Here is a 144,179-nt window from a genome sequence, read left to right on the forward strand (position 1 = left end):
TATAAGGGGGTGCCCCCCCTCTCGGTCCCAACCGGGAACACCCATGCCCCCTGACCGAATGACTGGCTTTAATCCTGGGCCAAGGTACCATCATCCCGGCCCCTCTGTTTGGTGTGTACACGGAAAGAGGTTACCAACTTACTAAACCGTATCCTGGCAATGAGACATGTGGTAGCACGGAAAGGGGAAGGGACGATAACACGGCTACAACCATGTTAACGTCGGAAAAGTCGGATGACCAAGGCTGGCATGCTACAACAGTACCACCTTGCTGCCCTTCATGTCACCACATGATTAGGCCACCTCTCATCAGAGGTCATCGCAACTTTGGAACATGCGGGAAAAGATCGATAACGTGGCTCCAACCACGTTAACGTCGAAGAAAGTCGGATGACGCAAGGCTGGCATGCTACAACAGTACCACCTTGCTGCCCTTCATGTCACTACATGATTAGGCCACCTCTCATCAGAGGTCATCGCAACTTCGGAACAACCGGGTCGTTGCCTTACAAGCAACGAGGTATTTATCGACACTCACATGCCACGCACAAACTTTCACATGAACATGCAAAACATCTGCCATATCAAATGTTCAAACATGCTTGCCTGGTTCGGAGAAGTCGGAGTCTAGCTCGGCGAAGTTCGCGGCTCCGTCCCCTCTCCCGGAACCTACGGCAATCACGAAACGGGGTACTAACGTGAAAACCAACACATGCGCAGAAACTTTGCCAAATATTTTTCAAATAAATCCCATAAAAAACTAGACAAAATTTGGAGATTGACAGAAAAAGAATCACTCAAAAATACCTTTTCATTAAAAAGTTATAAAGGTTTCTGTCCAGGGACCTTTCTGTAATGAAACAGAAAAGTTCCAGGGTTTTAACTGAGAAAACAGAAAACGCTTCGGCTGGGAATGCGCAAGCGCAAGGAGGAAACGTATTTTGCCCGAAGGCGCCAACAGAAAACGGTTCGGGGAAATAAAACAGAGGCTGACACGCGGGGCCCGCATGTCAGGTTTGAAAGCTCGCCGGCGCCCGAAGACGGCGATGGACGCCGGCGTCGAACCACGGCGAGTTAGGAGAAACGGAGGGTACCAAGAGCTTCAGTGTCTTCTTCCGCGTCGGTGGGTGGTGGACTCGTCCAACGGGGAGCACCACGTCGACGGCGACACTATCTCCGGCGGACAGCGGTTCGGGTGAGGTTGGGGAACTCCGGTGGAGGGCTGCAAAGTACGAATTGAGGCACGGGTCAGAACGGGTGATGCAAGGAGAAGCTACTGGCAAGAGAATGGGGGCTGTGGAGCACACACGGGGGCGAATCGGGCTGGATCCCGTGGCGGATCGCGGCGGCCGGAGTCGAGGAAGGAGACCTCCTCGGGGCTCTTTCAGTGGCTGGGCGTGCTCTAGGGGAAGTGTAGGGCTGGTGGGTGCTCGAGTTGAAGCTCGGGGCCCCTATTTATAGGAAGATCGACGGGGTGGCCGTGAACGGAGAATCTCCGGCGAGGGATTACGGCGGAGCAGTGGGTTGGCAGGGGGGTTTGAGCGGTCGAGCAGCATCAGTGGATGTTACGGGACTCGTTTTGCAGCTAAACGGGGCTGGCCCTGGCGTAATGGCGTCTGCCCACGGTGAGGTGACCGCACGGGCTCAACGGCGGCAGAGAGCGCGCTCCGCGCCCTGGGGTTCACGACGAGAGCGGCAGCGCATTTGGGGGAGTGGACGGCCACGCGGCGGGCTCCGGTGGTTTGGGCGGCGCTGGGTGGAGTCGGCGGCGCCGTGTCTCCCGCTGGCGTCCGCAAAGCCGCCGCCGGCGTCAGTCACGGGGCGGCGCACCTTCTGCTGCTCGTCGCCGACGCCCGCAAGATGCCAGGCACTCGTGCGGTGCAGGAACGAGAGGGCGAGGACGAGGAGCAAGGCGACGCGAGGGTACTGGCGAGATCGACGCCCGTTTCTGAAGAAAACGACAGCAGCCACTTGACTGAACTCTGAACTTACTGAATCTTGACAGTGACCAAGCATTGCAGGTGTTCGACAGTAGGTTTTGGTAAAGAGATAAATTTTTCTGGAGCTGTAACTTGGTGAGATGATCACTCAAAGCACCCAGGGGCTGCATGAATTTACCTGGAATTTTTGGAGAAGGTTTTGAATGAATTTCACCAAATTTGGCAAATCTGGTCCAAACTTGCAGCTGATGTAGTTTGAAAATTTTGAACTGGAGACCAGTGGATCTTCATAGTTCTAGGTTGAGGGTTCAAAGGACTAGGAGGGGAAAGAAGTTTGGTGGTAAAAGTCCAAACAGAAAATGGAGTTCCTTTGTAAATCTCCAAGAGGTAGAATAGAAGGCAGAAAATATTTGAATAGAATTTGAATGGAAAATAAATACATGGGGAGGTTCAACTTGCTGGATTTGATGCAAATCCTGATCCAAAGGTGAGGGAAGGGTTAGGAGAGAGGATTTGCACTAATGCCATGGCAAGAAGGAATAGTTGAAAGTGGCAAAGTACTTTCCAAAAGCCATAGTGCAAATTCAAGAAAAGGTTTTCAAAAGTTATTCTCTCCAATGAAAAGCATTTTGTCTTGAGCCCAAATGAAGAGCAAGAACTCCCCAGGTCAAAGGCAGATCTTGGGTGAATTCAAATAAAAATTTTGCCATAAAGAAAAATATTTGAGAGTGAGAGTTCTCTTGAAGAAGAATTTTTAAATCACTCCCTTCAAGTCAAATAAAATCTTTTGAAAAATCCAAATAAAAACTTGGGTGTCACGGTGTTGATGGTTGACAAGACCACTAGTTTCAAGAAAAGGGCAAAGGGAAGAAGGGGAACTTCAAGAAGAACGGCAAGCGAGTTGCTGCTCAAGTGAAGAAGCCCAAGTCTGGACCTAAGCCTGAGACTGAGTGCTTCTACTGCAAAGGAACTGGTCACTGGAAGCGGAACTGCCCCAAGTATTTGGCGGATAAGAAGGATGGCAAAGTGAACAAAGGTATATTTGATATACATGTTATTGATGTGTACTTAACTAGTGTTTATAGCAACCCCTAAGTATTTGATACTATTTCAGTTGCTATGATTAGTAACTCGAAACAGGAGTTGCAGAATAAATAGAGACTAGTTAAGGATGAAGTGACGATGTGTGTTGGAAGTGGTTCCAAGATTGATATGATCATCATCGCAGACTCCCTATACTTTCGGGATTAGTGTTGAACCTAAATAAGTGTTATTTGGTGTTTGCGTTGAGCATGAATATGATTTGATCATGTTTATTGCAATACGGTTATTCATTTAAGTTAGAGAACAATTGTTGTTCTGTTTACATGAATAAAACCTTCTATGGTCATACACACCAACGAAAATGGTTTGTTGGATCTCGATCGTAGTGATACACATATTCATAATATTGAAGCCAAAAAGATGCAAAGTTAATAATGATAGTGCAACTTATTTGTGGCACTACCGTTTAGGTCATATTGGTGTAAAACGCATGAAGAAACTCCATGCTGATGGGATTTTGGAATCACTTGATTATGAATCACTTGATGCTTGCGAACCATGCCTCTTGGGCAAGATGACTAAAACGCCATTCTCCAGAACAATGAAGCAAGCAACAGATTAGTTGGAAATCATACATACTGATGTATGTGGTCCGATGAGTGTTGACGCTCGCGGCGGGTATCGTTATTTTCTGACCTTCACAGATAATTTGAGCAGATATGGGTATATCTACTTGATGAAACATAAGTCTGAAACATTTGAAAAGTTCAAAGAATTTCAGAGTGAAATGGAAAATCATCGTGACAAGAAAATAAGGTTTCTACGATATGATCGCGGAGACGAATATTTGAGTTACGAGTTTGGTCTTCAATTAAAACAATGTGGAATAGTTTCACAAATTCGTGCCACCTGGAACACCACAGCATAATAGTGTGCCCGAACATCATAACCATACTTTATTGGATATAGTGCAATCTATAATGTCTCTTACCGATTTACCACTATCGTTTTGGGGTGATGCATTAGAGACAACTGCATTCACGTTAAATAGGGCACCATCTAAATCCGTTGAGACGTAACCATATGAACTGTGGTTTGGCAAGAAACCAAAGTTGTCGTTTCTTAAAGTTGGGGCTGCGATGCTTATGTGAAAAAGCTTCAACCTGATAAGCTCGAACCCAAATCGGAGAAGTGCGTCTTCATAGAATACCCAAAGGAAACTGTTGGGTACACCTTCTATCACAGATCCGAAGGAAAGATATTCGTTGCTAAGAATGGATCCTTTCTAGAGAAGGAGTTTCTCTCGAAAGAAGTGAGTGGGAGGAAAGTAGAACTTGATGAGGTAACTGTACCTGCTCCCTTATTGGAAAGTAGTTCATCACAGAAACCGGTTCCTGTGACTCCTACACCAATTAGTGAGGAAGCTAATGATGATGATCATGTAACTTCAGATCAAGTTACTACCGAACCTCGTAGGTTAACCAGAGTGAGATCCACACCAGAGTGGTACGGTAATCCTATTCTGGAGGTCATGTTACTTGACAATGACGAACCTACGAACTATGAGGAAGCGATGATGAGCCCAGATTCCGCGAAATGGTTTGAGGCCATGAAATCTGAGATGGGATCCATGTATGAGAACAAAGTATGGACTTTGATTGACTTGCCCAAATGATCGGCGAGCCATTGAGATTAAATGGATCTTCAAGAGGAAGACATACGCTGATAGTAGTGTTACTATCTACAAAGCTAGAATTGTCGCAAAAGGTTTTCGACAATTTCAAGGTGTTGACTACGATGAGATTTTCTCACTCGTATCGATGCTTAAAAGTCTGTCCGAATCATGTTAGCAGTTGCCGCATTTTATGAAATCTGGCAAATGGATGTCAAAACTGCATTCCTTAATGGATTTCTTAAAGAAGAGTTGTATATGATACAACCAGAAGGTTTTGTCGATCCTAAAGGTGCTAACAAAATGTGCAAGCTCCAGCGATCCATCTATGTACTGGTGCAAGCATCTCAGAGTTGGAATATACGCTTTGATGAGTTGATCAAACCATATAGTTTTATACAGACTTGCGGTGAAGTCTGTATTTACAAGAAAGTGAGTGGGAGCACTACAGCATTTCTGATAAGTATATGTGAATGACATATTGTTGATCAGAAATAATGTAGAATTTTCTGGAAAGCATAAAGGAGTATTTGAATGGAGTTTTTTCAAAGAAAAAGACCTCGGTGAAGCTGCTTACATATTGAGCATCAAGATCTATAGAGATAGATCGAGACGCTTGATAATTTTTTTCAATGAGTACATACCTTGACAAGATTTTGAAGTAGTTCAAAATGGAACAGTCAAAGAAAGAGTTCTTGCCTGTGTTACAAGGTGTGAAATTGAGTAAGACTCAAAACCCGACCACGACAGAAGATAGAAAGAGAATGAAAGTCATTCCCTATGCCTCAGCCATAGGTTCTATAAAGTATGCCATGCTGTGTACCAGATCTATTGTATACCATACACTGAGTTTAGCAAGGAAGTACAATAGTGATCTAGGAGTAGATCACCGGACAACGGTCAAAATTATCCTTAGTGGAATAAGGATATGTTTCTCGATTATGGAGGTGACAAAAGGTTCGTCGTAAAGGGTTACGTCGATGTAAGTTTTGACACTGATCCAGATGACTCTAAGTCTCAATCTGGATACATATTGAAAGTGGGAGCAATTAGCTAGAGTAGCTCCGTACAGAGTATTGTTGACATAGAAATTTGCAAAATACATACGGATCTGAATGTGGCAGACCCGTTGACTAAACTTCTCTCACAAGCAAAACAAGATCACACCTTAGTACTCTTTGGGTGTTAATCACATAACGATGTGAACTAGATTATTGACTCTAGTAAACCCTTTGGGTGTTGGTCACATGACGATGTGAACTATGGGTGTTAATCACATGGTGATGTGAACTATTGGTGTTAAATCACATGGCGATGTGAACTAGATTATTGACTCTAGTGCAAGTGGGAGACTGAAGGAAATATGCCCTAGAGGCAATAATAAAGTTATTATTTATTTCCTTATTTCATGATAAATTTTTATTATTCATGCTAGAATTGTATTAACCGGAAACTTAGTACATGTGTGAATACATAGACAAACAGAGTGTCACTAGTATGCCTCTACTTGACTAGCTCGTTGAATCAAAGATGGTTAAGTTTCCTAGCCATAGAGATGAGTTGTCATTTGATTAACGGGATCACATCATTAGAGAATGATGTGATTGACTTGACCCATTCCGTTAGCTTAGCACTTGATCGTTTAGTATGTTGCTATTGCTTTCTTCATGACTTATATATGTTCCTATGACTATGAGATTATGCAACTCCCGTTTACCGGAGGAACACTTTGTGTGCTACCAAACGTCAGAACGTAAATGGGTGATTATAAAGGTGCTCTACAGGTGTCTCTGAAGGTATTTGTTGAGTTGGCGTATATCGAGATTAGGATTTGTCACTCCGATTGTCGGAGAGGTATCTCTGGGCCCACTCGGTAATACACATCACTATAAGCCTTGCAAGCATTGCAACTAATGAGTTAGTTGCAAAATGATGTATTACAGAACAAGTAAAGAGACTTGCCGGTAACGAGATTGAACTAGGTATTGAGATACCGACGATCGAATCTCGGGCAAGTAACATACCGATGACAAAGGGAACAACGTATGTTGTTATGCGGTTTGACCGATAAAGATCTTCGTAGAATATGTAGGAGCCAATATGAGCATCCAGGTTCCGCTATTGGTTATTGACCGGAGACGTGTCTCGGTCATGTCTACATAGTTCTCGAACCCGTAGGGTCCGCATGCTTAACGTTCGGTGATGATTTGTATTATGAGTTTATGTGTTTTGATGTACCGAAGGTAGTTCGGAGTCCCGGATGAGATCGGGGACATGACGAGGAGTCTCGAAATGGTCGAGATGTAAAGATCGATATATTGGACGACTATATTCGGACTTCGGAAAGGTTCTGAGTGATTCGGGTATTTTTCGGAGTACCGGAGAGTTACGGGAATTAGCCGGGGAGTATATGGGCCTTATTGGGCTTTAGGGGAAAGAGAGAGGGGAGGCTGCGCCCCCCCCCCCAAGGCTTAGTCCGAATTGGACTAGGGGGAGGGGCGGCGCCCCCTCCTTCCTTCTCTTCTCTTTTCCCTTTCCTTCTCTCCTACTCCTACTACTTGGAAGGGGGGAATCCTACTCCCGGTGGGACTAGGACTCCTCCTAGGGCGCGCCATATAGAGGGCCGGCCCTCCCCCTCCTCCACTCCTTTATATACGGGGAGGGTGAAAGATCGTGGATGTCGCCTAGAGGGGGGGTGAATAGGCGCTTTAAAATAATTACGGTTGAGGCTTGAACAAATGCGGAATAAACCTAGCGGTTAATTTGTCAAGCACAAAACCTACAACAACTAGGCTCACCTATGTGCACCAACAACTTATGCTAAGCAAGAAAAACTACTGAGGTGATAGCAATATATATGACAAGAAACAATATGGCTATCACAAAGTAAAGTGCATAAGTAAAGGGCTCGGGTAAGAGATAACCGAGGCACGCGGAGACGACGATATATCCCGAAGTTCACACCCTTGCGGATGCTAATCTCTGTTTGGAGCGGTGTGGAGGCACAATGCTCCCCAAGAAGCCACTAGGGCCTCCGTAATCTCCTCACGCCCTCGCACAATGCAAGATGCCGTGATTCCACTAAGGGACCCTTGAGGGCGGTCACCGAACCCATACAAATGGCAACCCTTGGGGGCGGTCACCGAACTCGTACACTTTGGCAACCCTTGGGGGCGGTCACCGGAACCCGTCAAATTGCTCGGGGCGATCTCCACAACCTAATTGGAGACCCCGACGCTTGCCCGGAGCTTTACACCATAATGATTGAGCTCCGAACACCACCAACCGTCTAGGGCGCCCAAGCACCCAAGAGGAACAAGCTCAAGGGTACCAAGCACCCAAGAGTAATAAGCTTCTCAACTTGTAACTTCCACGTATCACCGTGGAGAACTCAAACCGATGCACCAAATGCAATGGCAAGGGCACACGGAGTGCCCAAGTCCTTCTCTCTCAAATCCCACCAAAGCAACTAATGCTAGGGAGGAAAATGAGAGGAAGAACAAGAAGGAGAACACCAAGAACTCCAAGATCTAGATCCAAGGGGTTCCCCTCACATAGAGGAGAAAGTGATTGGTAGAAATGTGGATCTAGATCTCCTCTCTCTTTTCCCTCAAAAACTAGCAAGAATCCATGGAGGGATTGAGAGTTAGCAAGCTCGAAGAAGGTCAACAATGGGGGAAGAACACGAGCTCAAAGGATAAGGTTCATTGGGGAAGAAGACCCCCTTTTATAGGAAGGGAAAATCCAACCGTTATGTGCTCAGCCCACACACGAGCGGTACTATCGCTCCACGAGCGGTACTACCGCTCAGGCGGAAGAAGCAGGGAAACGGATCAACAAAACATGAACCTTAGCGGTACTACCGCTTATAGGCGGAACTACCGTGCCTTACTGCCGCGCGACTACCGCTGAACCCGACACGAAAAGAGCAGACCCAAAATCGAGGCGGTAGTAGAGCGGTACTGGAGCGGTACTACCGCTTGACGCTACAAGCGGTACTACCGCTGCCACCGCGGTACTACCGCAGGGAGAAAAACAGAACTGCCAAAACTTCTTCATATGAGCTCCGAATTGAGCAAACTCAAGCTTGTTGGATAGAGGAAGACGAGTAGCATCAAAACATCAAATAGAGGAGTGAAACCTCCAACCGAGAAGAACCGGCATAACCTCCAACATCAAAAACATCATAGAAGATGTGAGTGAACTCCGTTTTCGATGAACTCGAGCTTGTCATCAAGATGACCATAAGCTCCAAAACTCACAAAGAGAAGAACCAAACAAGAACCAATAAAGATGATGCAAGGATGCAATGGCTTGAGCTCTCTATGAACGATACGATCAAGCTACTCATCGAGAGCCCCCCTTGATAGTACGACAATCGATCCTATAACCCGGTCTCCCAACTACCATCATGAGACCGGTAAAATAGAAAACCTATCAAGAGTAAACCTTTGCCTTGCACATGGTCCACTTGAGCTAGATGATGACGATCTTGACTCCCTCAAGATGGACCACCTTTCTTGATTGCGTTGGCTCGATGAAGACTAGTTGATTTCTCCCCCATACTCCACTATGGGTGAGCCACCCTTCCACACATCTTCGCAAGTCCATTGTCACCACAATGGACGGCAAGCTTCAAGCAATTGATCTCTTCGTGATGCTCCACTTGAACTTGCACACGGCAAGGTTGATGACGATCACCACTTGATGTCATCCTCTCCATGGGTTGAGTGATATCTTCCTCTTGACGCAAGCCCATGAACACGTACCTAACCCCACATAGGACACTCACGAAGACCATGGGTTAGTACACAAGGTGTAATTGACAATGCTTACCATACCATGGGATCGCTTGATCCCTCGGTACATCTTGTGCGCTTTGTGTGTTGATCAGCTTGATTCACTCTTGACTTAGTCTTGATCAACCTTGACTCTTTCCAACTCTCTTCATTTGGATGATGTCTTGAAGGTAAACATGAATGATCACACAATCTTCTTCTTCAAGACATGCTTGCAATAAGCTCAACTCTCACATGACCAATCTTTGGATAATTCCTTAATAACACCTTGGTCACCACATAAACTCCTTGAAACCAACACATGGACTTCAAGAAATGCCTATGGACAAATCCTTCAAATATAACTCAAGGCAACCATTAGTCCATAGAGATTGTCATCAATTACCAAAACCAAACATGGGGGCACCGCATGTTCTTTCAGAGGGGGCACCCCTTGGAGACACAACAATTGATTTGATCTTTTAGCCATGTGCGGTGCCCCCCTCCATCATAGTCCACCTCGATAATACTGTAGCGGTGCTTAGGCGAAGCCCTGCGTCGGTAGAACATCATCATCGTCACCACGCCGTCGTGCTGACGAAACTCTCCCTCAACACTCGGCTGGATCGGAGTTCGAGGGACGTCATCGGGCTGAACGTGTGCTGAACTCGGAGGTGCCGTGCGTTCGGTACTTGATCGGTCGGATCGTGAAGACGTACGACTACATCAACCGCGTTGTGCTAACGCTTCCGCTTTCGGTCTACGAGGGTACGTGGACAACACTCTCCCCTCTCGTTGCTATGCATCACCATGATCTTGCGTGTGCGTAGGAATTTTTTTGAAATTACTAGGTTCCCCAACAGTTCGGACACCGGAAGTGTTCCGGAGAGTTTCGGATAAAACCGGAGTGCCGAGGGTTACCGGAACCCCCCCCGGAAGTTAATGGGCCACCATGGGCCTTAGAGGAGAGAGGGCCGGCCAGGAGGTGGCGCGTGCCCCCTAGTCCGAATTGGACAAGGGGTGGGGGCGGCGCCCCTCTCCTTCCTTCTCTCCCCTTCCTCCTTCCTTCCCCTCCTTGTTGGACTAGGAAAGGGGGAACCTACTCTAGTAGGAGTAGGATTCCCCCCCTAGGGCACGCCCCTTGAGGCTGGTCGGCCCCCTCCTCTCCTCCTTTATATATGGGGGAGGGGGCACCCCATAGACACACAAGTTGATCTCTTAGCCGTGTGCGGTGCCCCCCTCCATAGTTTTCCACCTCGGTCATATTGTCATAGTGCTTAGGTGAAGCCCTCCATCGGTAACTTCATCATCACCGTCACCACACTGTCGTGCTGACGAAACTCTCCCTCGGCCTCAGCTGGATTTAGAGTTCGAGGGACGTCACCGAGCTGAACGTGTGCAGATCGCGGAGGTGCCGTGCGTTCGGTACTTGATCGGTCGAATCGCGAAGACGTTCGACTACATCAACCGCGTTACTAAACGCTTCCGCTTTCGGTCTACGAGGGTACGTGGACACACTCTCCCCGCTCGTTGCTATGCTTCTCCTAGATGGATCTTGCGTGATCGCAGATTATTTTTTGAAATACTACGTTCCCCAACACTACTGGGCCCTACTCAGTTGTTACACAACAACCGGTTAGAGGAAGAGCCAAGCAAGGGGGACAACGAGTAGGAGAAATGGAAATTCGGGCTTTAGAAGGATTTGGTGTTGCTCATATTTTACAAGAGATACTTACTTATAAATCTGACCATCTTATAACTCGCCAAGAAATACTTAATGCTACGATCTGGGGAAAAAGAATACCTAATCATGAGGATCCTCCAGAATCTTTTCGAGTGCTCGTTTGAGAACTACGATCTTTGGCTCTAGAACTGAATCATTTCCTTGTATCTGAAAAGAACTTCCAGGTTAATAGGGAGGAAGTTTGATCGGAATAAATATAAATTCTTTTCTTATTTCTATTTTATGATTGACTAATATAAACATCAACAACTTCAAATTGGACACGTTTCCCCTCAACAAATAAAGGCTTGGGCTAACAAAAACCTACCTAATGGAGAAGTCGTTGGCGAAGTCACAAGGCCCTCTACTTTTCATTATAAAACCGATAAACCAGAAAAAGATGGATTGTTTTGCGAAAGAATCTTTGGACCCATAAAAAGCGGGATTTGCGCTTGTGGCAATTCTCGAGCGAGCGGAGCTGAAAACGAAGACGAAAGATTTTGCCAAAAATGCAGGGTAGAATTTGTGGATTCTCGGATACGAAGATATCAAATGGGATACATCAAACTCGCATGTCCCGTGACTCATGTGTGGTATTTGAAAGGTCTTCCTCGTTATATCGTGAATCTTTTAGATAAACCTCTTAAGAAGTTGGAGGGCCTAGTATACGGCGATTTCTCTTTTGCTAGGCCCAGCACTAAACAACCCACTTTTTTACGATTACGAGGTTTATTCGAAGAGCAAATTGCATCCTGTAACCACAGCATTTCTCCTTTTTTTTCTACCCCAGGCTTTGCAACATTTCAAAATCGGGAAATTGCGATAGGAGCAGGTGCTATTAGAGAAAGCAGATTTGGATTTGCGAATTATTATAGAGAATTCTCTGGTCGAATGGAAGGAATTAGAAGACGAGGGGTATAGTGGAGATGAGTGGGAAGATAGAAAAAGACGAATAAGAAAAGTTTTTTTGATTAGACACATGCAATTGGCGAAACATTTATTCAAACAAATGTAGAACCAGAATGAACTGGTCCACCGTGCCGCAGGAACGAACTTCTAATTGTCTATAGCGCGGCCACTTTTTGGGCCAGCCCAATACTGTAGCTGTACGTGACGCTCTTTATTTTTATCTGTTTTTCACTGTTTTGCATTGCTTTTCTTTGGTTTTTATTTCTTTCTTCCTATTTTATTTTTTTCCTTTTACTTTTTTCTTTGGTTTTCTTTGTTACCTTCTTCGGTTTGCACCAGAGTGTTCTTCTTTTGCCTTTTCTTTTTTTACCACATGTCCAATTTTTACATACATACTACCATTTTCCATATACATCAGGAATATTTTTATACATATTAAATATTTTCTAAATACATGATTTTCTCAATTATATGTTTGATGTCAACTTTTTCTCATAGACATTATACATTTTTTGTATAGATCTAAAATATTCTTCTAAATATGTTTAAGATTTTTAATCACTTGATTAATATGTTCTCAAATTCTTGTTTCAAACATTTTTCTAATACAGGTCCAACTTTTTTTGTATGATACGGAATATTTTTTTAAACTATGCGCACATTTTTTTACATTGGATAAACATTTTTATACATGTCCCAAAGATTTTGTTTGAAATGCATGTAACGTGCATTTTTATTCATACAACCTCCGTTCCCAAATATAAGTCTTTTTAGATATTTCAACAAGGGATTATATTCAAAGCAAAATGAGTGAATCTACACTCTAAAATATGTCTATATACATCCTTATGTTGTAGTCCATTTGAAACCTCTAAAAAGACTTATATTTACGAACGGAGGTAGTACAAAACTTTTACTGAATTACACCACATTTCTTTACATTGTATAAAAAATACGAATGTCACATAATTTATTTTTTGAAACACATGATTTTTGTTGAAATGTCACATACATTTTTCGAATGATGCAAACATTTTCTAACTGTTGAGCGAACATTTCTTTACACTGCATTTACATTTTTAATGTGGATGAATTTCTTTAAAATTATTAACTAAATTATTTTTCATAACATATATAAAATTTTCCAAAATATAAACCAGAGTGAAAAAAACTAGCATGACGTCAAGGTGAAGAGGACACATGGTTACACCCATTACCGGGTCCCAGCGGACAACGTTGTCTTCTATCTCGCATAAAGCGAGACATAGACTCACCCATACTTATTTTCATTACAGGGTGAACACTAGGTGACGCGGTCTTCAATCTTGCATAAAGCGAGACATAACTCGCTCATACTTGGGTTTTTTACCAGATGGACATTGTTTCTCGTCTTTGCCTTGATCCGGGTGACAAAAAATTGAAGATTGAATGAGTTTGCGGGTATTTTTAAATTGTCCTAGCAAGGCTCAATCCTTTAGAGAAAACGGGATGCATCAAACTTTTCAACGAGGCCTCAAAAGTTTGTTTTCACCCCCTATTCATCAAGTTAGAATTGGCACTGGAGAGTTGGTTCGGGCATATACAATGTTGCTATCTTAAGAGTGTCATATCGGAAATTCGCAGGGGCACGCACATGTCAAGCCCTGCTCAGGCGCTCGAATGCCTCGCAATTCGCAAAGTAGTTGAATTCCGCACGAGGACACAATAAATTTTAAGTTTCAGTCGTTGAAACTTACGACTTTTTATCTGAAACTTGCGATATTCTCGCTCGCTCTTACCAAGTTTCAGACGTAAATTTTGAGACATTTTTGTTGTTGTTCTTAGGTACTAAAATCATGATTTTCTCGGTCGCTTGTACTAAGTTCAAGAGTTGAAACTTAACATTTATTTTGGAAATTCATTAAATAGTATCTTATTTGAAAGCCCTCGTCACGAGAAACAAAAACAAAACTTAATTTGAACTGTTTGTTTAAAGGGACGAGGGGGGCGGGGCGGGGGGGGGGGGGGGGGGGGGGCTCGGTATCCTCACACTTGCGTGCCCCAGACCCTCTTTCGCTGATCAATCGGTTTAAAAGAAACATTTTCCTTCAATAAAACCCTTCAGTTCCCCAAATAAAAAATCCAGAAGAAAAAGAAAGGCAAGTGACGGCCAACATGAGTGCTGCACACCTGTTTTGGTTGGATTAACATAGATTCCATACTCACTTTTAGCTGGTATTATTCCATCAAGAATAGGCCTCCTTTGGTTTGTAGGAGTTTTGTAGAAACTCTATAGGATAGGATTTTCATAGAAAAAAATACCTTTCGAGCCTTTCGATTTGTAGAAATGAATTCCTATTCCTATGTAGGATAGAAATCAATCCTTCGCATTTTAAAGGAAACAAATATTAGCCTAAACTCGATGAAAAAATTTCTTTCCTGTGCATCAAATGACATATTGAGATACATGTCATGTGACTTTCTATGCTTTTCCTATTCCTATCCTATGAACCAAAGGAGGCAACATGTTAGGATTGTTCTCGCATCCCCATTGGTTGATTAGTGTTATATGAGATGCCTTTGTTTTTGTGATATTTGATAATTAAATTTCTCAACTTATCCCATAACCTAAACCTTTGGCTCTTTCCTACTTGATTGTTTTCCTGATGTGTGTCGCTGTTAATGTATACTTCATATGAGCCCTTATTCTCGTTTCACTTCTGAACACATGGCCGTGGTAGGTATAATATCGCCCTTGCTTGCAACATTTGAAGCTTGCTTCCATGCTATCCCCAACTAGAGGTGTAGCTCAGGATGGAGTTTATCTCAATTACATAATGTGTCTCGGTGATTTCTGACTACATAATGGAGGATTTTGTTGATGAACTTTCTTTATTCTGATGAAAGCATGCAAAGGGTGTGTCAGTACTTAAGTTTGTTATGGAAAATTTTGCCCCATGAAATGATTCATGCATTTTGCTCCACATGACTTTTTGGTGATCGCAATCTTTAAGCTTTTGCTCGCCAATTGCTAGACCTTCAAATTAATGTGAGTGATCTTGTCAATTACTCTCTCCGTCCCATAATATAAGATGTTATTGCAACCAATATATGAGTACATTGGTTGTACTAATATCTTATATTATAGGATGGCAGGAGCACATTGTTAGAGTAGCTCTGAGCCTCACAAAATTGTGTTCATTATATTTATGCACCGACTTTTATTGCAGTATTCTTGATCAGTTCAACTAGCTATGGCTACAACATGCCTGAGCAAAAATTAGTTACTGATATATTGTTATTGACTGCTGATTGAATGTAAGGATCTTTTTCAAGTGGGGGATTCAAACAGGGCATGATTGGATGTGCTGCCTCAGGATACAACTTTCCCCTGAAACTCTTAGGGAAGTAGATAATTGCAGCAGTAATGCAAATCCTAGCAGGAGCATGAGAGTCCCAGAACATGATATGGCATTGCATCAAAAATTTCTTTGTGCAGAGGACTTAGAAACTCGGTGATTAACACAAACAGCACAAAATTCCAGTAGAAGAGATGTCATTTAGCATAACAGAACTAGAGCATTTAGTATCATCCAGAATACAACTAGAACAATAGCAGAAAGAACCCAGTAGCATCACAGAGTCACAGATTCACAGACAGAAACATGTTCATTGATCTAGCTAGCCTAACCCAGCAGCATCCCGACATCACTGTAGAACGCGACATCACAAGGGCAGCAAACTAACATGGTGGCAACTGGCGAGTACCGAAGGTCAAACTCACTCAAGACTGAAGCCAACAAAGGCCGCAGTAGGGGCACGTGTGGCGCTTGACGTAGCATCTATTGCAGAGGCACTTGTGAAGGCAAGGAACGGCCACCACCGCCGCTGGCCTGGAGAAGCAGTCCCAGCACTCATGCTGGCCGGCCACGCCGCGGCGCTGCGTCTGGTGCCGTTGCAGCTCTTGGCGGAGCAACTGACATTCTTGCTGGAGACCTTGGGCGCGCCCGGCCGCTTCCTGGAGAGCCGTAGCAAGGTCGTGGTTCTGGCGGATCAGCATGTCGCGTTCGATGATCGCCTGTTGCAGTGCCGCCCAGCCGCGATCAACGTCAGCTCGCTGTCATCGTGTGAAAAAACGGGAGAGCAGGGTGTCACGGAAGACAAAATACAGTCAGAGGATGCATGGGACGGGAGCACGGGTAAGACCAGTAGCTGCTTACAGAGATCATAACGAAGTTTGCCGGCGAGGGTGCCCTGCTGTGGCGCCCATGGGAGGCGAGGGCGAGCCTGCGGTCACCGTCAGGTTGCACGAACCCCTTTCGTCCCAGAGCTCGCGGCACCATGGCCGTCGTCGCGGCAGAATCCGCGCCTAGAGCATCTGCGGCTCCCCTTCCTGGCCTCCTGTCGCCGATCACGCCGACGTCGCCGCGCGGCCTGGCCTGTGTGAAGAGCGGGTCCTCCGAATTGGGAAGCATGTCGCACTCCTTGGACTTGCGGTCGAGCAGTTCTGATGCTGTCGGCGCCACCTCCGTGCTGGGCTGGCGCGCGGGGACCGGCGTCACCTCCGTGCTGGGCTGGCGCGCGGGGACCGGCGCGGAAGAAGAAGCGTGGTCGACGACGGGGAGGTTCGCCAGAAAACGGGCCGTGACCGCGCGCAGCGCCCCCGTAGAAGGCTGGTCGAACCAACAGCAAGATGTCATGGCGGCCAGCTAAGAAGCCAACCCAGCAGAGAAGGGAGAAGAGGAGTAAATGCATGGGTAATGGAAGAAACTCACGATGGTATCGTCGCCCACGCGCTGTCCCGTGACCGAGGCGGTCGGCGTCGGGCGCCGCGATTCTTCCTGCTCGCCGGTGACGCGATCGTGCGGCGCCCTCCTTCCCGTCGGCCGCAGCTGCGCCCGCGGCGGAGGATCCGCCACAACCACAAGCCCCCGAACCCCCGTCTCCGAACCACTCCGCCCGCCTGCAACTGCAAGAGGGAGCGAAGGAACTATCTCACGCTGCTAAACACCAACTCGAACCCGAAATCAACGTCTCGATCAAAAACTCGAAGTCGACGAGCGCGCATCTTTTCCTGGTACTGGTACCCGCGACACGCACCTGGGCCGAGAAGGGAGGAGTCGCCGCCGCCGGCAGCCCAGCAGGACGCGGCGGCGGCTTCTCGCCGGGATCCGCGCCCGCCATCTGGCTTCAGCAAGCACGCGGCGAAACGGAGGGGAGGGGGGGGGGGAGGAGAGGGAAGGAGGGGAGGATGCGGGCTGCGGAATGGAAGATTCGGGAAGATTGGGTGGCAGGCGAAGCTGTTGGTGGTTTTATAGAGGAAGGGAGGGAAGCTGCAAGACGGCGGAACGGAACCAGGTGATGAGAGAGAGAGAGAGCGATGCTCTTCGCTTCAAGGGCTTGGGCGAGTTGGGAGGGAGGGGACGCACGAGGAATTGACCGCATTACTGTGTGGCTGACATCGTCGGCCCCACCAGTGTTTCAGATTTTTTAACCGTTCGTAGTTCCCCCCATCGTTCCGTTCGGCCGCGCGCGAGGGAAAAGTCGGTTACGGCCGTGGGGGCCCACCTCGCCAGCCTGGCTCGGAAGCGCAGCGAGGCGTTCAGAAGCACAAACCCATCCGCGCCGGACGAAGCACATTTGCCCTTCGTGGTGAAACGTACCTTGTGTCTTTCTTGCATGTTCTTGTGTCATTGAGTGATGTGATCATATGATTCAACTGTCGATTGCTGCTGCTACCTGGATTTTATGAACAATGCACTGGTTTTTTCCTTGTTCTAATTAGTAGATGAAGAGACGTTGAACAAAGATAAATTTTACATATGAAGTGGACAACTTCTTGCTTCGTAGAGACGACCTAGCCAGTCGTCGCCTCCCCCCAAAAGCTAGGGTTTCTCTGCCTCCCGCTGGCGCCGTCGTCGGTCGGCCCTCTCTGGTGGCCTTAGGGTCATGGGGCGGAGTGGATCCCGGCCCTTATCGACGGGAGGGCCCCGCTTTTAGATTTTTTTCGAGATTTGTTAGGGTTTGTGTCCTGCTCAGGAAGGCGAGACGGCGGCAACTTCCTGTAGATGGAATAATGGTCTCCCCGCCTAGCCCTCGTTCCGATGATGCGTCTAGCATCATCGGTGGGCATGTGGAGGTGTGTCTCCGGCGGATATGTCTTTGGTGAATTTGCTCGGATCTATTCGTCGTTTGACTATGTTCGTGTGTCTTCAGATTGGATCCTTCTAATCTACACTCTTCATCGGCGGCGGTTGTTGTTCTGATGCGTTGGTTCTATGGGCCCTTGACACGACGACTTTCCGACTGTCTACTACAACAAGGTTTGCCTGACTCCAGCGAGGGAGGGGCGACGACAGCGGCGCGTCTTCGGCTCGCTTCAGTACTCGCTAGGTGGTCTACGGATCTGCATATAATTTTTATTATTTCTAGCGTTTGTTGTACTATCATTACTGAAGATGAATAAATCGAAAGCATTTTTCTTGAAAAAAAAAAAAGTAGATGAATGCCTATAATGGCTTTTGTTGATTGATGTGTTGGTTTTACAGGAGTGAAATATGGGCGTGTATTTGACGGTTTATGAGCTCAACTGACTTTAGTGGCATATTTGGACGATACATGAGAACTGGAGTGGCATTTTTTAAAAGTTTGGACGTTGTAGTCGTTGGACATTGAAGCATCTACAACCAGAGCCTTCAAATCTGCCACATACGCTTGGGCAGGCTGCCTAGTCAATGGACGAACGAAATTTTGCCACCCAACCAGGCTTTATAGCCGGTCCAAACAACCGGACTGATCGGCAACCCCCATATCCGGCTCAAATCTGGGGCGGATATGGAAAGATCCGGACAGCTCGGACGACGCTGCAACGTCCCTCTGGCCTCACCACCCTGCCCCACAAAAAGTAAATCCGACCGAAACACTAGTCCCAAACCCCACTCCCGCTCTTTCCGCTCCCCTCCCATTCCAATCTGCGATCCCCCTCCCCTCCGCCATGGCCGGCTTCGGCTTCGGCTCCGACGGCATCGACTTTGTGGGCTTGCCGCCGGGGACTCGTCAAGTGTGTCCGAACCGGACGAGGCGCGCTCCGCCGCTCAAGGATAGACCGTGGCGGGAGCTCCTCCTCGACGGTCGTGAGCTCTTTCTCCGCGACGGGAGGAAGCCGCCCTGCCCGCTCTCTGTCATCAACGGTGAGGCACCCGCGCGAGCACGAGCACCAGCGCCAGCTCCGGCACCTGCGGGTAGCCGCTGGATGCTGGTGCCCGCACCACCCAGCCCGCTGACGCGTGAGCTGCAGCTGGGGATGGTGGGCCGCGCCTACCGCATGGCGAGGAGGGCGACATCAGGCGGAGCAGCTGCGGGTCCTCCACATCTGTGCCAGAGACGTTGCCACCCGCAGAAGACGACGACGCAACGCTCCGCCTAGCAATCCACCGCTCCTATACCTCGGCGGAGACAGACGCCCGCCACCGGCGTCGCGAGAACGCGGTGGCTCTCTGTCGCGCGCTCGAGGAGTCGGCCAAGGTGGTGCGGTCTAAGGAGGCGGCGGCGGACATAGACTTGCGGCTTACGGTGGAGCAGAGCCCTACCGCCTGTCGCTTCGTGGGGTTCCTCACATGGTCCACTGGCTCCAGCGGTGGCGGCTCTACGACGGATGGCGACGATCAGCCGCCCGCAGCGGATGCTTACTATGCGGAGAGCCGCCGAGACCCATAGGGGAAGCGACCGCCGAGGGAGTGGTGAACTTCGGCCGCCCTAGTATGCTCTAAATTATGTTTTTCTATGTTTAATTAGCTATGATTGGCCCTTTTTATGAACTATGTGGACGACCAACGATGGAATTGCTATGTTTGATCGTATATGCTATGATCGACGTCGTTTGCATGAAATAGAGTAGGCAAATTTGGGGTTGTGGCTATTGACAAGGGGAAAGGAAATTGCTCGGACACGCCCGCGGGCGTCTGAGGGCGCATTTTTGGGTATTGCGGTTGTAGATGCCCTTATGATCTTTCAAGCCTAAAAAGTATAGAGCATCTCCCTAACATGTTTGTCATCGATCACATCAGTTGGTGACAAACATGTACTCCAAAAACAAGATCTCCTCAACATACCTACTATTATGAAGCACGAAGCAAAATAATGCACTTCACACAATTAAAAAAACAAGTACCTTTATGCTCCTTTTTTAAGGACAAGTAGCAACATTAAGAATAATGGATGTGATGTCAAATGGAGGAAATTCTCTTGATCCAGCGGCTTCTATCTACGGAGAGTGCACACATCTTTGTCGTAATTTTACCGAAGTGGTTTTTATGCATTGTCCTAGTGAAGCCAATATGGCAGCTCATGTTTTAGCTAGTCATTCAGATGGTCCTTTGTCGTGTGTGTGGCAAGAGGAACCCCCTGATTTTCTGATGTATCGTTGTTGAACAGTGAATAAAATCTACCATGATGGCTTAAAAAAGATATTAGTACTTCTTTTTTGCTTGTTGAATGTTGAGTAAGCGGGCCGGGCCGACAACGCCCATCTGACCCCCCCCCCCTTTTTTTGTCGACCCATTGTCCCTTTTTCTCAGAAAAATAAAAGTCGACCCATTGTCCCTGGGGCTCGGTTGGAGTACAATACGATACCCAGGCCAGAGGGGGCAGCCAAGCCAACCCTAGTCGACCTGCCTAGGTTTTCCTTCCTTCCCCATCGCCACGAGGAAAAAAGCAGAGCGGCGCTGAATCCACCCCTACCAGACCAGCTGGGAAACCTTAACAACCTGTGGCTGTGGGCAGCAGCAAATCGGCCATGGACCAAGACGTGATCGGTACCAATCCTGCCAATGACGAGGAGATCTTGCAGCAGCTGCTCCAGTTCAAATTGGATCGTTTTGGCAATTGTTTCATACAGGATGAAGCCGAGGAAAACGAGAGGAGGGCGATGCTAAAGGCGGCACGAGAGAACATGGCCAGGACCAAGAAGGCCTTGCTCCACTGGCCACACAATTTGCCAACCAAGGATGAACAATCTCGGAAAGCTGAAGCCCCTGTGACAGAATCTGTGACGGTGGGCAGCAACAAATCGGCCATGGAGCAGCTGCTCAAAGACAAATTGGACATATTGGATCTAGAGGAGGATTCCAACAGGACGATCGAACCTGCAGCAGATTCCAATTCAGTGGCCAGCCAAGATGATCATGTCAACAGAGCCAAATCCGCGTTGGCCAATGAGACGGCAGACAAGGACGCCAAGGCAGCATTGGCCAAGGGGACGGCAGACAAGGACGCCAAGGCAGCATTGGCCAAGGGGACGACAGACAAGGACATCAAGGCAGCATTGGCCAAGGGGACGGCAGACGAGGAGACCAAGGCAGCATTGGCCAAAGGAGACGGCAGACGAGGAGGAGGCGGCTTACGATCAGTTCCGTAAACACTGGGAAAATAAGTGTTGCAAAGACTGTGATCACTTCGAACACAAAAGTACGTGAGCCCTCTTACTTGGTAGTTTTATCTATATATATTTCCTTGAAACTTGCTGCTGCTTACTAGTACTACGATCTAGTACTGGGTGTTAATTTTCTTGCTTGGGTGCATGCATGCAGCCGTGCTGAGTTCAATGCAGTTCACACACTACACACCCGGAATGGTCCCGTACAGCTTCGCGGAAACCTTGCAGATCTTCTCCATGAAACTCAAGCTCACAGACGACAATGCTGGTGGTTTTGAGTTGCCATTGTCTGTGTACGGCATGGTTGCCGTCCGAGACGCCTTGGATTCCAGACGGAACATTCTCTTCTCTTGCGATAGGACCATGGCCCAAGAACTGACACAGGATGTACGTACTATCTTGCAGAAGATCGTTTTTCTCTTTTAGATCTTGGACGCCGATAACTGCCACACGTGTGGTATATTAGGCATCCGCCCACACATCATGTGTGACGTGAGCACGAGGCAGCCCACACGGACTGTGTGTGGGCGGACATTAGAATTGCCCACACGTGTGGGCGCAGCTATTTCGTTCACACGCCCAACAAGTAGTACTCATCTTCACCTCGCGCGTGTGGCACGAAGCAAGAATGCCACACGTCCTGGCGCAGCTACGTTAGGTCACTAGTGCAGAACCGGGCTTTAGCGCCGGTTCGTAAGTGCCTTTAGTGCCGGTTCTGCAACCGGCACTAAAGAGTGGAAACTAAAGGCCCCCCTTACTACCGGTTCGGCACGAACCGGCGCTAAAGTGCCACCACGTGGCACGAGCCAGGCCCGGGTGCTGGTAGACCATTAGTACCGGTTGGTAGCACCAACCGGTACTAAATGTTGGGGGTGGGTTTAATTTTTATTTTTTCATTAATTTTGTGTTTTTCATTTAATTTTTTTTTGTTTGCTGGTATTTTATGATATTACATATTGTACACGTTATGCATATATATAAATAGATTTTCTCGTAGAACCGATCATATATATATATAATCGAATGTCTCACAACCACCATTAATTATTCACACATACACATGCATATATATACAATTTCTCCTACATGTTGCCTTGGTGCCTTCGGAGCACGATGACAAGTGGTTCATGGGGGCGGTAGCGGGTAATAGTATTCTTCTTTGGGATCTATGACCTGGTCGAGCAAAAATCCCGCTATTTTCTCTTGAAGTGCTCGTATGCGCTTCTCTGGTAGGAGCTGGTCCCGCACCTCTTTGAACTGTTAAGAAGGAGATCAATATGCATGTGTATTAGTTGTGTGACTAGATATCGACAATCATGTAAGATTTGTGAATAGTGTTCTGGCAAACGTACCCAGTCCTGTCTATCAGATCTGCTCCTTTCCGACGCCATCATGCGAATGTTCTCGCAAACATAGTATGCACACACTTCAGTCCCCGGCGCCTGCTTCAGGACCTTTACGAGAATAGAATTTAATCAGATAATAATTAATCAAGCATGTTAATTAATTAATGGTATTGAAACAAGAATTAAAGAGATGGTAGCTAGCTAGCTAGTACTACTTAATTACTTACCTTGGGTCGATACCAACATAGCTTTTGTCGCCATTTTCCTGGAGTCACCTTGATGTACTTTGCCCAAGCCCTGCCCGCCGGCAAAGAAAATTAATAAAGGGGTTATTAAAAATAGTTCATATCAGGAAATGACGAACTAAATAGGCCGAGATATAGTTAATAATGATTGAAATAACCTGTCGACTATCCCCTTCACGATGCTGTAGTCACTATCTTTTTTAACTAGTGAGTCCAGTACTTCAACTTTTCCTTCGTCAACTTTAATGTCTTACAAGATCCAGTGGAAGCTGCATGCGCATACGTTTGCATGTATAAATTAAGCGGGCATGTGCATAACACTAATCAACTATAACCCTAAACCCTATACACTTATTAACATCTAGCTAGTAAGCAAAAACAGAATTTGTAGTACAAGACAGTGTGACTCACTCAAAGTTGTAAGGAAGTAGTATATCTTTATTCCTATTTAGGCGCTTCAAGAACTCTACCATGTTTTTCTCTACATCTTGTCTACACCATTCCAATTTCCATGTGTATTCATTAACGGTATTTGGGTCAATGAACCCAATGCCATAGCGTCCAGCTTTTTTCATTTCATACATCTTCATCCTACATAATACCACAGAAAAGAATATATAGTGAGGATATATAATTACAGGTAATTAATGATCAACCAATGAGCACTAGAGCTAGCTTGAGACTTAAATTACAGAAAGAAATCACTTACAGACAATAGCAACTGACGATAGATTTGTCGAGTGCATCTTGATTGAATAACTGAAATAGTTCTAAATACTCAACGGACAGAGCTTTCTTATTGAAGTAATGATCTTCCTCGACTTGCACCATGAGGGACTCTCGATTGGAAATCTTGGTAATTTTCATGTACCAATCATGCAATTCATACATTCTCGTTGGGAGGTTCTTGACCTCCTCGGGCTCGACCAAAGGTTGGCCCCGGACATATTTCCGTTTTATTTCCTCCTCTCTAAGCGGAGACATGAGCTCGATATCGAGTAGTTGTCCAACAGTGATCTTGAGCATTTCAGCCTGCATTATATGCTCCTCGGTTATTACCACATCGCCCAGCTCGGGAACGTAAACGGTTTGCCCACAATAATATTGGGCGCGCGTACTCTCATGTGTTGTTGGCACAACAAGTGGGGGGTCGATTGCGCCGCCTGTTCTCCCAGCTGGGGAACGGTTTTCCCGCATTTTTTGACAGCTGCTTGTTGGCTCGAGCTCGAGCTCGCTTCTTTCTGTAGTCGTGCTCGATGTGCCTTCCTGATTTGGCGCTCATAGTCTGAGTCAACAGGCTTGGGAGCTGGTGGTCTAGCCATACGAATGAAGTGGTCAATCTTTTCCTCAGGCACTTTCTCCCTCGGCGGCGTTGCCGGTTTCGGTCCAAAATGAGCGTCCACTTCGGCCCGCACTATTGCATCGTTTTGCTTCGTTTTGCTCCTCGGTCATGTCGTAAGGCCTCTGAGGAAGAGGAGCGAGGCTGCTTGGACCATATTTATATCGCTTGTCTCCGCCTGTACTTCCTGTACTACCTCGACTCGTACCGCTACGCACCATACCTGCGGCGTGTCTCTTCTGCGATTGCTTAGGCGGCGGAGACGGCTGACGTGGCTTAGTTGGAGCAGGAGGAGTGGCCTGACGCTGTGCCGGACTTGAAGCAGGAGGTGTGGCCTGACACGGTGTCGGACTTGAAGCAGGAGGTGTGGCCTGACGCTGTGCCGGACTTGAAGCAGGAGGTGTGGCCTGACACGGTGTCGGACTTGAAACAGGAGGAGTGGCCTGACGCTGTGCCAGACTTGAAGCAGGAGTCTGCTCACGCGTTCGTGGACTTGGAGGAGCGGGAGTCTGCTGACACGGTGGCGGACTTCGAGGAGGAGTCGGCACACGCGGTGTCGGTGGACTTCGAAAGATGATGCAATCCTTTCTCCATAGGATGATACGATGTATGGCCTCTCCCAGTGTGTGCTCGTCGTCACCTCCAGGAATGTCAAGCTCTAGCCCCGAATATGGGTCCACCACCTCATCAACCAAGACACGAGCATAGCCCGCTGGAATTGGGGCGCAATGGAAGGTTGCTTCGGGGGTAATTGTAAAAGCAACGGCGTCCGCCACCTTCATGGATATGTTCTTCATTTTGAAGTGTACCTCACAGTTAGTGTTCTTTATGATGTCATCCATAGGGTATGTATCCAGCAGTGCATCGCCCGGGGCGGAACCAACGCTGCTTCTCGGCATGGATGGGACGGTGCTATCCAATGCTGGATGATCATCCGCTTGCTGCTGCCGCTGCTGAGACCCCCTTTCCTGGCTAAGTGAGTCGATCTGCTGCTGCTGCTGCTGGAATTTGAGTGCCAAGTCTGCGTGCCTTGCTTCTAGGCCTTGAAGGCGTTCCGCGTCCTGCTTCCTCTGCTCCTCCTCCAGCTTCCTCTTCTTCTCCTCCTCCATCTTCTTTCTTGCACGGGTCCTGTAGTCGTCGTTCCATTCCGAAAAGCCCTCATACCAGGGAATAACGCCCTTGCCTCGTGTTCTTCCCGGGTGTTCAGGATTTCCCAGGGCGCGCGTAAGCTCGTCGTTCTCTCTGTTGGGCGTGAACACCCCGTTTCGAGCATCTTCTATTGCATCAAGTAACTTTTGTTCTGCTCCTTTTAGACTTGCCTTCTTCGAAACCAGGCCTATCTTCGGGTCCAACGCCCCCCATGCGCATAGAACCAAGTTCTGCACTGGGGGGCCAGCTCCTAGTAACCGGAATGACCCCTGCATCCTCCATCTCTTGCTCAGACTTATCCCACTTAGGCATTGCCACCGCGTAGCCACCTGGACCCAGCCTATGGAACTGCGTCTTTTTTGTGGCATTGGCCTTGTTTTTTCTCGACCGTTCCTTAGATAATTCTGATTCCTTGAATTTCACGAAAGCGGGTCAGTGTTCTCTTTGCTTCTCCAGTGTTCCCTTGAATTCTGGAGTCTTCCTTTCTGCAGCGAGGTAGTTGGCCCATACAGTTTTCTTGTGGGTGTTGAATGCAATTGCCATCTTCTTAAGAGCAGCGTCCTTGACTTTCTGCACATCTGCATCAGTGAAATAATCTGGTAGGGTGAAATGTTCCATCAGAGATTCCCAAAGCTTTTGTTTTGCTCTATTGTCGACCCAAGTAACATCTGGGCGTTTAGTTTTTGGCTCTTTCAATTCTTGAATGGAGATCGGGAGTTGGTCCTTCACAAGAACTCCGCACTGACGAACGAACTTGTTCGCAATGTTCTTAGGCGTGAGGGGTTCGCCACTAGCTTTGATGGAATCGATGTTGTACTTTACACCCTCCTTCAACTTTTTGCCCGGGCCGCGCTTTGTCCTGCTGTCTGTAGAATCAGATTTGCTCGATCCGGAGGGCTGAAAGAAGAAAGATTGATTCGTTAATATATCTTCAAATAAAAAAACATGTGATGATCACTAGATGCCTGCTTATATAAATACACCTCGCCGGTAGTCTTTGTTATTTCAAGATCAACATTGTATTCGTCATCATAATCATTGTATGCATCATCATAATCATAATCATAGTTCATGACTTCATCAGCTCGGTCGTCGAGATCGAATATCTTATCATCACCCTCCCTGGTATTGTTCAGATATTGGGAGCCGTCATTTGCTTCATTCAGATCATCTGGCCTGTTAGGGCTGCATATGATCTCGAACAAGGCCTCTTCTCCCTCTTTGCCGGTATTGTCCGTCATAGCTTTTATTTAACTAATACAGAAGAAATATAAAACAATTTCATATTTAAATTACAATGCATGGATGCAATCAATAAGGAAAAACTGAATCATATAGTACATAATATGCATCGTCTCGAATAATATATAATCTCGAATACATCGTCTCGAATAATATATAATCTCGAATACATCACTGGCTAGGTAGCTAATAAAGATCGAATACTATAGAAGAATCTAGGCCACTCGCGGTTTCTGGGGCGCGGGCGGTGGACACCCAAAGACAAGGAACCATCACAGGATCATATCTCCGGTCATCTGCCCAAAGAACCTGCCAGGTATTGGAGAACCTGACGTCCATAGCAGCCATGTAGCAATGGACGTGCTCGTCCTCCTCCCTGACACGACGACGCACCACCTCCGGCGGGGCCGGCTCCCTCTGCACCGAATGTGGCCCACGCGAACGCCACCAAAGGAGATCAGGGTCGACGACGGGACCCGAGGCCGGGTTCCTCACCAAGCGGCGCGCCCCTCCAGGTAGCACCTCCCAGTGCCAGCCCGGCGGAGCCCAATCCCGGACATGGGTCAGCCGGACGTCGTCGCGAACGGGTCGACGGGGAGGATGCGGGCCGGGCATCGTCGAGAACAAATACTATATGCCCGCAAAAAGTAACATTTTTTAAATGATTGGATTGTGATAACTAAAATTCTATATGCAAATTCTAACAATTTGACATTAATCTAATTCATCTAACTAAAACTAATTCTAAAATTTCTAACATCTCTATATATATAACTAACATTTATAATATTTCTATAACTAAAAAACAAAAAAATTGCTAACATTTCTATAAATATTTCTATAACTTAAAAACAGAAAAATTTATAACATTTCTATAACATTTCTAATATTTCTATAACTTAAAAACAGAAAAATTTCTATAACTAAAAAACTAAAAAACAATGTGTGTGTGTGTGGACATGGTGGCCGGGGCAGGAGCTCACCGGCGAGGCGAGGCGACGGGGGGCGGCGACGACGGGGATGGGGACGGGGCGGTGACGACGGGGACGGGCCGGGCGGGGACGACGGGACGATGGGGCGGGGCGCGACGACGACGGGGACGGGGACGGGGTGGCGATGGGGACGGCTGGGCCGGCGACGACGGGGACGGGGCGGCGACGGGGGGCGGCGGGCGACGGGGCAGAGGAGAAGAAGAAGATGAGAAACTGAATTTTTTGAAGTGTTTTCTTATATAGGATGGGCCTTTAGTACCGGTTGGAGCGACCAATCGGTACTCAAGGTCAATTTTGGCCAAGCCAAGCGGCGGGAAGCGCCCACCTTTAGTACCGGGTGGTGGCTCCAACCGGTACTAAAGACCCTACCTTTAATACCGGTTTGAGCCACCACCCGGTACTAAAGGTGGTGCGCTGGCGCTGGTGCGGTGCGTCATGTTTAGTCCCACCTCGCTAGCCGAGGGGCGTCCGCACTGGTTTATAAACCCCAGTGCGGTAGCTCTCCCGAGCTCCTCTCCAAAGCAGGCCTACTGGGCCTAAATGTTCTGTGCTGCCCTGTGGGCCTACTGGGCCTTTGCGGGCCTGCATCCTAGCCCAACAACAGGTTGGGTTTCTAGTCGTATGCAGGCCGCTGTGGCACAGTAGGCGGGCTTTTTTATTTTCTTATTTTTTTGCTTTATTTATTTTTGAGTTGTTTTTTGCTGTATTTAGAGTTTCTTTGTGAATATTTTTGCTTTAGGTACAAAAAATTACAAACTTTCTATTAGTGCCGGTAGTTTACAAATTTCAATAGTTTACATTTTGAATTATTTGAAATTTGTGTGAATCACTAGTTTCTGAATAACTTAACTTTGAAAATAGATTTTTCAGTGATCCTTTTTCTTATGTTTAATATTAGTGTGTTTTATCATTATATTCAATTTGGTAATGCTTAGGTTATTAAAAAAATGAAATGCCTTTGTAACGGATGAGTTTTCGTCCGAAACCCTGATACTTCGAAAGAGATTGTCCATTTTGTACACGAAGTGCATCGAGTTTTTGCGGTAACCGTCTCTACTTTTTTGCACATGCTATGTGGGTGAAATTATGATACCATGCCAACTTTCAACCTTTTCTGAGTTCATTTGAAATGCTTTTCAATTTCAGGGTCATTTAGCTAGTAAATGCATGAAAGAATTTGTTTGCACATAAAATTTCTTCGCGTTTCAAATGCCAAAACACATAACTCCCCTAACTATTACAGAGATTCCCTCCTGGGTGTGAAACACAGAAGAAAGTGATGATAGTGAAGCCGATCACATCCCAGATCTTTGGGTGTTAAACTTTTTCTTCGCGTGTGTCCCTTTGCGCCATAGCCATGGAAAATCTTCATCATTTAACTGGATGCTCGGGTCAATATTCACTGTGAATGGAGCAATTTCATCAAAATTTTCATAATCTTCTGACATGTCTGTCTTGTCATCCACTCCCACGATGTTTCTCTTCCCAGAAAGAACTATGTGGCGCTTTGGCTCATCGTATGATGCATTCGCATCCTTATCTTTTCTTTTTCTCGGCTTGGTAGGCATATCCTTCACATAGAAAACCTGTGCCACTTCATTAGCTAGGACGAATGGTTCGTCTACATACGCAAGATTGTTGAGATCCACTGTTGTCATTCCATATTGCGGGTCTTCCGTTACCCCGCCTCGTGTCATATTGACCCATTTGCACCGAAACAAAGGGACCTTCAAACCACGTCCATAGTCAAGTTCCCATATCTCCTCTATGTAACCATAATATGTTTCCTTTCCCGTCTTGGTTGTTGCATCAAAGCGGACACCACTGTTTTGGTTGGTGCTCTTCTTATCTTGGGCGATCGTGTAAAATGTATTACCATTTATCTCGTACCCTTTGAAAGTCATTATATTCGAAGATGGTAACTGGGACAGCGAGTACAGGTCATCTTCAATAGAGGCGTCATGCATGGTACATGTCTGCAACCAGCCGGCGAAACTCCTGGTTTGTTCACGTGTAATCCAGTCATCAGACCGCTCCGGGTGTTTGGAGCGTAGAAAATTCTTGTGTTCGTCCATATACGGAGCCACCAAGGCGGAATTCTGTAGAACTGTGTAGTGTGCTTCAGTGAGAGAATGTCCGTCCATACATATTTTTGGATTCCCTCCTAGCGTGCCTTTTCCATCCAGTCTGCCCTTATGCCGCGATTCAGGAACACCAATCGGCTTAAGGTCAGGAATAAAGTCAATACAAAACTCAATGACCTCCTCATTTTCATGGCCCTTGGAGATGCTTCCTTCTGGCCTAGCACGGTTATGAACATATTTCTTTAAGACTCCCATGAACCTCTCAAAGGGGAACATATTGTGTAGAAATACTGGACCCAAAACGTTAATCTCTTCGCATAGGTGAACTAGGACATGCGTCATGATGTTGAAGAAGGATGTTGGGAACACCAACTCGAAACTGACAAGACATTGCACCAAATCATTCTCTAACCTTGGTATGATTTCTGGATCGATTACCTTCTGAGAGATTGCATTGAGGAATGCACATAGCTTCACAATGGCTAATCGAACGTTATCCGGTAGAAGCCCCCTCAATGCAACCGGAAGCAGTTGCGTCATAATCACGTGGCAGTCATGAGACTTTAGGTTCTGGAACTTTTTCTCTGCCATGTTTATTATTCCCTTTATATTCGACGAGAAGCCAGACGGTACCTTAATACTGAGCAGGCATTCAAAGAAGATTTCCTTCTCTTCTTTGGTAAGAGCGTAGCTGGCATGACCCTGATGTATGCCATCTTTTCCATGCATACGTTGCTGGTCCTCCCGTGGCTCAGGTGTATCTTTTGTCTTCCCATACATGCCCAAGAAGCCAAGCAGGGTCACGCAAATATTCTTTGTCACGTGCATCACGTCGATTGCAGAGCGGACCTCTAGGTCTTTCCAATAGGGCAGGTCCCAAAATATAGATTTCTTCCTCCACATGGGTGCGCGTCCGTCAGCGTCATTCGGAACAGGTTGTCCGCCAGGACCCTTTCCAAAGACTACCTTCAAATCCTTGACCATATCATGTACATCAGCACCAGTACGGTGGCGAGGCTTCGTCCGGTGATCCGCCTCACCTTTGAAATGCTTGCCTTTCTTTCTTACGGGATGCCTGCTCGGAAGAAATCGATGATGTCCCAGGTACACATTCTTCCTACAATTGTCCAAATATATATACTGTCGGTATCATCCAAACAGTGCGTGCATGCGCGGTATCCCTTGTTTGTCTGTCCTGAAAGGTTACTGAGAGCAGGCCAATCATTGATGGTCACGAACAGCAAGGCCTTTAGGTCAAATTCTTCCCCCGTGTGCTCATCCCATGCACGTACACCTGTTCCATTCCACAGCTGTAAGAGTTCTTCAACTAATGGCCTTAGGTACACATCAATGTCGTTGCCGGGTTGCTTAGGGCCTTGGATGAGCACTGGCATCATAATGAACTTCCGCTTCATGCACAACCAAGGAGGAAGGTTATACAAACATAGAGTCACAGGCCAGGTGCTATGGTTGCTGCTCTGCTCCCCAAAAGGATTAATGCCATCTGCGCTTAGACCAAACCATACGTTCCTTGCGTCATCTGCAAACTCCTTCCCGTACTTTCTCTCGACTTTTCTCCACGGCGACCCGTCAGCGGGTACTCTCAACTTTCCGTCTTTCTTACGGTCTTCTCTGTGCCATCGCATCGCCTTGGCATGCTCTTTGTTTTGGAACAAACGTTTCAATCGTGGTATTATAAGAGCATACCACATCACCTTGGCAGGAATCTTCTTCCTGGGGCGCTCGCCCTCGACATCACCAGGGTCATCGCGCCTGATCTTATAGCACAATGCACCGCATACCGGGCAAGCGTTCAAATCCTCGTACTCACCGCGATAGAGGATGCAGTCATTAGGGCATGCATGTATCTTCTGCACCTCTAACCCTAGAGGGCAGACAACCTTCTTTGCTTCGTACGTACTCTCGGGCAATTCGTTGTCCTTTGGAAAAATATTCTTTATCGTTACCAGCAACTTTCCAAATCCCTTGTCAGATACACCATTCTCTGCCTTCCATTGCAGCAATTCCAGTGTGGTGTCCAACTTTTTCTTGTCAGCTTCGCAATTCGGGTACAACAATTTCTTGTGATCCTCTAACATGCGCTGCAACTTCTTCTTCTCCAAATCACTTGCGCAGTTTTTCTTTGCATCGGCAATGGCCCGACCTAGATCATCAGTGGGCTCATCTGATGCCTCTTCTTCAGCTTCTTCCCGCATTGCCGGCTCAGCTTCTTCGCCCATTGTTGTATCATCGTATTCAGGGAACCCATGGCCAGGATAGCTATCGTCGTCCTCTTCTTCTTCATTGTCTTCCATCATAACCCCTCTTTCTCCGTGCTTGGTCCAAACATTATAGTGGGGCATGAAACCGGACTTAAACATGTGGACGTGAATGGTTCTTGACGTAGAGTAATTGTGATCATTCTTACAGACTAAACATGGACAAGGCATAAAACCATCCGCCCGCTTGTTTGCCTCAGCCGCAAGCAGAAAAGTTTGCACGCCATTAATGAACTCGGGAGAGCATCGGTCATCGTACATCCATTGTCGGCTCATCTTCATTACACAACACCGAAAGGACCAAATTAATACAAGTTCATACATAAAGTTCATATATAAAGTTCATACAAGACTTAAATGCAACAAACAAATAACTTCCTAACTAAAGAATTTAAATGCAACAACAAATGCGATCAAGATCGCAACTAAGGTAACAATTGATCCAACAGCATAATGATACCAAGCCTCACTATCAATGGCATATTTTCTAATCTTTCTAATCTTCAAGCGCATTTTCTTCATCTTGATCTTGTGATCATCGACGACATCGGCAACATGCAACTCCAATTCCATCTTCTCCCCCTCAATTCTTTTCAATTTTTCTTTCAAATACTCGTTTTCTCTTTCAACTAAATTTAACCTCTCGACAATAGGGTCGGTTGGAATTTCTGGTTCACAAACCTCCTAGACAAAAATATCTATGTCAACTTGATGGGCATAATTTGTCATAAACACGAAATGCAACAACTAGTTTTAAAAGAGAATATACCACATCCAAATCATAACAAGGACGAGGGCCGACGGGGACGGATATCAAAACCATGGCACTGTGTATAACAAACAACGTACGGGTAAGATAATTATACGAGTAACTATATATCCAAATCACACAAACATCAATTTGGTAATGTAAAACATTCATGAACAAGAGGCTCACCACAAGGTGGTGCCGGCGACGAAACGGTGCGGGCGATCGACTGTGGTTATGACGGAGATTTAGAAGGCACTAAGTAAACCACACCTACATATGCAAACTAAGTGTTATTTTTGACCTCAAATTGCATATAAATCAAATACTAGCACATATATTTCCTCCCAAATTACTAAACTCATAAATTAATCACTATACAAAGCATTGCAAGAGCTAATCTAGCAATGAGAGATGAAAGGACAAAGTTGCTAATCTTTGTGATCATTTGAATGGATGGGGGCCTTCAAATCTTGACAATTTTTGGGCAAATGTGTGATGAGCTCGAGAGGAAGAGGGGAAGAACAAAGAGGAGAGGGGAAAGGGGAAGAACAGAGCGAGCTCGGGTGCGACGAACCGGTACTAAAGGTGCTAGAGGGGCCCCGGACTGACAACATCCTGCCACCACTCACTTTAGTACCGGTCCGTGGCACGAACCGGTGCTAAAGGTCAGCCACGAACCGGTACTAATGAAAGCGGCCGGCTAGCCGTTGGAACCGGCACTAATGCACACATTACTGCCGGCTCAAAAGCAAACCGGCACTAATGTGCTTGACATTTGACCCTTTTTCTACTAGTGGGTACCCGCGGGATGACGATTTAGTTACCATCCGGGATGGCAGATGTAGTTATTCGGGATGACAAGTGTAGTTGTAAAAGCATGTCAACTCTATCTGTTTTGGTTAACTATAGTTGTCATGTCTAATTTATGGTAGTTGCCGCGTGTAATGCAAACCGTAGTTGCCGTATGTGATTAAGTACTTGCCACATATGGTCAAACAGTAGTTGCCATGTGTGTTTACCTAGTTGTCACGTGTGGTCCAACCATAGTTGTCATGTATGGTTAATCACAGTTGCCACGTACGCGCAACTGCAGTTGCCGTCTAGCAACGAATTATATTTGCCACGTGTGTTTACCTAGTTGCCACGTTCGCGTAACTGCAGTTGCCATCCACAACGTAGGAGTCATCGTGTGGGCGAAAAGCAGTTCATCCACACGCGCATGGATTAGGTGGTGGATGTGTGGGCAGAAACTAGTTCGCTCACAAACGCAGCTGGCAAATAGCATGGTGCGGGGCGTGTGGGCAAACTCTCCAACGCCCACACACCAGCCCCGTCCTACGTGGCACACCAAATCCACCTTTTCGTGTCAAGATTTGTGCAAACTGCACTGAACGACGATCCAGGCGTGTGGGCGAGTTGAAGAAGTGTCACACATTTGGGCGTTAGTATTTCCGTAGATCTTATTGATTGATTGCGCGTTAATGGCAATTGCTTGCAGGATCCTTTTCTGCACTTCACTGGTCCGTCCCGTGCGATCCTGTCCGCGGACAAGGTCTACTTTGAGATCCGTCTGAGAGCGAGAGTTGCAGCAGGCTCTGAAGACAAACCGTTGATCACTTGTGTGCGCGGTTACGCCGGAGGAAGCTGCGCGGCCCTGCGCTTCGACAACGCCTTGTGTGCGCTAGAGGTGTGCTTGCAGACAGCTGAGCCGGCGGTCCAGGCCACTATCTTGGCTGTCCAGATTCTCAAGAAGAAAGATTTATGGCCTTTAAATTTTACATATGGCGGCCTGGTTGCTTGCACCCCACTACCAAGGAAGACCACTGGTACTGAGAGTGGTGGAAACCAGAATATTGTGCCGGTTGAGTCGAAAGGTAGAGAGATGCCGCAAGGTAACTGTGGGTATGTACCTCTGACGAGGCAAGTTGTCTGTGTAGAACGTGGAGGAGGGCTGGACGTTGTCATACAAGCCTACAAAAAATCCGGCGCTGTCGGTCCAGAAGGCCGCGTCCATTTCAAGGCCCAAAACTGCCACATGAGCCAGCAGCAATGTATTTTTGGTCAAGCTCAGGTAACCGTGACTGTTGCTTGGTCCGTTGTTCCTACGGACATGGACGATTTGGTGTATAATAATTTCAGAAGCTAGGAGGTTTCAAGCAGGGTGATGTATTGGACTTTGGTTGTAGTATTTCTGCTAGTAGTATTTTACTTTCTCCAACCGTAACGACGACTATAATATAACTTATGTATGCCATCGATGTATTTGTGTATCCACTGCAAGTTATATGCTGCGGGTACTCATCTGGCCTGGGTAAATACACGTTATTGTTACGAATTGGCACAGTTTGTGCCAGTAATTGCAGTACATGTTGAGCGGAAAGCTGGAATTACAGAAGCTTTCACCTGAGCCTGTTGGTCATGTCTGTTCTGAATCTCTCTAGCCACTCCTTGCTTGTACAGTCTTGTTAAGCTGTAGCCAGACTTTGTTCAGACCAAAATGGAACAGAAGAATCTGAATGTTTCTGTACAATTCAGTCATCAATTTTCTGGCAAACTCTGGGTAAGAAATGTTGGGCAACGGGTAGGGAGCTACGCTAGCAAGATCGCAAGCAAAAACTTTCCTACTCGCATCACCCCCAAGATCCGGCTCAAGAGGTCGGCAACGATCCTACCACTAGTCGCGCGGTGGCGTTTTGCCGGTGGCGCGACTAGCGATCCCGGGTCCGGCTCCCCCCGCGTCCCGCTCCGGTGAACTCAACGGTGAGACGAGCACCGCACACGCAACGCCTCTGCGGAATACACACGTGCAAGGCGGAGAGACGCCGGTGAGCTGGTAGGCTACAGTGGCGGCGTCTCTTGAGTCTTGACAAGTGGTGGAGCGGCAATGCCAAAGGTGGCGCTGTTCCCTGCTCACTTGCTCGCATACCGCTTCGGGGCGACGCACCTCCTTTCCGAGTCGCGCATGGCCATGCTTTCCGGTTGTATCATGCGAGAGGGCCTAGAGAAGCTTTCGAAAAAAAAGAGGGCCTTGAGAAGCTTTTGAAAAAAGGCCTTAGAGAACATCTCTCTGTTACGAGGGGCAAACTCCCGTCTCAGTGAACCGCCTCACGCAGCTTGGTTCAAAGACAACCCAAGCACCGCCTTTAAGTCTCCTCTCCTGTCCCCTCCCCTTTCCCGATCTCTCATTTCCCGTCCGCCCTCCCCTCCGCCTCCCCCCTCCCCTTCGCCTCCCTTCCCCTCCAGATCTCTCCCGATCCCGTACGCCCCTCTCCGACTCCACCTCCCTCTGCCTCCTCTCCCGCGGCCGCCGGATCCCGGCTGGGCAAAGCCCGTGCGGGGGCATGATGGCGGCGGCGGGGCGTCCCTCCGTCGCGGCTTGGAGGCGTGGCTGTGACGGTGGATCTTGAGCGGGTGCCTCGGGACAACGTGTGTATGACCATGGTGCCGGTCACGCAGTGATGTGACCTCCTCTAACTTTGGTTGTCTTCATCGTCGGTCCAAAGGGATCTGGTCGGTTGGTGTTGCCTCGCGGTGGCTTTCCGGCGGCGGATCAAGGTGGATGAGGAGATGGTGGCTGTAACACCCACGATGTGGCTATATCTCCCACGTGTCGAGGCACGACTTAGAGGCATAACCGCATTGTGGTTTTATCGCAAGAAGGGTCATCTTCACACAATCCCATGTAATGAACAAGAATGGGATAAAGAGTTGGCTTACAATCGCCACTTCACACAACACATAAATAAATCATACATCAATCAGAGTACACACATAGGTCCGACTACGGAACCAAAAGAAAAGAAGACAACCCCAAATGCTAGATCCCCGATCGTCCCAATTGGGCTCCATTACTGATCATCAGGAAACGAAACATAGTAACGAACAAGGTCTTCATCGAACTCCCACTTGAGCTCGGTGGCATCACCTGCACTGGTATCGTCGGCACCTGCAACTGTTTTGGAAGTATCTGTGAGTCACGAGGACTCAGCAATCTCACACCCACGAGATCAAGACTATTTAAGCTTAAGGGTAGGAAAGGGGTAGTGAGGTGGAGCTGTAGCAAGCACTAAGCATATATGGTGGCTAACATACGCAAATAAGAGCGAGAAGAGGAGCAACGGAATGGTCGTCAACTAGTAATGATCAAGAAGTGATCTTGAACTCCTACTTACGCACAACCATAACACAAGAACCGTGTTCACTTCCCGGACTCTGCCGAGAAGAGACCATCACGGCTACACACGCGGTTGATGTATTTTAATTAAGTCAAGTGCCAAGTTCTCTACAACCGGACATTAACAAATTCCCATCTGCCACATAACCGCGGGCACGGCTTTCGAAAGATAATACCCTGCAGGGGTGTCCCAACTTAGCCCATTATAAGCTCTCACGGTCAACTAAGGATATTCTTTCTCCCGGGAAGACCCGATCAGTTTCGGAATCCCGGTTTACAAAACATTTCGACAATGGTAAAACAAGACCAGTAAAGCCGCCCGATGTGTCAACAATCCCGATAGGAGTCGCACGTACCTCGTTCTCAGGACACACCGGATGAACACTACGTACAACTAAAACCAGCCCTCAAGTTTCCCCGAGGTGGCGCTGCAAGTGGCTCTAGTTTGGACCAACACTCCGAGGAGCACTGGCCCGGGGGGTAAAATAAGATGACCCTTGAGTCTGCAGAACCCAAGGAAAAAAGGCTTAGGTGACAAATGTTAAAACCAAGGTTGGGCCTTGCTGGAGAAGTTTTATTCAAAGCGAACTGTCAAGGGGGTCCCATAAATCACCCAACCGCGTAAGGAACGCAAAATTCAAGGAACATAACACCGGTATGACGGAAACTAGGGCGGCAAGAGTGGAACAAAACACCAGGCATAAGGCCGAGCCTTCCACCCTTTACCAAGTATATAGATGCATTAATTAAAATAAGAGATATTGTGATATCCCAACATATGCATGTTCCATCATGGAACAAACTTCAACTTCACCTGCAACTAGCAACGCTATAAGAGGGGCTGAGCAAAAGCGGTAACATAGCCAAACAACGGTTTGCTGGGAAAGGTGGGTTAGAGGCTTGACATGGCAATATGGGAGGCATGATATGGCAAGTGGTAGGTAGCGCGACATAGCAATAGAGCGAACAACTAACAAGCAAGGAAGAGGAGAGGTAAACTAAGTTGCTTCTTTGACAAACGAGTGAAACCACGAACCTTGAGAGATTGAACGAATTAAAAGAGAGAATACAACGAAGATGAACAAAGTTGAAAACAATCCGTTAGAAAAGAGGAACAAGGAACATTACGGGAACCTTGTAGGTTGAAAGACATAAGAAAAGGGTTACAATGGACATGCAAGCACTCCGGTTGAAATGAGATGTACAAGGAACGATAAGGATCAATTACACAACACTCCGGTTGGAAATGGAAGGCATAGAATATGAACTTTACAAGATGAGAGGATACTTAATGAAATCAACAGCACACTGCCTCCGGAACTAATGAAAGAATGGCACAATGGGTCCGAAAGATTTCAGACAGCACTCCGGTTGAGAAGGGAGGCAAAACTTGACAGAATGGGAAGAACTTGAAAAGAGGGCACGACACTCTGGTTGGAAATGGATACGCACGAAAAGAACACGGTCCTCACAAATCGAGAAGATGAGTGAAGAGAGCAACATCACAATGCCTCCGGAAGAAATAAATAATAGAAGATAGATCCTTGGAATAAAGAATGGAGAAGAAAATGACAACTTCTGCCACAAATGAGCTTGGAAAGCATCCTTCCAAGAAGGTTATAACGAAGTTATTGGAAAACCAACAACGAAACGAATGAGCTTGTAATGGGCTTATGGAACACATCTCAAAATTATGAGGTGACAACCCGCCACTAACGGAAACAATTGCTTGTTTGAGAGTAGAAAACTTCTCTCGCCGAGAGGATAGGAGAAAACTTGGATCATTGATAGACACCACAATTAGCAACATTCCTTCGAGAAGGCTTTAAGTGAAATCTATACCAAGATAACTCCAACAAAGAGATTGGTGGATTTAAAATATCTCATTCTTGACAACATGTGAATCATGAAACGCGAACTCAAGTTATCAAGAATGACATAACACCACCTCAAATGATAAGGTAGAACGAATTGCACTTTAGAATGCAAGATGAAGAATGCTTGGACTCCACAAAAAACAAAACATGTGTTGAACACCATGTTTATTTTAGAGTATAGCTTGGCGGATCTTAACTCCGAGAGAAATCTTGAAGAACAATTGAAGAATGAAAAGAATCCTTGACGAAGCACCATGTAGAGCCTCCATGAAGAACTCCGGTAATAAAAGGATGATAAAAAGAAAGAGAAGTTGACAACACAAGGTGAAGCCTTGCGATGATTTAGATGGAGCTTCGCGATGAGATAATGCGGAAAACTTGGAACTCCAGAAAAGAAAGATGAACAAATGAGATCAAGAATTTTGATGAATCTCCGGAATAAGGAATTAATCACTTGGATGAAACAAGAATAAGAATTACATTATGCTTATCCTTCACCAATTACATTGATGACAAGCAATGAATTTGGCATACTACTTATTCTCATTGAAAAAAATGATTAAAGAGAGATAGAACAAACTTGGGAAGGTCTTGAACGAACCACCGGTAGGATTAGAAAAAACGAATGAAATGATACGATAATAAAGGAATAGGAATGTTGAATGAACCACCGTAAGAATTGAGAATGAAAGTAACAAAGGCACAATTCACCTGGAAGAATTGGAAAACGAATGAAGATACTTGAGAGATTTTAGATACAAGAGAACGAAGAGATCATGGGCGGACTAGAGAATACTTGAACGATGCACCGGTAAGATTTGGAGAACGAGAGCTGAAAGCTGGCATGAATAATTATGAGATTATGGGCTCCGGAGAATCCAACTGAAAAGACTCCTGAATTGCTCTGGATGGGTGAAAAGAATTCTCACAATCGAAAACAATTATGAAAGGATGGCATCAAGCTAGAACCATGAATCTTGAAGAGAATGGAGCAAGATTTAAGAGAAACTCTTCTTCAGTCTTCAAATGTTGAGAATGATGACGAGAAACACCACCATGAATTGTTGAGATACTCCGGGATGAAAATTAGAAAGGTTGAACCAACAATGAAAAGCATTTCAAAGATCTTGGAGAAAGACATTTGACTGATGATAATTCATTCTTACGTCAAACTTTGAAAAGAATTTTAGAAGCTCCGGGAAAATTAGAAGAGTCAGGTAAGATCCTGGAAAAGACCTGTGGGTTAGGGCCCACTCAAAAGAAACACCGTTGAACAATTAAAAAAAAAGAGATTGCGCCGGTTGAATTAAATGGCTTGAATGAGATAACAACCTCGAAATAGCTTGAACGGATCTTGAATGAAAACACGAATCTCCTGAGATATCTTCAACACTCCGAAACACATGGAAAGCGAGAGGTGAATGATTAAGAGATATACCGGCACGAGAAAAACATTTGAAACAAGGAAAGGAATGTGACCAACATTGAAGGCTTGAATTTAGTCCACCGGAGAAGAAAATGAGAACGAAGAATGATGAACTTGAAGCTTCGTGAGCATCTCCATGAGAAATCACCGGTTAAGAACATGGAGGAAAAGAATGAAGAGACTTCACATCCATAAGATGGATACTTGATTAAGAAATCTGTGTGTTTCAACAAAAAGGGTGGGAGGGCGGGAAAAAACAAAGGCAACTTGGGACGGATGAAACAAACGCCGTTAAGAAAACTTAGAATTGATCTCGCGAATGTTGAAATGATCGGATCCACTTGAACAGAAGCACGTCGGTTGGAAAAAGAATTAACAAGGCAACCTCGATGATCAAGAAGGATTAGTATTCACATAGAAATATGAGAACACCGTTTAGGGAAGGTATGGAATCAATACTTGACATCGAAGCAACTCGAATACCATAACAAAAAAACAAACAAGGATTTGGCTTGCAGAATAAGCCGGAAACAAACATATGATAGATCCCATATCGTATCATGTGCGTGTTGGAAAGATATCCTACGAGATACTTGCATTCCCACTTATAAACTCCCGAAACTTTCTGGTTATGCAATCTGGTGTTGGGGATACAAGGGACATAAAATATATCACCCAAACTAACAATCCCTAGATCCAGCTGTATCCATCCGTCAACACATAACCAAGAAACCTTCGGAAATCGTTTACCTCAACCTTCGAAAAGCATCCGTTATACGAGTTATGGCAATACTCCCGAACTCTCGCCCCAGTACTGGGTGGCGTCGAGGTGATCTCACCAACAACTGCATAAAAGAGATTTTCGATGTCGGCGAAACTCAGGTATTCCAGAACTGCAACGATAAAATTATGACGACAACACCTCGGAGCTCAACTCCCCAGGACACTGCCACAACCCCTAAATGTCAGGAGGTACCAAGAACCATGTTCTCGTCACAAAACCATCGGAACAATTCCAAGATACCCGCGTGATCCTAAAATTTTTTTTAGTGAAATTTGAGGAGAGAAAAGTCAAAACTTCTACGCCAGGAGGCCTCACCAGAGCGATGAAGGGACTGAGGAGTAAAAAGAATCCTACTCTCCGATATATATAATCCTAAGACTCAAAACATTTTTGTTCTAGACTCAACAACGTCAGCGATTCGATCAAGCAGGGGGCTCCTAAGTCGGGGATGGCTCTGATTACCAACTTGTAACACCCACGATGTGGCTATATCTCCCACGTGTCGAGGCACGACTTAGAGGCATAACCGCATTGTGGTTTTATCGCAAGAAGGGTCATCTTCACACAATCCCATGTAATGAACAAGAATGGGATAAAGAGTTGGCTTACAATCGCCACTTCACACAACACATAAATAAATCATACATCAATCAGAGTACACACATAGGTCCGACTACGGAACCAAAAGAAAAGAAGACAACCCCAAATGCTACATCCCCGATCGTCCCAACTGGGCTCCACTACTGATCATCAGGAAACGAAACATAGTAACGAACAAGGTCTTCATCGAACTCCCACTTGAGCTCGGTGGCATCACCTGCACTGGTATCATCGGCACCTGCAACTGTTTTGGAAGTATCTGTGAGTCACGAGGACTCAGCAATCTCACACCCGCGAGATCAAGACTATTTAAGCTTAAGGGTAGGAAAGGGGTAGTGAGGTGGAGCTGCAGCAAGCACTAAGCATATATGGTGGCTAACATACGCAAATAAGAGCGAGAAGAGGAGCAACGGAACGGTCGTCAACTAGTAATGATCAAGAAGTGATCTTGAACTCCTACTTACGCACAACCATAACACAAGAACCGTGTTCACTTCCCGGACTCTGCCGAGAAGAGACCATCACGGCCACACACGCGGTTGATGTATTTTAATTAAGTCAAGTGCCAAGTTCTCTACAACCGGACATTAACAAATTCCCATCTGCCACATAACCGCGGGCACGGCTTTCGAAAGATAATACCCTGCAGGGGTGTCCCAACTTAGCCCATTATAAGCTCTCACGGTCAACGAAGGATATTCTTTCTCCCGGGAAGACCCGATCAGTTTCGGAATCCCGGTTTACAAAACATTTCGACAATGGTAAAACAAGACCAGTAAAGCCGCCCGATGTGTCAACAATCCCGATAGGAGTCGCACGTACCTCGTTCTCAGGACACACCGGATGAACACTACGTACAACTAAAACCAGCCCTCAAGTTTCCCCGAGGTGGCGCTGCAAGTGGCTCTAGTTTGGACCAACACTCCGAGGAGCACTGGCCCGGGGGGTAAAATAAGATGACCCTTGAGTCTGCAGAACCCAAGGAAAAAAGGCTTAGGTGACAAATGTTAAAACCAAGGTTGGGCCTTGCTGGAGAAGTTTTATTCAAAGCGAACTGTCAAGGGGGTCCCATAAATCACCCAACCGCGTAAGGAACGCAAAATTCAAGGAACATAACACCGGTATGACGGAAACTAGGGCGGCAAGAGTGGAACAAAACACCAGGCATAAGGCCGAGCCTTCCACCCTTTACCAAGTATATAGATGCATTAATTAAAATAAGAGATATTGTGATATCCCAACATATGCATGTTCCATCATGGAACAAACTTCAACTTCACCTGCAACTAGCAACGCTATAAGAGGGGCTGAGCAAAAGCGGTAACATAGCCAAACAACGGTTTGCTGGGAAAGGTGGGTTAGAGGCTTGACATGGCAATATGGGAGGCATGATATGGCAAGTGGTAGGTAGCGCGACATAGCAATAGAGCGAACAACTAACAAGCAAAGATAGAATTGATTTCGAGGGTATGGTCATCTTGCCTGAAATCCCATTAGGAAGAAGAACGAGTCTATGAAGAAGACAAACGGATGTAGTCGAACGAATCCTCACAACTCCGGAACGAAACCGAAGGTAACGAGAGAAGCAACCCGGAAAGAAGCAAACAACATGGTAAACAACCACCACAAACACATGGCATGATGCAAAAAAAAGTATGATGCATGTCCGATTTAATGAGGCATGACATGGCAAAGTGCAACAAACAACACTACAAATTAAGTGGAGCTCAATATGCAACGAGTTGCATATTGACGAAACACCACAACAATTATTTAGTTCTCTCCCGTTTAATCTACTCCACAATATTAAATGTTGTTAACCATGGCAAGAGGCGAAGCATAAATAAACTAACTATTTAAGCAAGTTAAATGAGGCCGGGAATAACAAACAACAATTCCGAAAAATCCTCATATGCATATTTTGGATTTGGTACTGTTCTGCCATAAACACAATTTTAATGTTGTTAAACAGCAAAATAAAGTGCACCATGTTAAACTAGGCATTTTTCTACCCCATTTACATATAAAGTTTATTAAAATCCAAGCTACGGTTATTTAGTTATGAAATAAATCATTTTAACATGGCATTTGAGCAAATTTAACCAAACAGCAATTTAAACATTTTAAACATGGATGAAAGTGGCATAATGTGAAACTAGATAAAATTCTAAGCATTTTACATATTTAAATCATTTTAATATGATGCATGATTAATTAGTTATTAGATGCATGAACATATAGGGGTTTTTCTGCAAATCTGCAATACTCTGGATAATTAGACAAATTCGCAGGCAGGAAAAAAACACATGCGGGCCGAAATTGATGGGTCTGGGCTGGTGGGAGCTGCTCACATTGGGCCTGAGGAGGCGCTGGGCAGCTGGGCTACGCGTGAAGCAGAGGAGGTGGGGTCGTGGTCGATGCAGAGTCAACGCAGGCGTGACATCGTCCTGTCGCTCGAAGCAGAGGAAGCAAGGGTCAGCGGCGGCTGTCTTGCTGGGCTTCGGGTGCGGGGAATGAAGGCAGGCGCGCGCGGCGGCCGTGCAGAGGCTGTGGTGGCGCTGGAGGTGGCCGGAGGAAGTGGACCCCGGCGGTGAGGTCCTCGGGGCCCATAGGAGCTCTTGGCGCGAATCCATGGCGGCGCTGGACGCGGGTGACGGGGCGCAGGGGTCCAGGAACAAAGTGAGGAGGCGAGGGGCGGCCATGGCGTTCGACGGCTGCGTCCGGTTCCTGCGAGAGAGAGAACGAGAGGTAACAGAGAGATGTGAGGCACGGGAAGAAGAAGAAAGGAAGAGAAAGGGCAGGGGCGCGAGGTCCGGCCTGGTCCGTCGGCAGCGGTCGCCGGAGGAGGGGAAAGGAGCGGGGCAGCGGGGAGCTGCTGGTGCTGCTCCGGCAGGGAGGTGGAGGCGCACGGGAGGCTCGGGGTCGAGCCTTTGCTCTCCCGAGCAAGGAGGCGGCGGGATCGAGGGGAAGCTGCGGGATGGATGGATTTGTGGATCTGGAGGTGAGCGCTATTGGTTGGCTTGCTGGTGATCCCGAGGGAAATGGAGAGGGTGACGGCGGCGTGGGAATTTGGAGGAGGAGGTGGAGGCTTTGGCTGCGCTGGTTGGAGCGAAGGGGATCTGGGAGGATCCCGAGGAAGGAGGGGACGAGGTGGAGAAGCCAGTGGGTGGCGGCGCGAGGAGGATGGATGGGACATTGCTCCTAAAATTTAGGGTTAGGTTCTATTTATAGGAAAGGGTTAGCTTAGGGGTATCCGGTCCCTCCGATCGTAATCGGACGGCCCGGGAAAATAGGCTAGAAGAGTCTATATAAGAAACGATGATGTTTTATAGATGTTTGGGGATGATCCGAATCCAGCGGTAACAACAAACCGGGTCGGGTACGGGACAACTTTCGGACGCGCGGGAGGGGATCGCGGGCTGACGAGAGAGGTTAGTTGGTTTGACAAGAGGGAACCGAAAACACGGTTGGTCTCGGAACGGTCAACGAAGGCAAGGGGTTTGATGAGCTCAGAAAAGAGAGAGAAGAGAGCGGCCCGGTTGATCAGAGAGAAGGTCAACCGAGAAACGGAAGAAGCGGCAACTACGAGCGGATGCAAGTTAAAAAAAACAAATGCGGATGCAATGCACATGATGCGATGATGAGATGCAACAAACAAATAAATAACACAGCTGGCACGCAAAACAAGGAAGACATCTGGAGCGCCGGTCTTGGGGCGTTACAGTGGCCTAGCTGCTGAAGTGGGTGAGGATGCCACCATCATCGGCGGCGCCCGTGGGTGTCGTTTTTCTCGTTGGAGGCGATGGTGGGGGCGTCCCTCGCTCCATTGTTTCCAGGGGAAACCTTAGATCTAGAGGAGGCTATCATCGACGGCGGCGCCCATGGGCGTCGTAGCCCTCGTTGGAGGCGTTGAGGGGCCTCCTAGATCGGATGATGGCGACGTCTTCGTCGTCACCCCATGGGGGCATCATCTTTGGGGACATCCATCGGCTGGACGGACATGTGGACGACTTGGTGGTTGGGCGTCGGTAGGTGGTGGAGCGGCGGATCTCGACGGCGTGGCGCAGTGGAGACTCGACATCCGATGGATGGCGATGGACTCGTGCAGGAGGACAACGCTGTCTGGCATTATGGTGACGTCGATGGCAGAGAGGGCTGGCAAGGTCGATGAGTCAGTATCTGTTCGGAGGATGGATCGATGGATGAAGAAGGTGACGGCCCTTGCAGCGTGCGCATGTGGTGCCTACTGAAAGTGCGCCGGACCGGTGTATGACCCAGTCCATGTATTATGGCTTGGATGGGGCATCTGACATTAGATGTTAGGTGTTGGTGTAATGTGTGTTTGGTACTAGGCTCGGACATTCAGCACCCTTTCATCACAGGATAGGAGCAGCGGCAGGTGTTGACAAGATGGTGGCTTCAGACTTACTGATGTATTATCTTTTAAGGGTGTTATGAATAATTAATAAAATGCAAAAGTGGGAGATACATCCTCCTTTTTAAAAAACGAGTGCCAGTTACGGACCGTGTTTGACGGACTCTAAGTCGACTGATCCGCAACTCGGATAACGCGAACACTTGAGGTCTAAGGAGTACATTCTACGAGTGGGATCATATGATGGCTTACTCACGCCGACTCGTTCCTTGGATCAGTCCAGCCGGCTTCACTGTTTAGCACAGCTTAGTGTTAGCCGGATCAGCATCTCCATGCTCTATGACAAGTAGTAGAACTTAGGTGGTGTTTGGTTCTCTAGTCCTAGGACTTTTTCTAGTCCCTAGAATTTTTTGAAAAAGACTCTCAAGGAGGTGCTTTTAAGGACTTTTAGCAAAAAGTCCCAAAAAGTCCCCCTGTTTGGTTTGCTAGGGACTTTTAGAGACTTTTTTTAGTCCCAACATAAAAAAGTCCCTGAAACCAAACACCCCCTTAGTCATCTAACCGTTTACACATTAGTCTAGATAGTGCGAGTCCATCCACAATCATTTTCGACTAAGGACAATCATGCATGAACTTAACTTAGTACAAGGTTCCACCATCAAGTCACACACACCCCAGCAAAAAAAAAGTCACACACACCCCAGCAAAAAAAAAAGTCACACACTTGATGACAGGTACTTAAGTTGATTACATTGGACTAACGTATGAATATATAAGCCAGATATAGTGTTGCCTCTAGGGTACTACTCCTACAGCCTCCCACTTGCATTAGAGTCAATGACTCTGAGATATCTCCATATATCTAAGCATCATCTGCCCATCGCTCTTGTGTGCACCTCTATCTTAGGCTTTGGAAGTGGCCGGACCTCCTCGCCACTGTCGTCCATAGGTGATAGGACACTTCTTGGCGATTGGCGTCAGGTTCAGCGTGGGATAATGGGCTTGCACGGCAGCCTAGGCCTGCCGAGCTCCCTCGCGGAATGCCGATTGCTGCCACCTCCTGATTTGGGCGCTTCCCTCTTGAAGGCGGCGCACCAGCTCAAAATAGCTAGTTGGCACGGGCTCCTTGCGCCACAAGACTTGGCATATCCTCTATCGCCGAACGCGCCATCTTATGCAGCTCTTTGAGCTGCCTTGGCTTGTCTCTAAGGACGACGCCATGCGGCGGATCCTGGAATTGAAGCCAAAACAACCAATGTTGGTCGTCGGTTCCTTCAGGGCTCGCGTTGAAGAAGTGGCACGTGTCCTTGACACTACGGAGAAGATCAGCAGTTGGCGAGCACCATACTTGCATAAGCTCAGGGTACGCTCGATGGCTGAAGACACAGTGCAGAAGATATGGCTTACCGGATCAATATGGGGCGTATTTGGTTGCTTTCGCTGCCGGGCCTGACTCAGAGGGGAAAAACGAACCAGGCTGAGCTGGGCCTGCATAAGCAAAAACAGGGTCAAAAACATAGATTACAAGTTGATTGGTTGCCTGCATTGGGGGTCTTGTCATCAAGATGCAATTTTCACTCGGTGTTTGGTTGCATACAGCATATGATTACCAACATTAACAACAAAACTTAACAGCCATCAGGTTGGGCTTGACATTTCGTCAAACACTTTGAGCGCGCCGGAGCTTCCACTGCCCATCATGCCCACCACCAGCTCCCGGCGACCGTGGACGCGCCCGACTCGCTGCCGTGGTCGTGGCCGTGCCCGGCTCGCCGCGGTCGTGGACGAGCTTGAGTTGACTCAGGCGAAATCAAACACGCATCCGCTTGTATGCGGGCAACCATACAAAGTCAGCTCAGAATCAATCCAACCGGAACACCGAAGACCAACGATGGATGTCACCGTGGTGAAGCAACTCAGGCGGATCCGCACGCTGGGCCGCAACTCGCTGCCATGGCCGTGGTTGCAGCGCCATTCCCGTCACGGGATGCGGTCGCCGCCGAGCTGGCCATGCGGCGCACCTGGCGCGGGCGCGCACCTGGCCGATGCCGTCGCGCACCTAGCCGATCACGCGCTCGCGGCCACCTCCTCATGAGCTGCGCGGGCGCCTTCGAGGCGGGCGACCACGCGCTCGCGGCCGCGCACCTGGCCGATGACAACGCCTCGCTCGCGGCCGTCTCGACCGCCTCCGGCATCGGCCGCGTCGCCGTTCACTTCACCGACGCACCAGGCCGTGACGAGCTCCGCGATCTCGGTCTCCGCCTCGCCGACCTCGCGCGCTCCGTCCGCGTCCGATTCTCCTTCCGCGGGGTCGCCGCCAACAGCCTCAACGAGGTCCACCCGTGGATGCTCCAGATCACGCCGGGCGAGGCCGTGGCGGTCAACTTCGTGCTCCAGCTCCACCGCCTCCTCGCCGACATAGCCGATCAGGCGCCCATCGACGCCGTTCTAGACTGCGTCGCCTCCTTGCAGCCCAAGATCTTCACGGTCGTCGAGCAAGAGGCGGACCACAACAAACCGGGGTTCCTCGACAGGTTCACCGAGGCACTCTTCTACTACTCAGCGGTGTGGCTGGAGGGGCTGGACGGGGCCGCATCGTCGGCGCAGGGGACGTAGGGGAGGATCGGTAGGCGGTGGCCGGCCAAGGAGAAGCAGCGCTGGCGGAGTAGAGGGAGAGAGAGGGGATCGAGGATTAGGGAGAGGGAGGGGGATTAACTCGAGACACACGTCTTCAGAGAGCCACCCACGTGCGCCTCGAAGCATTGCTCGGGCCTGGCTCTCGGGAAACTGCCGATTCGGCCGTTCCCAACGGGCCAGGCCCAGGGGTGCTTTAACAATCGTGCTATGCGGGCTCAACAGTGTATGAGAGGAACCAAACAACCGAGGTCCGAAAAGATGATGCACCGTGCGGGCCTGGTTGGGCTCTATGCGGGCAACCAAGCACGCCCATGGTGAAGAGTAATGGACGGGATCGCTCAACCTTTGCTTCTTTCATCCATGAGATCAAGTACTTGATGTCTAGTAGGGAGGTTTGTACTACTCATATTAGTCGTTGCCAAGACACTATTAATGATTATATGGCAAAGTTTTCCCGTGTTGAATGTTGCACAGCTGGTTAGCTCCACTTTGGACCAGGCGTTGTTGAGAAGTTGTGTCATGCGGATTGTAGTTTGAATTCTAAGTAATACGATCACCTTAACGCAAGTAAAATAAAATTGTGTGCCATACCTTTAAAGAGGTCTAACTTGACGAGAGAACGATCAGTCGTGATATCCGATAATATTGACAATGGTATCAGCCAAAGGGAGCGTAAAAGAAAGTACTAGAATCCAACCAAGTCTTCACCAAATTTGACAGAAAATGATTTAGGAGTAGGATTTTATATACTAGTACTACTATATTTGAAACAAATCCAAGGTGCCACCATAATTCTGTTTATAAAAGTGTAAATGTCGGGGCAGCCACCAACTTTTGAGCCAGCATAAGGCCTCATTCGGTTTGGAGGATTTTCATAGGAAAAATATAGGAAGAAGGATTCCAGAGAAAAACTTCTTATAGATGAAGGAAATATGCCTTAGAGGCAATAATAAAGTTATTATTTATTTCCTTATATCATGATAAATGTTTATTATTCATGCTAGAATTGTATTAACCGGAAACATGATACATGTGTGAATACATAGACAAACAGAGTGTCACTAGTATGCCTCTACTTGACTAGCTCGTTGATCAAAGATGGTTATGTTTCCTAGCCATAGACAAAGAGTTGTCATTTGATTAACGGGATCACATCATTAGGAGAATGATGTGATTGACTTGACCCATTCCGTTAGCTTAGCACTTGATCATTTAGTATGTTGCTATTGCTTTCTTCATGACTTATACATGTTCCTATGACTATGAGATTATGCAACTCCCGTTTATCGGAGGAACACTTTGTGTGCTACCAAACGTCACAATGTAACTGGGTGATTATAAAGGTGTTCTACAGGTGTCTCCGAAGGTACTTGTTGGGTTGGCGTATTTCGAGATTACGATTTGTCACTCCGATTGTCGGTAATGCACATCACTTAAGCCTTGCAAGCATTGCAACTAATGAGTTAGTTGCGGGATGATGTATTACGGAACGAGTAAAGAGACTTGCCGGTAACGAGATTGAACTAGGTATTGAGATACCGACGATCGAATCTCGGGCAAGTAACATACGGATGACAAAGGGAACAACGTATGTTGTTATGCGGTTTGACCGATAAAGATCTTCGTAGAATATGTGGGAGCCAATATGAGCATCCAGGTTCCGCTATTGGTTATTGACCGGAGACGTGTCTCGGTCATGTCTACATAGTTCTCGAACCCGTAGGGTCCGCACGCTTAAAGTTCGATGACGGTTATATTATGAGTTTATGTGTTTTGATGTACCGAAGGTTGTTCGGAGTCCCGGATGTGATCTTGGACATGACGAGGAGTCTCGAAATGGTCGAGATGTAAAGATCGGTATATTGGACGACTATGTTTGGACACCGGAAAAGTTCCGGAAGGTTTCGGACATTTATCGGAGTACCGGGGGTTACCGGACCCCCCCCCCCCCCGCGGGAACTAATGGGCCTTGTTGGGCCCTAGCGGAGAGAGAGAGGGGCCGGCCAGGGCAAGAGGCGCGCCCCCTCCCCTTGAGTCCGAATAGGACAAGGAAGGGGGGGGGGGCGGCGCCCCCCTTGCCTTTCCCCTCTCCCACTCCTTCCTTCCCCCTCCTTCTTGGACTAGGAAAGGGAGGGGCAAACCTACTTGGAGTAGGTTTCCCCCTCCTAGGGCGTGCCACCCCCTTTGCCGGCCCTCTCCTCCTCCCCCCTTTATATACGGAGGAGGGGGGCACCCCATAGACACAACAATTGATCTCTTGATCTCTTAGCCGTGTGCGGTGCCCCCCTCCACCATAATCCACCTCGATCATATCGTAGCGGTGCTTAGGCGAAGCCCTGCGTCGGTAGCATCATCATCACCGTCATCACGCCGTCGTGCTGACGGAACTCTCCCTCGAAGCTCTGCTGGATCGGAGTTCGTGGGACGTCATCGAGCTGAACGTGTGCTGAACTCGGAGGTGCCGTGCGTTCGGTACTTGGATCGGTCGGATCGTGAAAACGCATGACTACATCAACCGCGTTGTGCTAACGCTTCCGCTTTCGGTCTACGAGGGTACGTAGAGAACACTCTCCCCTCTCGTTGCTATGCATCACCATGATCCTGTGTGTGCATAGGAATTTTTTTGAAATTACTACGTTCCCCAATAGTGGCATTCGAGCCAGGTTTATGCGTAGATGTTATATGCACGAGTAGAACACAAGTGAGTTGTGGGCGATACAAGTCATACTGCTTACCAGCATGTCATACTTTGGTTCGGCGGTATTGTTGAATGAAGCGGCCCGGACGGACATTACGCGTACGCTTACGCGAGACTGGTTCTACCGACGTGCTTTGCACACAGGTGGCTGGCGGGTGTCAGTTTCTCCAACTTTAGTTGAACTGAGTGTGGCTACGCCCGGTCCTTGAGAAGGTTAAAACAACACTAACTTGACGAACTATCGTTGTGGTTTTGATGCGTAGGTAAGAACGGTTCTTGCTCAGCCCGTAGCAGCCACGTAAAACTTGCAACAACAAAGTAGAGGACGTCTAACTTGTTTTTGCAGGGCATGTTGTGATGTGATATGGTCAAGGCATGATGCTAAATTTTATTGTATGAGATGATCATGTTTTGTAACCGAGTTATCGGCAACTGGCAGGAGCCATATGGTTGTCGCTTTATTGTATGCAATGCAATCACCCTGTAATTGCTTTACTTTATCACTAAGCGGTAGCGATAGTCGTAGAAGCAATAGTTGGCGAGACGACAACGATGCTACGATGGAGATCAAGGTGTCGCGCCGGTGACGATGGTGGTCATGATGGTGCTTCGAAGATGGAGATCACAAGCACAAGATGATGATGGCCATATCATATCACTTATATTGATTGCATGTGATGTTTATCTTTTATGCATCTTATTTTGCTTTGATTGACGGTAGCATTATAAGATGATCTCTCACTAAATTTCAAGGTACAAGTGTTCTCCCTGACTATGCACCATTGCGAAAGTTCGTCGTGCCGAGACACCACGTGATGATCGGGTGTGATAAGCTCTACGTTCACATACAACGGGTGCAAGCCAGTTTTGCATACGCGGAATACTCGGGTTAAACTTGACGAGCCTAGCATATGCAGATATGGCCTCAGAACACTGAGACCGAAAGGTCGAGCGTGAATCATATAGTAGATATGATCAACATAGTGATCTTCACCATTGAAAACTACTCCATCTCACGTGATGATCAGACATGGTTTAGTTGATAGGGATCACGTGATCACTTAGATGATTAGAGAGATGTCTATCTAAGTGGGAGTTCTTAAGTAATATGATTAATTAAACTTAAATTTATCATGAACTTAGTACATGATAGTATTTTGCATGTCTATGTTTGTTGTAGATAGATGGCTCGTGCTGTTGTTCCGTTGAATTTTAATGCGTTCCTTGAGAAAGCAAAGTTGAAATATGATGGTAGCAATTACACGGACTGGGTCGTAACTTGAGGATTATCCTCATCGCTGCACAGAAGAATTACGTCCTGGAAGCACCGCTAGGTGCCAAACCTGTTGCAGGAGCAACACGAGATGTTATGAACGTCTGGCAGAGCAAAGCTGATGACTACTCGATAGTTCAGTGTGCCATGCTTTACGGTTTAGAACCGGGACTTCAACGACGTTTTGAACGTTATGGAGCATATGAGATGTTCCAGGAGTTGAAGTTAATATTTCAAGCAAATGCCCGGATTGAGATATATGAAGTCTCCAATAAGTTCTACAACTGCAAGATGGAGGAGAATAGTTTGTCAGTGAGCATATACTCAGAATGTCTGGGTATAACAATCACTTGATTAAACTGGGAGTTAATCTTCCGGATGATAGCGTCATTGATAGAATTCTTCAATCACTGCCACCAAGCTACAAGAGCTTCGTGATGAACTATAACATGGAAGGGATGGATAAGACGGTTCCCGAGCTCTTCGCAATGCTAAAGGCTGCAGAGGTAGAAATCAAGAAGGAGCATCAAGTGATGATGGTCAATAAGACCACCAGTTTCAAGAAAAAGGGCAAAGGGAAGAAGAAGGGGAACTTCAAGAAGAACAGCAAACAAGTTGCTGCTCAGGAGAAGAAACCCAAGTCTGGACCTAAGCCTGAGACTGAGTGCTTCTACTGCAAGCAGACTGGTCACTGGAAGCGGAACTTCCCCAAGTATTTGGCGGATAAGAAGGATGGCAAGGTGAACAAAGGTATATGTGATATACATGTTATTGATGTGTACCTTACCAGAGCTCGCAGTAGCACCTGGGTATTTGATACTGGTTCTGTTGCTAATATTTGCAACTCGAAACAGGGACTACGGATTAAGCGGACACTGGCTAAGGACGAGGTGACGATGCGCGTGGGAAACGGTTCCAAAGTCGATGTGACCACCGTCGGCACGCTACCTCTACATCTACCTTCGGGATTAGTATTAGACCTAAATAATTGTTATTTGGTGCCAGCGTTGAGCATGAACATTATATCTGGATCTTGTTTGATGCGAGACGGTTATTCATTTAAATCAGAGAATAATGGTTGTTCTATTTATATGAGTAATATCTTTTATGGTCATGCACCCTTGAAGAGTGGTGTATTTTTGATGAATCTCGATAGTAGTGATACACATATTCATAATGTTGAAGCCAAAAGATGCAGAGTTGATAATGATAGTGCAACTTATTTGTGGCACTGCCATTTGGGTCATATTGGTGTAAAGCGCATGAAGAAACTCCATACTGATGGACTTTTGGAATCACTTGATTATGAATCACTTGGTACTTGCGAACCATGCCTCATGGGCAAGATGACTAAAACACCGTTCTCCGGAACTATGGAGTGAGCAACTGATTTATTGGAGATTATACATACTGATGTATGTGGTCCAATGAATGTTGAGGCTCGCAACGGGTATCATTATTTTCTTACCTTCACAGATGATTTAAGCAGATATGGGTATATCTACTTAATGAAACATAAGTCTGAAACATTTGAAAAGTTCAAAGAATTTCAGAGTGAAGTTGAAAATCATCGTAACAAGAAAATAAAATTTCTACGATCTGATCGTGGAGGAGAATATTTGAGTTACGAGTTTGGTCTACATTTGAAACAATGCGGAATAGTTTCGCAACTCATGCCACCCGGAACACCACAGCATAATGGTGTGTCCGAACGTCATAATCGTACTTTACTAGATATGGTGCGATCTATGATGTCTCTTACTGATTTACCGCTATCGTTTTGGGATTATGCTTTAGAGACGGCCGCATTCACGTTAAATAGGGCACCATCAAAATCCGTTGAGACGACGCCTTATGAACTATGGTTTGGCAAGAAACCAAAGTTGTCGTTTCTTAAAGTTTGGGGCTGCGATGCTTATGTGAAAAAGCTTCAACCTGATAAGCTCGAACCCAAGTCAGAGAAATGTGTCTTCATAGGATACCCAAAGGAAACTGTTGGGTATACCTTCTATCACAGATCCGAAGGCAAGACATTCATTGCCAAGAATGGATCCTTTCTAGAGAAGGAGTTTCTCTCGAAAGAAGTGAGTGGGAGGAAAGTAGAACTTGATGAGGTAACTGTACCTGCTCCCTTATTGGAAAGTAGTTCATCACAGAAATCGGTTCCTGTGACGTCTATACCAATTAGTGAGGAAGTTAATGATGATGATCATGAAACTTCAGATCAAGTTGTTACTGAACCTCGTAGGTCTACCAGAGTAAGATCCGCACCAGAGTGGTACGGTAATCCTGTTCTGGAGGTTATGTTACTAGACCATGACGAACCTACGAACTATGAAGAAGCGATGGTGAGCCCAGATTCCACAAAATGGCTTGAGGCCATGAAATCTGAGATGGGATCCATGTATGAGAACAAAGTGTGGACTTTGTTTGACTTGCCCGATAATCGGCAGGCCATCGAAAATAAATGGATCTTCAAGAAGAAGACTGACGCTCACGGTAATGTTACTGTCTATAAAGCTCGACTTGTTGCAAAAGGTTTTCGACAAGTTCAAGGGATTGACTACGATGAGACCTTCTCACCCGTAGCGATGCTTAAGTCTGTCCGAATCATGTTAGCAATTGCCGCATTTTATGATGATGAAATTTGGCAAATGGATGTCAAAACTGCATTCCTGAATGGATTTCTGGAAGAAGAGTTGTATATGATGCAACCGGAAGGTTTTGTCGATCCAAAGGGAGCTAACAAAGTGTGCAAGCTCCAGCGATCCATTTATGGACTGGTCCAAGCCTCTCGGAGTTGGAATAAACGTTTTGATAATGTGATCAAAGCATATGGTTTTATACAGACTTTTGGAGAAGCATGTATTTACAAGAAAGTGAGTGGGAGCTCTGTAGCATTTCTGATATTATATGTGGATGACATATTGTTGATTGGAAATGATATAAAATTTCTGGATAGCATAAAAAGGATATTTGAATAAGAGTTTTTCAATGAAGGACCTCGGTGAAGCTGCTTATATATTGGGCATCAAGAATCTATAGAGATAGATCAAGACGCTTAATTGGACTTTCACAAAGCACATACCTTGACATAGTTTTGAAGAAGTTCAAAATGGATGAAGCAAAGAAAGGGTTCTTGCCTGTGGTACAAGGTGTGAAGTTGAGTAAGACTCAATGCCCGACCACTGCAGAAGATAGAGAGAAAATGAAAGATGTTCCCTATGCTTCAGCCATAGGCTCTATCATGTATGCAATGCTGTGTACCAGACCTGATGTGTGCCTTGCTATTAGTTTAGCAAGGAGGTACCAAAGTAATCCAGGAGTGGATCACTGGACAGCGGTCAAGAACATCCTGAAATACTTGAGAAGGACTAAGGATATGTTTCTCGTTTATGGAGGTGACAAAGAGCTCGTCGTAAATGGTTACGTCGATGCAAGCATTGACACTGATCCGAACGATTCTAAATCGCAAACCGAATACGTGTTTATATTAAACGGTGGAGCTGTCAGTTGGTGCAGTTCTAAACAAAGCGTCGTAGCGGGATCTACATGTGAAGCGGAGTACATAGCTGCTTCAGAAGCAGCAAATGAACGAGTTCATATCAGATCTAGGTGTCATACCTAGTGCATCGGGTCCAATGAAAATCCTTTGTGACAATACTGGTGCAATTGCTTTGGCAAAGGAATCCAGATTTCACAAGAGAACCAAGCACATCAAGAGACGCTTCAACTCCATCCGGGATCAAGTCCAAGTGGGAGACATAGAGATTTTCAAGATACATACAGATCTGAATGTTGTAGATCCGTTGACTAAGCCTCTTCCACGAGCAAAACATGATCAGCACCAAGGCTCCATGGGTGTTAGAATCATTACTGTGTAAACTAGATTATTGACTCTAGTGCAAGTGGGAGACTGAAGGAAATATGCCCTAGAGGCAATAATAAAGTTATTATTTATTTCCTTATATCATGATAAATGTTTATTGTTCATGCTAGAATTGTATTAAACGGAAACATGATACATGTGTGAATACATAGACAAACAGAGTGTCACTAGTATGCCTCTACTTGACTAGCTCGTTGATCAAAGATGGTTATGTTTCCTAGCCATAGACAAAGAGTTTTCATTTGATTAACGGGATCACATCATTAGGAGAATGATGTGATTGATTTGACCCATTCCGTTAGCTTAGCACTTGATCGTTTAGTATGTTGCTATTGCTTTCTTCATGACTTATACATGTTCCTATGACTATGAGATTATGCAACTCCCGTTTACCGGAGGAACACTTTGTGTGCTACCAAACATCACAACATAACTGGGTGATTATAAAGGTGCTCTACAGGTGTCTCCGAAGGTACTTGTTGGGTTGGCGTATTTCGAGATTAGGATTTGTCACTCCGATTGTCGGAGAGGTATCTCTAGGCCCACTCGGTAATGCACATCACTTAAGCCTTGCAAGCATTGCAACTAATGAGTTAGTTGCGGGATGATGTATTATGGAACGAGTAAAGAGACTTGCCGGTAACGAGATTGAACTAGGTATTGAGAAACCGACGATCGAATCTCGGGCAAGTAACATACCGATGACAAAGGGAACAACGTATGTTGTTATGCGGTTTGACCGATAAAGATCTTTGTAGAATATGTGGGAGCCAATATGAGCATCTAGGTTCCGCTATTGGTTATTGACCGGAGATGTGTCTCGGTCATGTCTACATAGTTCTCGAACCCGTAGGGTCCACACGCTTAAAGTTCGATGACGGTTATATTATGAGTTTATGTGTTTTGATGTACCGAAGGTTGCTCGGAGTCCCGGATGTGAATCGGACATTACGAGGACTTTCAAAATGATCGAGACGTAAAGATCAATATATTGGACGACTATGTTTGGACACCGGAAAAGTTTCGGAAGGTTTCGGACATTTATCGGAGTACCGGGGGTTACCGGAACCCCCCCGGGAACTAATGGGCCTTGTTGGGCCCTAGTGGAGAGAGAGAGGGGCTGGCCAGGGCAAGTGGCGCGCCCCTCCCCTTGAGTCCGAATAGGACAAGGAAGGGGGCGGCGGCGCCCGCCTTGCCTTTCCCCTCTCCCACTCCTTCCTTCCCCCTCCTTCTTGGACTAGGAAAGGGAGGGGCAAACCTACTTGGAGTAGGTTTCCCCCTCCTAGGGCGCGCCACCCCCTTGGCCGGCCCTCTCCTCCTCCCCCTTTATATACGAAGGAGGGGGGCACCCCATAGACACAACAATTGATCTCTTGATCTCTTAGCCGTGTGCGGTGCCCCCCTCCACCATAATCCACCTCGACCATATCGTAGCGGTGCTTAGGCGAAGCCCTACGTCGGTAGCATCATCATCACCGTCATCACGCCGTCGTGCTGATGGAACCCTCCCTTGAAGCTCTGCTGGATCGGAGTTCGTGGGATGTCATCGAGCTGAACGTGTGCTGAACTCGGAGGTGCCGTGCGTTCGGTACTTGGATCGGTCGGATCATGAAGACGTACGACTACATCAACCGCGTTGTGCTAATGCTTCCGCTTTCGGTCTACGAGGACAACACTCTCGCCTCTCGTTGCTATGCATCACCATGATCCTGTGTGTGCATAGGAATTTTTTTGAAATTACTACGTTCCCCAACAATAGATGCACTCAGTTTGTAGGAAATGCGTACAAGAATTTCATAGGAATACTATTCATTTTCTTTGTTTTTGGAGGAAACTACACATCCACTCAAAGCTTATTTTGCGTGTAGGAACGAGGCAAGTCAATTCCTTAGGATGGCAAGTGTCATCCTATCAAATTCCTGTACTACTCCTAATTCCTACGTTTTGGTTTCCTCCAAACACTACAAAAAAATACACTTCCGTGATGATACGTGTTTGTCACAGTAGGTCGCGTTTTTTGTCATGCATGTACATCCATGACAAATTTATGACAGAATCAAGATAGTCATACCTGTGCTGTCGTAGAAGTGTTCCATGACATTACCAAAATTATCATCACGGAAGTGTCCACTTCCATGACGATAAATCGCGCGTCACAGAAGTGCTTTCGTCAAGGGTGACCGACACGTGGCATCCACCGTAATAGAACGTCGTTAAGCTATCGGGTCGGGTTTTGGATCCGATAACCCGTTAACAGCCTCGACCAATGGGGATTTTCCACGTGTAAAATCATCATTGGCTGGAGGAAACACGTGTCGGCTCATCGTTGGGACAGATGTCATCCACTCATTGGACAGAAGGCGCCTATGATACGTCGACATGTGGCACGGCCCAACAGAGACCCATTCCTGTGAAAAGGCCAGCCCGTTTGACTTGGTCAAAAGGTGGCGGGCCGACCCATGGAAAGCCTGTTAACGGCTTGTTCGCATATAGCCCATTTACAGCCCGCTACCCAAGGCCCATTACGCCCTATCCGAATTAGGCCCAGTAGCGTCATCTGGGCCATCCAATATGATTCCAGCCCGTTTTCACTTCTGGCCCATGTATGACCCATGACGTCTTTCGGCCCATATGAGGCCCTATGTAACTCTTGGCCTATTAACGGCCCGTGGTGAAACTGGCCCGTAATGAACAGTGTATCACTTTACACCCATTAACGGCCCGTGGTGAAACTGGCCCGTAATGAACAGTTTATCACTTTATACCCATTAACGGCCTGTTATTCCGTTGGGCCGTTTCCAGCCCATGTTATCTTTCGGCCTTCTCAGAGCCCATTTATTCTTGGACTCATTTCCAGCATTCGTTTACTTACGGCCCGTTACTATCATTTTCTGCTTGTGGGCTAAATTCAGCCCGTGGTTACAGTTGGCCCGTTTGTGGTCCGTTAATATGTTGGGCTGTTTTCATAGCGTCATCAAATACGGCCTATTAACGATGGCCCGTTATGGTCGGCCCATGAACGGACGATTCCAACTCTAGCCCGTTTACGGCCATAATGCGGCCTATTATTGGCCCATGTTTGGCCAATCGATCATACGGCCCGTATAAGGCCCATTGATGATACGGCCCATAGAAGGCCCATTGTTTCTACGGCCTGTAGAAGGCCCATTGTTTCTACGGCCCATAGAAGGCCTACTGTTTCTACGGCCCGTAGAAGGCCCACTGTTTCTACGGCCCGTAGGAGGCCCAGTGTCACTACAGTTAATATTAGCCCATGGTTATTGTGGCCTAGTTTTAAAAAATAGGTTATTGCAGCCACTAGCAAACCGCGGAAAAAGAACTGCACTGACTACAAGCAAACAAATAAGCAAGACAACAAGGAAATAAATAAGCAAGCAACTTATGCTAGGCTATCACGACTATTACACATATTACATCCACTGGGCATCAAAGTTCGCCACCAGTGATCATAAAGCACAACGAAGAAGCAGATTACAAAAACTGGGCACCATTGCAGCGTAACAAAATAATACTGGACCGAGACCACTTCCAAGACAGTTCAAGAAAGGTTAGCCTTGCGTGGGAACTGCTGCGCAAGCTGCTGAGCAAGGCTGTGAGACCGGCCTAGCATGTCGGTCATAGCTTCTAGGTGTAGCTGTTTAGCGATGAGGTTCTCATTGGTGTTCTCCGCAATCTTTCTTAGAGATAGGACTTCAAGTAGAAGTTGAGTTGCAGAATGCCTTTCTGCTAGAAATTGGGACCGAAGAAGTCGAACTGATTCAGACAACGAATTATGTGAACTTGTCTGACTGTTAGTCTCAAGTAACTTGAACACTGCATCAAGACAAGACTTTGGGGTTGTCTCGCTATCTTCAAGATGTTTTGCCTTCTTTGCTGCAATATATGTTGGGTTTGTCTCACAGCCTTCAACAGACTTGTGCATGCCATCAGGCATATCACCCTGAAACAAAGCAGAGAGATGACAGGTTTTGCACGTGTATAAACAAAGATGATAACTGTTCTGTCAATTCTATCCAATTTCAAATTAGAAAATAAAGAGTAAGTTGAAAATATCAATAGCATAATTTGGCATTGTTCATAATGCGGGGAGCTTCACCACACTACTGGATTACCGTGTCAACATAACAAGCATAGAAGAAGGGCAAAGAAAATCATTGTATCTATTTTGGATAATGTGCATGGCATGTTGTTCATATCATCAGCCACATCAGTAAGATAAAACAGGAGATGACAAGGTGCAAACGTGGGCTGCTTCAGCACACAGTGGATTATAGATCCACAAAAACAAGCATACATATAGGGAGTATTAAGTAATGTGCATGGTATGAATAAGGAATTTGGTTTTACAAGTAAAACTTAGAACTTACGGTTCTTACGAACATGTATTTTGGTAGAAACAGCAAACTAAACAGCAGTAAATGATAGGGAGTATGAGCAAATTAAACAGCAGTTGAGGATAAAGGCTTTAGAAGGACTGACTTACATTAACAGTTAACACCGGCTTTATAATGCCCTTCTCCATGTCAAGGGAAGGATAACTCAAGAATTTCAGCACAAAATCTTCTTCGTAAGCATTGCCTGTACTCTACATTTTGTAGAGAGTAATTATAGATATGATAATACTGGAAGGGATAGAGGATAATGAAGATAAGATGGAGATTGATGCTACATAATCAACTACCAATCCCTGGAAGTACAAGCGTTACAGGACAAAATGTACTGACAAGAGCAATGGGCTACACTTCTGCACTGGCATTGTCTGTGTATTCTACTTGTTGGTAAGATTAAATATAGATATGATCTTTTTTAGTAAATGGTGGGCGAGGGAGATAAGATGCAGAATGCTACAAAATGAACCAATCCCTCTTCCCATAATACAAGAGTGTTTTGAACACTGGTGAACTATACAAAAAGTTCTTATATTATGGGACGAAGGGAGTAGCTGTTAATGTAAGTACAGTGATAGACCACGTTCAGTCCTTACAAGAGGACTGCAGAGCTAAACCTCTTCAAAAGCATTGGGTTGATTCTAAATTTATGTAAGAGTCCATACGGATCTTATAATGTCCACCAAATGGACGATTACGAGGCTAACATGTGCAGTGATGCTACATAATCAAACAGCTATGAAAGTAAGTATGGTCATACAGGGCAAGAGGTACTCACAAGAGCAATGCAGTGTGCAGTATAGTTGCGAGATTCTGTGGTCCCTTGAGAACGAATGTTCTTCTGCTAACAGTTTTCGTATAAGTGAGACATTAAGGCAAATGCAGAAATGTAGTTCAAATTGTGATGTGATATCATAGACAGTACCTTACGCTGCAGCCGAGACCAATGTGTAACAATATTATTCCAGTCACCGTCGGATAAATGTAGCACCGGAGACTTTATAGAAATTTCGTTCAGAGGCTTGCCATCGAAGTGCGCTTGCCTCAGGTAGGAACGATACTTCATCAACGAGTGCTTGAAAAGCGCAACCAACCCTTGCTCGTCATCACAATCCAGTTTGCTCCTCGCCTATTTAAAAGAATGAAATCTTGTGTCTTCTGTCAGCAGAAACATATGTAGTAATGACCATGAATAACATTAGTACATTACTTATGCGTAAGTTGCGGAGGAAGACTGGAAATTGTTCTGTGTCTACGGTATAATCTTTCCATGAAGGAAAGATGCGCACAAAGTTCCTGACAACAACATAAGCTTCGTCTTCTAAACTGGGAAGAAATGGAACAGGGGTCCTATTTGCTGCAATTGGGGCTCTCTCTGGTTCGAAAAGGGACTTGGCAATTGGATTTGGTGTACTCTTTGCTGGAATGGGGGTTTTGCGTCGTACAGCTGGTGCTATGTCAACTGGCATAATCATACTGTTTGCTGCAGTTGGGGTCTGCTGAGTTGGGGCATCAGAAATGACCAGTGTAGTAGGGCTAGAGTCTGCTAGAGTTGGGGTATTTTGTGGGTCAGGTGATATTGCAACTACACCTAATGGGCTATTTGATTTATCAGGTGCCACTACCTTTTCCAAATACTTTGCTTGTGCTCCTCCACGATCAGCAATCGCCCTCTTCCTTTTGAACGTCTGATACACAAGATCAACATTTGAATGGATAAATATGGTATGATGACAGATGGAATATGTACTGAAAATGGATAGGCAGGGCGTATTCACATACACGATGTGTAAACTAAGCTAATGGCAGTTCAACAAAGTAGAAGCAATGCAAAGCATCAGTTGCAAGATATGTGCGAGCAATGTAACCTTGGAAAGTTAGAGCAAGTACCTTGATGGGTGAATAAGATAGGGCATCTTCCTCTGACTCCTCCACTAGGGAGCTACATTGACTTAGGTCTCCCTCTAGCTCAGAATCACTGTTAGGATCATATTCTGAGTATGAATCTGTAGGTGGAGAGCGTTTGCATTGCATTGCATCCAGACTTGATTTCAGTCCCTTAATGCCAAGTTTGACAGCCATGGCATTGTTCTGCTTTATTCTTTTCATGTGCGCAAGCTCATAATCATTATGATGTTGTTCAGAATCTGAGATTCATGAAAACATAAAAAGTAGTCAGATTATCTATGGAATGTGTTGTGGATATAACCATTAGAGTCACCCGCCCAGGAGGGGCCGGGTTACGTCATAATGGTCATCACGCGAAGCCCAGTACCAAGCTTGAAGATGGCGGGTTAGATAATGGGCTTAAGACCCGGAGGTGGCTTAAGGCCCGTAGTGATAACCGCCATTATGGTGGAACTTGTAGTGTAAGGCAAGAATAGTTGAGAGTCCGAGCCGGACACTCTTATGAGCCGGCCGGGACTCTGAGAGCCGCTGGGCGTCAACCTCTCTATATAAAGGGACGACCTGGCGGCGGTTTTGGGACAAGTAAGATCTCGTCGAGAGCCAGGCATAGCGATTAAGCTCCCTGGTCATCGAAACCATCATCAATACCACCTCAACTGGACGTAGGCTTTTACCTTCACCGTAAGGGGCCGAACCAGTATAACCCCCGTGTTCCTTGTCCCGTTTAACCCCTTTAAGCTTCCTAGCTGCGATGGATCCACGACTAAGTCCTAGCTCGAGGACATCTGCCGTGACAATTCCACGACAGTTGGCGCCCACCGTGGGGCCAGCGCACGGTGGATTTGAGTTCTTGAAGGGCAGCTTCGAAGGGCTCAAGGGATACGCTGTGGGCCGGATGACCAAGAGTCGTCGCGGCAAGCTCTACATCGATGATGCAAACTGGGGCCCCGACGCCAGCTCAATTGAGTACGGGTACCGGGTCCCCTTCGGCGGAATTCATGTCTTCATTGGCAAGATTGGTGAGCCGGGCCCTGAGCCGGATCTCTGCGCCGATCTCATCGAGACGGCTCAGCGTGCACGACCCGCCCGGGCTCTACCTGCCTTGAAGCATGCTTTTGTGGGATGTGTCCATGGAGGATTCTCTTAAGGATCTCGATCTGGTGATGAGACGGCCGCCGGCTCTGACGGCGAGTCGTCTACGGATGAGTCAAACTCGTTGTATCAACTTCAAGATGGCAGGCTCAGGGGTTGTTCCGATGGCGACAGCATTCCGGACCCCTTTGAACCGCCGAGCCGGGTTGGAATCTTCATGGCCGGCGCGCAACCTGTTCAAAACCCCACCTCCGGGTCAGGAAGCCCGGTGCCTTCGCCGGCTCAGGTGCTGATGGATCTCACAGACAAGATGACGGTCCTATTGACCGCTGCGGTGGATCCGGCGGATCAAGTTCAACATGACGCGGAGGTGGCTCAGTTAAAGTTGGATCTAGCAAAGGCCAAGGAGGATCTGGCAGCGGAGGGGATCAGGATGGCTGCAGAGAGGGCGGCTCTCGACGCCCAGACTCAGTTGATTCAGGCACAGTCCTTCCGGCTCACGATGGATCAGAACGCGTCCAATGAGGTCATGAGAAGGAGGCATCAAAAGGCCCAATCTCGGCTCCCTCCAGTTTACAATCCTCGAAGCCTCTTCAACACGCCGGGTACAGGGTCTAGTAACCCGCCGGAGATCATAGTGCCCGGGGCTGGGACACCAATTCAGCCCCAAGTGATGGGACCTCCCCGGGTGAACCCTGCCCCGCCTCAGTACGTGCCAATACCACCGGGTCATTATGCCAACCCGTTGGAAAACATGGTCGCCGCGGCGGCACGGCTGGCGGCTCTCCCGATGGATGGTGACTCTCCAACGGCGGTTGAAACCCGCCGGATCAGAGAACTCCTTCAGACAACTCTGGCGCAGCAAGAGGCGTATTCTTATAGCCGGGACAGGATCCATTCAACCCCTCGTCCAGGCCGGAGCCCGAGTTATAGCAGGCACATGGTCTCTGCGACCGGCTCAAGTAATGTCCGACGCCATGACTTGCCACCTGGCCACGGCCCGGCTCATAACGGAGCCTTTCACGCAGCAGACCAAGACCGAGCACGACAAGAGGCGGAGCAGGTGCCTCAGTTGATGGCTTACCAGACACCCCCGACTTATCCGACGGCTCTCGTCGACGTGGGTATCCCTACAAGAACTGGAGGTGTCCCTTGTTTAGTGCCGGCTCTCCGCAATGAACGTCTACCCAAGGACTTCAAAGGGCCTAGGAAGGTGCCTAATTACACGGCTGATTTACAACTCGGAGCCTGGATCGAGAGTTATGAGATGGCTATGGAATTGCTGGAGGTCAGCGAAGCGCTATGGCCAAGTACTTCACCATGATGTTGGATGGGACTGCCCGCACTTGGTTGAAAGGGCTGCCACCGAATTCTATCGGGTCTTGGGCTGAGCTGAAAGCCCGGTTCATCCAAAACTTCAAAGATACCTATAGACAGTCCATGTCAATTGTGGATTTGACTAATTGTAAACAGCAGGAGGGTGAGTCTACGACACATTGGGTTCGCCGGGTCAAAGAGATAATACATTCATCTGATAAGATGGATGCCGGCTCTGCAGTCTTAATGTTGGAGCAGAATTGTCGTTTCCTGCCCCTGAAGATGAAACTCGGGCAGCTCAAGCGCGACTGCAATGATATGGGTACGCTGATGGCGGCTCTCGTCAAGTACGCCGACTCTGATAGTACCAAGGACCCCGCGTCAGATGATGAAAGGACAGGGAAGGGAAAGAAGAACGGCAACGGCAAGGGTCCTCAGCATAACCCGGTGAACCAAGGAGGTAATAAGCGTAAGGCTGATGGCAGCATGGATTTTGTGGCCAATGCCAGCTCACAGGGTAACAACCAGCGACGTAAGGGGAGGCCACCTCCCCGAGCCGGCGGTTTAGGCCCAACGCTTGAGCAGTTGTTGAATGAGCCTTGTCCAAGGCATGGCTCTAGGGAGAAGCCGGCTACTCACCTATGGAAAGATTGCACAATCATGAAGGCCTTTAAGAATTCCAATGCCTTTAATGGCAACAATGGCTCGGGCGGCGGCCCAGGCGCTGGCGGCTTTCATGGCCCGGGCGGCGGCTCAAATTCCAATCCTTAGAATGTTCAAGGGGGCTTTAATCAGCAATCCGGCCAGGGTCATCAACAGCAACAGGGGGGATACCAGACCAATCCAAAGCAGCTCAATGGTGGACAGTATCATGTGTTTACCACCAGTCTGTGTAAGCGAGATCAGAAGCTTCATAAGAGGGCTGTGAATGCTGTTGAGCCGGCGGTTCCACGCTATTTAAGATGGTCTGAGCATCCTATTGTGTGGAGTAGGGAGGATCACCCTCCCCGGGTTGATAATCCGGGTCACCTGGCCCTGGTGGTGGCCCCTCAGGTGGGAGGATATAAGTTCACTAAGGTGCTCATGGATGGAGGCAGCAGCATCAACATCCTCTATTATGAGACCTTCCGTCGTATGGGGTTGATTGATAAGAACCTCAGCCAGTCCAATACTGTTTTCCATGGTGTGGTGCCTGGTAAGTCGGCTTATCCAATTGGTAAGATCGAACTGGAAGTGGCCTTTGGAGATGAGTACAACTACAGGGTGGAAAAATTGACCTTTGAGGTGGTCAAGATAAGAAGTCCGTATCATGCCATATTTGGGCGGCCGGCTTATGCCAAATTCATGGCACGGCCGTGTTACATATACTTACAGCTCAAGATGCCGGGTCACAATGGGACCATTACGGTTCATGGCAGCCGAAAGATAGCCTTGGAGTGTGAAGAAGGTGATGCGGCTTATGCAGAATCCGTTTGTGCAACAGAGGAGTTGAAGTTTTACAAGGACAATGTTGACCCAACTGACATGACATCTCTGAAAAAGCCGACCACGGAACATGACCCGGCAATGAAATTTAAGTTAGCTGATGAGACTAAACTTGTTGATTTCGTTCCAGGTGACTCATCTCAGCAGTTCAGCATCAGTGCTAATCTGGATCCAAAATAGGAAAGCGCGCTCATCGAGTTCATCCGTGAGAATAGGGACATTTTTGCATGGAAACCTTCTGACATGCCAGGTGTACTTAGAGAACTCGCTGAGCACACTCTTCATATTGATCCGAAATTTAAGCCGGTCAGGCAATTCCTTCGGCGGTTTAATGAGGAGAGGCAGAAAGCCATTGGTGAGGAGGTGGCCCGGCTCTTGGCGGCCGGGTTTATTGTCGAAGTCTTTCATCCAGAATGGTTAGCTAACCCGGTGCTCGTGCTCAAGAAGAATGGCACCTGGCGGATGTGTGTGGACTACACGGACTTAAACAAGGCGTGTCCGGCTGATCCTTTTGCTCTCCCCCGTATTGATCAAATCATTGATGCCACGGCGGGTTGTGAGCGTTTAAGTTTCTTGGATGCGTATTCTGGATACCATCAGATTAAAATGGCAGTTAAGGACCAGGAGAAGACGGCGTTCATCACTCCCTTTGGAGCCTTCTGTTATGTGTCTATGCCTTTTGGACTCAAGAGTGCACAGGCGACTTACCAGCGTTGTGTGCAGAATTGTCTTCATAACCAGATTGGGTGCAATGTTCACGCCTATGTGGATGATATCGTGGTTAAGTCCAGGGAGAAGGAGACCCTGGTAGATGACCTTAGAGAAACCTTTTATAATCTCCGGGTTTACAAGATGATGCTTAACCCAGCCAAGTGTGTTTTTGGTGTTCCTGCAGGCAAGCTCTTGGGTTTCCTGGTTTCTAACAGAGGCATTGAAGCTAACCTGGAAAAGATAAAGGCAATCACCTCTCTGGCTAAGCCGGTGTGCATCAACGACGTCCAACGTCTAGCAGGCCGCATCACTGCTTTGAGCCGGTTTATAAGCCGTTTGGGTGAAAAGGCCATGCCACTGTACCAGTTGATGAAGAAAACTGATGACTTTGTCTGGAATGATGCTGCTAATACTGCTTTTGAGTATTTGAAGAGACAGCTGACTGAGCCCCCAGTCCTTGCTGCTCCGGTTGACAAGGAGCCCTTATTACTGTATGTAGCTCCTAACACACGAGCCGTCAGTGTGGCTGTGGTGGTGGAGCGCAAGGAAGAGGGTAAGGAGTATCCGGTTCAGCGGCCGGTTTATTACGTCAGTGAAGTGCTCATCGAGTCCAAACAGCGGTGTCCACATTGGCAGAAGCTTGTTTATGGTGTGTTCATGGCAAGCCGGAAGCTTAAGCATTATTTCCAAGGTCACCCCATCACTGTGGTTAGTTCTGCTCCCCTTGGAGATATCATCCAAAACAGAGAAGCCACAGGAAGAGTGGCTAAGTGGGCTATAGAGCTTGGGCCTCATGGTCTGAAATACGTACCGCGCACTGCTGTTAAATCTCAAGCTTTGGTGGATTTCATCAACGATTGGACAGAGCTATAGGTGCCTGAAGAAAAGCCGGATAATACATATTGGACTATTCACTTAGACGGGTCTAGGCAATTGGAGGGCTCGGGGGCTGGAGTTGTATTGGCTTCCCCTAAAGGTGACAAGTTTCATTATGTGCTACGGTTGATGTTTCCTTGTACTAACAATGCGGCTGAGTACGAGGCCTTGCTCCATGGTCTTCGGATGGCTAAGGAGATGAGCTTGAGCCGGGTAAGGTGCTTCGGTGACTCAGACTTAGTGGCTCAACAAGTATCAGGCAAGTGGGATTCCAAGGACCCTCTCATGGCGGCTTATCGCCGTGAAGTTGATGCCATTGCTGGACATTTTCAGGGTTACCAAGTAGAGCACATCGATCGCAGGAAGAACGAGGCGGCTGATGCACTAAGCCGGCTGGGCTCTCAGCGAAAGCCGGTGCCGCCTAATACTTTCTTGGACATCTTGCATAACCCTTCTGTTAAGTTACCTACAGAGGAAGACTTGGCTGTCCCTGACCCGGAAGCACAGTTGGTGGCGGTTCTCCACATCACCCCGGACTGGACAGTACCATACTTGGCTTACATGACCTGGGGAGATTTGCCTGAGGATGAAACTTTGGCCAGACAAATAACCCGGCGGTCTAAGTCAATGGTCATTATCAATGGTGAGCTACATCGTCGCAGTGTCACTGGAACTTTCCAGCGTTGTGTTTCCCCTGAGGAAGGCCAAGATATTTTGCATGAGATTCACGAGGGGGATTGTGGCCATCATGCCGGCTCAAAATCTCTTGTGGCCAAGGCTTTTCGTCATGGTTTTTATTGGCTGACAGCTCATGCTGATGCGGAGGACTTGGTCAGTAAATGTGATGGTTGCCAGAGGTTCTCGCAACAGGCTCATGTGCCGGCTCAGGAGCTGAGGATGATACCAATCACTTGGCCATTTGCGGTCTGGGGGCTTGATATGGTTGGGCCTTTTAAAAGGTCCAAGGATAAGAAGACCCACCTTTTGGTGGCAGTTGACAAGTTCACAAAGTGGGTTGAGGAAGAGCCAGTTAGCAAGTGTGACACGGCCACGGCGGTTCAGTTCATGAAAAGGGTGATATTTCGCTTCGGCTTTCCACACAGCATTATAACTGACAATGGTACCAATCTGTCTAAGGGCGCCATGGAGGAGTTTGGTCAACGAGAGCATATTCGACTTGATGTTTCATCAGTGGCTCATCCTCAATCCAATGGTCAAGCTGAGAGAGCTAATCAGGAGATCTTGAAGGGCATTAAGCCCCGGCTTTTGGTCCCTTTGCAACGGACGCCAGGTTATTGGGTGGAGGAGTTACCCTCTGTGTTATGGAGCATCAATACTACTCCTAACAGGTCTACGGGTTACATGCCTTTCTTCATGGTTTATGGAGCGGAAGCAGTCCTCCCCAGTGACATCCGTCATGACTCGCCTCGAGTGGCGGCTTATGTTGAGGCGGATAATGAACAGGCGCGCCAAGATGCTCTTGACTTGTTGGACGAACAGCGTGACGTGGCAGCAGCACGCTCAGCGATTTACCAACAAGACCTGCGCCGTTATCACAGCCGCCGGGTTAAGTCCCGGGTCTTCCAGGAAGGTGATCTGGTGCTCCGGCTCATCCAAGATCAAACAGATGCACACAAGCTGTCCCCGCCTTGGGAAGGGCCCTTTGTGGTCAGCAAGAACTTGCACAACGGGTCATACTACCTTATTGACGTTTGGGAGCATAAAGATTCACGCAAGTCGGAGGAAGAGACCCGTCGGCCGTGGAACATAGCCCAGCTTCGGCCTTATTACACTTGAGCCACCGACTCTCATAATGTACATATTTCTATAGCCATGTATATATTATGTTAAATAATAAAGCAGGACCTCTGTCCTTTTCTCCTCCAAAGGTAAACGTGTTATTTCCATTACAACATCACATGGTCACTTGGAGGTGGATCCGGCTTATGATCGTATTCGAATCTAGCCGTAAACAATATAATCAACTGGGGGCTTCCTGTTTAAACATAGGTCGTATTCGAACCAAAGAGAACATAGCTGTCGATACCCACTCGATTGGCAAAGTGCCGAGCTCATTGGGGAGTTTTCTTTGATCATATTTGAATCATAGCTCAACCCCCTTTGGGAACCGACGTGGATCGTATTCGAATCAGCGTCGTTAAACAACTCTTAAGGTCATTTGGGGGCTTCCTGTTCAAACATGGGTCGTATTCGAACCAAAGAGAACATAACTGTCGGTACCCTCTTGATTGGCATCGCCAAAGCCACTGGGGGCTATATGATCGCATTCGAATCTTAGCTTAACCCCTTTGGGACGGTTCTCTGGTCGTATTCGAACCGGAAGCCCCTAAGTTTTTGATCTTCTGACTTACAACAAGTTCTGTTGGTCACATCAACAGTGTGAAAGGGCGGCTTTTCCTTTGCCGACTTAATTTTGATTCACAACGTTGATAACACATAGTAAGTATTCTTGATGCTGGTAAACCGGAGTTGAGATCTTCACCTCATTATTTGGGTTACATAAACCGGAAATATACTTGAAGGCTTGTAAGTATGCTATTATGGTTACATCAAAGATATAATTGAGGGCCAGTCTTTGGTGATATTTAATTCATGTTCCGGGTTATATATATAAGGTCTATGATTTTCAGTGCGGTAAGCCGCCTAGAGACTTGTGATTTGTTTTCTATGCAGGATGGTTAAAGACAGCTATTCGAGCTTAAGGACAATAAATGATCAATTATGACCCGGAGGAATATAAGGAAGCAACTTCAATGGAGTTAAGCATTCAACACGTGCACGATGGCACGACAAGGTTAAAATGTTTGTCCTACTCTATTACAAGACTCCCCGAGTCCAAAAGGTGAGGCATTGTTTTAAAGGCGTAACCATGGGCCGCCTAAGAGTCAAGATGCTTGCCGGGTCGAAGCTTCCGGCTCATCCCTCTCCGCTCCTCCGGCTGTTCCCATGACCTAGAAGGTTGATGATTTCCAGTCAATGCCGCTCAAAGCTTCAAATTGAGCCTCCTCGTCAATTAACCCGGCCGGGTCAACTTCTGGGGCGAAGGTATGCTTACGAGTCGGAGGGATCAAGCTGATTGCTTCGTAGCGTGGAGTGGGGATCCTCTGATTCTCCGAGTCATGGCCCGGCTGATACTTGATAAGGTCGGTGTCATTTCCAATCGAGGTAGCCACCGGGCGCACATTCTTCACACAGGCAGCAAGGTCTTTTTGATCAAAGGGAGTACCGTCTTCCTTCAGACTGGGGTATCCAAGCGCGATCTCCGCCGGGTCTAGCTCCGGGAGGAAAGCCTTGGCCCGGCTCAGAGCAGGCTCCGGCTCTTGCAGAGGCCCGTCGTAGCTCTTGGAAACGCTGAGGAAGAACGGCAAGCCGCCGAAGTACGTCCGCCAGGTGAGTCAGAACCTCATTGGACAGGGCCACAACGGCCAAGGCGCGCTGTGACCTGGTGTAGAGTTGCTCCACCAAGGTGTACACGGCCTTCAGCTTGGTCAGCACATTCTGATTGAGGTTGCCGCTTCCGGGACCTGTTTAACAAAGTAAGGTAAGCCGCTAGCAATGATGGGACTTATGAGACATAAAGAATGTAAACTTGTTGAAAGCCTGCAGAATGACTTACCGAAGATTGCGGCGAGCATCTGTGACACATGGCGTTTTAAGCTGGAGAGTTCGGCGGTTCCCTCCGTCAGAGCCGCCTCCGCCTGTTCGGCCCAGCTGACCAGAGCAGCTTTCTCCTCGGCCCAAGTCTTCCTTTCGGTTTCAAACTTCTTCTTCAGCTTCTCTTGTGCAGCAACACTGAACTCAAATTTAGCGTTGGCCTTCCGGGTCTCAGTTTCCTGAGTCTTCAGGCGGTTCTTCAGCTCAGAGATCTCAGCTTCAAATTTCTTGCAAGCAGCCTATACAAATTCCGGGTTATAGTATATACAACATTAAAGTCCCAAGCACTTTCCAAGCAAAGACACTTGGCACTTGGGGGCTAATGTATGTTGAAAGGTTCTCTTTACAAATTGCCGGTTCATGAAAGTAAGCCGGAAGTTAAGTCCACAACATATTCTATCATCAGTGGTAGACTTGGGGGCTAGCATGGGGAGAATGACTATGGAGTAAGCAAGAGAGTGGTACCTCAGATTTTTGATGTATTTGCTTTACCATGTCAATCTCTAAGTCCCGGCTGTTGTGCACTTGACCAATGTAACTTGAGACGATGTCTCCAATGCTCAAATTCGCATAGTCAGTGATCTCCAGCCTGGCCCTGCGGCGCTCCAACAGTTCTTCTTTGGCGGAGCATTTGGCCAGCGCAGTGGGTCTCCCCGGCTCGACAAACTCTGTCCGGGTGATTACGACGTCCGGGTCATCGGCCGGCTGAGCTGGGCTGGGGATCTCCGGGTTAGCGGAAGTCTCTATGACTGGCTCGTCGGTTGGAGCGGTGGCTTCAGGAGCAGAGGCAGATGGCGGCTCTTGAGCTAAAGTTTCCGGCTCAGTCAGGACCGGCTCTTCGACCGGTTTATTCTTCTTCGCCCTCTTGCTGAGCTTTGCCTGGGCACTGAAAAGACAAAAGGTTAGTACAAAAGCATGAGTAAAGATAAGCACAACACAAGATGATCATCGTTACCCGGGTGCGGTCTTGAAAGCCAGCAGGTTAGATTGCATAGAATCACCAGAGGAAGGTGAAGTTTCCTGATAATTTGAATCAGAAGAATTGAGCGGTTGACGAGTAATGCCCGCCAAAGGATGAAAAGGATATAAGTTGGAGATAACCTTGGTCCGGCGCTTCCTTGATGCTTCAGGTAAGCCGGAGGAGAGGTCTGCATCCTTGTTGGTCCAGGTGTGCCGCCGGCTCTCATGAATCTGTTGCTTCAAAAGAAATTGAGGATCTTGATAAGCTAAAGGATGTGAAAATCTTACTTTCCGGGTTACTCTTCGGACTTTCAGCCTTGGCAAGGGCTCCGAGTCGGAGGAAAGTGTCGTTACCTCTTCAGTCACCGGGTTACTCGCTCCGGTGTCATCTTGCTGATGATCAGTATCGATAAGGCGGATAGGAATAAACAAGAAACAAAAGAAGAGCCTACAGATTCAGGGGTTACCTCTGACTCGGAGCTGTCACTTAGCTGAAGCAGCTCTGAGGCAGTAGGCCTGCTTCCCTTCTTGCGGGGAGCGGCTCTCCTGGCGGCTTTCTTAGCCTTCCTGGCTCTTTTGGCCGCCTCATGGTCATATTTGACCTTCCAGAACTTGTCATTAGCCTGAAACATACAACAAAGATTTCTTAAAGTTCAGATGAAAACTATTAAAAGGAAAACCAAGGTGTTCAGGTCAGTGGCTTACCGCCAGAGCTGGGTTAACTTGGCAGAAGGGGTTTAAGCCGGTTCTCCCACAGTCGGCTAAGCTCTCATTCAGGAGAGACTTGGTCATGTCGTCCACGACGTCCTCAGGAAGATCGTTGGGGCTGTGCCGCAGAGGGTCATCCTTCCGGCCCGTGTAATCACACATTAAGCCGGGGCGGCGGCTCAAGGGGATCACCCGCCAAGAGATCCAGACCCGGACCAGATCAATGCCGTTGAGGCCATTTCCCAGGAGAGTCTTGATCTTATTGATGGTGGGGATCAGAGGTTGACGCTCAGCTGGAGACAGTTTGTCTGGCAAGGGGTGATTTGGCTCCAGACACAGGGCACGGAAGCCGGGCAGAGGGCTCTCGTCAGCCGGAGAAGTGTCCTGGCAGTAGAACCATGTCTGGTTCCAGTCCTTTGGATGGCTTGGCGGCTCAGCGAGAGGAAAAAGGCAATCTCTCCGTCGTTGAATGGAGATTCCACCAAGTTCCAAGCTCGGCCCGTTGGCGCACTCGTTCTGGCGGTTCAGATAAAACAGCTCCCTAAAGAGCAGTAGGCTGGGCTCTTCTCCGAGATAGACTTCGCAGAATACTTGAAAATTGCAAATATTTGACACGGAATTGGGTCCTATGTCTTGCGGCCGCAGATCAAAGAAGTTCAGAACCTCTCTAAAGAATTTTGAGCCAGGCGGTGCGAAGCCCCGGCTCATGTGATCAGCAAATATCACCACCTCGCCATCTCTAGGTTGAGGTCTTTCCTCTGACGGGTCAGGGGCACGATAAGACATGACCTCCTTCTTGGGCAGGTAACCCGTCTTCACGAAATCGGCTAAAGTGTCATCAGTGGCATTGGATCTCATCCAGTTGCATGTGATGGGTGCCTTGGGAGCCTTGGGTGGCATTGTGAAAGATGAAGCCTATGGCAAAAGGGAGATGTCCGGTTCAATTATAAGCCGGAAGAAATTTACAGTTCAACACTCAAAATGGCGGCTTATGAAGGGGCCTAAGGACATGTGGCTGATTGCGTCGGGTTATCTATGTTGGGGAATGTAGTAATTTCAAAAAAAATTCCTACGCACACGCAAGATCATGGTGATGCATAGCAACGGGAGGGGAGAGTGTTGTCCACGTACCCTCGTAGACCGACAGCGGAAGCGTTATCACAACGCGGTTGATGTAGTCGTACGTCTTCACGATCCGACCGATCAAGTACCGAACGCACGGCACCTCCGAAGTTCTACACACGTTCAGCTCGATGAGGTCCCTCGAACTCCGATCCAGCCGAGTGTTGAGGGAGAGTTTCGTCAGCACGACGGCGTGGTGACGATGATGATGTTCCACCGACGCGGGGCTTCGCCTAAGCTCCGCAACGGTATTATCGAGGTGCAATCTGGTGGAGGGGGGCACCGCACACGGCTAAGAGATCTCAAGGATCAATTGTTGTCTCTATGGGGTGCCCCCCTGCCCCCGTATATAAAGGAGCAAGGAGGAGGCAGCCGGCCAAGGGAAGAGGCGCGCCAAAGGGGGGAGTCCTACTCCCACCGGGAGTAGGACTCCTCCTTTCCTTGTGGGAGTAGGAGAAGGGAAGGGGGAAGGAGAAAGAAGGAAGGGGGCGCCCCCCCTCCCTAGTCCAATTCGGACTAGCCCATGGGGAGGGGTGCGGCCACCCTTTGGGGTCTTTCTCTCCTTTCCCGTATGGCCCATTAAGGCCCAATACGAATTCCCGTAACTCTCCGGTACTCCGAAAAATACCCGAATCACTCGGAACCTTTCCGAAGTCCGAATATAGTTGTCCAATATATCGATCTTTACGTCTCGGCCATTTCGAGACTCCTCGTCATGTCCCCGATCTCATCCGGGATTCCGAACTCCTTCGGTACATCAAAACTCAATAAAACTGTCATCGTAACGTTAAGCGTGCGGACCCTTCGGGTTCGAGAACTATGTAGACATGACCGAGACACCTCTCCGGTCAATAACCAATAGCGGGACCTGGATGCCCATATTGGCTCCCACATATTCTACGAAGATCTTTATCGGTCAGACCGCATAACAACATACGTTGTTCCCTTTGTCATCGGTATGTTACTTGCCCGAGATTCGATCGTCGGTATCTCGATACCTAGTTCAATCTCGTTATCGGCAAGTCTCTTTACTCGTTCCGTAATACATCATCCCGTAACTAACTCATTAGTCACAATGCTTGCAAGGCTTATAGTGATGTGCATTACCGAGTGGGCCCAGAGATACCTCTCCGACAATCGGAGTGAAAAATCCTAATCTCGAAATACGCCAACCCAACAAGTACCTTTGGAGACACCTGTAGAGCACCTTTATAATCACCCAGTTACGTTGTGACGTTTGGTAGCACACAAAGTGTTCCTCCGGTAAACGGGAGTTGCATAATCTCATAGTCATAGGAACATGTATAAGTCATGAAGAAAGCAATAGCAACATACTAAACGATCGGGTGCTAAGCTAACGTAATGGGTCATGTCAATCACGTCATTCTCCTAATGAGGTGATCCCGTTAATCAAATGACAACTCATGTCTATGGCTAGGAAACATAACCATCTTTGATTAACGAGCTAGTCAAGTAGAGGCATACTAGTGACACTCTGTTTGTCTATGTATTCACACATGTATTATGTTTCCGGTTAATACAATTCTAGCATGAATAATAAACATTTATCATGATATAAGGAAATATATACTTTATTATTGCCTCTAGGGCATATTTCCTTCAGTCTCCCACTTGCACTAGAGTCAATAATCTAGTTCACATCGCCATGTGATTTAACATCAATAATTCACATCACCATGTGATTAACACCCATAGTTCACATCTCTATGTGACCAACACTCAAAGGGTTTACTAGAGTCAATAATCTAGTTCACATCGCTATGTGATTAACACCCAAAGAGTACTAAGGTGTGATCATGTTTTGATTGTGAGATAATTTTAGTCAACGGGTCTGTCACATCCAGATCCGTAAGTATTTTGCAAATTTCTATGTCTACAATGCTCTGCACGGAGCTACTCTAGCTAATTGCTCCCACTTTCAATATGTATCTAGACCGAGACTTAGAGTCATCTAGATTTAGTGTCAAAACTTGCATCGACGTAACCCTTTACGACGAACCTTTTGTCACTTCCATAATCGAGAAACATTTCCTTATTCCACTAAGGATAATTTTGACCGTTGTCTAGTGATCTACTCCTAGATCACTATTGTACTCCTTCGCCAAAATCAGTGTAGGGTATACAATAGATCTGGTACACAGCATGGCATACTTTATAGAACCTATGGCCAAGGCATAGGGAATGACTTTCATTCTCTTTCTATCTTCTGCCGTGGTCGGGCTTTGAGTCTTACTCAATTTCACACCTTGTAACACAGGCAAGAACTTTTTCTTTGACTGTTCTATTTTGAACTACTTCAAAATCTTGTTAAGGTATGTACTCATTGAAAAAACTTATCAAGCGTTTTGATCTATCTCTATAGATCTTGATGCTCAATATGTAAGCAGCTTCACCGAGGTCTATCTTTGAAAAACTTCTTTCAAACACTCCTTTATGCTTTGCAGAATAATTCTACATTATTTCCGATCAACAATATGTCATTCACATATACTTATCAGAAATGCTGTAGTGCTCCCACTCACTTTCTTGTAAATACAGGCTTCACCGCAAGTCTGCATAACACTATATTCTTTGATAAACTTATCAAAGTGTATATTCCAACTCCGAGATGCTTGCACCAGTCCATAGATGGATCGGTGGAGCTTGCATATTTTGTTAGCACCTTTAGGATTGACAAAACCTTCTGGTTGCATCATATACAACTCTTCTTTAATAAATCCATTAAGGAATGTAGTTTTGTTTATCCATTTGCCATATTTCATAAAATGCGGCAATTGCTAACATGATTCAGACAGACTTATGCATAGATACGAGTGAGAAACTCTCATCGTAGTCAACATCTTGAACTTGTCGAAAACCTTTTTGCGACAATTCTAGCTTTGTAGATAGTGACACTACTATCAACATCCGTCTTCCTCTTGAAGATCCATTTATTCTCAATGATTCGCCGATCATTGGGCAAGTCAATCAAAGTCCATACTTTGTTCTTATACATGGATCTCATCTCAGATTTCATGGCCTCAAGCCATTTTGCGGAATCTGGGCTCATCATCGCTTCCTCATAGTTCGTAGGTTCGACATGGTCTAGTAACATAACCTCCAGAAGAGGATTACCGTACCACTCTGGTGCGGATCTTACTCTGCTTTACCTACGAGGTTTGGTAGTAACTTGATCTGAAGTTACATGATCATCATCATTAACTTCCTCACTAATTGGTGTAGGAGTCATGGGAACAGATTTCTGTGATGAACTACTTTCCAATAAGGGAGCAGGTACAGTTACCTCATCAAGTTCTACTTTCCTCCCACTCACATCTTTCGAGAGAAACTCCTTCTCTAGAAAGGATCCATACTAAGCAACGAATGTCTTGCCTTCGGATCTGTGATAGAAGGTGTACCCAACTGTCTCCTTTGGGTATCCTATGAAGACACATTTCTCCGACTTAGGTTTGAGCTTATCAGGATGAAACTTTTTCACATAAGCATCGCAACCCCAAACTTTAAGAAACGACAACTTTGGTTTCTTGCCAAACCACAGTTCATAAGGCGTCGTCTCAACGGATTTTGATGGTGCCCTATTTAACGTGAATGTAGCTGTCTCTAATGCATAACCCCAAAACGATAGTGGTAAATTGGTAAGAGACATCATAGATTGCACTATATCCAATAAAGTACGGTTATGACGTTCGGACACACCATTATGCTGTGGTGTTCCAGGTGGCGTGAGTAGTGAAACTATTTCACATTGTTTTAACTGAAGGCCAAACTCGTAACTAAAATACTCTTCTCCACGATCAAATCGTAGAAACTTTATTTTCTTGTTACGATGATTTTCGCTTCACTTTGAAATTATATGAACTTTTCAAATGTTTCAGACTTCTGTTTCATTAAGTAGATATACCCATATCTGCTCAAATCATCTGTGAAGGTCAGAAAATAATGATACCTGCTACGAGCCTCAATATTCATCGGACCACATACATCCGTATGTATGATTTCCAACAAATCTGTTGCTCTCTCCATAGTTCCGGAGAACGACGTTTTAGTCATCTTGCCCATGAGGCACGGTTCGCAAGCATCAAGTGATTCATAATCAAGTGATTCCAAAACCCCATCAGTATGGAGTTTCTTCATGCGCTTTACACCAATATGACCTAAATGGCAGTGCCACAAATAGTTTGCACTATCATTATTAACTTTGCATCTTTTGGCTTCAATATTATGATTATATGTATCACTACGATCGAGATCCAACAAACCATTTTCGTTGGTGTGTATGACCATAGAAGGTTTTTATTCATGTAAACAGAACAACAATTGTTCTCTAACTTAAATGAATAACCGTATTGCAATAAACATGATCAAATCATATTCATGCTCAACGCAAACACCAAATAACACTTATTTAGTTTCAACACTAATCCCGAAAGTATAGGGAGTGTGCGATGATGATCATATCAATCTTGGAACTACTTCCAACACACATCGTCACCTCGCCTTTTACTAGTCTCTGTTTATTCTGCAACTCCCGTTTTCGAGTTACTACTCTTTAGCAACTGAACCAGTATCAAATACTGAGGGGTTGCTATAAACATTAGTAAGTACACATCAATAACATGTATATCCAATATACCTTTGTTCACTTTGCCATCCTTCTTATCCACCAAATACTTGGGGCAGTTCCGCCTCTAGTGACCAGTCCCTTTGCAGTAGAAGCACTTAGTCTCAGGCTTAGGTACAGACTTGGGCTTCTTCACTTGAGTAGCAACTTGCTTGCCATTCTTTTTGAAGTTCCCCTTCTTCCCTTTGCCCTTTTCTTGAAACTAGTGGTCTCGTCAACCATCAACACTTGATGTTTTTCTTGATTTCTACCTTCGTCGATTTCAGCATCACGAAGAGCTCGGGAATTACTTTCGTCATCCCTTGCATACTATAGTTCATCACGAAGTTCTATTAACTTGGTGATGGTGACTAGAGAATTCTGTCAATCACTATTTTATCTGGAAGATAAACTCCCACTTGATTCAAGCGATTGTAGTACCCAGACAATCTGAGTACATGCTCACTAGTTGAGCGATTCTCCTCCATCTTTTTGCTATAGAACTTGTTGGAGATTTCATATCTCTCAACTCGGGTATTTGCTTGAAATATTAACTTCAACTCCTGGAACATCTTATATGTTCCATGACGTTCAAAACGTCTTTGAAGTCCCGATTCTAAGCTGTTAAGCATGGTGCACTAAACTATCAAGTAGTCATCATATTGAGCTAGCCAAACGTTCATAACGTCTGCATCTGCTCCTGCAATAGGTCTGTCACCTAGCGGTGCATCAAGGACATAATTTTTCTGTGCAGCAATGAGGATAATCCTCAGATCACGGATCCAATCCGCATCATTGCTACTAACATCTTTCAACATAATTTTTCTCTAGGAACATATCAAAAATAAACAGGGAAGCACCAACGCGAGCTATTGATCTGCAACATAATTTGCAAAATACTATCAGGACTAAGTTCATGATAAATTTAAGTTCAATTAATCATATTACTTAAGAACTCCCACTTAGATAGACATCCCTCTAATCATCTAAGTGATTACGTGATCCAAAGCAACTAAACCATGTCCGATTAACACGTGAGATGGAATAGTTTCAATGGTGAACATCACTATGTTGATCATATCTTCTATATGATTCACGCTCGACCTTTCGGTCTCTGTGTTCCGAGGCCATATCTGTACATATGCTAGGCTCGTCAAGTTTAACCTGAGTATTCCGCGTGTGCAACTGTTTTGCACCCGTTGTATTTGAACGTAGAGCCTATCACACCCGATTAACACGTGGTGTCTCAGCACGAAGAACTTTCGCAACGGTGCATACTCAGGGAGAACACTTTTGTCTTGAAATTTTAGTGAGAGATCATCTTATAATGCTACCGTCAAACAAAGCAAGATAAGATGCATAAAGGATTAACATCACATGCAATCAATATAAGTGATATGATATGGCCATCATCATCTTGTGCTTGTGATCTCCTTCTCCGAAGCACCGTCATGATCACCATCGTCACCGGCTCGACACCTTGATCTCCATCGTATTATTGTTGTCGTCTCGCCAACTTTATTGCTTTTACGACTATCGCTACCGCTTAGTGATAAAGTAAAACTATTACATGGCGATTGCATCTCATACAATAAAGCGACAACCATATGGCTCCTGCCAGTTGCCGATAACTCGGTTACAAAACATGATCATCTCATACAACACATTATATCACATCATGTCTTGACCATATCACATCACAACATGCCCTGCAAAAACAAGTTAGACGTCCTCTACTTTGTTGTTGCATGTTTTACGTGGCTGCTACGGGCTTAGCAAGAACCGTTCTTACCTACGCATCAAAACCACAACGATAGTTTGTCAAGTTGGTGCTGTTTTAACCTTCGCAAGGACCGGGCGTAGCCACACTCGGTTCAACTAAAGTGAGAGAGACAGACACCCGCCAGTCACCTTTAAGCAACGAGTGCTCCGAACGGTGAAACCAGTCTCGCGTAAGCGTACGCGTAATGTCGGTCCGGGCCGCTTCATCTCACAATACCGCTGAACCAAAGTATGACATGCTGGTAAGCAGTATGACTTATATCGCCCACAACTCACTTGTCTTCTACTCGTGCATAGCATCAACGCATAAAAACAGGCTCGGATGCCACTGTTGGGGAACGTAGTAATTTCAAAAAAATTCCTACGCACACGCAAGATCATGGTGATGCATAGCAACGGGAGGGGAGAGTGTTGTCCACGTACCCTCGTAGACCGACAGCGGAAGCGTTATCACAACGCGGTTGATGTAGTCGTACGTCTTCACGATCCGACCGATCAAGTACCGAACGCACGGCACCTCCGAAGTTCTACACACGTTCAACTCGATGAGGTCCCTCGAACTCCGATCCAGCCGAGTGTTGAGGGAGAGTTTCGTCAGCACGACGGCGTGGTGACGATGATGATGTTCCACCGACACGGGGCTTCGCCTAAGCTCCGCAACGGTATTATCGAGGTGCAATCTGGTGGAGGGGGGCACCGCACACGGCTAAGAGATCTCAAGGATCAATTGTTGTCTCTATGGGGTGCCCCCTGCCCCCGTATATAAAGGAGCAAGGAGGAGGCAGCCGGCCAAGGGAAGAGGCGCGCCAAAGGGGGGAGTCCTACTCCCACCGGGAGTAGGACTCCTCCTTTCCTTGTGGGAGTAGGAGAAGGGAAGGGGGAAGGAGAAAGAAGGAAGGGGGCGCCCCCCCTCCCTAGTCCAATTCGGACTAGCCCATGGGGAGGGGTGCGGCCACCCTTTGGGGTCTTTCTCTCCTTTCCCGTATGGCCCATTAAGGCCCAATACGAATTCCCGTAACTCTCCGGTACTCCGAAAAATACCCGAATCACTCGGAACCTTTCCGAAGTCCGAATATAGTTGTCCAATATATCGATCTTTACGTCTCGGCCATTTCGAGACTCCTCGTCATGTCCCCGATCTCATCCGGGATTCCGAACTCCTTCGGTACATCAAAACTCAATAAAACTGTCATCGTAACGTTAAGCGTGCGGACCCTTCGGGTTCGAGAACTATATAGACATGACCGAGACACCTCTCCGGTCAATAACCAATAGCGGGACCTGGATGCCCATATTGGCTCCCACATATTCTACGAAGATCTTTATCGGTCAGACCGCATAACAACATACGTTGTTCCCTTTGTCATCGGTATGTTACTTGCCCGAGATTCGATCGTCGGTATCTCGATACCTAGTTCAATCTCGTTATCGGCAAGTCTCTTTACTCGTTCCGTAATACATCATCCCGTAACTAACTCATTAGTCACAATGCTTGCAAGGCTTATAGTGATGTGCATTACCGAGTGGGCCCAGAGATACCTCTCCGACAATCGGAGTGACAAATCCTAATCTCGAAATACGCCAACCCAACAAGTACCTTTGGAGACACCTGTAGAGCACCTTTATAATCACCCAGTTACGTTGTGACGTTTGGTAGCACACAAAGTGTTCCTCCGGTAAACGGGAGTTGCATAATCTCATAGTCATAGGAACATGTATAAGTCATGAAGAAAGCAATAGCAACATACTAAACGATCGGGTGCTAAGCTAACGTAATGGGTCATGTCAATCACGTCATTCTCCTAATGAGGTGATCCCGTTAATCAAATGACAACTCATGTCTATGGCTAGGAAACATAACCATCTTTGATTAACGAGCTAGTCAAGTAGAGGCATACTAGTGACACTCTGTTTGTCTATGTATTCACACATGTATTATGTTTCCGGTTAATACAATTCTAGCATGAATAATAAACATTTATCATGATATAAGGAAATATATGATACTTTATTATTGCCTCTAGGGCATATTTCCTTCAATCTAAGCCGCTGTGGGCGTCGTGAGTAATTCAGGTTGTCTACGGCTTGATCATAAATGAGCCGGAAATTTTACAGCGCGTGGCTTCTTTTAAGCCAGAAATGTGAGCCGCCATAGCTAAACAGATGCAATTTTTGACTAAGTGTGGCGCAAACAAGTTTCACAGATCGCAGTAATTATTCTGGATCAAACGGTTGGCTAAAAAGAAAAATTTCTAGACCTAGAACTGACACAGAGGAAGTTCATAGGCTCGAACGGGGCTTCTGTGCAGTAGAAAGGATCTATGTGCATTAGGGACGGATGCGAAACAGTTACCGCAGCAGTTCTACACTGTCTAAAGATCAAGAAGGGGTGTTAACAGTGGGATCTATCAAATGTTCGTGATGAACGGCGACGAACACCGACGAACTCGAAGGTCGCTAATGCGGATCTGAGGAACAGGGAGGAGAAAGCTTACAGATGTGGAGTTACTGCGGAGGTTCGTCGTGTTTTTCTGGTCACGTCAGGTTGATGCAGCGGCCTGACTTGGTGAAGACGAGGAAACCCGCGGCGGCGGCGGCGGAGCTCGGGCGGCAGTACAGTGGCGAGAGGAGGAAGAAGATGGAGGCGACGAGTAACTGGAGGCTCATGGGCCGGGCTATTTATAAGGTGAGGCTCATAAGTGGGCGCGAGAAACGAGGAGGCCACGGCGTGATTATGTCGCCACGAAAGCGCCTCGATTTTTGGGATAGCCATTAAAGATAAGATCCGTTGGAGTATAACAGAATAAAAAAATGGACTTAATGGAAGATGACGTCATGGCGGGTTACCAGGACTCCAGAAGATGACGTCACGGCGGGTTATAACCTTCGCACGACCATAAGCCGGAAGATTTTTTTCCCTCTCAAAGGAATTGAAGATTGACATGAACCGGTTCAAATCAATCTGGGGCCTAATGTTGAGGATATAACCATTAGAGTCACCCGCCCAGGAGGGGCCGGTTTACGTCATAATGGTCATCACGCGAAGCCCAGTACCAAGCTTGAAGACGGCGGGTTAGATAATGGGCTTAAGACCCGGAGGTGGCTTAAGGCCCGTAGTGATAACCGCCATTATGGTGGAACTTGTAGTGTAAGGCAAGAATAGTTGAGAGTCCGAGACGAACACTCTTATGAGCCGGCCGGGACTCTGAGAGCCGCTGGGCGTCAACCTCTCTATATAAAGGGACGACCCGGCGGCGGTTTTGGGACAAGTAAGATCTCGTCGAGAGCCAGGCATAGCGATTAAGCTCCCTGGTCATCGAAACCATCATCAATACCACCTCAACTGGATGTAGGCTTTTACCTTCACCGTAAGGGGCCGAACCAGTATAACCCCCGTGTTCCTTGTCCCGTTTAACCCCTTTAAGCTTCCTAGCTGCGATGGCTCCACGACTAAGTCCTAGCTCGAGGACATCTGCCGTGACAATTCCACGACAGAATGCATTGCGGATTCAACTTGGAGAGTGTCTCCCTATAAACCCCTGCATATGCAAAGTTCACCTCCCCAACCGTGCTGACCAGACCACACACAGAAATACAAACCCCTTATGTTTCTATAACAGGCAGGCACACATTTGAAAACTGAAGTAGGAACATTAGAATTATATGAAATTCGTATTTGAACAAATAAATTAAGCAATTATGAGTGGCGTAATGTTTAGCTTCAAGGGTGGAGTGTTGGTAGTGCGACACAAAGCAAGTAGGCAGATTGTATTCCATGTAAAAGATCGAAACCTATGTAAAAGTTGGAAATGACACTTTCTTTCTATACAATGCAGTGTTCGTTACCCACACATGATGGAAGAGATCACATAGAGAAATACTATTCACTCATGTCTACGGTTCCAGTATTTAGAAACAGGGTGGTCCACCCTAAAAGAATATTGACAACAAATATGACAAGGCAAGCATAGATGTAGTGAATCAATCATTTACTTGTGAGCTTACTAGGACAAGTATGCAGAATTGTAACTGTAGTAAGAGACCGTCCAAAATCTGAATGAAGAAGTTTGTCTAGCACTTATTGTTTGCAACTAATCGACATGAATAATTGGATATTATATCGAATGAGTAAGAAAGACAAGTAAAATTGTCAACAAACCTGGCTTGCAGTAGTAATCTGGGTCAATGTCACTACAACCAACAATCCAAAATGACTAGTTTCTGTTCCGAGGGCCGGAATTTTGAAAACCCTGTGAACTTTAGAGGTACTAAAGATTACCGAAATACATCTGAACCATTAAGTGTAGGTAGCACTAAGCACACAACAAACCCTAATGACAGCCTGCCTAATGAGTAATGAATCAATTAGAAAATGGCTGATGAGGAGTGGCTGCTGAGTGTTGAGGACGTATCTCAGGATAAATCGGGTTGTCTTGGTGGGTGCTGCACGCCTGAGCCCTGAACGGACTGGGAAGGTAGGCACGGCGGCGCGCCCGGGCAGCGGTGACGCTGTTGGGCGAGCGGCTCCTGGCCTCCTGTTAGTCCGGCGTCTCCTCCTAGAGTCATGCCGTCCAGGGACGGCAAATCGCCGGCGAGGCAGGCGGCTGGGGGCGAGTAGAGATCGAAAGCGCGCAGCAGAACAGAGGGGAATCGGGGCCTGGGATGACCCAAAATCCCAGGGTGGGCCGGCCCACCGTGGGCACCCTGTAGAGATACACACCCGAGCGGCGAACATGCATTTTCGAAACTAATTTAGGAACATTTAGCTGACCAATTAAACAACTCTGTTTTAATAATATCAGATTCGTATTTGAACAACTAAGCTTGTTTAGCTTGATGGGTGGAGCAGTGTTATTATGACACGAAGCACGTATTTTGATCGTATAGTGATCATAAAAGGGGGAAACTCTAAGCATACTTTTTTTTAGCAAAAGAGGGTTTCCCCTCCGATTTCTATTAAAGAAACCACCACGGAACCAACATGATCAATTAAACCCTAAGCATGATCAATTAAACCGTATTATGGCTGTGCCATGGCAGATTTGAAGCTGCAAACCGGAGAAATGATATTTAGCATCCATTGTTTGCTTCGAACTAAGAACTAAATTCTAAGAGCTGAAAAGAAAGTAGAGTAACCAAGTTAAGATCTATTTTCTGGTTGAGATCAAAAAGTTGAGGAGATATGAAGTACCACCTCTCTTGCGGCACCATGTAGGCATCGAGGGTGCGATGGCTGTCGGTGGCGTTGAAGCAGATCTGCGATGGTAGACGGGTGCATCGGGGGGATAAGTCCCGTTGCGGTGGAAGAGACGGTCGTGTGAGCGGCCCCGACAAAGAGGATGACGCCGCCGATGAAGCGAGAGGACACGATGCAAGGCTAATGGTCCGTCGCCGTGGATGAGAAGCGTCCATCTCTAGCAGTGGACGACGCGGTCTTGGTAGGCGCTCCGGCATGGTGGAGGACGGTGGCGATGGATGTGGTGGAGGACGGCGGCGATGGATGGGGTGGCGGACGGAGGCTGGTGTGGGGATGGGGTGTTCTAGCGCGGACGGTGTATGAATGGGAAAATGGAGGGAGAGGTACGGGGAACCATGTTTTTGGGACCCGCCTGTCTGAAATATGGGAAAGTTACGAACTTAGCCCCCGTTTAAAATTTGGACGTCTCATCGGTTCGGGATAGGACGGTAATCTCGTATCTCGCCAATATTTGCCCAGAGCGATTTCGGGCGAGGAGAGGGTGGTTGGCGCCCATGGTTGGCGCCCACGGTGTATGAACGGGGATGACAGGTAGGGCGGTTGTGTCACGTCTGAGTGAAGTTACAAACCTGCCCCTATTGAAAATATTTGCCTACATCGATTTCGGCCGAGTCGAGTTTGTTTTGCCGCCCACCGTGTATGAATGGGGAATGGAGGGAGAAACAGAGGTCTTTCGGACGAGCTTGAATCAAATGAGTTTTGTCGCCCAAGTTTAACGCCCACCGTGTCGGAATGGGCTCAGAGGCGGTCGTGCCACGTCTAATTGAAGTTACTAACCTACCCCTATTTAGAGCAGTGGAAATCGGGCCGATGGATTGTCTGTGTAATGGGTAGACAGTAATTTCCGTCTCCCAAACACTTGGCTTCGGGCAGCCGACGTGGGAGTGGACATTTTGCTGCTTCTTTCGAATTTTGGGACAATAAGCATCCACGCTTACCCTGGCAACTAAATTCGAATCCATTTTGTATTCCTATATGAATCTTTATAAATCATTCTATGTGTTTTTATATATCTTCAAAAGGACGACAAAGATGTATTCCACTGTCATATATGAATATGGTTTACAAATGCCGATACTCAAATTCAGAAACTAGAATCCAGTTTAAGGTGAATTCGAATATTTGGAACACTTCATGTCCAACTCAAATGTCACACGCAACATAATGTGTACTCCCATTTAGATATGTACACAAGCGATGTATCAAGATTCAAATACCGAGTTAATCAACCAAGAATGTACAGAACTAACAGACATATAAACACTTATAGAGTATATGGATCAATAATATCAACTAACATACATAAGCCAGGCCGCTGTACTTTTTTTGGCTACAACAGCATCCTTTTTTTAGCCAGCATCTTGGCCCTTTCCAATGCGTGCCACTTATGGTCCATCTATACTACTACTATTGTTGAATGCACATTCAGCCCGATTGGCATATTTGTAGGTCTGGCATAGCAATCCAAATGAAATGTCTCCGAGTCTTATCAATTGATACAGACTTGTGCTCAAATAAAATTACAAACCAACAAACAAAAAAAACAATTATTACATGATCTCTAAAACAAATGGTTTGATTGATTACATGAACAGACAACACAAAGATTATTCAACTATGGAAAGAACATTTCACCTATGATTTACCAAGTAGGAATTAATTTCCTTTTTTCCTTCAGGACCTTAACAATCTGGTCAGTCTCAGCTTGCTTCGTTTTGAAATCCACCAAATATTTAATGGTTGTCTTGAGTACTGCTTGTGATTGTGCTGTTTGCTTCCTCAACATGTCAACTTCATCTCTAAGTGCAGAAGCAGAATCTCTTTCTACCACTAGTTTAGCCTCTAGAGCATCAGCAGTTGGCAATTCATAATGCACGATTGGGCCGGTGCCACTGCTGTGGGATGATGCAACGTCCATGGGGACCTCGCTCTTTGATCTTGGGCTAACCTGTTTTGCCATTAAAGTTCCGATTGGATTCAGAAAAGTTGAAGTTAGTAAAACATCTCAACTGGGAGTTATAACAGCAAACCAGTTAAAAAAACAAGGAATTAAAGAGTTTCAATTGGATGCTGAAAAGTAGTTATTAACATCATTGTAACCCGCTGTTGCAGCAGCAAAGCAGTTAAACAAACAAGTAGATATTTAAGTTAAGGCAAACAGGTAATTCTTAACAGTAAGTATCAAACATATAGATAGGCGCAGTCTACAATATGATTAACAGGTTGTGCCATTATGTAATCAGTAGCAAACTAAATTAAGCCAAGCAACGTAATTGAACAATTTTGCAATAAGTGGCTAACTAAAATTCCGAGAAGCAGGTAACTGAACTTACGCTAGTTCTTTGTACAGGTACACTGCAACTTCTTTTTCGCTTACAAGGTTGTACGAAGGAGTCCATGGCATCAATTGCTTGGATACGCAGTCCCAATACTTCTTTCTTCCCACACTGCATGGGTAAGTCGAATTGTTAATCTGGTAAGATGGTGCGTCCTTGATATGTTATATGAGGACGTGTAGTCAGACTAGTTGTAGCCAAACACATCACACTGGCTTTTACTGTATATTTCATGTGATTACTTTTGTCATATCGAGATCTAAGCAATCTACAATAGGATGAAAAGACTGGCATCCTTCACATTATTGGCGAACTCAGTTCATAAAAACAAGCAATTCAACCATTCTGTGGGTAAATCAAAAGCGCCACTGGAATATTTTTCACTATCCAATCATACACGCAAAAAGGGGCGACGCCACCATAGGGGCTGGTATGGGCGGCCGCCTCAGGTGGCTGGAAAGTGTGCACCTAGTTTGAGTCGTCCAGGTTGGCCCACGCTAGTTTTGTTCGTCCCAACGCACGAGCAGGCAATGTAAAAAATGAAGAAAAATGTTTCAATTTGGATGGGCCAATAACATAAGTGCAAGGCAGGCCCTATAGCAGGCTCGCGGCCCAAACGAGCGCCTCCCATATCGATCGACAGCAGGAAAAATCCCAATTCATTCACTCCGGCCTCCAGTCTGGTTTGCTCCTAACCTAGCCGCCGCTGGACAGACCGACACAGCACTTCCTCGCGCCCTCGTTGGAGGGCTGTCGCCGGGCTTCAAGCGAACGGAAGGACAAGAAGATGAAGATCCAACCCTGGGTGTAGCCTGCGTGGGAGGCAGCGGCGGCAGCACGGGCATGGCGTCGAGCTTGCGCAAACGGACATTCGCAGCTTGCAAGAGTAGCATGCGCAACGAGCAGGTACATCACATCCCTGATTATATCTAATTCAACTCTTCAATTTCTGGCCAATAGTTAAACCTGACGGTGTTGTAAAACTGCTTGTATGTAGGGAATCTATGAGAAAATGAAACCAATTTCTACTTATTTTATAACTCCCCCAATCAATACTGAACTGACTGAATTTGATGTATCTAATCAAGTTTCCAGTGCAAACATACAAGCTCATGTTGTTCTTGAGCCTGAAGTGTCTAATGAACAGACTGCTAATGAAGGATTTGATGCAAACATTTTACATGCTCCTGGTGATGAACATATAGTGTGTAATGAGGGATCTAATGCAAGCATTTTGCAAGCTCATTGAAGGATTTAGTGTCTAATGATGATCTAGTATGTTGAGAGAGACAGAGATTTGCAGGCATTGATGACAAGCAAATTATAGTGCATTTTCATAGCTTGAGGAAACGTCGAGGCCATCTACCAGAAAGTCCCTGTATCATGACAACATAGCATAAATACTTTTCTAATCTGTTGTTTGAAACTATTGCTATACTTGTGCAGGATAGATATATTGATATGCAGTTTGCGCACTGGTTATACGTGCAATTACACTTCTATATTTTTAGCCAGAGAACGGGTAATTCAAGCAGGTACAGACCATGTTTTTGTAGTCCTTGTACACCATGTTGCATTTTGTGTTTTTTGGTGCTTGCATCATTTAGTGTTTATAATCTGAACTACTTTGGATCATTAGCTGGTTTTCAAAGTGCATGTAGCTTCACATTTCTCAAGTTATGTTGATTTCCGGAGTGCAAGTGCCTTTGTATTTTTTAAGTTAAATGTTCGCCCCTGGTAACTTGAATTCGTGGATCAGCCACTGCACACAAATCATACACGAATGCCAGTACGAATTAAATGAAATGCAGGGACTTACGCTAGCTCGTTGTACAGGCTCACTGCAGCTCTGCTTGCGCTTGGGATGTTCCATGTACAAGTCCATGTTACCACTTGCTTGGATGTGCAGGCCTTGTGCTCCTTGCATCCCCCTCTGCATTTTTGACACGGCGAATGGTTGATCAAATAAGAGGAATCGACCTTGATGTTGTACCGGAGGACAGATACTTACAAGGTTATACGGGTGTGCAGTATGTGTACCAGATCCCGTAGCGCCATCATGCTTCGCTAAAAAATGGATTTGCTTGTTTCAGATGATATCTCCAGAAGAAATAAGAGTTAAAGTCAGAGTTGCATAGGCGTGTAAGCTAAGAGAGCAGTGAAAGGATATCCAAACATCGTCGGAACAGTGCACAAGGGAGTGATGTGTGGATACCTAGTTCGGGCCGGCGTTTGGGCATGCTCGCCTAGCTAGAGTGCGGGTCACTTCAGAGCCGTTGAGGGTGATGCGCTGGCGTTGGCTGGCCGCGCACGGATGCAGATCTTGAGTGGCAGCGGAGCGCTACGATGCGGTGGACCAGACAGATGGTGAAGCCCCAACGGCCTCGGGGGGCGGAGGTGCGACGATGTGCGCAGTGAAGTAGCCCCGGTGAGCTGGGAGACGGCGTCGGTGAAGCGCACCTGATGCGGTGGAACTCGGTGTCTGTGAGGCACGTCGGTTGCGGCGGCCGACGTTGTCGGTGGACCACCCGGTGCGGTGGACGAGGGCGTAGATGAGGTAGCTCCGGTGCGGTGGTGAAGCGCGACCGTCGTCTTCGTCGTCGTCATCCGGCACAGAGGTGGGGAACGGTGGGGAAAGAGACCAGACGAGGGGCGATTCGAGGGTTGGCGGCGAATTAGGGATTTGAGCAATCTGGGCGCGGAAGGGGACGGTGGAGAAGAGAGATTTTGCAGGGCTGGAATTGGGGCCGCCAGATATTTCAATCCGAAACGTGGAAGCGCGAACTTATATTGTCGTCGTCCTTTTTTTGGGGGAAGGGGGGGGGGTGGCTGGGTGCTACGCGTCCGTCCGACACACGCGACCACCCCGACAGGACTATGCTTCGGTGCTTTAAGGCACCTGCCTTTGTGTCCATGACATGTGGGCCCAACAGGTGGCTGGCCCACATGTCAGTGACCCAAAGGCAGTTGCCTTTAAGGCACTGAAGCAGCGTCCACCCCAACACGACCCTGGCCTGCCTGGTGCGCCTACATTTGAGAATGCAAACGAATCTTCTTTCATTTTCAAACGAATCTATATGTATTACCATGCCCGTGTTTTCCTTGCAATAATTAGTCATTCGAAACGAGATACTCCATCCGTTCACTTTTGTAAGTCGTTTCAGACAACTTAAAATGAACTGTTTTGCACATTGTCTGAAATGTCTTCAAGGTCTTATAAAAGTGAATAGAGGGAGTACTATAAATTAATTAATGAGGAGTTATTTGAAAAAAATCAAAACGGTACCCACGCTAACGTGGATTAGAGTGTGTGTCACATAATTAGTTATTTGAATTAGAGTGTGTGTCACGTAGTTAGTTATTTGAATTAGAGTGTGTGTCACGTAGCGATCTCCAATTCTAACGTGGATTTCGCATTTCACTGTATCCACGCTACTTTTTTAATACAAATTCATATGTATATTATGAACACCATGGTAGTGAGAAAACTTTTGGATGGATTCAAACATATGACCTACAAAATAGCACAACAAACTGAGTCAATGTCAACTTTTCGAAACTTAGTATGGCACGAATTCGAAATAATTACCCGTATGCCTGGTCCTCGGTTCAAATCTTACAATGTACACCAAATTGAAACATCGATATTAAGTCTCGTACTATGTACATTCAAATGTTGTTTTTAGCCCCCCCCCCCCGCACAAATGCTACATACTTCCTGTATCGGTCAATCTTCCTCTCCTAACCACCTTAGGAAGCTATCGGTTTCCAACACACGTTCATTCTTTCTCTCCATGTTTCGATCTCTAAGTCTCTCAACTACACAACCCCTTTTTCCACTCTGTTACCAAATGTATTAACCTCACACACCCGCCATTGCACCCCATGCCGAGCTCTCTCTCTCTCCCCCCCTCTCCCTCTCACCCTCTCGCGCTAAATACATGCATTGCCTATCTAGCCCCCCAACCTCTCGTGCGCACGCACGCATGTTGTATATCTAGGTCACTCCCTCGAGACTGTCTCACTCTTTCTTCCGCACGGCGGGCCACACTCGCTCAATCTCGCTCTCCTTATCTGAGTCTCGTTTAACCTCATTTTCTTTCACACACAAATGATATATCTCCCTGTTCGGGCCTCGATCGACACACTCCATACTCTCTCACGCAGATTGTCTATCTAGGTCAGTCCATCCAAGCCGCCGCCACTCTTTCGACCTCATGGTGGGCCACGCTCACTCAATCTCTCTCTCTCTCCGTATGTCTCGATTGACCTCGCTCTTTCTCGGACAAAAACGATATATCACCATGTTTGAGCCCAATTCGACCTATTCACATTGTATACTCTCTCACGCACATCGTCTATCTAGGTCACTCTCTCCAACCCGTCTCACTCTTTCGATCGCACGGCGACCCTATGTGATCGGTTGACCTTGCTTCCTCCCACGCACAAAATATATCTACATGTCTGTGACTGGATCATCTCTCAAGCTCTATCTTACAGCCCTCACCCTAGCCAAAAAGCTCAATCGGACAATATCTCTCCAGAGCATATATATTTATTCAATGAATGTCGGACCACACTCACTTTGTCTCTCTATCTATATGTCTCTCGATTGACCTCGCTTTCTCACACCGTATCTTCCACGCGTTGAAGCTACTACCTCTCCATCCCTCGCAAAGCCGGAGCTATTTACATTGCGAGGGGCACTCCAACCTTGGATTAATTTGTGTAGGCATTTATTCCGGTCGGTTTAGATTATATTTTCGTAGCATTCGGCCCACAACTACTCCAAACACCGTTGCAAGCCACGCAACTCCCCTAGTTGATTTCCCTCTGGCTCGGTCATCGCTCTCTCGCACGTCCTTTCTCGCCTTCAACGTTGCACCATGGTATTATTGAAAAAACTATGTTGTTCTCTTTAATTATTATAAATAAGCTACAAAACTACACACCGATAGTCCACTTGGAATGGAACAAATTTCGACCCACAAATTAAAGTTCTACAAACTACACACCGAGGGGCCCACATGTCATGAAACAAATTTGGACCCATATACAAATTAAAAAATAAAGGACGAGGATCGAACATGCGACCGGGCCCTCAAGCCGCACGTCAATAGGCAACATATGTAGAATAGCAATGTTTGTTGTACCCCCTTTGTTCACATAATGTTTTTATATTACCACAGCCTAATTAATGGATAACATGTAATATTATTTTTAGTACTATTCGCCTTCACTTACTGGTGGGTTCCATGTGTGCTCTCTCTCTCTCCTCCCCTTCTGCGTTTAGACGCATGGGCAAAGAGGAAGAACTCGCGGGCGATGTTGCCGTTGACCATATCTGGACGCGTTCACAAGTCACGGCACCAGTTTCACGTACTAGCAGCACTAGTGAGTGTGTACGTGCAATGCACATTAGTTTGGAAGTATATTAAGTGCATGCGGATATTAACTACTAGGATATTATTTGCGTCTTGTCATGTGATTAGCACTATTTTTGGCCTGAAATTAACTGCACGCTAAACGTGTTGAGCACTCGACATTGAAGCAGTCTAGGTCGTTGGATGACAAGGAATACATGTGGCTTGATGACGTTTTATATTTAATTTGATACGGCTCTAGCAGAACATTCAATCGATCAAACCATACATTTCGTTCAGTCTGACTCCGACTTTAAATTATACGAGGATCGATATAAAATAAACGTAAATGATAAACATTCGGATTTCAAGCATGGCAATCCGAATGTTTTTCATGGCAAATTTAGATTACGCGACGACGGCGGGGGCGTCTCGCGGTAGGAAGCGGCTCCTCTACCGTGCTTTGTGTGTCGTCGGGCCACTGACCGACGGCGACGGTGGCGTCTTGCGCCGTTGTTGGCGTACTCCTGGACGTTGGCCTAGCTTCAAGGAAGGCCAAAATGTTCTGGACTTCGGAGCGAGTCAACTGGCGGGAGGAGGCGACTGGCGTTGGTGCAAGGAAGCGGTCGACGGCGGCCATCCATGCCGCCGAGGGGGGCACTGGCACCCGCGCGGGGACAAGCGCTGTCAACGGCGCGGCGGAGACATTCGTGTGCACGGGCACCGGCACGGGCGCGCACGTCAGTGCACGCGCAGGCGCATGCGCTGGCAGGTGCACGGGCACCGGCACCGGCGTGCGCGTCAGTGCACGCGCAGGCGCATGCGCTGGCAGGTGCACGGGCGCGTGAAAGTCGACGGGGACCTCGTGGAACCCCGTGGGATCAAGCTCGGCAAAAATGTGTGGCTCCCAGCCCATCAATGCCACGGGGATGGGCACTGGCGCACTCGGGGCGATGGGAGCCAGAACAGGAGCGGGGACAGGCGCGGCGTCTCCCCGCAAGGCCAGTTCAAGCTTGTCCCAAAGCGCCTTATGTTCTTGAGACTCCGGCTGGGTGTCTTCCTCAGGAAACTGGAACACTAAGGGCAGACCATCGTGATGCGGCATGGCATACGTTTAGGTCAGGCTAGTTGGAGGTAGACGACAGGAGAATCGGAGAGGAAGAGAGAGGATTGTAGCGATACCGGGTAGTGCGGGGTTGATTTTAAACTGCGGCGCCGGCGACATTAAAAGTGGGAGCAGTTGGGACGATGGTGGGCGGCGGAGCCTGGTCAAAGGGCTCGCCTCCCGGTGAGCCTGCATAGCGGTCTGCTTGCACGCCTCCCTGACATCCGGCGCAGCGGTCTGCTCGCACGCCTCCCGTCGACTCACACGCTTGCTCGGACGGCACCTGCCGATGAGAAGCGGGGACTCGTGGCGGCACGTAAACGCCCACGGTTTCAATAGTGAAAGCGTTCGCCTTAACGTGACAGGTCTTTGTTCCAAAATACCTTGGCTCTTCATTTGTGCAACTTGTCATAAGCAGCTTGTCTCAAATTGAAGAAAAAACTTACGAAGTAATATTTGTGCCATAGCACGTGACCATGCTTAGTTTCAAGAATTTATGCTCACTTTTGGATTTTATGAAATTTAAGATCCAGGATTCGAAACAATATCATAACCTGCACCATGCAATAAATTTTCAAGCCGTACATCTGTCCTGTTGTATTTCTTAAGAAAGGATTTGGTCATACATTTTGCTTAGTTAGACTTCAGACAAGTTATATATGCAGAGTAAAAGGATAATCCCTCCGTACCAGTGCATTGCCTGATATATTAACTCAAGTACTAGGCACGAACAAACGGGCTCAATTCTGTGCTCATCCTGGTGTAGTAGTAGTAGTACTAGGCAATGCAGTTGACGGGTGACCTTGACGAGCGGCGACCGAGGGAATTGAACCGTGCTCGGCACGGTAGGTAACGTTGTCTAGTTACTAAAGCATCCCTCCGTTGTTCATCGGTAGTCATTATGGACCGGGGACATGAGGGGAATTTCCTAGGGCTGGAATTCTGGCCGCCAGATATTTCGACTTGAAACGCTGAGGCTCGACTGGTTGGGGTTGCCTAATGTGCGTTCCACGCACGCCACCGAAGGACACGAGACCGGTTTTTTTAGGATCAACACGAGCCAAGGTCTGGCTGGTTTGCCGTTGGGTCCTACCATTCGAGAATACGAAAGGAACCTTTTAAATTGCCGAACGAATCTATGTGTATTACAATACCCGTATTTTCCTTGCAAATACTAATCTCAACGTGGTAATTGATTTATGACGAGTTGTTGAATTAGAGTGAGTTTGTGATATAGTGATCTCAACGTGGATTTCACATTTCATGGTATCCCTAGTAAGTTTTCCAATGCAAATTCAAATTTAAAAGATGAACAATATGGAGGTGAGAAAACTTTGTATGTATCAAGCATATGACCACACACACACACACACAGAGAGACACACACGCACGAACACAACAACAATCCAATAAGTATAGTGCATCTATTTTTCCAAACCATGCATGTATGACACGAATTCAAAAATACTCCTTCTATTCCTAAATATTAGTCTTTTAGAGAGTTCAACAAGTGACTACATACGGAGCAGAATGAGTGTATCTAGACTCTAAAATATTTCTATATACATCCGTATGTGCCCGTCCATTTGAAGCCTCTAAAAAGACTAATATTTAGGAACGAAGGGAGTAAAATGTAAGACATCCATGGTCCTCAGTTCAATATTTAAAATGAACATGAAAATGAAACATGAATATTAAGTCTAGTACTACAGTACATGCAAATGTTGTGTTTAGGCGGAGCTTTGATTGTCGGGGGTCAACCCCTCGACCTTAGATAAAATTTTGGAGCTCTGTTTAGGGTTGTTTAGATTATATTTGTCCCCACCCTCCCAACCACCGATTGGTTGTGCACCCCTCCTCCCCGGGAGAATATCATGTGCCCCCATACCTTAGATGCTATATGCCGATACGAGTTGCTTGGAGCTTGTAGATATGAGATATAGCAGCTCACATGATGTGTCTTAATATTTTTGCAGGAAACCTTGATGAGTTTGAGAATTGCACACAATTTGTACAAAAACTACTTAGATGCCCTTTGATCCCATATCCAACGACCTCGAAGCTCGTATCACCTTAGCATCTAAGATGAAGGAGGACATCATATTCTCCTGTATGTAAGAATATCATGTGCTACCACACCTTAGATGCTTTGGTGATACAAGCTCTTCGGAGGCGTTGGATTTGTGACCCAACACCTCCTCGGTGGTTCAAATGGTTTTTTGCAGAAAAGCCCCAAAAGAGTTCGGCCACTGCTTACAAGCACAAAGACTGCTCAGATGCCATTGGATCTCAGATCAAACGACCTCCAAGCTCGTATCACCGTAGCATCCAAGCTGCGATAGCACCTTATGTTTTCTCGCACGGGAGAGTATGAGGTGCTCCCGCACTGTAGATTCTATGGTGATACGAGTTCACTGAGATCTAACGGCCCACAGTAGGAGGTTTGAATGTTTTTGCAATATAGGGCTGATAGAGTTTGGGAAATGTGCAGAAAGTACAAGTACTACGCATGTGCCATTTGATCACTGATCATACGACCTAGATGCTCATATCACCGTAGCGGGTAATTAAGCTACGGGGAGCACCTAATATGAGCACCCGGGAGCTGTTGGATCGAAGATGCAGCGGCACACACGAGGCCTAAATGTTTTATTTGCAAAAAAACCTTTGGAGAGTTTGGAAATTGCACATAATTACAAAGACTACTCCCAAGCCATTGGATCTCACTTCCAATGGTGTAAAAACTCGTATCACCATAGTATCTAAGCTGCGGGGTGGATGTGATATTCTATGCTGCTGTCATTTTTGTTCGTAAACTTGCAAAATACGTGTAACTCGTGCCGTTACTTGTCTAACCGCGCAAAGTGTTTGTTCAAAAAAACCATCCTACACTGAAATATCGGAACAACACACGGGGGTCCCACTTGTCATTAATCAAATTTGGACCTAAAACTAACAAATCTGAAAGACGAGATTCGAACTGGCAACCTGGACTACAAAGCATAAGTCGATAGCTTGAAAAAACGAACGGTTGTTGGCTTTGTCCCATAACTTGATTTTATACAGTACTTGCGTTGAGTAGAGTAGAGGGAGTGCCTCGTCAACACGTGCATGACCATTGTCTCACTTACTGGTGGGTCCCAGGTCTGCGATCTCAATCTCTCTTCTCTCCATCGTCTAACCTTTGCACGGGCACACACGAAGAGCGGCGCTAGCTTGCCGTGGTGTTATTACAACTAAAAAAAGCTTGGAAAATAGAAGAATCGCCTAGAACAAGAGACGTTGTGGCTGGTCGAGACGGAGCTAACCACATCTATCCTCCGTGCCACGTTTGCATGATGAAGCTGTGTGGCTAGTGGGGTGTTTTTGACCGACTGGCTGGGTCCCGAGGTCGAACCATAGGTACTACGTCTGATACAGTATATTTTTACACGCACATTTTTCCTCCGTGCCGAGACGTGGCACACCCTACCGCGCGGTTTCGAGGTCCTCCCGGGTGGTGCACGCATATATTCTTCCTGACGTGGGACGCCCTACCGCGCGTTTTCTGGGTCCTCCTCGGTCGTAGCGCCGAAGCAAGTAAATGAGTCATCAAATCACGAAAGACCACCTTTCCCGCCGAGTACATCAGTGAAGCACGGTGGCTAGCTAGTTGGGCTAGTTCGACCGATTAGCTAGGCCGCCGCCACATTTGTTTTTCACCCCTTTTTTATCTACTTGCCGGCAGGTAAATTTAAATATCCACCGCGGCGTTGCTCTGGTGTTTGGGTGCGGCAGGATTCCTAATTTTTTGATTGACGGGAGCAGGCGCGGCAGGATTTTAATTTTTTGATTGACGGGAGCAGGCGCGGCAGCAATTAGTCACGATGACTCCGCCTGTAAAAACCCACTGCTCCCTGATGTGAGAAGTCGTCGACTGGTGTTTTACCGTGGTGAAAACCAAAAGATTCCCCGCTCCCTCCGCCTTCCCGTAGATTGCATTGCCTTTCAGCCGTTTCGCCCCCTTTGCTTCCTCTCCCCATTGCTTCTACCTGGTGCCATGGCGGCGTAGCAGATCACGGAGTCCGAAGTGAGGCGCCTGACACAGGAGCTCCATGTCAAGGATGCGGAGCTCAGGGCCAAGGACGTGGAGCTCCGTGAGCTCAAGGAGGAGAGGAGTGCCATGCTCCTCCGTTATGTGCGGGAGTTCACGGAGCTTCAAAAGCGGCAGGCGTCCACCACAAAGATGCTCGAGGCATCGGCGGCGTTGCTGCAGAAAGCGGAAGATACGATAGGCCGTCAGGGGAGCCGGCTGGAGCGCGAGCGGGCCGATCATGATGAGGTCCAGGATCGCCTCAGCCACTTGGTGAACCAAGTTGCCACGCACGTGTTGCGGCTGCACGATGCCTACCGTCGTGCCAGTGCGACGATGCCGGCCGTCGGGCTAAACCCGTTCGACCACCCGGTCGACTTCAACGAGCTGCGGCTTCCTGACCTGGTCTCCTTCTTAACCTATATCTCCGAGGAGCTGAGCCGTCTCCGCGCGATGGTGGGGGCTGAGCTGGACAAGGAGGGGTTGCGGACTACCGTTGCCGTTGCCGGGCGAATCCTTTTAGGGCTCCGTCACCGGAATCCATTCGTGCCATTGGACGCTGATGTAGGGTGGAACCCTATATAGCCGATCTTTCACGAAAGGAGCGGATCCCAACTAAGAACACGGAGAACACAAGGGGAAACACGAGGGGAAGACACGAGAGAATTACTCAAACTAACAAGAACAATCACACATGTGCTAGATCCTCGAAACACAAAGAGATACACGATCCAAATCCAACAAGGGACGATACATAGGTAACCGGTTCTTCTCCGAAAGGAGGTCTTGAGGGGGGGCCACCCAAGAGGGGGTCTTGAATCCAACGTGAATCGTCTCCGAAGAGGGGCCGCAGTCTCTCTCGAGGAGGAGATCCGTATGGATGAGCAATGCTCTATCTCACATATGAGCTAAACCAATGCTAACCCTAGAAAGATGGAGGAGAAGGAGTATATATAGTCTAGGGGGTCGAAGGGGTACACGGGCCTCGGCCCTTACTATGCGCAGACACCGGTGACCGGATGTCCGGGCGACGGGCCGGATGTCCGGGGCTTCAGGAGGGGCCGGATGTCCGGGCTGGGGGGCCGGATGTCCGGGCTGGAGGGCAAAACTTCTGGATGTTCTGTAGCGTGGCGCCGGATGTCCGGGCTTTTGGCCGGATTTCCGGGCTGGGGCCGGATGTCCGGGCTGGACGCCGGATGTCCGGGCCCTGTAGGCTTGGGCGTCTGGACTGCTGCTACTATGGTTGCTCCAGGGGCCGGATGTCCGGGGACTTGGCCGGATGTCCGGGGCCTGGAAGGTGAACTTGCCCGTTTCCGTTGGTTCTCTTCATCCGTGAACTTGGCGGCTTGTCCGTCTTCACGTGCATCCTCGGGAGGCTTCCCTTGACACCTAATCATGCATAGCATATCGGACTTAGGTAGTAGCCATGTCTCGAGTGGATCATATGTGATATCACTAAGGAAGGAAGTCACCTCGTTCTCAAGAGCTCTAGCTCGTGCTCGTGTCGTAGGTCCTCTTGGCTCTTGATGAGACGATGGTAGGTCCATGGGGATGACCATAGGATGCTCCGCATCATCTCCCCTCCCTTGGGAAAGATCCGACCTCGGATCGAAATCCTCATCACCATGGTACGGGGATAGATCTTTGATGTTGAAGATGTCGCTCATGGAGTACTTGTCGCGTGGGATGTCGATCTTGTATGCGTTGTTGTTGTAGCGTGCAAGCACCTTGAAGGGTCCATCCGCTCGGGTAGTAGCTTGGACTTGCGTTCCTTGGGGAAGCAATCCTTGCGAAGGTGTAGCCACACAAGATCTCCAACATTGAACATCATGGGTTGCTTGTTGACGTTGAGCTTGGTCGCGAGTCGTTGTACTTGGTGCTCGATGGTGTTTCTTGTATCTTCATGCATCTTCTTGAGGAAGTTGACTCGGGCACTCGCATCCATGTTTGTGCGCTCTTGTAGCGGTAGAGGTAGAATGTCCAATGGAGACAATGGGTTGAAGCCATAGACGACCTCGAATGGGGACTTGCCGTAGTCGAATGTCTTGCACGATTGTAGGCGTACTCGGCGATGGGTAGGCACCCTCCCACTCCTTAATGTTCTTCTTTATCAACACGCGTAGTAGAGTGGAGAGCGTGCGGTTGGTCACCTCCGTTTGGCCGTCGGTTTGTGGATGGTATGCCGAAGAGAACAAAAGCTTGATTCCGAGCTTGGCGCACAATGTCTTCCAAAAGTAACTCAAGAACTTGACATCGCGGTCCGAGACAATCGTCTTTGGCACTCCATGAAGGCGCAAGATTTCCCTACAAAACAAATTTGCAACATGTGAAGCATCGTCTATCTTGTTGCAAGGAATGAAATGTGACATTTTGGAGAATCGGTCCACAACAACAAAAACGGAATCCTTGCCATTTCGAGTTCTAGGCAAACCAAGCACAAAGTCCATGCTAATGTCTTCCCATGGGTGATATGGAATTGGAAGTGGCATATAGAGGCCATGAGATTGAGCTTTGGACTTAGCTTTGCGACATGTAGAGCATCGGTTGGTGAATCGATTGACGTTGCGGAACATCTTGGTCCAAAAGTAGTTCTTGGAGAGCGTAGCAAATGTCTTGTCGCATCCAAAGTGTCCCATGAGTCCGCCTCCATGAGATTCCTGCAAAAGCAACAAACGAAGAGAGGACTCGGGGATGCAAAGTTTGTTAGCTCTCATAAGATATCCATCTTTGATGTAGTATCGATCCCAAGAAGTATGCGTCAAACACTTGGCATAAGGAATAGAAAATGTAGGATCATGCTCATACAAGTCTTTTATATGCTCAAAGCCAATGACAGTTAACTCAAGTTGATTAACAAGCATGCATATACGGGAAAGTGCATCCGCCACAACATTTTCCTTACCTTTAATATACTTGATGACATAAGGAAACGACTCAATGAACTCACTCCATTTAGCATGACGCTTGTTCAGCTTAGTTTGACCCTTAAGGTATTTAAGCGTTTCATGGTCGGTATGGATGATGAACTCATGAGGGCGTAGGTAATGTTCCCATTCATGCAAAACTCACACCAAAGCATATAGCTCTTTGTCATAGATAGGGTAATTGAGTTGCGCTCCGGAGAGTTTCTCACTAAAATAAGCAATTGGGCGCTTCTCTTGCGTTAACACACCTCCTATGCCATTACCACTAGCATCGCAATGAATTTTGAAAGGTTTTTCAAAGTTGGGTAATGCAAGCACGGGAGCATGAGTAAGCAAATTCTTAAGCTCATTGAAAGCGATATCTTGAGATGTTCCCCAAACAAACGGTGCATTTTTCTTACTCAAAGCATGCAAAGGTGAAGCAATGGTGCTAAAATCCTTCACAAATCTGCGATAGAAACCGGCTAAACCAAGAAAACTACGCACTTGTTGCAAATTGGTTGGTTGGGGCCAAGTTTTAATAGCATTGATCTTAGATTCATCAACATGAACACCCTTAGAAGATACTACGAAACCCAAGAAAACAAGCTTATCAACACCAAATAGGCATTTTTCCATATTAGCATAAAGTTGCTCTTTTCGAAGAGTTTGTAGCACGGTGCGAAGGTGGGTGACATGCTCTTTGAGAGATTTGCTAAACACAAGGATATCATCAAAGTAGACAACAACAAATTCACCAATGTAAGGGCGAAACACGTAATGCATAAGACGCATGAAAGTACCGGGTGCTTCCGATAAACCCATAGGCATGACTAACCACTCATATAGACCAAACTTTGTTTTGAAAGCGGTTTTCCATTCATCACCCTCTTGTATGTGGATTTGATAGTAACCACTTTTAAGATCAATTTTGGAAAAGATAGTGGCACCGCAAAGTTCATCAAGCATATCATCAAGGCGTGGAATGGGATACCTATAACGAACGGTGATAGCATTGATAGGTCTACAATCGGAACACATGCGAAAGCTACCGTCTCGTTTTGGCACAAGAATGACCGGTACGGCACAAGGACTCAAACTTTCACGCACATGTCCATGGTCTATGAGATGCTTTACTTGCCTTTGAATTTCTTTGGTTTCTTCGGGGTTGACGCGGTAGGGCGCTTTGTTTGGAAGCGGCGCTCCGGGGATGAGATCAATTCGGTGCTCAACGCCTCGTAGTGGAGGTAGACCCGGAGGTAGCTCATCGGGGAAAACATCTTGGAATTCCTGCAATAAAGAAGATAACACCAAAGGTAGATGGTGAGAGTTGTTAGTTTTTGGTGCCTCATCCTTGCACAATAGGACATAGTGTAGGACACTTGATGGGTTCTCACACACTTCTCTCATCTCACGTTTGGTGGCAAATAGGACTAAGTTTTTCTTGTCGCTCATCGTGGAGGCACTCAATTTGGGCTTGTGGCGCTCACTCTCTTTTTGGTGGTTCACTCTCTCGCTATTCTCTCCACGATGGGTGTTTTGCTTGTCGGTGAGCACTTGGCTTGGAGACATAGGACGTAGCACAAACTCTTTCCCTTTCATCTTGAAGCTATAGTGATTTGTACGCCCATTGTGAATGACACCTCGGTCAAATTGCCATGACCGTCCAAGAAGGAGGTGGCACACGGTCATCGGAAGGACATCACACTCCAAAGTGTCTTCATAGGCGCCGATCTTGAAAGAGACTTGTACTCTCTGCTCGACTTGTATGGTGCCGGTGTCGCTTAGCCATTGAACCTTGTAGGGGTGCGGGTGCTTCATCTTGACCAATTGGAGTTTGGAGCATAGTTCTTCACTTGCCAAGTTATGGCAACTCCCTCCATCGATGATGACCTTGACGGATCGTCCATTGATGCCGGCCTTTGTGTGGAAGATATGGCATCTTTGATATTCGTCTTGTTGATGTTGAAGAGTCAAGACCTTGGAGACAACAAGAGCGGGACTTGAGTCTTCGTCACAAAAGATGTGATCATCTTCTTCTTCATTGTTCACTTGTCGGTGCATGGCCACTTGCTCAAGAGCTTCCATTTCTCCTTCACTCATGGAGTCGTAGGTGCCGTCGTCGTTGAGGATCATGGTGCGCTTGTTTGTGCACTCGAAGGACTTGTGGCCTCGGCCTCCGCATGTGAAACATTTGATGGAACTTCTCTTGATGGTCTCATCGGTTGGAGTAGATGATGATGAAGCTTTCGGCTTGAAGTTGCTTGTAGTAGGAGGACGACTTGAGCTTGTCGAAGCTTTCTTGTAACTTGACTTGTCGCCATTGCTCGTGGTGGGAGTCGTCGAAGCTTGATTGGTGGAGAGGCCATAGGACTTGGATGAGAACTTGGCATACTTGAAGTCGTCTTGTACTTGCCGTTCCTCTTTGGTAGCTTGATGCACTAGCTCGATGAGGTTCGAGTATGGTTGGAAGTCGGCAATCTTCTTGATAGGGTGATTGAGTCCATTCAAGACACGTGCCATAGTTTGAGCATCATCTTCTTTGACATTGGCTCGTATCATGGCAATCTCCATTTCCTTGTAGTACTCTTCAACGCTCTTGGTTCCTTGCTTGAGTTGTTGGAGTTTCTTGAAGAGGTCGCGGTTGTAGTAGTTTGGCACGAATCGTGCTCTCATGACATCCTTCATTTGAGCCCAAGTGGTGATGGGTGTTTCACCTCTTGCCGCATGGCGCTCAATGACTTGTTCCCAGCAAATGAGTACGTAGTCTTGGAATTCGAGGGATCCCATTGCGATCTTCTTCTCTTCTTCGTAGTTGTGCAAGCGGAAGATTTTGTCAACCTTCAATGCCCATGATATGTACTCTTCGGGGTCATTGCTTCCGGTAAACTTGGGCATGGTGAACTTTAGCTTGCCATATCGTTGCTCTTCATTGTGTTGGGGTCGGGGATGATGACGCCCATGTCGGTGAGGATTGGCAATCTCATGTCGCTCTTGGCGAGGAGGGTTGTCTTCCTCATGTTGCTCTTGGTGAGGAGGGTTGTCTTCCTCATGATGCTCTTGGCGAGGAGGTGGTCCATTGTCTTCTTTCTCTCGATGGACTTGACGTTCTTGTCTCGCATGAGAAGGAGCTTGTCGATCTTGACGAGGAGCTTGTCGATGCACACGTGCTTCGTAAATCCTTTCTTGAGCTTCGTCGCGAAGTGCTTCTTGATGTAGTCGAGCTTGTCGGCCTCGATTGGCTATGGCACGACTTGAGTCTTGAAGAGCACGTTGCGCCTCAAGTGCTTGAGCTTCACGTAGTTGTCGTTCTAGACGTTGCGCCTCGGCGTCTTGTGCATCTTGATGTTGTCGCGCTCGCTCCTCTTGTTCTTGTTGTCGTTGGCGTTGCCGTTCTTGTGCTTGTGCGAAAGCAGCTTGGTTGTGACGATGTCGATGCTCTTGAGAGTCGGTGTCGTGTAGAGGATTGTGGTTAGCTTGAAGGTCTTGACGCGCGGCACGACGAAGAGTGTTTGATGTCGGTGTACTTAAACCGGAGATGGTGTCGTCGTAGTGTCGACTTGAGCGGCTCCGTCTTGACGAGGACGAAGTTGTAGAAGAGCGGACCATCATGGTTCGGATATCTTCTTTGAGGGAACTCATGGATGTGTCGAAGTAGTCTCTTGTACGTTGCTCAGATTGTCGTAGATCGGTGGCGAGGTTGTCGATGCGATCGCCCAAAGCAAGTTGTTCTTGATGTAAAGCTCGGTGTGCACCAAATCTTGGTGACGTAGGATGACATGTCGTCGTCTTGCTCCAAGAAGAGTGGGTTGGTAGAAGTACTTGGCCTATCCATCATTTCAAACAAAGATATGTGAGTGGGAGAAAGAGAAGAACCAATACCAAATGTACCTTGACCGATGTTGAAAATGGATCAAAGATCACTCCAATGTGTATCAAGGGAATAGCACAATTGGTACCGTTTCTTGTCGGTTCTCACACCTACACAAGTAAAAGCTTATGGTGGAGCTTGGTTAGGATGGTGGCACAAAATTTGATGCAATTGTAAGTGAGACTCAATAATGTTGGAAAAGATTCACAAATTTGCAAATGCAACAAGTAGACCAATAGCAAGATATGGTACACGGAAACACACACGCAAATAGATAAGTGGGGTTGGGCAACCAAGGGTGAGCCAAAATGTGGAATCCACCAAGATGCTCTTGTTGCACAACACTAGAGAGACGCTAGCACGATTGCACAATAGGCGGATACGAACTTGTGCACAACCTACTAAGAAAAAATGCAACGACTTCTATCCCAAATATGCTATATGTATGATGTTTCTATGCTTTGATCCAAGATGATCGAGTATGACAATCTTAATGTTGTATGATGCTATGGTTCTTGCTTATAAGCTCTTTGCTCGTTCCCTTTTGCTTAAAAGCTTGTTTGGCTCTTTGTTGTTTGAGCTCTTTTCTCATGCAATGCTTCACGGACCAAGATAGCAATTGTGTATGCGAAGACAAATTTTGTGACACAAGAGATGATACCAAGATATGCAACTCAATGATGGTATGTATGCTATGTGAAGTATGAACACTAATGTGCACAAGTCACGTTGCCGGCAATACTCAAAGGCTAGTCTCGATGGGTAAGCTACGCAAAAGTAAGGCCATGGGTTTATCAATGCAAATGCAAGAGAGTATGATGATATCGCTATACCAAGATGATATGAAGGTGAAGGTGATACCAATGTAGCCGTTCGTAGTAGTCCTTGGCAAAGATGAGCGGTGGTGATGTTGTTGCCGAACCGTACCTAGATAGCCGAAACACAATAGGATACGGAAACCACAACTCAAATTCTCAAAACAAAATGGGTCAAAATTGTCGGAGTTGGTAGCGGGAAAGGCTATGGTGGTGCTATGCGGAAATGGTGGTGGTATGCGGAAGTGTATGTGGGCTCCGGAACAAAATTGGACAAAAGTTAGGCGGTAAATGGAGTGGAGGATGGATTTGATGCTGTCAGGGGCCGGATGTCTGGGCCGGGCCGGATGTCCGGGCTGGTCGGGCCGGATGTCCGGGCTCGGGATCCGTGGATGAACACCGCGTGGAGAGTTCAAATCCGGGGCAAAATTCGGAAGATTTTGTGGATGGAAATTGGGGAAAAGATGGGGAAAAGCTAGATCTACCTGCAACACACGAAATCCGCGGATCAAATCCAACAAAACTTCATCACACCAACATATCACAAAAAACAAATTTGGGGCTATTTTTGTGGGGCAATTTTCGGGTTAGGACGAAAAACAACAAAATCAAGCTAGAAAACAAAGAGAGGGGGCTCCGAAATCGTGATCAACGTGGCTCATGATACCAAGATGATGTAGGGCGGAACCCTATATAGCCGATCTTTCACGAAAGGAGCGGATCCCAACTAAGAACACGAAGAACATGAGGGGAAACACGAGGGGAAGACACGAGAGAATCACTCAAACCAACAAGAACAATCACACATGTGCTAGATCCTCGAAACACAAAGAGATACACGATCCAAATCCAACAAGGGACGATACATAGGTAACCGGTTCTTCTCCGAAAGGAGGTCTTGAGGGGGGGCCACCCAAGAGGGGGTCTTGAATCCAATGTGGATCGTCTCCGAAGAGGGGCCGCAGTCTCTCTCGAGGAGGAGATCCGTATGGATGAGCAATGCTCTATCTCACATATGAGCTAAACCAATTCTAACCCTAGAAAGATGGAGGAGAAGGAGTATATATAGTCTAGGGGGTCGAAGGGGTACACGGGCCTCGGCCCTTACTGTGCGCAGACAGGGGTGGCCGGATGTCCGGGGCTTCAGGAGGGGCCGGATGTCCGGGGCTTCAGGAGGGGCCGGATGTCCGGGGCTTCAGGAGGGGCCGGATGTCCGGGCTGGGGGGCCGGATGTCCAGGCTGGAGGGCAAAACTTCTGGATGTTCTGTAGCGTGGCGCCGGATGTCCGGGCTTTTGGCCGGATTTCCGGGCTGGGGCCGGATGTCCGGGCTGGACGCCGGATGTCCGGGCCCTGTAGGCTTGGGCGTCTGGGCTGCTGCTATTGTGGTTGCTCCAGGGGCCGGATGTCCGGGGCCAGGAAGGTGAACTTGCCTGTTTCCGTTGGTTCTCTTCATCCGTGAACTTGGCGGCTTGTCCGTCTTCACGTGCATCCTCGGGAGGCTTCCCTTGACACCTAATCATGCATAGCATATCGGACTTAGGTAGTAGCCATGTCTCGAGTGGATCATATGTGATATCACTAAGGAAGGAAGTCACCTCGTTCTCGAGAGCTCTAGCTCGTGCTCGTGTCATAGGTCCTCTTGGCTCTTGATGAGACGATGGTAGGTCCATGGGGATGACCGTAGGATGCTCCGCATCAGATGCCGTCTTTGACGAGTTGGTTCCCGTCGACCGGGAGCGGGCTCTGCGGGCGGTTGCACCCTGCATCACCAACGTCGTGCGCCTCGAGAAGCAGAGGGACTTCGGTGGTGTTTAGGCTCCCTCTGCATGGGCATGTCCATGTCTCGGCGCAACATGACCGTTGGATCAAACTTAGATGGTGCAGATCAGTCACTGTAGCACAAAGTGTGTGGGTGTGTTTGGTTGCATTCTCATCTCAATATAGGTGTTTCCTCTTCGTGTATTTTTGTCAACCTACTAGTGTGGACTCATGCACCCTTCATGCACTCTGCCAAACACCCAAAAGTGGGTCGAGAAAGGAACTTTTGCTCCCATCCCGTGCACCCTTCATACACCCTGCCTAACACTATTCGTGCTTCATATGGTTCATGTTTCGTGGAGTACTGTAGCACCGTACTCTCCGTGCGCTGTGGACCTAGTTCTGTTAACATTGATCTTACCGTTCATTCTCGACCGGACAGTCGAAAAAGCGGTACTATGTTACATATAGGAGTAGTTGACATGCGCACAACATCATTTGTTATCCTCATATCTTACTACACTAGCAACAAGATTGTGTAGTACTGACGAATGAACCACTGCACATGCCTAGTAGTAGGAGCACTGTGTATGTTCAAGTGGCTGCCGTGTTTCGCACTCCTCCGTCGTAAGAGTGGAAACGCTTGCTGTAATCATTTTTTCTTTAGAAAAACAGTGGACACGCTCTACCGTGCGGATCCTCCTCCAGCCATGCACTAAATTACTCACTTTCGCCGACGTGTGGGACAGCCAGCACCTGGGTCCACCAGCCATGCACTAAATTACTCCGTAGTAGAGTGACGGTAGACTACCCCGATCGAACCGCCGCAGTAATGCCCAATGAGCCATCAAATCACAAAACCCCCTCCTTTCCAGCAGTAAGTTGGACGGACGAAGCAACCATCATTTCACTCTTCTCTCTCAGCTTCCTCTCTTGAAGAAAACCCCTACTCGCTTCGCTTCTCCCTCATCTCGTTCCTCCTTTCACTCTTCTCTCTCAGCTTCCTCTCTTGGATGGACGCCGGAGCACCGGCTGACATGATGTCTATGGCTCTGGCCAAAACCGTCGAGGCTCATGGTACGAAGAAGTGCAAGAACCCCGCCGAGACTACCGCAGACAAGCTCAAAGCCACCGCCCTGTCCAAGCCCCCCTCTCCGGGATCTCTCATTAAGCAAGTCCAGGTAATGTCTCTTGTTGACGATCTTTTTCTCGATCTTGATCGTATTTTTTCATCTAACACGCAGTACTAGTACTGGTAGTACAACTTTCTGGGTGATCTTGCATGTGATTTTAGTGTGCCAAATGACGGTTCTAAATTCCTCTTTTGACCAAAACATGCGAGAGGTTGACACTGATTTCTTATAGATTACTTTCAACTACTCCCTCTGTCCCAAATTTCTTGTCTTAGATTTGTCTAGATACGGATGTATCTAATACTAAAATGTGACTTGATACATCCGTATCTAGACAAATCTAAGACAAGAATTTTGGGACAGAGGGAGTACTTTATGAACATCAATGCTACCTTTTAAGAGGGTATATTTGCCTTAGTAACTTGTGTTATGGATATTGCATGTAATCCCTCTGCTCTCATGCCTTTGAAGACATGTTCTAGTGTCTTTGTTCACTCATTTCTGTGCGTATATGTAGTCATATATGGAGTATAATATCAAAAATCATCTTATATTTCTGAACGGAGGTAGTAATAAAATATGGTTTCTGTTTGAATTAGAACCAGGTCCGCGTTGGAGATGAAGTTCTCAAAGTCATGTCGTGTGAACTAGAAGACCTGATGATGAGTTCTACTGCTGAACTATCCAGTTGTTGTGTCCTTGTCGCCACGTGTCCTGAACTAGTGTTTTCCTGTAGCATTGTTGTCAGGCATGTTCTCGAGGCTGTACTTGACCACAACAATTTCCTGGCTGTGCCTTCGATTACGAAGGGTGTGGTTCTTGTAAAGCTTCCCAACAAATCTGATGCGGCATGTCTTCATCATCATGTTTATGAGTGGAAAGACCACTCTGTTAGGTTCTCCAAGGTTGACAAGATGGTGATGGTGCATGTAGACATCTCACACGAAGTCCATGGCCTAGTCAGTTATGCGGGGTTCATCCCGTAGGTCGGTGGCAAGAAATAGTCTGCAGAGTTTAGTTAGTGCAACTTTGCTTGTCTGTAATAAGTACTATTGTCCAGTACTTGATTTGTGTTTGTGAACCCTGTATTGTTTATTAGTACTGCCGCTTTTGGTGTGTGAACGGTCTACGTTAATGTCTATGTTAATGTCTGTCCACTCAATTCAGTCTGTATATTTTGAAGTATCCAGATCATATTTTTTGTGAGGACGGTTTATCAATTATGGTTACACTCCAATTTCTGTATGCATTGCAGGGTTTATCGCACCCACCAGGATTTCCAGTCCCATGGATGTTCAGTCCATACGATTTGTCACGACCTTTGGACTATCCTGCTTGTGGGAGTAGGCGGGGCCCCTACATGCCACGCGTAGTTGGACGATCAATCTTCTGTTTAGTACTTCAACATAGTGATTTCCTGGTAAGGATTCACTCGTGTCACATCAAGTAAATCTTATTGATTTACTGTCTAAATCTTATTGATTTAATGTCATGTTTTCTTTCTTTTCCTGCAATTTTATGATGCAGGTTTTGCCATGTGACATTCATCACAGAATAAACCGTTTGGTTTGCTCTACGATGGCTATTTTTGCAGGTTTCACTTCTTATGTCGTGTCAGTAACGAAGGCACTGTCCATCACTTATATTACTGGAAAAAATTGGATCAGTCTGTTGTCTGAGTACAAGCTGAATCCCTATGATGAACTGCAGTTTGGTTTTAAAAAAATGCCACAATTAGTCGTTCTCGCGTTTAAAAGAAATGAAGAAAAAAACTGGATCACGGTCACGGATCCTAGTCAAGTTAGAAAGCTGATCATAGCAGACCAGACACAATCGCCGCTGTCTCGCACAGATCGAGCACCGGCAGTTGCTCTAGCACTGACAGCGGCAGCAGCTCAGTCTGATCCAGCTGAGGATTGGGCACCGACCGCGTCAGCGGATCAGTCTGATCTACCGGAGGATCGGGCATCGACACCGGCACCAGCTCTACAAGGAGCACCATCTCCGGCAGCAGCAGCAGCTTCGGCACCTGCACCAACACTTGCACTTGCATCTGCTCCGGCCCGTGCAGTTGCACCGGCAACAGACTGGGCTGCAGTTCGCACTTCATATACCAAGTCCTTACAAAAACCGACATGTACACCTTCTTGGTAAGCATTGGCCGCCCAAGTGCTTCGTTCTTTTTTCTTTCCATGTTGTTTGACATGATTCACTGTGTTGATCTAACTGTTTGGGTATGTCTTCTTGTTTGCAAACAGAGAATTCCTAGAGCAACGAGGGAGTCGTTCAACAATCCGGCCGACCGCGGCCAAGTTTCTCTTACCATGCGCAGCCTTGGTGTGAATGAACCTGCTCAATATACCGTAAGTACAAAGGATGGTCGCATGATGATTGATGCTAAAGGATGGTCAAGGTTCAAATCTAAATCATATCTTGCGGTAGGGGATGATGTCAAAATCGAACTTTCTCGGCAAGGAGAGATGGTCCAAATCAACTTTGAAATTCTTCAGGAGCAGCACGCAACTGCCGAACTGATCTATCCTCCGAGAGATTTTGATGTAATAATATGGCATGGTGAAACAAGTGTCCTGTGTGTATAAGTAGTACGACAGTATTATTTATCACATGGTATATCGTTGATAGAATTGCAACTCTGATTGCTGGTTAGGAACTGTCATTCGATTTCATTCCAACAGCTGCTGTGCTTTATTCAATTTTGTGTATTCGCCTTGCGACAGCATCTAAAACCAGCGTCGTACCGATCGCTTGCAATATGAAAAGCGCTGAGGTAGAACACATGGGCCCCCAAACATGCAGGGTCGGCCTGCGGCCCAAAGTCCAGAACGTGAGCCTATCTGAGTATTATATTCTCAGCTGAACCCCCATAATGCCCGTGCATTGCAGAGGGAGTATATTTCTCGGCAAGGTGAGCCTGTGATATAAAAGATTTGTATATTTCTTTACAGAGGGAGTATCTCCCTGTCAAAAAATATATTTATGTGTAACTAGTTACTCCTGTCTTTCTACTTCCTTTCGCTGATATGTGGGGCAACCGGCAACGGGGTCCACGTGCCATATGCACAAATTAGAGTGCACAACTTCACGGTAGACACACCCCGGTCGTAGTGCCGCAGTAATGCCCAATGAGCCATCAAATCACAACCCCCCTTTCCAGCTTTAGCAGTAAGCTGGACGGACGAAGCGGCAATATTTCACTGGGCCTGAATCCCCTCCCCCCTCGTCTGCTTGTTCAGAGAACCCCCTCTCGGCGATTGCATAGGGTTTTCTCATGGAGAACCAGGTACGAATTCTTCATCCATCCCCAATAAATCCAAGTCCCTTGGTTGCAGGTAATCCTAGGATGGAGCCGCCGCCGTTGATGCATTTTCTTCCTACTGAATCTAGTGTGTTTCATTTGCAGTGCCCAAAGTGCGAGTACCCTACAGGTTTCTGCGCCCTCGGCGAGACGCCACACTTGTTCCTTCTCATCCTAACACAGCATTTTGAAACACGCACAATATGTTCCTAGAATCCTCTTTTCTATCCGGGAGGGTGGGGTTTTTTTGAACATGCTGTGTTCTCATATTATTTTTCCTGCAGTGTATTATTTGCTCTGCCAGAACACATGTACTCAAGATGCTCAGCCTTGCCATAACTGAATACACTAGGTTAATGGTCACAGTGAAGACAAGCCATGGATATAAGTTCCGAGTTGGGTTCATGAACCAAGAAGATCACTGCTTTTTTATGGCCGAACTTGGATAAGCTTTCTCAAGTGTTACGGACTGAAAGTTGGCGCACGAATGTTGATGGAAATAGCAGAACCTGGTCTCATCTTCACTGTGATCTTCCACCCCGACGTCGTTCCAATTGTTCATCCATGTTAGTTTTGTATCTGGTTCTTGCTTGTTGCCTTGATTACTTCTTAATCCACCTATTCTGTCAACTAATCACAATTTAACTTTAGAAGTAGCAACGAATCTCTCACGAAGATGCTACTTCTAACTAATATTTTCTTATAATTGGTGGCATGTATAGGTTTTTTCAGAGTTAAGCAGTCTGCTCGTTTGTTACTCTGTAATAAGTCAGCTGTTACTAATGGCACTGAAGTTGACTGGATCGACATCCACAAGTTCCTACACTTTATTGATCGTCTTGAGGTCCTTGTGGGGCGTTTCAATGGTGGAAGGCCACGTGGGATATGTGTGCCACTGCTGCACTCGTTGAACAAGTCCAACTGTGTCGAGAAACTTATGGTACGAGCTATTTTCTGTTATATATGTTGTTCATAAATTATTGCTTATACACAGTTTTACAGCTGTGATCTTCTTGAAATAGGAACTGCCGAGTTCTATTGTTCCTATACAGATGCCTGACCATGGTCGGGTCAGACTTGCGCTTGGTCACAACATGATGTTTATGTCGACCTACTTAATTCCCCTTGGAGGTGAAAAGATACTTATTCATGGGTGGTCTCAAATAATGAAGGCCCGTCCATTTTGGAGAATAGGACAGAAGATTATGTTCATGCTTTTCCATGGCTCTAAAGCGAATATCCTGTTTATTGACCACGTTGCTTTCAGCTTTGGTTGTTAAGTGCCCCTGCTGGTTTTAGTTAAGGTTGTTAAGTACTCCTGCTGCTTTTAGAGTCTGTCATGTTTCTTCAGTCCTGTCTTCCTCCAGCCACCAAAACCAAACCAGCGCCGGTGGGGCCGCCTGCTTCCGCCTCCCACGGCTGGCTGCGCCTCAGCGCACGCATCGCCGCCCCACCGTCTCCTAAATCGTTAACGCTGACGTCCTCCGCGCGCTTTGGTGCGCTCGCCGCGGCGCCACCCTCTTGCGTTGTCAACATGGTCAACAAACAACAGGAATCGGCAGAAGTACGTAGAGAGGATGACAGTAGGGGCCCACCACGTCAACGTATGGAAAAATAAAATGCTTCCTCCTAGTGTTTTCCTGACATCTGGGACCCACGACATTGTGAGCGTATATAGTCAATAGACAAGAGAACAGCACAAGATCGGCTGACACCTGGGATGTAGCTACTCGAGCAGTATTTTTTTGTTTGGTATTGTTGGGACCGAGCAGGGTTTGAACTGGGCTGTGGCCCGTCTAGCCCAGGCTTATATTTTATGTTCACCATGTGACTAGCCCAGCTATTTTTTCTTTGTGAAAATGAGCCCAGTTTATTTTTCTGAAGAATACCCAATATAGGCCTACTTATTTTTCTACGCCCTGATGGGCTGCAACTCTTTCAAGACGCCTGCAAATCTTGAAAGTAATATGAAATGGGTTGTAAATATAAAAACAGATAACAAATTGGCAATTACTTTATAATTTCTGAATTTTTTCACATTTTCAGATTCCTATTTCACTGGGCATTAACCTAATTTAAATATATCTTCAAAGTACTTTAAATCTGGCTCGACATTTCGGTATTAAAAATAGTTTGGAACCCACAGAAATATGCGAAATTGGCTCTGGCCAACCAAAAAAACGACTGCAATAAATTGCATAAGAAGTTGCCATGAGCTATATATAAATTATTAAAAAAAAGAGGGAGTGGTCTGACTTGTGGGCCTGTTTAGTTGACGCGTATGCAAGATTTTTTTAGTTATTATATACGTCAACAAACGATTCTAGCAGACGTAACCGTTGGATGTCAATCCAACGGCCGTCGTGTTTCTTCAATCTCTGATCTTCTTGCTCCAGCCGCCAAAGCAGCACCGGCGGGACCGCCTACTCCCGCCTCCCGTGGCCGGCTGTGCTGCCGCGCAGGCCTCAGCGCCCCCTACTACTCCCACCGCTGGCCAGGGCATCCCTCTACTCACCCACACCCCCTGTTATTCTGCGGCGACGGCAGCCTCACACCGCAGCCGAACCGGTGAACCCTCGTACTCCTCTCCGCGCGGGCTTCCACTGCCGCGTCTTCCCCGGCTCCGCGTCGTCCCCTTCCTAGGCCTCGCCGTCGTCTACCGCCGTGGTGCTCTCGGCGCGGCGTGGTCAATGTGGTCAACGACCGACTTCCATCGGAAGAGTACTGTACGTGGAGAGGCTGACAGCTGGGTCCACGGCAGCCGCAAGGAAGTGCCTCCTTATTACGCGGAAAATAATTATTCCTCCAGCTGACAGCAGGGACCCACCAGACGGGCCACCAGTATTTCGTGAAAAAAATGTTTCCCCTGACTGCTGGGGCCCACAGGACGGGCCACCGTATTTCGTGAAAAAAACGTTCCCCCCGCTGTCAGCTCGGACCCACCGGAAGTGCCTCCTTATTACGCACAAAAAAATGAATACCCCCTGCTAGCTGGGACCCACCTTGGTGGGAGGCTGACTTGTGGGCCTACTAAGTTGACTGGGACGGAGGCCTTTGTCAACTTTAGTCAATATATGAACGATTCTAGCTCCAGTGACCGTACGATGTCCATCCAACGGCCGTAGTGCTTCTTCAACCTCTGGTCTTCTTGCTCCAGCCGCCCAAAGCAGCGCCGGTCGTGCCGCCTACTCCTGCCGCCCGTGGCCGGCTGTGATGTCGCGGAGGCCTCACCGCCCCCTACTACTCCCACCGCTGGCCAGGCCATCCCTCTACGCACCCACACCCCCTGTTATTCTGCGGCGACGGCAGCCTCACACCGCAGCCGAACGAGTGAACCCTCATACTCCTCTATGCGTGGGCATCCACTGCCGCGTCTTCCCCGGCTCCGCATCGTCCCCTTCCTAGGCCTCGCCGTCATCCACCGCCCTGGTGCTCTCGGCGCGGCGTGGTCAACGTGGTCAAGGAATGGCTTCCATCGGACGTGGACTGTACGTGGAGAGGCTGACAGCGGGGACCCACCGGACGGGCCACCGTATTTCATGAAAAAAACGTTTCCCCCTGACTGCTGGGACCCACCAGCTACATCTTCGCACGCAAGGAAGTGCGTCCAAAAAACCAATTCGCCCCCCTGACTGCTAGGACCCACCAGCTACATCTTCGCACGCAAGGAAGTGCGTCCCGGCAAAAAAAACAAAACAATTCCCCCCTGACTGCTGGGACCCAGCAGCTACACCTTCGCACGCAAGGAAGTGCGTCCGGGCAAAAAAAACGATTCGCTCCCCTGACTGCTGGTACCCACCAGCTACATCTTCGCAGGCAAGGAAGTGCCTGACAGTCGGGACCCACCTGGTCGAGGCGTACGTACCGTTGTCATTCTGGTCGCGAACGTGTACGTACATATATACTGGTCGATGTAGAGGCGCGCACGTGTCGTAGTAGAGGCGCGTACGTGTCGTAGTAGAGGCGCGCACGTAGCATGTACACGTACGTACAGCGGCCAGGCTGCAAGAAAGAAAATACGGCCACGTACGTACATACGGGCAGGGTCTCGAACGCCTACTCGCGCATACGTACGGCCAAGGCTCGTGTACATGGTTGGGTCGGAACGGAGAAACAGCGTCGTCGTCGTGTTCATGGGGAGGCAACGGAATGCGTCGTGTTCATCGGGAGGCAACGGAATGTGTGGTCGTGTTCATCGAGAGGGCTTGGACAGAACAGGCGATGGAAACGAGGCCTAACGTACCGCAAAACGGAGGAAAGGGCCTTGTGTTCGACCGGCCACGTTCGAAACGGGATCCTATTCATCGGGAGGGGTCTGGCGTACCGCAAAACGGAGGAAACAGGCCTCCTATGGTCGAAACGAGGGTCCTGTTGATCGGGAGGGGTGTGGCGTACCGCAAAACGGAGGAAACGGACTTGTGTTGGAGCGCTACGGTCGAAACGGGGGTCCTGTTGATCGGGAGGGGTGTGGCGTACCGCAAAACGGGACTCCACGGGATACTGCTCATCTCCACCATCGACCTCCTCCAGCCTCCACAGGCTCCTATTCATCCAGCCTCCACCGCGCGCTACTCCACCGGCTACTGTTCAACCACCCCTCCACCGTCTACTATTCATCCAGCCCTGCACACCACGGGGTCCTGTTCAACCACCCCTCCACCGTCTACTGTTCATCCAGCCCTCCACACCACGGGGTCCTGTTCATCCAGAGGCAACGCCACCGCTCACCGTTCATCCAACCCCCCCCCCCCCGCAACGCTCACTGTTCATCCAATCGATCGGCTTCAGTTAGCAGCAGTAGCGAAGGAATCGCTCGATCGGGTTCAGTTAACAGCCATCGATCGATCGCTCGGGTTCAGTAACGCGTAGCCTGCAGTGCAATCGCTCGGGTTCAGTTAGAGCCCAACGCCTCGCTCGGGTTCAATTAAAGCCAACGCCTCGCACACACGCGCGTACGTGTACGAGAGAAACGCGCATCGCTCGGCCCCCGACCTCCCACCGTAACCGGGAACTCCCCAAAATTTTCCTCCCCCTCGCTTCTACCACGGTTTTTTCCGTCATGGACGGCCCAAAGAATGTCATGCAACTGCGTCTCCGGCCCGCCCAGGACGAAAATCCCATTTTCTGTCATGATTTTTTGTCATAGAACTAGGAGCCCACCACATCTATGATGATACCGGGGTTTTGTCACAATTATCATCATAGAAGTGTCATATGTATGACAGGAAAAAAATTCGTTCGGCCCAAAATGTCACGGATGTCACTTTTTTTTGTAGTGAAACCGAATGAGGCCTAAGGGATTGATTACACGTGGGCCAAGTGAAAGGCCAACAAGTCACTAGTGTTGCAATGTTGCAGGTCTCGTGGTCTTAAGCCATCTCTCTTCCGGTTTATAGTGCTGTTGTCATCACCTCTCCCTCACTTAATTTCGTATGCAAGCATACGAATAGCCGCAGTGCATTTCTGATAAGAGGAGAAGCCAACCTTTTCAAGGGCATCCTCCTTGCACTGAAAGTAATCATCATATGCTACCACTCCCTCCCGAATTTAGTTGAACACATGTCTCGCCATCTGGAAGCGGCGCCGAAAAAAATGTGGTTTGAAGAGTGGGGACGTGCACTAAATGTAATCAGCGAAGAGTAGGCATTGGCCGCTCTCTTTGTTGCGATTCAACGCAGGAGCATTGCCCAAGATTGATCCCCTGAACCTCGGCCGCTGCCTAGCAATGTGGTCATTGACGACCAAAGTCGCAACCACAAGCTCCTCATCGTCAGACAACGAATCCTCCGATGAACAAATGAAGTTGTTGAAAAAATACTCATCCCCACTATTCATTGTACATTGTGGGCAAAGTGTCAAATACCTTGCGGTCGTGATGAAGATGCGGCCGGTGAAGAGCACCTAGGACCCCGTACAGGCAGCAGGCCTGTCGAAGGGGAGACAAGGGTGGCAAGCGGCCTTGACCGCGAGGCGGACGGTGTTGGAGGACGAGCCGGTGGTTGTGGTTTCTCGAGCACCGGCAGCGATGAGAATAGGCCACAAACACCGACAAGAACTCCTCCGAAGCGCCGGGTGGGTGGGGGAGTGTGTGGATGCGGGCGGCAGCCTGGGCAGCGAAGGAGCGACAGAAAAATGGACGGCGATGGCTATGGCGGCGACGGTGTAAGGCGTGGAGGGTGGGAGGATCGCATACGTGTCACCGACGTGCGGGCTAGGAGGGAAGACAAGGAGAGCACCCGCATGCAAACCCTATCCAAATTTGGGCCGGAAATGGGTCGCGGACGGACAAAAAGCTGACACCCAACCGTTTGGTTTGCCGCGTTTGTCGGCGTTCTGGGAACGGGGGTCCCCAGACTTGCCTACCTGCGGCCCACGACGTCGCTCCACCAGCGGCCTGGTACGGCCCACCTTCACCAGCAAACACTAAAGACCCTCGCGAGGGGCCAAGCCTCACCAGGCGGACGACACAAGACCTCCTCAGGGGCGGCCTCACTAGGCTGGCTCGCGAAGAGCGGAGAGATCAAGGCGAGGGGCACCTCGTGAGGTTCCCGTGACATGAGCCATGGCGACCAAGGCCAGGCGGGCGCCAACGGGCATAGAGTACCCGTTGCCTCTTTGGTGCTAAAGGGGCAAGCGCAGGCAAGGAGTCCCGAGGCATCAGGCAAAGGTTTCCATATCGGTGCAACAAGACCAAGACCAGCAGGACGGCAGGACGGAAGTCATCGCGGAGCCCACGACGGCATCACCACCAGAGCCTTTGGTAGGCGAAGACCTTTTGTCACGATAGCTTGTACTAGCTGTCCCCCTTAAAATTGGCCGTTGTGGGATCCTTTCCCGCCTAATATTTGGGGAGAGGACCCGGGCCTCTATAAATAGGACTAGCCACCACCTTAGCAAGGGGACGGATCATTCAGATCACCATCGACGACACTAGCTCACCAAGCATAAGAGCACCTCTCCTTAGAAGGCTGTCCTTAGCCTATAAGGTAATCCACCACACCACACTGGAGTAGGGTATTACACCACATCAGTGGCCCAAACCAGTATAAACCCTTGTGTCCCTTGTTCTTCAAGTTCGACGTGCTGAGCTCTGAGATTGCGGTGAGCGTGCGAGCTAGGGGGAGAGAGACCTTCGTGCGCACCCCAGTGTTTGAACCTCAAGGGTTTTGCCGGAACCCGTAATCCGACATTTGGCGCGCCAGGTAGGGGTGCACCGAAGCTTTCCTTCCGTCGATCAACGCTCCACCGCCCAGCCGCGTCCATGGCAGACGAATGCCGAGCCCGCGCCGAGCGTCGGGCCACCCTCGCCGCCCGCGTCGCTCAGACGGCTGATGTCTACTACACAACCTTCTTCTTGTAGATGTTGTTGGGCCTCCAAGTGCAGAGGTTTGAAGGACAGTAGCAAATTCCCCTCAAGTGGATGACCTAAGGTTTATCAATCCGTGGGAGGCATAGGATGAAGATGGTCTCTCTCAAGCAACCTTGCAACCAAATAACAAAGAGTCTCTTGTGTCCCCAACACACCCAATACAATGGTAAATTGTATAGGTGCACTAGATCGGCGAAGAGATGGTGATACCAGTGCAATATGGATGGTAGATATAGGTTTTTGTAATCTGGAAATATAAAAACAGCAAGGTAACTAGTGATAAAAGTGAGCACAAACGGTATTGCAATGCATTGAAATAAGGCCTAGGGTTCATACTTTCACTAGTGCGGGTTCTCAGAACAATAATAACATAATTGGATCATATAACTATCCCTCAACATGCAACAAAGAGTCACTCCAAAGTCACTAATAGCGGAGAACAAACGAAGAGATTATTGTAGGGTACGGAACCACCTCAAAGTTATCCTTTCTGATCGATCTATTCAAGAGTTCGTAGTAAAATAACACTAACCTATTCTTTCCGTTCGATCTATCGTAGAGTTCGTACTAGAATAACACCTTAAGACACAAATCAACCAAAACCCTAATGTCACCTAGGTACTCCAATGTCACCTCAAGTATCTGTGGGTATGATTATACGATATGCATCACACAATCTCATATTCATCTATTCAACCAACACAAAGAACTTCAAAGAGTGCCCCAAAGTTTCTACCGGAGAGTCAAGACGAAAACGTGTGCCAACCCCTATGCATAGATTCCCAAGGTCACGGAACCCGCAAGTTGATCACCAAAAGATACATCAAGTGAATAAATAGAATACCCCATTGTCACCACGGGTATCCCACGCAAGACATACATCAAGTGTTCTCAAATCCTTAAAGACTCAATATGATAAGATAACTTCAAAGGGAAAACTCAATCCATTACAAGAGAGTAGAGGGGGAGAAACATCATAAGATCCGACTATAATAAGCAAAGCTCGCGATACATCAAGATCGTGCCAAATCAAGAACACGAGAGAGAGAGATCAAACACATAGCTACTGGAACATACCCTCAGCCCCGAGGGTGAACTACTCCCTCCTTGTCATGGAGAGCGCCGGGATGATGATGATGGCCACCGGTGAGGGATCCCCCCTCCGACAGGGTGCCGAAACAGGATCCCGATTGGTTTTTGGTGGCTACAGAGGCTTCCGGCGGCGGAACTCCCGATCTAGGTTATTTTCTGGAGGTTTCTGTATTTATTGGAATTTTCTGCGTAGGACTCACGTCAGGGGGGTCTCCGAGTTGTCCATGAGATAGGGGCCCACGCCCAGGGGGTAGGCGCGCCCTCCACCCTCGTGGACGGCTCGGGACTCTTCTAGCCCAACTCTTTTACTCCGGGGGCTTCTTTTCGTCCATAAAAAATCCACAAAAATTGGCAGGTCAATTAGACTCCATTTGGTATTCCTTTTCTGTAAAAACTCAAAAACAAGGAAAAAACAGAAACTGGCACTAGGCTCTAGGTTAATAGGTTAGTCCCAAAAATCATATAAATGCATATAAAACATCCTAGATGGATAATATAATAGCATGGAACAATAAAAAATTGTAGATACGTTGGAGACGTATCAAGCATCCCCAAGCTTAATTCCTGCTCGTCCTCGAGTAGGTAAATGATAAAAACAGAATTTTTAATGTGGAATGCTACCTAACATATTTATCAATGTAATTTTCTTTATTGTGGCATGAATGTTCAGATCCGAAAGATTCAAGACAAAATTTTAATATTGACATAAAAATAATAATACTTCAAGCATACTATCCAAGCAATTATGTCCTATCAAAATAACATAGCCAAAGAAAGCTCATCCCTACAAAATCATATAGTTTGTCCATGCTTCATTTTCGTCACACAAAATGCTCTCATCATGCCAACCCCGATGACAAGCCAAGCAATTGTTTCATACTTTAGTATTCTCAAACTTTTTTCAACTTTCACGCAATATATGAGTGTGAGCCATGGACATAGCACTATGGGTGGAATAGAATATAATGATGGGGGTTGTGTGAAGAAGACAAAAAAGGAGAAAGTCTCACATTGACGCGGCTAATCAACGGGCTAGGGAGATGCCCATCAATTGATGTCAATGCGAGGAGTAGGGATTGCCATGCAACGGATGCACTATAGCTATAAATGTATGAAAGCTCAACAAAAGAAACTAAGTGGGTGTGCATCCAACTTGCTTGCTCACGAAGACCTAGGGCATTGGAGGAAGTCCATTGTTGGAATATACAAGCCAAGTTCTATAATGAAAAATTCCCACTAGTATATGAAAGTGGCAAAATAAGACTCTCTATCATGAAGATCATGGTGCTACTTTGAAGCACAAGTGTGCAAAAAGGATAGTAGCATTGTCCCTTCTATCTTTTTTTATTTGGTCTTTCTTTTTTTATTTGGCCTTTCTCTTTTTTTTGAGACAATGCTCTATTAATGATGATCATCACACTTTTATTTATTTACAACTCAATGATTACAACTCGATACCAGAACAAAATATGACTCTATATGAGTGCCTCCGGCGGTGTACCGGGATGGACAATGAATCAAGAGTGACATGTATGAAAAATTATGCATGGTGGCCTTGCCACAAATACGATGTCAACTACATGATCATGCAAGGCAATATGACAATGATGAAGCATGCCATAATAAATGGAACGGTGGAAAGTTGCATGGCAATATATCTCGGAATGGCTATGGAAATGCCATAATAGGTAGGTATGGTGGCTGTTTTGAGGAAGATATAAGGAGGTTTATGTGTGATAGAGCGTATCATATCACGGGGTTTGGATGCACCGGCGAAGTTTGCACCAACTCTCAAGGTGAGAAAGGGCAATGCACGGTACCAAAGAGGCTAGCAATGATGGAAGGGTGAGAGTGCGTATAATCCATGGACTCAACATTAGTCATAAAGAACTCACATACATATTGAAAAAATCTACAAGTCATAAAAACCAAGCACTACGCGCATGCTCCTAGGGGGATAGATTGGTAGGAAAAGACCATCGCTCATCCCCGACCGCCACTCATAAGGAGGACAATCAAAGAAACACCTCATGCTTCAAATTTGTCACACAACGGTTACCATACGTGCATGCTACGGGACTTGCAAACATCAACATAAGTATTTCTCAAATTCACAATTACTCAACTAGCACGACTCTAATATTACCATCTTCATATCTCAAAACAATCATCAAGCATCAAACTTCTCATAGTATTCAATGCACTTTATATGAAAGTTTTTATTATACCCATCTTGGATGCCCATCATATTAGGACTAATTTCATAGCCAAAGCAAATTACCATGCTGTTTAGGACTCTCAAAATAATATAAGTAAAGCATGAGAGTTCATCTATTTCTTCAAAATAAAACCACCGCCGTGCTCTAAAAGGATATAAGTGAAGCACTAGAGCAAATGACAAACTACTCCGAAAGATATAAGTGAAGATCAATGAGTAGCCGAATAATTATGCAACTATGTGAAGACTCTCTAACATTTAAGAATTTCATATCTTGGTATTTTATTCAAACATCAAGCAAAACAAAATAAAATAAAATTACACTCCAAGCAAAACACATATCATGTGGTGAATAAAAATATAGCTCCAAGTACAGTTACCGATGAACGAAGAAGAAAGAGGGGATGCCATCCGGGGCATCCCCAAGCTTAGGCTCTTGGTTGTCCTTGAATATTACCTTGGGGTGCCTTGGGAATCCCCAAGCTTAGGCTCTTGCCACTCCTTATTCCATAGTCCATCGAATCTTTACCCAAAACTTGAAAACTTCACAACACAAAACTCAACAGAAAACTCGTAAGCTCCGTTAGTATAAGAAAATAAATCACCACTTAGGTACTGTTGTGAACTCATTCTAAATTCATATTGGTGTAATATCTACTGTATTCCAACTTCTCTATGGTTCATGCCCTCCGATACTACTCATAGATTCATCAAAATAAGCAAACAACACACGAAAAACAGAATCTATCAAAAACAGAACAGTCTGTAGTAATCTGTATCAAACGTATACTTATGGAACTCCAAAAGTTCTTAAATAAATTGGTGGACCTGATGAATTTGTCTATTAATCATCTGCAAAAAGAATCAACCTAAAATCACTCTCCAGTAAAATATGGCAGCTAATCTCGTGAGCGCAAAAGTTTCTGTTTTTTATAGCAAGATCGCAAAGACTTCACCCAAGTCTTCCCAAAGGTTCTACTTGGCACAAACACTAATTAAAACATAAAACCACATATAAACAGAAGCAAGATGAATTATTTATTACTAAACAGTAGCAAAAAGCAAAGAACAAAAATAAAATTGGGTTGCCTCCCAACAAGTGCTATCGTTTAATGCCCCTAGCTAGGCATGATGATTTCAATGATGCTCACATAAAAGATAAGAATTGAAACATAAAGAGAGCATCATGAAGAATATGACTAGCACATTTAAGTCTAACCCACTTTCTATGCATAGGGATTTTGTGAGCAAACAACTTATGCGAACAATAATCAACTAGCATAGGAAGGCAAAACAAGCATAACTTCAAAACTTTAAGCACATAGAGAGGAAACTTGATATTATTGCAATTCCTACAAGCATATATTCCTCCCTCATAATAATTTTCAGTAGCATCATGAATGAATTCAACAATATAACCGTCACATAAAGCATTATTTTCATGATCCACAAGCATAGAAATTTAATTACTCTCCACATAAGCAAATTTGTTCTCATGAATAGTAGTGGTAGCAAACTCAACAAAATAACTATCATGTGAAGCATAATCCAATTGAAAATTAAAATCACGATGACAATTTTCATGGTTATCTTTATTCTTTATAGCATACATGTTATCACAATAATCATCATAAATAGGAGGCATGCTTTCGTCATAATAAATTTGCTCATCAAAACTTGGGGGACTAAACATATCATCTTCATCAAACATAGCATCCCCAAGCTTGTGGCTTTGCATATCATTAGCATCATGGGTATTAAAAGAATTCATACTAACAACATTGCAATCATGCTCATCATTCACAAATTTTATGCCAAGCATTCTATGTAATTCTTCTTCTAGTATTTGAGCACAATTTTCCTTCCCATCATTTTCACGAAAGACATTAAAAAGATGAAGCATATGAGGCAACCTTAATTCCATTTTTTGTAGTTTTCTTTTATAAACTAAACTAGTGATAAAACAAGAAACTAAAAGATTCGATTGCAAGATCTAAAGATATACCTTCAAGCACTCACCTCCCTGGCAACGGCGCCAGAAATTGCTTGATGTCTACTACACAACCTTCTTCTTGTAGACTTTGTTGGGCCTCCAAGTGCAGAGGTTTGTAGGACAGTAGCAAATTTCCCTCAAGTGGATGACCTAAGGTTTATCAATCCGTGGGAGGCGTAGGATGAAGATGGTCTCTCTCAAGCAACCCTGCAACCAAATAACAAAGAGTCTCTTGTGTCCCCAACACACCCAATACAATGGTAAATTGTATAGGTGCACTAGTTCGGCGAAGAGATGGTGATACAAGTGCAATATGGATGGTAGATATAGGTTTTTGTAATCTGAAAATATAAAAACAGCAAGGTAACTAGTGATAAAAGTGAGCACAAACGGTATTGCAATGCGTTGAAATAAGGCCTAGGGTTCATACTTTCACTAGTGCAAGTTCTCAAAACAATAATAACATAATTGGATCATATAACTATCCCTCAACATGCAACAAAGAGTCACTCCAAAGTCACAAATAGCGGAGAACAAACGAAGAGATTATTGTAGGGTTCAAAACCACCTCAAAGTTATCCTTTCTGATCGATCTATTCAAGAGTCCGTAGTAAAATAACACGAAGCTATTCTTTCCGTTCGATCTATCATAGAGTTCGTACTAGAATAACACCTTAAGACACAAATCAACCAAAACCCTAATGCCACCTAGATACTCCAATGTCACCTCAAGTATCCGTGGGTATGATTATACGATATGCATCACACAATCTCAGATTCATCTATTCAACCAACACAAAGAACTTCAAGGAGTGCCCCAAAGTTTCTATCGGAGAGTCAAGACGAAAACGTGTGCCAACCCCTATGCATAGATTCCCAAGGTCACGGAACCCGCACCAAAAGATACATCAAGTGAATCAATAGAATACCCCATTGTCACCACGGGTATCCCACGCAAGACATACATCACGTGTTCTCAAATCCTTAAAGACTCAATCCGATAAGATAACTTCAAAGGGAAAACTCAATCCATTACAAGAGAATAGAGTGGGAGAAACATCATAAGATCCAACTATAATAGCAAAGCTCGCGATACATCAAGATCGTGCCAAATCAAGAACACGAGAGAGAGAGAGAAAGAGAGAGAGAGAGAGATCAAACACATAGCTACTGGTACATACCCTCAGCCCCGAGGGTGAACTACTCCCTCCTTGTCATGGAGAGCGCCGGGATGATGAAGATGGCCACCGGTGAGGGATCCCCCTTCCGGCAGGGTGCCGGAACAGGGTCCCGATTGGTTTCTGGTGGCTACAGAGGCTTCCGGCGGCGGAACTCCCGATCTAGGTTATTTTCTGGAGGTTTCTGTATTTATAGGGATTTTTGACGTAGGTCTCACGTCAGGGGGTCTCCGAGTCGTCCACAAGATAGGGCCCACGCCCAGGGGGTAGGGCACTCCCTCCACCCTCATGGACGGCTCGGGACTCTTCTGCCCAACTCTTTTACTCCGGGGGCTTCTTTTGGTCCATAAAAAATCCACAAAAATTGGCAGGTCAATTGGACTACGTTTGGTATTTCTTTTCTGTAAAACTCAAAAACAAGGAAAAAAAAAGAAACTGGCACTGGGCTCTAGGTTAATACGTTAGTCCCAAAAATCATATAAAATAGCATATAAATGCATGTAAAACATCCTAGATGGATAATATAATAGCATGGAACAATCAAAAATTATAGATACGTTGGAGACGTATCAACGGCCCCTGTCGACGGGCCTCCCCGTCGTTCTCTGTCGCCCGCCGCCAACGCCGCCACCGGCCCGGCGGGAAACGAGCAGCAAGCGTCCTCGCTGCACCCCTCTGTGCGGCGGGACGGCCGCACCACCACTCCGTCGCTGACCCCGGCCGGCTCATCGTCTCACGCTCGCCGCGCGCCCACGGACGCATAGGCCGCGCTGCTCATGGCGCGCGAGCTCCTGCGCTACCGCCCGGTCGACGACCTCTACGAGGACTGGTTGGACCGCATCGCCAAGCTCATCAGCGCCGCTGGGGGCTCTCCCGCACCGTCCATCTCGCTGTCTCGCCCCCCGCCAGCTGCGGGCGATGTGGCCCACAAAGCGCCTCCGCCACCTCCGCACCAAGACGGCGCCTTGGCGCCACGACGCGTGGCCCCCCGGCGCGACCCGCCGCGCCGGGCGCCCGCGCATGAGGAAAGAAGCTGCTAGGAGATTCCCAGACCCAGAGACGACGCTCCCGCGCTCCCGGCGCCACCACGTCAAGACCGAGTGCCCCCTGCAGCAGCGGTACGCGGGCACCAAGACCAAGCTCCCCCTCCACGGCGGGCCTCGGTGGCTACTGCAAGCTGTCGAGCCTTCACCCCGGAGTTGTGTAGCGTTGTTTGGCCAGGTAATTTCAAGCCAGACCTGCCTCCGCGCTATGACGGCACCCCTGACCCTGCGGAGTTCTTGCAGCTCTACGAGCTGAGCATCAAAGCCGCCAACGGCGACGAGAAAGTCATGGCGAACTGGTTTCACATGGCTCTCAAAGATGGTGCTCGCTCGTGGCTCCTGAACCTGCCCCCAGGTTCAATCTCCTCCTGGGGTGAGATGCGCGACCGCTTCGTCGCCAACTTCCAGGGCACTCGCGACCGCCCGCCGGCCGCAGGCGACCTACGCCGCATCAAGCAGCAGCCAGGGGAGACCCTGCAGAAGTACATCCAGCGCTTCAATGGCGTTCGCCTCAAAATCCCCAAGGTGGCGGACGAGGCCATCATCTCAGCGTTCTCTGATGGCGTCCACGACGTCAAGATGAAGGAGGAGCTCGCCATCCACGAGGAGCTATGCACGGCTCTGGAGATGTTCAACATGGCGACCAAGTGCGCGAGAGCTGAGGAAGGGCGCCTCTCCCTCCTAGAGCTCCCGGCTGCCGACCCAGAACAGAAGAAAGCCAAGGCCAAGGACGTGAAGCGCAAGGGGGTGGCCGTGCTCGCGGCGGAGCCAGACACGAAGCGCGGTCGGGACCACCCTGAGTCGTCCAAGAGCAGCCGTCCGTTCTGCGGCTTCCACAACATACACAGCCACAACACCAATGACTGCCAAGAGCTCAGGGCCATTCGGGATGGACGCTTCGGTCGACGCCCTGAGTGCAACGACCGGGGCTACGGCCGAGGAGGAGGACGAAGTGGAGGATGCTGGGACGACCGCGGCCCCCGCCAGGAGTGGCGCGACCAGCCCCGCGAGGACCGCTGGCAGGACCCGCCTCGCGAGGGCGCCTGGAGGGACCATCCTCGTGAGGACCGTCCTCAGGGCAATGCTGGCCTCCCTCCGCTGCCGCCGCCGCCAAGGAGGAATGACGACCACCATCAGGACGAGGCGGCTGGGGGCTTCCAGGAGCCGCACGCTATCGCTTGCATCTTGGGCGGCGCTCAGGCCCCAGCTTCCCAGCGCATCTTCAAGCAGTTTGCTCGCAAGGTGAACGCAGCCCTTCCCAGGCTCGAGGCCACGTGCCCGCTCAGGTGGTCCAAGTGCGCCATCACCTTCAGTTCCTCGAATCAGCTCAAGTGCGTGGCCACTGCTAGCGCGCTCTGCTACCTCTTGAGCACCGCGTTGGTTTTCCCTTGAAGAGGAAAGGGTGATGCAGCAAAGTAGCGTAAGTATTTCCCTCAGTTTTTGAGAACCAAGGTATCAATCCAGTAGGAGGCCACGCACGAGTCCCTCACACCTACACAAACAAGTAAATCCTCGCAACCAACGCGATAAGGGGTTGTCAATCCCTACACGGTCACTTACGAGAGTGTGATCTGATAGATATGATAAGATAATATTTTTGGTATTTTTATGATAAATATGCAAAGTAAAGAAAGTAAAATAAAAACGGCGCCAGAAATAGCTTGTTGTCGGGAGATTAATATGATGGAAAATAAATCCGGGGCCATAGGTTCACTAGTGGCTTCTCTCAAGAGCATAAGTATTACGGTGGGTGAACAAATTACTGTTGAGCAATTGACAGAATTGGGCATAGTTATGAGAATATCTAGGTATGTTCATGTATATAGGCATCACGTCCGAGACAAGTAGACCGACTCCTTCCTGCATCTACTACTTTTACTCCACACATCGACCGCTATCCAGCATGCATCTAGAGTATTAAGTTCATAAGAACAGAGTAATGCTTTAAGCAAGATGACATGATGTAGAGGGATAAATTCATGCAATATGATATAAACCCCGTCTTGTTATCCTCGATGGAAACAATACATTACGTGCCTTGCTGCCCCTACTGTCACTGGGAAAGGACACCGCAAGATTGAACCCAAAGCTAAGCACTTCTCCCATTGCAAGAAAGATCAATCTAGTAGGCCAAACCAAACTGATAATTCGAAGAGACTTGCAAAGATAACCAATCATACATAAAAGAATTCAGAGAAGATTCAAATATTGTTCATAGATAAACTTGATCATAAACCCACAATTCATCGGTCTCAACAAACACACCGCAAAATAAGATTACATCGAACAGATCTCCACGAGAGAGGGGGAGAACATTGTATTGAGATCCAAAAAGAGAGAAGAAGCCATCTAGCTAATAACTATGGACCCGAAGGTCTGAGGTAAACTACTCACACATCATCGGAGAGGCTATGGTGTTGATGTAGAAGCCCTTCGTGATCGATGCCCCCTCCAGCGGAGCTCCGGAACAGGCCCCAAGATGGGATCTCACGGGTACAGAAGGTTGCGGTGGTGGAATTAGGCTTTTGGCTCCGTATCTGGTAGTTTGGGGGTACGTAGGTATATATAGGAGGAAGGAGTACGTCGGTGGAGCAACAGGGGCCCCACGAGGGTGGAGGGCGCGCCCAGGGGGTAGGCGCGCCCCTACTTCGTGGCTTCCTGGTTGAAGTCTTGACGTAGGGTCCAAGTCCTCTGGATCACGTTCGTTCCGAAAATCACGTTCCCGAAGGTTTCATTCCGTTTGGACTCCGTTTGATATTCTTTTTCAGCGAAACTCTGAAATAGGCAAAAAACAGCAATTCTGGACTGGGCCTTCGGTTAATAGGCTAGTCCCAAAAATAATATAAAAGTGTATAATAAAGCCCAATAATGTCCAAAACAGAATATAATATAGCATGGAGCAATCAAAAATTATAGATACGTTGGAGACGTATCAAGCATCCCCAAGCTTAATTCCTGCTCGTCCTCGAGTAGGTTAATAACAACAGAATTTTTGATGCGGAATGCTACTTGGCATAATTTCAATGTAATTCTTCTTAATTGTGGTATGAATATTCAGATCCGAAAGACTCAAGATAAAAGTTCAATATTGACATAAAAATAATAATACTTCAAGCATACTAACTAAGCAATTATGTCTTCTCAAAATAACATGGCCAAAGAAAGTTCATCCCTACAAAATCATATAGTTTTGTCATGCTCCATTTTCATCACACAAGAATGTTCTCATCATGCACAACCCCGATCACAAGCCAAGCAATTGTTTCATACTTTAGTAATCTCAAACCTTTTCAACTTTCATGCAATACATGAGCGTGAGCCATGGATATAGCACTATGGGTGGAATAGAATATAATGATGGGGGTTATGTGGAGAAGACAAAAAGGAGAAAGTCTCACATCAACGAGGCTAATCAATGAGCTATGGAGATGCCCATCGATTGATGTTAATGCAAGGAGTAGGGATAGCCATGCAACGGATGCACTAGAGCTATAAATATATGAAAGCTCAACAAAAGAAACTAAGTGGGTGTGCATCCAACCTGCTTGCTCACGAAGACCTAGGGCACTTGAGGAGGGCCATTGTTGGAATATACAAGCCAAGTTCTATAATGAAAAATTCCCACTAGTATATGAAAGTGATAAAACAAGAGACTCTCTATCATGAAGATTATGGTGCTACTTTGAAGCACAAGTGTGGTAAAAGGATAGTAACATTGTCCCTTCTCTATTTTTCTCTCATTTTTTGGGCCTTCCTTTTTCTATGGCCTTTCTCTCTCTATTTTTTTATTCCTCACTTGGGACAATGCTCTAGAAAATGATGATCATCACACTTCTATTTATTTACAACTCAATGATTACAACTCGATACTAGAACAAAGTATGACTCTATATGAATGCCTCCGGCGGTGTGCCGGGATATGCAATGAACCAAGAGTGACATGTATGAAAGAATTATGAATGGTGGCTTTGCCACAAATACTATGTCAACTACATGATCATGCAAAGCAACATGACAATGATGAACGTGTCATGATAAACAGAACGGTGGAAAGTTGCATGGCAATATATCTCGGAATGGCTATGGAAATGCCATAATAGGTAGGTATGGTGGCTGTTTTGAGGAAGATATAAGGAGGTTTATGTGTGAAAGAGCGTATCATATCATGGGGTTTGGATGCACCGGCGAAGTTTGCACCAACTCTCAATGTGAGAAAGGGCAATGCACGGTACCGAAGAGGCTAGCAATAGTGGAAAGGTGAGAGTGCGTATAATCCATGGACTCAACATTAGTCATAAAGAACTCACATACTTATTGCAAAAATCTACAAGTCATCAAAAACCAAGCACTACGCGCATGCTCCTAGGGGGATAGATTGGTAGGAAAAGACCATCGCTCGTCCCCAACCGCCACTCATAAGGAGGTCAATCAAAGAACACCTCATGTTTCAAATTTGTTACATAACGTTTACCATACGTGCATGCTACGGGACTTGCAAACTTCAACACAAGTATTTCTCAAATTCACAACTACCCAACTAGCACAACTTTGATATCACTACCTCCATGTCTCAAAACAATCATCAAGCATCAAACTTCTCTTAGTATTCAACACACTCATAAGAAAGTTTTTACTAGTCTTGAATACCTAGCATATTAGGATTATTTAAGCAAATTACCATGCTGTTTAAGACTCTCAAAATAATATAAGTGAAGCGTGAGAGAATAATAGTTTCTATAAAACAAATCCACCACCTTTCTCTAAAAGATATAAGTGAAGTACTAGAGCAAAACTATATAACTCAAAAGATATAAGTGAAGCACATAGAGAATTCTAATAATTTCCGAATCACGTGTGTCTCTCTCAAAAGGTGTGTACAGCAAAGATGATTGTGGTAAACTAAAAAAATAAAGACTCAAATCATACAAGATGCTCCAAGCAAAAAACATATCATGTGGTGAATAAAAATATAGCTCCAAGTAAAGTTACCGATGGAAGTAGACGAAAGAGGGGATGCCTTCCGGGGCATCCCCAAGCCTTGCATTTTAGGTGTCCTTAGATTATCTTGGGGGTGCCATGGGCATCCCCAAGCTTAGGCTCTTGCCACTCCTTGTTCCATAATCCATCGAATCTTTCACCCAAAACTTGAAAACTTCACAACACAAAACTCAGCAGAAAATCTTGTGAGCTCCGTTAGCGAAAGAAAACAAAACACCACTTCAAGGTACTGTAATGAACTCATTCTTTATTTATATGGGTGTTAAACCTACTGTATTCCAACTTCTCTATGGTTTATAAACTATTTTACTAGCCATAGATTCATCAAAATAAGCAAACAACACACGAAAAACAGAATCTGTCAAAAACAGAACATTCTGTAGTAATCTGTAACTAACGCAAACTTCTGGAACTCCAAAAATTCAGAAAAAATAGGACGACCTAGAAAATTTGTTTATTGATCAGCAGCAATTAGAATCAATATTTTATCCCGTTCTGGTGATTTTTAACAATTGTTTTCGTGAACAGAAAGTTTCTGGAATTTACAGCAAGATCAAATAACTATCATCCAAGAAGATCCTATAGGTTTAACTTGGCACTAACACTAATTAAAACATAAAAACAAATCTAACCAGAGGCTAGAACAAATATTTATTGAATAACAGCAAGGAAAAATATTGGGTTGTCTCCCAACAAGCGCTTTTCTTTAAAGCCTTTTAGCTAGGCATTGATAATTTTAATGATGCTCACATGAAAGACAAGAATTGAAGCACAAAGAGAGCATCATAAAACACGTGACAAACACATCTAAGTCTAACATACTTCCTATGCATAGGCATCTTATAGAAAAACAAATTATCATAGCAAGCAAAAACTAGCATATGCAAGGAAGCGGAAAGGAACAATAGCAATCTCAACATAATGAGAGGTAATTTAGTAACATGAAAATTTCTATAACCATATTTTCCTCTCTTATAATAATTACATGTAGGATCATAAGAAAATTCAACAATATAGCTATCACATAACATATTCTCAACACGATCCACATGCATGCGAAGTTGACACTCTTCCAAAATAGTGGGATTATCATTAACTAAAGTCATGATTTCTCCAAGCCCACTTTTATCAAAAATTTCATAAGATTGAATATTATCCAAATATGTGGGATCTAAAGTTGACACTCTTCCAAACCCACTTTCAATATTATTGCAAACACTATTATCAATCTTATATTCATCATGGGGCTTAAATAAATTTTCAAGATCATAAGAAGAATCTCCCCAATCATGATTATTGCAACAGGTAGTGGACATAGCAAAACTAGCATCCCCAAGCTTAGGGTTTTGCATATTATTAGCATAATTTACATCAATAGAATTTATAATATAATCTTTGCAATCATGCTTTTTATTCAAAGATCTATCGTGAATCACTTCATAAAGCACTTCATCACAATTTTCAGATTCACGGATTTCAAGCAAAACCTTATAAAGATAATCTAGTGCATCCAAATCACTAGGAATTGGTTCAACATAATTGGATCTCTTAAAAATATTGGCAAGCGGATGAGGATCCATAGATATTAGCTTCTCTGTTTAGGAATAAATACTCAACTATTTCAACCAAACGTACAAACGAGCCAAGTAAGACATCAAGGCAAACGAAAAGACGAACGGAAAAGAGAGGGCGAATAAAACGGCAAGGGTGAAGTGGGGGAGAGGAAAACGAGAGGCAAATGGCAAATAATGTAATGCGGGAGATAAGGGTTTGTGATGGGTACTTGGTATGTTGACTTTTGCGTAGACTCCCTGGCAACGGCGCCAGAAATCCTTCTTGCTACCTCTTGAGCACTGTGTTGGTTTTCCCTTGAAGAGGAAAGGGTGATGCAGCAAAGTAGTGTAAGTATTTCCCTCAGTTTTTGAGAACCAAGGTATCAATCCAGTAGGAGGCCACGCACGAGTCCCTCGCACCTACACAAACAAATAAATCCTCGCAACCAACGGATAAGGGGTTGTCAATCCCTACACGGTCACTTACGAGAGTGAGATATGATAGATATCATAAGATAATATTTTTGGTATTTTTATGATAAAGATGCAAAGTAAAGAAAGTAAAATAAAAACGGCGCCAGAAATAGCTTGTTGTCGGGAGATTAATATGATGGAAAATAGACCCGGGGGCCATAGGTTTCACTAGTGGCTTCTCTCAAGAGCATAAGTATTACGGTGGGTGAACAAATTACTGTTGAGCAATTGACAGAATTGAGCATAGTTATGAGAATATCTAGGTATGATCATGTATATAGGCATCACGTCCGAGACAAGTAGACCGACTCCTGCCTGCATCTACTACTATTACTCCATGATGACCCACAAGTATAGGGGATCTATCGTAGTCCTTTCGATAAGTAAGAGTGTCGAACCCAATGAGGAGCAGAAGGAAATGATAAGCGGTTTTCAGCAAGGTACTCTCTGCAAGTACTGAAATAAGTGGTAATAGATAGTTTTGTGATAGAATAATTTGTAACGAGCAACAAGTAACAAAAGTAAATAAAGTGCAGCAAGGTGGCCCAATCCTTTTTGTAGCAAAGGACAAGCCTGGACAAACTCTTATATAGAGAAAAGCGCTCCCGAGGACACATGGGAATTATCGTCAAGCTAGTTTTCATCACGTTCATATGATTCGCGTTCGGTACTTTGATAATTTGATATGTGGGTGGACCGGTGCTTGGGTGCTGTTCTTACTTGAACAAGCATCCCACTTATGATTAACCTCTATTGCAAGCATCCGCAACTACAACAAAAGTATTAAGGTAAACCTAACCATAGCATGAAACATATGGATCCAAATCAGCCCCTTACGGAGCAACGCATAAACTAGGGTTTAAGCTTCTGTCACTCTAGCAACCCATCATCTACTTATTACTTCCGAATGCCTTCCTCTAGGCCCAAATAATGGTGAAGTGTTATGTAGTCAACGTTCACATAACACCACTAGAGGATAGACAACATACATCTCATCAAAATATCGAACGAATACCAAATTCACATGACTACTAATAGCAAGACTTCTCCCATGTCCTCAGGAACAAACGTAACTACTCACAAAGTATATTCATGTTCATAATCAGAGGGGTATTAATATGCATATAGGATCTGAACATATGATCTTCCACCAAATAAACCAACTAGCATCAACTACAAGGAGTAATCAACACTACTAGCAACCTAGTAGTACCAATCCCGGACTTGGAGACAAGAATTGGATACAAGAGATGAACTAGGGTTTTGAGATGAGATGGTGCTGGTGAAGATGTTGATGGAGATTGCCCTCTCCCGATGAGAGGAGCGTTGGTGATGACGATGGCGATGATTTCCCCCTCCCGGAGGGAAGTGTCCCCAGCAGAACAGCTCTGCCGGAGCCCTAGATTGGTTCCGCCAAGGATCCGCCTCGTGGCGGCGGAGTCTTGTCCCGAAAGGTTGCTTATGAGTTTTTCCTCGACGAAAGACTTCATATAGCAGAAGATGGCCACCGGAGGGCCAACAGGGGGCCCACGAGGCAGGGGCGCGCCCCCACCCTCGTGGCCAGGCGGGGCCCCCTCTGACGTACTTCTTCCGCTCAATATTTTTTATTATTTCCAAAAATGACTTTCGTGGAGTTTCAGGACTTTTGGAGTTGTGCAGAATAGGTCTCTAATATTTGCTCCTTTTCCAGCCCAGAATTCCAGCTGCCGGCATTCTCCCTCCTTATGTAAACCTTGTAAAATAAGAGAGAATAGGCATAAGTATTGTGACATAATGTGTAATAACTGCCCATAATGCAATAAATATTGATATAAAAGCATGATGCAAAATGGACGTATCACTCCCCCAAACTTAGACCTCGCTTGTCCTCAAGCGAAAGCCGATAACGATAAATATGTCCACATGTTTAGAGGTAGAGGTGTCGATAAAATAAAATACGGACATGAGGGCATCATGATTATTCTCATAACAGCAACATAAATGGATATTGTCATATGATTTCTTATGCTCAAGTAATAATCTATTCACAATGCCAAGTATGAATCAGAAACTTTATTGAGAACTAACAGGCTATAATCTCAGTCACTGAAGCAATTGCAATTTATCATAACATCAGAAAGAGTCTATGTCAGAGCTTTCTAGCAAGTCCACATACTCAACTATCATTTAGTCTTTCATAATTGCTAACACTCATGCAATACTTGTGGTTACGGAGTTTTAATCGGACACAGAGAAAGATAGGGGCTTATAGTTTCGCCTCACAACCTTTTACCTCAAGGGTAATGTCAACAATAATAATTCATGCTAACCCATATCCAATTAGATATATGTATCAGGATCTTTCCAACACCCTGTGCTTGCCAAAGGATAAAATGTAAAAAGGAAAGGTGAAGATCACCATGACTCTTGCATAAGGTAGAAGATAATAACAAAAGATAGGCCCTTCGCAGAGGGAAGCAGAGGTTGCCATGCGCTTTCAGGGTTGGATGCACAAAATCTTAATGCGAAAGAACGTCACTTTATATTGCCCCTTGTGATATGAACCTTTATTATGCAGTCCGTCGCTTTTATTTCTTCCACATCACAAGATCGTATAAAGCTTATTTCCTCCACACCAATCAATCATACATATTTAGAGAGCAATTTTTATTGCTTGCACCGATGACAACTTACTGGAAGGATCTTACTCAATCCATAGGTAGATATGGTGGACTCTCATGGCAAAACTGGTTTAAGAGTTTTTGGGAGCACAAGTAGTATCTCTACTTGGTGCAAAGAATTTGGCTAGCATGAGGGGGAAAGGCAAGATCAACATGTTGGATGATCCATGACAATATACTTTATCTCAGATATAAGAAAACATAACCCATTACGTTGTCTTCCTTGTCCAACATCAACTCTTTAGCATGTCATATTTTAATGAGTGCTCCCAATCATAAAAGATGTCCAAGATAGTATATTTATATGTGAAACCTCTCTTTCCTTATTACTTCCTATTAATTGCAACAATGACCAAAGCTATGCTTGTCAACTCTCAACAATTTTTAATCATCATACTCTTTCTATGTGAAGTCATTACTCTCGATAAGATCAATATGATCTGTTTGTTTCTTTTTATTCTTTTCTCTTTTATTTTATTCACTCAAGATCATAGCAAGAAAATCAAGCCCTTGACTCAACACTAATCTTTATTATATAGCTCACGGACTCGATTACATAGAGAGATCATAAAGCAAAACTCAAAACTAGATCATACCAAAACTTTATTCTACTAGATCAAGATACTACTAATAATAGGATCTAACTAAGAAAAACGGTAAAGATAGGAGTGTGATGGTGATACGATACCGGGGCATCTCCCCCAAGCTTGGCAGTTGCCAAGGGGAGTGCCCATACCCATGTGATTATGTCTCCTTTGCTGGTGAAGAGGGTGGAGTTGTTGATGACAGGTAATCGCACATCGAGCGTAAGAGATCCTCCAACTTGCGGATAATGCCCTCGAGTGCGACAATATGCTCCTTCAACAAAATATGTTCACGGGTGAGATACTTGTTTTGAATATGAGCTAACTCAATCATCTTGAAAGCTTCGATCTCAGTTGGGGTAAGAAGATTGTGATCAAGTTGAAGGTTGTCTTCAGGAGCTTGGTCCTCCGTGGCCTTCTTGATTCCTTCATCCTTGTTGATCTCCATGGGTTCTTCCCTCTTCAGCTCTATCTTCATTAGCCAAGCATCGTTGTCACCATTGTTGGAGGAGGGGGACGACATGATGCCTGGCCTTGACAACCCTGACAGAAAACAGCTCAAAACAAGAACAGAGGACAATTGCGTGATACAAGAGTCAAAACCTTCGGGAGATTATATAATGAATTTTTACTGACCAAAATACGTATCGTGCAAGAAAACAGAGTCCGGAGAGCACACGAGGTGCCCACGAGGTAGCGGGGCGCGCCCAGGGGGTAGGGCGCGCCCTCCACCCTCGTGGAGGCCTCGTGTCCTTCCTGGACTGCTTCTTATTTTTCTATTTTTCTAAATATTCCAAAACGGAGAAATATTGCCATAAAAATTGATTTGGAGTCGGTTTACTTATGGAAACAATCCGGAAAGTGTCCCTTATGTATTCCTCCGGGGTTACGGTTTCAATAACATTGGTTTCCACATTTATGGGATTACCTGAGATATAGTGTTTGATTCTTTGACCGTTTACCACCTTCGGATTTGTGCCTTCGAAGTTGTTGATTTTTATGGCACCGGAACGATAGACCTCCTCGATAACATAAGGGCCTTCCCATTTAGAGAGAAGTTTTCCTGCAAAAAAAAATCTTAAAGGAGAGTTGTATAGCAATACATAATCACCTACATTAAACTCACGCTTTTGTATCCTTTTGTCATGCCATCTTTTAACTTTTTCTTTAAACAACTTGGCATTTTCATAGGCCTGGGTTCTCCATTCATCAAGTGAGCTAATGTCAAATAACCTTTTCTCACCGGCAAGTTTGAAATCATAGTTGAGCTCTTTAATAGCCCAATAACCTTATGTTCTAGTTCGAGAGGTAAGTGACATGCTTTTCCATAAACCATTTTATACGGAGACATACCCATAGGATTTTTATATGCAGTTCTATAGGCCCATAATGCATCATCAAGTTTCTTGGACCAATTCTTTCTAGATCTATTAACAGTCTTTTGCAAAATTAATTTGAGCTCTCTATTACTCAATTCTACTTGACCACTAGACTGCGGGTGATAAGGAGATGCAATTCTATGGTTAACATCATACTTAGCAAGCATTTTACGGAAAGCACCATGAATAAAGTGTGAACCACCATTAGTCATTAAATATCCAGGGACTCTAAACCTTGGGAAAATAACTTCTTTAAGCATTTTAATAGAAATGTTATGATCAGCACTACTAGTTGGAATAGCTTCTACCCACTTAGTAACGTAATCAACAACAACTAAAATATGTGTATAACCATTAGAGGCAGGAAAGGGTCCCATATAATCAAAGCCCCAAACATCAAATGGTTCAATAACGAGTGAATAGTTCATAGGCATTTCTTGACGTTTACTAATGTTACCAATTCTTTGGCATTCATCACAAGATAAGACAAACTTACGGGCATCCTTGAAGAGAGTAGGCCAATAAAAACCAGATTGCAATACCTTATGTGCAGTTCTATCTCCAGTGTGGTGTCCTCCATAAGCCTCGGAGTGACACTTGCGTAGGATCTGTTCCTGTTCATGCTCAGGTACACAACGTCTAATAACACCATCTACTCCTTCATTATAAAGATGTGGGTCATCCCAAAAGTAATGTCTCAAATCATAGAAAAACTTTTTCTTTTGCCGGTATGTGAAACTAGGTGGTATAAATTTAGCCACGATATAATTAGCATAATCAGCATACCACGGAGTACTACGAGAAGCATTTATAACATTTAATTGCTCATCAGGAAAGCTATCATCAATAGGTAGTGGGTCATCTCTAACCTAGACAAGTTGTCTGCAACGGGGTTCTCAGCTCCCTTCCTATCAACAATATGCAAATCAAATTCTTTTAGCAGGAGAACCCATCTAATAAGTCTAGGTTTAGCATCTTTCTTTTGCATAAGATATTTAATAGCAGCATGATCCGTGTGAATAGTTACTTTAGAATCAACAATATAAGGTCTGAACTTATCACAAGCAAATACAACTGCTAAGAATTCTTTTTCAGTAGTAGCATAATTTCTTTGAGCATTGTCTAGAGTTTTACTAGCATATTGAATAACATTTAATTTCTTATCAACTCGTTGCCCTAGAACATCACCTACAGCATAATCACTAGCATCACACATAATTTCAAAGGGTAAATTCCAATCAGGTGGCTGAACAATAGGTGCAGAGATCAATGCTTTCTCAAGTATTTCAAATGCTTCTACACAATCATCATCAAAGACAAATGGTATATATTTTTGTAATAAATTAGTCAGAGGCCGAGAAATTTTTGAGAAGTTGATGTGGAGCATCCGACGATCATCCCCATGTACACTCGAGCCTACGCCATTAGACCTAAGGTGAACTCGCTCCTTTCCGAATCTTCCCTTTCCGCATGCAAGACATGGATGCTACTTCAAGCGCGAACCTTGTTCATACTCAGGTACACCCGAGGAGACCATGGAGAACCCAAGGACCAAGGCCAAGCGTGCGCGGAAGCAAAGGAAGGAGAAGGAAGAAGAGACATCTGCTACAGGCCCCGGACATCCGGCCCCAGCCCGGACATCCGGACCAGCCCGGACATCCGGCCCGACCCCCGGAAATCCGGCGCCCATCACAGAAGACACCCGAAGCTGAACCAAGTCAGCCCGGACATCCGGCCCATCGCGAGCCGCCGGACATCCGGCCCAGCTCCCGGAAATCCGGCGCCCCATCACAGAAGCTGGACCCTGCCAGCCCGGACATCCGGCCCCAGCGCCCGGACATCCGGCGTCTCAGGAAGGCCCGGACATCCGGCCCGTCGCACGGACATCCGGCCCCCTCTGCCTACGTGCAGCGCAACTGGGCCGAGGCCCATGTACCCCTTCGTCCCTTAGACTATATATACTCCCCCACCTCCTCCTAGTTAGGGTTAGCAAAGGATTAGCTCATATGTGAGATAGAGCTTTGCTCATCCATTACGGATCTACTCCACGAGAGAGACCGCGACCCCTCTACGGAGAAGATCACCTTGGATTCAAGACCCCCTCTTGGGTGGCCCCCATCAAGACCTCCTTTCGGAGAAGAACCGGTTACCTCTTGTATCGTCCTTTGTTGGATTTGGATCTTGTATCTTACCTTTGTGTTCATCGATCTAGCGCATGTGTGATCTATTCTTGTTGGTTGACTGATTTCTCTCGTGTTCCTCTCATGTTTCCCTCGTGTTTCCCCTCGTGTTCATCACGTTCCTCTTTGGGATCCGCTCCTTTCGTGAAAGATCGACCACCTAGGGTTCCGCCCTACATCATCTTGGTATCATGAGCCACGTTGATCACGATTTCGGAGCCTCCCCATTGTGTTTTGTAGCCTAGTTTTGTTGATTTCGTCCTAAATTCGAAAATCCCCACCAAAAATAGCCCCCAATTTTTTTTGTGATTTGTTGGTTTGATGATGTTTTGTTGATTTTGATCCGTGGATTCGTTGTGTCTTGAGTAGATCAAGCTTTCCCCCAGTTTTCCCCACTTTCCATCCATGAAATCTTCGCAATTTTGCCCCCGAAATCATCAATTTCCGCCCCCAAAATCGAGTTCCTCGAGTTCATCCTCGGATTTGGAGCCCGGACATCCGGCCCGTAGCCCCAGACATCTGGCCCCCCGAACATCCGACCCGTAGACCGGACATCCGGCTCCTGGAGCACAATTTCGCGCGCAGTTCTGGACATCAGGTCCCGGAAATCCGGCCCCGGCCCCGGATGTCCGGCCCCTGGGATTTCAGCCTTTCCCGTTTCACCGTTTTGTGCATAACTAATTCATCCACAGTCCGTTTTTGACGTTCTTTAGCTCGTTTTGAAGCTATTGACATCCCCCATCCCATAAAAATACCACCATCATCATTTGACTCCATCAAATTTTTGGAACTTTGGCATCTTTGCCTAGGGCTTCCACCATAACTTCCGCATTGCCACCACCGACTTCTGCAACCTAACCCCTTTCGTTCCATATAGCATTTGTGGTTGTTTGAGTAGTGATTCGACTCTCCTAAGGTGTTTCGGCTACTTAGGGACGATTGCTTCTTCATCAACCGCCACCATAACTTCCGTATAGGCTTACCCACCATACACTCCCGCCAACCCAACTTAACCCAATTTTGTTTGTGTTGTGAGTTGTGTCTCCTAAGGTGTTTCGGCTATTTAGGGACTGTGCTTCCAACTCCCACACCGTGTATAATCCACCACCTTACCCTCCACTTCTGCATTGCGTTCTCCAATCCCCATCATTGCATTTTCACAATCCCTTTGAGTTTCCGCAAAACCACCACCGCATTCCCGCTACCACCATTTGACATTTGACATTTGAGATTTTGAGTTCACGGTTTTTCCGTTTCCTAAGGTGTTTCGGCTACTTAGGGACGAGTATCCATCATCTTGGTATCTCCATCAAGATCACCGCCACTCATCATCACCTCGGACGGTAATCTCCATATCATCTCGGTATCGTGGTATCCCTCCATTGTATATTCCCTTGCACATTGCATTGATAACCCCTAGCCTATTTTGCGTCACTTGCCTATCGAGACTAGCCATTTGAGTATTGCCGGCAACGTTACTTGTGCACATTAGTGGTCTACACCTCCCATTGCATACATACCATATCATCTTGGTATCATATCACCCATTGTGTCACAAAGATCGTTCTCGCATATACACAATTGCTATCTTGGTTTGTGCATTGTGCAAAAGTGGCCATACATACAAAAAGAAGAAGAATAAAGCTTTTAAGCAAAAGAGAAAGAGCAAAGAGCTTGTAAGCAAGTGCCATAACATCATACCACATTGCATATAAGATTGTCATATCCGATCATCTTGGATCAAACACCGGGAACCATACATACATAGCATACTTGGAATAGAAGTTTATCCATTTTGCATATCATAGGTTGTGCACAAGTGTCGTATCCGCCTATAGAGCAATCGTGCTAGCATCTCTCTTGAGTTGTGGAACACGAGCGTTTTCCGTGGATTCCACATTTTGTGTTCATTCCTTGGTTGCACGACCCCATTTATCTATCCGTGTGTGTGTGTTTCCGTGTGCCATTCTTTGCTATTGGTCTACTTGTTTCACTTGCGAATTTGTGAATCTCTTTCAACATTATTGACTCTTGCTAACATTTTGCATCAAATTTTTGTGCCACTATCCTCACCGAGCTCCACCATAAGCCTTATTTGTGTAGGTGTGAGAAACCGACAAGAATTGGTACCAATTGTGCTATTTCCTTGTTACACATTGAGTGATCATTGATCCATTTTCAACATCGGTCAAGGTACATTTGGTATAGTTCTTCTCTTTCTCCC

General features: G+C 46.6%; 1 protein-coding gene across 1 annotated transcript; it reads left to right on the top strand.

The window, feature by feature from the left end:
- The first annotated feature begins 48,094 nt into the window (after positions 1-48,094).
- On the top strand, positions 48,095-48,757 carry LOC141028203 (protein SLENDER RICE1-LIKE 1-like). The gene has a single exon (XM_073506071.1). The coding sequence runs from the start codon at positions 48,095-48,097 to the stop codon at positions 48,755-48,757; it is 663 nt and encodes a 220-aa protein (XP_073362172.1).
- The last annotated feature ends 95,422 nt before the right edge of the window (positions 48,758-144,179 follow it).

This window comes from Aegilops tauschii, chromosome 1, assembly GCF_002575655.3.
Source record: "Aegilops tauschii subsp. strangulata cultivar AL8/78 chromosome 1, Aet v6.0, whole genome shotgun sequence".
Lineage (NCBI taxonomy): Eukaryota > Viridiplantae > Streptophyta > Magnoliopsida > Poales > Poaceae > Aegilops > Aegilops tauschii.

Coding starts and splice junctions, on each gene's coding strand:
- LOC141028203 (XM_073506071.1), top strand. CDS start 48,095: ATGGCCGTGGTTGCAGCGCCATTCCCGTCACGGGATGCGGTCGCCGCC.